Below are 104202 nucleotides of genomic sequence, written 5' to 3'. Positions count from 1 at the left end.
TTATACTTAAAAACCTTCTGTTACCTTTTTTAAATGTGTTGTATTGTCTTATTACAGATGTCATTGACTGCATGTATGTCCTTGAATAGAGTCTATTGCCTGATTTTGTTTAAAATCCAGCTCACAATTGCTCTGGTCTTGCAATGGTACACATTTGCTAAACAGCTAAATATTGCTGTTTAATCTTATTAATCTCGTGGGGATTATTTTGCCATTCATAGAGCTGGGTGCAAGATTTGTCCATTGCTGACTTTTTTCCTCCCTCTGCCATGCTTAGAAAGAGAAGGATGCAGGGGCAGATGTAAAATACCACTTTTTGCTGAATCTATAGAGAGGAAAGTGTGGGAACATTTCCAGGTACTAAAAATCAACATTTTCAGTATAAATTACTCTTTTGCTCGTTATGATGAGAGGCATAAAATATCCAGTGAAAAAGTTTCATTTGTCAGGTTTCACAGCACACAATATTTGCACGACTTTGCCCACTTTTTACATCACAGTACCTTGAACAGTAGGTGGCATTGGCTTTGTTAGTGTAAGTGGGGAGGAGATGGAGGATAATCAAACCCTTCAACAGCCCCTATCTTTTTTCCTGCCATTCAAGAAGCCCAGTCAGACAAGAAAATCCTCAATTTCCCAGAGTTAGGACCACACCAAGTGCTGCATTTTCAGGTACCCTTCACTGATTGCTGCCCAGTCAGTGCAGAAATGACCCAGCCTACTTAGCAGATTCCTGCTACTGGGTGGTTTTGCATTGCCTGTGCAGAGCTGAGATTGTACCTGCAGCAACCCCAGACACAACCTGTGCAAGACACTGTGCATGGACTTGCCAGCTACTGTGTTACAGTGCATTCACAATGATTAGCAGACTGCATTCAGACTGCATTTTGTCTTGGCTGGGGTCTTGTTTTGTTTGTTTGTTTGATTGTTTTTAATTCTCTTAAGAACTGCAGTAGTTACTGTGGTGGTGAATTTCTTCTGATCCTGTCATCACTCTTGCCCGTAAGTACAGGATATTATTATATTAGTGGGTATTCTAGGCATCTCTCATTAGAAGCAGTAGGTAACTAAGGGTGTTAAAAGCAATCTGCTTCTATAGATTTGTATCTTTTCAGCTCAGCAGAACAGTGTTTTGCAGCATGAAAGCTGATATTAGAAGTCCTGTTGCTGTCCTTTAATAGTGCTGGTATGACTTTGGCTTTGTCTTCCATTTTGTTGTAGGCTTATTTATGAAAGCCTAGGTGCAGAGCTTGAAGAAACTCTTGGGAAGCTGGTTGTGAGAAGTAATTTCTGTGTTGTTTCTGCTTCAAAGCTTGGTGTGAACTGATACCAAGTGACTAAGTCTGGGATTAGATGGCATCCCTGCATGATATGGTAATTTGGCATCATCTCAGTGATGCCCTAGACTTCCTTTAAAGTTCTATTCTGACCCAAACCATTCTATGATGATAGAAATTTAATTCTATTGACTGAACCTGCTTATTTAGAGATGACTGTGTAAAAATGGGCTGTGAAGGCCATTTGTGCTTGTGATCTTGGAGAATAAGATTGTAGACCCACCATGCCCTTCTTTCAGAAATGTGCCGTTTAAAACACCCTGGGTAGGTTCCATCCCTTAAATTTGCATTATTTGTGGAATTTATATAAGTAGTAAAGGAATTGTTTGAGAAGCAATGCTTTGTTCCTGCCATATAGCAGTGTGTTTTATACAAGTTGCTGTAGTCTTTGGTTGGGGAGTCATGTATAACCTAGTATTAGAAGCAATTATTTTAATGACAGTTTAGTGACATGTCATCAGACTTGGAGCAGATGGGTAAATGGATTCCCAGAAAACTGAGCCTTTTGTTCTGTGATTATTATCTAGTTTTTGCTGATTAAAACTAAGACAGGAGGTGGCAAAATAATGAAAGTAGTAGAGTCTGAGTCAAGAAAGTGACTGAACTGTTCCATAAGGGTAGTAGTGGAGAGAAGTATGAAAGCAGGGCTGTCTCTTGCTTGCCATTCCTTTATTAAGCATAAAACTTTTTCAAATGCCTGTTATGGTAGTAGCTAGGGACTCAGCCCCAGCTCAGAGCTTTGTAATGCTAGTGATTAACATGCAGCTTCCTGTGCAATGGATGATATTAGAGTTTTCTTTAATTAGAATTGGGTTTTTCTTACACTATCATAGAGGTAATATCAGTGATATTATTAGAGAGCAGTACCTTTCAGTTGTAGACATGCTGTATTTCAACAGCTTCTCTGAGCACAAAAGCACTCACTGCTAAGGCAAGGTGATAGAAAAACCTCATTCTTAACATACTTCCTGTGTGTTGCATCAGCCAGAGCTGGAGTGTGAACACACTTCTCAGTGTTTGAAATGCACCCTTTGGAAGAGCTGTAATAGCTGTGCTCTGTGGCTTTTCCTTTGAGAAATCATATGCCACCAATCACATGCTCCTATGGTTGATGCAGTCCTTATGGTGTGTTTGAAATGTTAAGTGTCCCTCTGGGACAGTGGTTCCTCTCTGAGGAACCTCTGAACATGAAGCATGTGGGCACCCTCCCCAGGAGTTGGGTAGTTTGAACCCTTGGCAGAGTCAAAGGACAAAGGAGACTTACTCTCACCTGTTGTTGAACCAGGAGGTCCAAAGCAGAATTTTCTGAGGGATGTATTTCCAGATTTCTCTGCTTTCTTCAAGGAAACTTGGACTTTGTGTTCCAGGAACCTGTCTCTCCTTCTATCAGTGAATTTAGTTACTACATTGTTGTCACATTTGCTTTAATATTGTAAAAGAAACCATTACTTTTTACTCTGTATTCACAGGCTTAAGGCTTCTAAAATGTTTGGTGTGTGGTAGCTTCCTCCCACTGGGCACTGTCCTGCTCTGCTTGCTGTCCTGACCAGCTCTGGCAAGGGACAGCCAGGCAGTCTCCTGGGGGGACATTTCAAAGCAGAGGAGGTGGGGCAGAGAGGAGAGTCTGATGGCTCTGTGACTACTGCCTTGGAGATGTACCTTAGTAATGAGGAACAAATTTTTAGGAACTTTTAAGGGATGTTGTCTTGCTTTTGGAAATGGAATGAAATGTTTCAATGAATTTGTCTGGCTGCACTGCAAGGTTGCAATGGATTTGGAGAGTAAATTCTTAACAATAAGTGGAACTCTCAGAACTTTCATTGTAATAGTACAATGTGGGATCCCAGCAAGTGTTGTAGCATAATTTATCAATGTCAGTGCTGGCTGTGCGTGCAAATGTGACCTTCCTGAACATGTGTATTACTAGAAGCTGCCATGTTTATTTCTTTGATAAGAGATGCTGATTTGAGAAATCAAAATAGATTTTCACTCTGTTAGCTTCACAAGAAGTTCCTTGTAACTGTAACCACTGGCCCAATGAGCCAAGTCCCCTCATCAACTCTCACTTAATGATGTCTTTTATTACAGTTCAGCAGCCCAGTTGAGTGAGTAGCTGCATGGTGAACTAAGTGCCTCTGAAAGCTCAGCAGTAAAACTTTTGCAAATCAAGTGCTGTGAAAATTTTCTCTCACGGCTTGAGTAGGCATTTTTTACTGTGGTTTAGAAGAAATTACACACTAGCAAAACAAATCAGGAGAATAAGTAGCCATCAACCTACAAGTAATGATCAAAGATCAGTTTGTTTGAGAGAGGTTTTACAGTGTGTTGATATCACCAAACATATCTTTGTGGTCAGAGCTTCAACAACAAATACAGAATGAGACCCATTCCTAACCAATTTTTTTTTGTTTTTTAACGACCCAATGCAATCCTCCCTCCTGGCTCTTCCTTGCACAAAAGTGTACTCTTGTGTGGATTAGTTTGGGAGGTTTCCAATTTACAGTGTAGCAGGGACAGAAACCAAGTAAACTCTGTTATGTGAATGGGCTGTGGAAATAAACTGCGGTATAAGAAAGTGAATTGACTGCCCTGAGTCATTCTCAGCTACTTTATTTGCTCTAATTGGTTTGCTTTAATTAATTACATTGCTTGCACTTCTGTTGTGATTTTGCACAGCTTCTCATTAAGCCTTGCCTTTTATCTTTTCCACTCTTTCTGGTCTGTGCAACAGGTATGCTAACTACCTTTTAGCATCCTGGAAAGATTTCCATCAGCAATGTCTTGGTGGTTGTACCCATTCTACACATGCCATGTCAGTGTGCTTGTAAACAGCCTAGGCTGGGGCACAGAGATCCCTTTGTAGTTCCAGAGGTAGATGGTGCCTAGGGAATGAGGCATGGCTAAGGTCTGAAACTCAAGGGGTTTATTTCTGGGGAAGTTCACATCCTTAAGATCAGTTTCTTGGAAAAGGCCCTGCTTAGTTTTACGTTAATAAAAGATGTGTATTTGGCTTCATGTCAGAAACAGGAATTCACAGACTTTGAGAAACCTTTGAAGACTGTTACAGCTGTAATTGGTGTGTTTTGTCTTGGGTGGAGAATTGGAAAGGTTTATTTCGAGAATATACACTCTTAAGGGCAGGAACTGTTACTCATCTGTGTTTGGAAAGCAGCACCAACACAGTCTGGATAACAATGATACTACAGAAGGTTAAAAGAACAATTAAAGAGTGGAAATAATTACTTAAGGGAGAAACACAACTTTAGCACACCGACGACTGCACATTGTGTGTTTGGGGAAATGCAAGGAGAGACAGAGTGAGAGAGTTGTCAGAGAGACTAATACTCTCAGAAGAAATATGTTGAAATATCTGCTTACATTTCACAAAAATTATATCAAATAACTTGAAGAAAATTCCTTTGAAACGGAAAGAGGGAATTTGTCCATATTTGTGTTTTCTCCCAGGAGAGCTTGCCTTGTTTTTTGGTTCTTTCTCTTTCCTTTCTGAATACCTTGGGACAGGGGGAGTCTGTCAATAAAACATCTCCAAAGCCACACTTTATTGTGTGCAGGGAGATGCAAACAAGAACTGCTGGGTAAATCCAGCTTCCCAAGGCCATTCTTCCAGAGCAGCCTGGGTGCTCTGGAGCCAGCCAGCATCCCTCCAGCGTGGATACACTAGAGATGTCATGTCCTGACACCACTTAGCAGCTATTTTTTTGTGTTTGTTGCAGGTTTGAGATGTTACTGAGACTGTCATGTTTCTGGAGCAGCACAAGATGTAGGTCAGCCTTGGCTGTGTCCTGCAGGTGGGAGGATTTAGTCAATGCATCCTGGGCATTTTCAGGGATCACAGGTGAGTTTGTGACTGAAGAGAGTTATGAATTCCTGGGTTGTGTGCTCTGGATCTCCAGAAGACAACTCTCATACAAGCTGAAGTACAGACCTGTGTCCAAATACGTCACGATTGACAGGCCTATTGAAACAGAACAGAATTTTATGTATATATATATATATAATTATATATACACAATTATGCATACAAAATCATGGTAATTATAATAATAATTTTTAAAAGTGAGAGAATTTTTGCTCTTTTATCCATCTTCTGGAACATGTCAATTATGTCTGTATATACACTTTTTTCTAAAATAGTTCTTTAAACTACAAACAAATTACCATTTTCTTCCTGGCTGTGTTGGTTTGTATTGTATTACTTACAGCTTTCATGAGAAGGCATTAAAACAAAGCAGAACAACTATAAAGTAACTACCAGGAAGAAAACAAGGTTTTTCTTGTGTTCTTGGGCTCAATTTTATCACCCTGAAGTGATCACTTCCTTTCTGGAACTTTTTTCTTGTTTTGTGTATATTATTTCTGTGTGTAGTTGGTCGCATGAAATCAGCCTCCTAACAGAGCCAAAATGTAAATTAAAAAAATTGTTGAGGAGTGAGGCTAACAGCCTCAGTAAAGTGATCCTTTAAGAAATCAATTATAGTCTAAATATCTGAAAATACCTGTTACTAACATTCTGTTATTCTTCACAGCTCCCGCAGGCAATAATCAAACAGTGAATCTGTTACCACTCAGGTAACAGATTGTTACTTCCAAATATATAAATGGGGAAACAGTTCTAGAACTGCAGGTAATCTCCCTAAATCTCCCTCTTTTCTTTGTTTCCAGGCTGGCAGCTTCTGGCACTGATGCGCTGTGGCACAGGGAGCAGTTGGGCTGTGCAGTGTTTGCTTCCAGTGAGTGCCCCTGTTGTCTCCTTGGAGTTGCTGTTTCATCCTGACCAAGACATTACTGAGACACCTTTGATGCTGCCCTGCAGGACATGCTCAGGACTCTGGCACACCAGGTGAGGTACCAGCCAGCTTTTCTGACAGCAAGGAAAGGTGTCTTGAATGTTTCACTACAGAAAGTAGTGAAAGTAGTTATTTTTCATTATTTTTTTCTCTGCCAGATGCCCAAGGGGCAAAGTTGGGTCAAAGTTTGATAAATAATAGTTAAAACACCCCCAAAACAAAATAATAATTTAAAACCCCCCCAAAACAAAAAACCCAAACAAAATCCAAAAATCACAACAAAAAAGCAAAATTTGCCTTCATTTCCTCTTTTTGTCAATGGCTATTTTTTTGGTTATGTTGCATATTGCTAAGCATGTCATTAGTGAAAAAAGCATTGTCTTCAAAGAGTTTAATCCTAGCCCAGATGCCACTGCTCTGTTTAGATTTGTCTATTAATATTTCTGTGCAGTTCTTTAACTGAAATTCTGGGATGTTTCCTCTTTCCTCTCTGAAAACAATGTTTGGTAAGGACTGTAGGTTGTTTAGGTCTGTGGAACTGGTCATTGTAAGCCAAGACACAGAGGGCTGATTGGTGACCTTGTCTTGCTTTTGGCTGGAGCTTCTTCAGGTTGGTCTGATCAGACCCAGCGGTCACTTTCCTGTTTTGACATTGGTGGTCACTTTGCTGCTTCAGACATGTAGACAATGTTATGTCCTTGACTTTTCCCACTCCTTGACATTTAAAACACTCTCCTGAAAATCCTGATATGTTGGTAAAGTTTACTCATGAGTTTTGGTTTTGAACCAAAGAAAAGGAAAATTAAAGTAGAAATGTGGCAGAGGGAACCTGAGTGGTACAAAAGGAGTGGGAACACAACAGAAGGGTCCCCTGGAGAATGGGGGCTCTCGCTGGGAGGGTGTGGGGAACATCAGCTGGGTGTTCAGTAACACAAGTGAGCAGAGGAGGGACACTGACTCAAAGAAAGAAACAAAAACTGTGAGATGTGTCCCAGCCCCACCTTCTTGGGTTCAGCACCACTGAGCGTCAGTATCTGAGGTTCTGTATGCAAAAGCATGCAGGACTTGGGGGGAAGCTGCAACTGCAAATGCAGATATTGTGGGACTCATAGGAAAGTGGTCTTTGGAAGAGTAGAACATTGCTGTGGAATTCTTCAACTGCATTTGTGAATTGAAAAAACAATTTGACACAGTTTGTTAGGCAACTGTAGTGTTTGATGCTAAATAAAAGCATACTCCAATAATAAGCCTCTGTTTTCACAGCATGAGTTGAATGAATTGATTAAAAAAATTCAATCGGTTATTCCATGTCATGCTTTTTATCTGAAATTTTTATACAATGAAAAATAAAACAAAGTTTATTAAATGAAAATTAAAACCAATATGGCTTACTGTGGCAGCTCCCTAAAATATATACATGATAATTTATTCAGGCCTTGTTAATACTTCAAAGCAATTATAATAATCCAGCATATTTTATTTAATTTTTTTCTTTTAGATTAAAAGTGAATCAATATTAAATATTTATGAAACATAAATATCCTCATGTCTTCTCCACGTCCACGTGCTTCCTTTTTTATTTTACTTTTGGAGCTATTCCTCCCCCCTTATCTCTTTTGCTCTCTACTATAGTTTATGCACTGATCATAATAGACATTCACAATACTCTGTATTTTTTACTGTTGAGTCCAAGCACAGGCAGTCCTACAGACCTTCCCTTAATGTACAGTTGTAGTGTGCTGCCTTGGTACATGAAGCAGAGCTCTTTGCAGAACTTCCCTGCTTTGATCCATGTTGATCAAGATCAAGTTGTAAAGAGCAGGACAGCTGTTGTGATGTAGTGCAAGGTATAAACACCAGGGTATTGATTTGAAATGCCTGCCTCACTTCTGTGCTGTTCTGCACCAGCACTCTTCTGCTTGTATGAGTGGGAGGACACCACTGCGAAGGAGGACTCAAACTGTGCTATGACTGAAACTCAATGTCCCTCAGGGAGCTGTGCCTCATAAAATATTTGCTATAGGAACAGAAGTACTGGATGTTTGAGCATGCTTTAGGAATTCCCAGAGGTGGCATGGGGGGTGTGCACACGTCTGTAGGCATGCCAGCAGTTACTGAATGGCCGTCAGCATTTTCTGTTGTACAAACAGCAGCTTGTTTGGGGTCCTTCCCACAAACAGGCTTTATTCCCTCTGCTGCAGAGTCCCTGTTTTGGTGGCTAATTGCAACTGACAGCCTGGACTGGTGGTATCCAGCAAATGTTCAGCAGCATCAGTGGCAGGGTGATTGATGTGAACACCACACAGGGAGGCTCTTGCTCTGCGAAGGTTCTGGTCTGCAGCAGCATGATAAGCAGCCAGTGTTACTGGAAGCATTCTGACAGGCTGCTCCTCAGCCTGAGAGGCATTTCACCCATTTACACCCTGATCCTGAACACAGGGAGGGCAAGATGTCAATGGACACAATTTTGATTCCACTGCTGTTTGTTTTGGCCTCTGTTTTATTAGCAACTAATGGTAAACCCTGCAGTCCTTGCTGAGGCAGGGCAGCAGTGGTCTAGGCCTCCATGAATACAGACAGCATCATGAGCTTGTGCTCCACCACCTTGCTTTACCTCAAGTCTGAATTATCTCCTGGGGCACACACAGGACGTTCACAGGTTTACAGCAGTTTAAATAGGATTTAGGGAAGTTACAGTGAAATGGAAGTGGGTCAGGGCCTTTCTGGGGCAATGGTGAAAACTCACCTGTTTTGGAAGCTCAAGCTTGCATGCCAGACTTCAAAGCTGTCAGTAAAATAGAGAGAATTTTGTTATGTACTGGAGCAAACCCAAGGGTTTGCAAAGTGTGTTTGATGCATAGAATCTACATCTTGTCCTACCAATGTGTGCCAGACCAGACTGTATCTATCAAGTAGCTTCTAGTGCTGCTATCTTCTGCTGATATCCACTGGCATCAGAGTAGGCATCAGCTGTGTACTCCATCTGAGGTTCAGGTCCCCTTTTACCCTTATCATTAAGGAAATTTTTTTGTTGTTGACAAGTTGCCCTTAGAAAATGGATCTTTTTTCTACTCAAGTGCAGCTGAATTTGCTTGACTGTCACAGAAGTATTTGGGCTCATGCCAGTATCATAGTGTAATACAGCTCTAGGATCTGCCCCTAAAAGTTTATCTGCAACTTTCTTGATTAGCTAGTTAGTTTAATGCTGTTTGCCATCCCAAATTCCTACAGATGCAGCTATATGGAATTTCCCTAGAAAAAAAACAGCAACTCTGTCAGAGAAGGTAAAAATATTGTTAGAACTCTTGTGATGTATTTAGACTATGGACTTCAATGTAGGGGTTAATAGAGTGTTATTCAGTATTCCAGGAAATTGTCAGGATCACCAAGTATTGTACTGGCTTGACCTGTGTTACATTGAACTCACTCTTTCCATGTTTCCAATAAAAACATACAGCAGATTGTTCCAGAAGCAGTGTCAAACTCAGTTAAAAATAAATCCCCTCATACTTTAAACATGTAGTGTGTATACTAAATATATCTCACCAAAATGTATCTCTTGTAAGGAAAACTATCTAAAATATATCAACCCTGGAATCTCCCCTGGGTCTCTGCAAAACCATGGGTTTCTGTTATGATTCCTAAAAGTTAAAATAATCCTTTCTCATTTGTAAGCCACCAAATCCTCTGTGTTTTACTCTGCTTTTATTGCTACACTAAACCAGCTTTGTTTCATTCAAGTGCAGGATTTGTAAATAACTAATTATAGCCCTGTTTTTTCCCTTGAAGCATTGACATTTGGCACCTGAGAGAACAGCCCTCTTTCAACTACCAGACAGTTCAGGAGAAGCACTGGACTGGGTCTCAGAACAGGAGGGTACAGCTGACGAGCTCTCTTGGACCCCTTCACCTCCTGCTCTCAGAACAGCAGTCAAATGAGCCAGAGGGCAACTTTAGGAAAATATTTTCCTCTAGCAGCAGTAACATCTGTCTCCTTGGCAGCCTGCACTGGCAGTTATGTTGGAAGCTGTGGGTTTGCCCCTGGCCCTGCCACGTATTTACATTGCTGAGAGGTTATCCTGAGCCCTGCTGGATCCTGTTACCTGATTTTCTTTTGTTCTGTCATTTTCCCTCCCTGATGCTTTGGCTGCTTAACTCTTTGTGGGTACATGTAAAGTAGTATGAGATCAAAGGTGCTAATTTGAAAGTATTAAGCAGTAAATTTCTTTCTGGTTATAGATCCAGCTTTTCTAAACTGTTTTAGCTGTATTTACTTGGCTTCAGCCTAGGCAATGTCCCAGTTGCTGTCTGAGCTTTTGAAGGTGCTGTTCTCTACACTTGTGTCTTCCACTTGTATCAAATTCTCTTCGGTGTTCATATTTGTCCTGCATTTTACTCTTTTCTTCTGAGTAACTGATTTTTGACTGATTCTTCATTTCAGTGGAATGGTGGTATTATAAAGACAATTATAAAGTAATCAGCACGGGCATATCAATATTTATTGAAATACTGAAAAAAATAATTCCATTGTTGATGAGAAACTCTTGGCAAGAACTGACATGACAATATGTATTTCACTGATACAGTAAGAGAACTTCAACTTCAACAAGTAACTCACTGCACATTCTAAGAGTTGCATGGATTTAAATCCAAGGCAGCTGCAGAACATCTGTAATACAAATAATCAGACTTTACAGATTGTCTGTTTACAAACACAGAACAACTATAATAAACCAGCCAAAGCTAAACCTTTTTGAATTTTAGTCTGCTTTTACTAATATATCCTGTAATCAATAAGGCAGTCAGAAGAAAATGCTTGGTTGCAAAGTAGTTAACAATTAACGTGAGCAGGTTCTTTTCGTGGTTTGTTTTTTGTTTTGTTTTGTTCGTGTACTTCGGACAATACGATGGGATTCTTGGAACCCTGCATGGGGGCAAATATATGTTCAGTTATCTGAGAGCATTTTCATGAGCCTAAATTGTTCCTTTCTTCTACATTCTTATTTTAATTCTTCTGTCCTGTATATGGATAATGATGCTATGAATATTTAGCAATATTTTTTCAGCTTTTTCCTTAATATTCATTGAAGTTCACTGTAGCATTTCAACAGGAAAAAAAAAAGAGAATGCAAACACTTGAATTAATGCTTTGCTTTTCTTTCTGAAAGGAAAGAATGACCACACTTATCTTGTTTGTGTATTTCACAGCCACATCAATCTTTACTATTCTGTTAATTTCGTTTGTTTGAGGGAGAGCACTGGTTTTTAAATAGTGTTTCTGTCTGCCGTGGGGGATGCTGAGGGGCTGTGCTCGGTTTGCTCCAGGTCTGTAGGACAGTGTGTGTGTGCTGTGGTACAAGACAGGCATGTAGGAGTTGCAGACACTTGGCTTTGCTGTGTTGGTACCCTATGCATGGACAGAACATTAGAGCTGATTAATACAGGCAGTTAAATAGTGTGCTTCGTACTAATGCAGATGTAATAACTGATGTCTTTGGTATACAATGGATGAATGGTTGGACAAAAGTGAGAGAAATGCACCTTTTCAAGTTCACATGAAACAGAAAAAGTTACAACTCACATAATTTACAATAGATTTAAATAAACTACATTTAGGATTATGAAGATTTACAGACATTTAATCAAGTGAATGATTTTAATTTGTAAAGACCCTTCTGTGTCCCTGAACTATGTTCCACTAACTTGAAGACATGCTACAGTAAACACATATATTTGGCTTCTTCATTCTGGCTATATCTTATATAAAGATGAAACCAAAGAACAATAAATTAGCATCATAATTGTCTACAGTGAAAACTATCATATACAATATAAATAAACTATTCAAAAGCCAGCAATCTTCATGAAAAAAAATTAAAGTATTAGGATTTTATACAGTTTCTACAAGTGATTGTGCAGCCAATAATCTCAAAAATTAAAGTAAAAATGAAATACCCCTATTGATTTTAGTGTCTCACGACATACAGTAATTAAGTACTGGTAAAATAATTACCAATTAAAAAGAAATAATAAGGAAATCACTGCTCTGCAATTTTATCACAGTTTTTCCCCACAGGACCTAAAGAATGTAAACACTATGTTTTTGTTAATGCTAGAGATTAATACTTTATTTTGAAATGTATGTTGATCTACACCTGCGCAGTTACCTTTAAGGGTAATGAAATAAGGCAAGACTTATAAATGTGGCACTACATGTTAATACTGATATCTTCATTTGGACAGAGAGAGAAGTGTTTGTTCTTTTCTAATATTTGTTCTGCAGCAGACTTTGGCCTACATAGACACAGCAGTATCACTCTTCTTTCTTTGCGTAAAATAGGTATATTACCTAACTTTGAAAACAGGAAGTTTCGTTAGATATTGGATGTTTGAGTTGAAATTTAGTTTCCAAATGCCTGGCAATTTTAAAGATAATTTCTTAATAAGCTCCCTGGCATCATCCAGTTGTACAACTCACTTGTCACTTCTTTTATTACAAAATTCTTTTAAAAATTAATTTTTAGTCTTTTAACACCAGTATTTGGTGTTCTTATTTCTGTTTTCTTGTCAAAGAAAGTGTTGTTTGGGATGGCTGAAATATCTCTATTTTCTTTATTTGGAAACAACCATTGAATATATAGTGGAGCCATCTTGAGTATGCAGTTGAATTGGCTAATTTATTTTGGAATATTTCCTTAGCTGCTTAACAGCTATCTGATAAGAGCAGTAGAAGAGGGATACTGCCTGGTAGAACGACATGAACACGTGACAAAACAAACTTCAGAGCACAGTTAAGAATGCCAATCTAACTGGATCCCAGACTCCTCCTAGGAGCGGTTTGCAGGCCCCACAGGCAGGCCCAGCCTCGGAGGGTTTGGTGGCCACAGCACGTGGCCTAGGCCGGCTCTCTTTTACAGCTTGTTCAATGGATGCCACATCATTTAGCACAGAAGAAGTAAGTGTTGGGTCCCTGTAAGGATGACAGAAGATGCTGTAAGATGCAGTTTTGCATCTGTTGTAACTGTTTTAAGAGTCCTTCTATGCAGTGAAGGAATTTAGTGCACTCAAATTCCCCACCATCTTAGCTCAATAATACAGATCAGGTTTTTTTTCACTTAGGTTTCTTCATGTTGGCAATCAGCAGAGTTAAATATACAACGATCATTCTGTCCTTTTTCTTGTTGACATTGGTGATGGTATCCACTTGGTAAGTTCACTCCAGTATAAAGTCCTATATAGATTCCTTTGGGGATGTGTAGCATATGATTCACAGTTTGCAATACAAATACCCTGATACATCACTTATTTACTATTAGTATTTGATTATTACACCGTTTTGCAAAGTCTTAAAACCACATTTTAATTAGTGTTGCTTGGAGCAGTTCAGAATAATTTCTTTTCCTTGAAAGCAGAAGCTCTAATGAGTATAATTTATGCTCTCTTTGCATGCAGCATCTCAATGAGAAGGTTATTACACGGCACATCCCCGTTCAGGTGTTTGTAGTAGAGGTATTCTTCGGCCTGCATACTGATGGCTCGGATTTCTGGTAGTCGCAGGAGAAGCTGCCCAAATTTGTCTGTTTGCTGTGGATAATTGCACATGGTGTAGTCCAGCAGAGCAGCATTCACTTGTTCCTGAACACCTTCCACAAGCTGGAAGTTCTCGAGGTTTTTGACATCTGAATGATAATAAAAAAAAAGACAGAAAAAAACCCAGGTAACAATTCAGTTGCATTTTAATTCGTGTTTATGAAGTCAGTGTTTCACTAAATGGATGTATTTTTTTGCCTCCTGACAAAAGCATACTTTACAAGCTGCTGAATATTCAGTGAACTCTTTTGCCAACTTTCCTGGGAAAATGATCACAAAAGAGCTTTAGTGGAGTGTCTTGTTGAAATTCTGCATATACCTCAAATCAATTAGACACCAATGGAGTCTGAGCAAGGTCAGCTCTTTTCATAGCTAACAAAAAGAAAGGTTGAGGATTCCTAAAGTAGAAGACCATAATATATTGCTAGCAAATGAGTCCCAAGAGGAAGCCCTATCTTTAACCTACTATGTTACACAATTCATATAATTCTGTATTAATTTTTCTGACCCAAGGTGAAATCTGTGTCCAGGGTATGATGTAGTTAATTCTAATAAAAAGTGACAGTGCTCTTGTTTCTGTTCGACATTTTCAAAATGATTCTGAAAGCCTTTGACTTGTCTAGCCTATGTTAATGAACCATCTGGTACACTCCAGTGACTGCCAAAATAATATTCCCTACTAGAAACTCTCTAAAATATATATTTCACTGACTAATGATCTTTATAAAATGAAATCATTGTCCTTTGGGTAGAATACTAGATAAGAATGGTGCCCTTTAACCTGCATATGGTTTCTGAAATCCAACACTGATTTTTTTTTCTGGTATTGGACAACGGGGCATTCACATCAGCACGGCAGGTACAGTTTGTTCACTCTGCCTCTGTTTGATCATCTTCTGTTCCTATACAGCAAGTTCAAGCTCTGGAAATGCTGGTCAGAGATAAATGCCAGTATATTATCTCCTCATTGTTTGCTCCCCTGTGTAAAAACCACTCGGATGAAATTGTCTTTTAACATGTCTGGTAAATGCAGAAGTTATTCTAAAGCTTGCAAATTAGAGTGCTGCTCTAATGCAGGAAGAGGGAGCTGATTAGAGAGCACTTGCTGGGAGAGCTTGTTTTGGTTGTGTTTGATCATTTTTACCATCAGTAGAGTACTGCAGCACTTTCTTGTAAGGCTAGAGCATGGTGCTACTGGGCACAACTCTGCTGCTTATTCACTTTGTATAAAGACAAATCTGTTCATCTGGGGATAATTTTGGAGCCCGGGAGATGGAGAATTTTGCAGAATTTGGTTCATTGTAAATGCCAGCCTCTGATTGTGGGGAAATGAGTGTTTTCCTTTGCAAAACAGGAACACACGTTGGTCATCTGCTCCATTGGGAGCCTGGGCGCCTGTGTAAATTGGGTCTCACTGCAGCTTTTCCTAGAAGTGCTTTAAAGAGAGCAAATACTGGTTTCTGCACATAACTTTGTGCTGGAACATGAGGGAAATGGTTGGAGGAGAAAAACATTGTCTTTAGAACAAGAGAATAGGAAAGATGCCAAGGGTCCCGGTGGCAGCTGGTGGCAGCACACAGAGCCTCCCGAGCAGAGTTCCAGGCTGTGAGCAGGAGCCCCTCTGGAATGTGCTGGCTGCCAGCTGCACACTGGATTCCCTCTTGCATGAACCGGGGCCAGTGCTTCCTGCTGGGCTTGTTATTGCCTGCCTCTTTCCTGTCCCAGTTTCACTGTGAAAATGAAGCCAGTGACTCCTGGATTTGTGCTGCTTGGTTGGGAACTGGGGACGTAACATCCACCAGTTAGTTGACTTAAGGAACTTGCCAGTAATACTGAAATTGTGATGGCTGTCCAGCAAGAATCATCTGAACTTTACATTATCCCAAGTGAAGAGGACTGGAAACTTCAAAGCTGCTATGCCTGGTCCCTTAGCTATTCAAACTCATTTATCCAAAGTCTTTTTGCCAGTGTCTCTGGAGATCTTTGGATAATTATGTTTTCCTGTACTACACTGGACATTTTCTCATATAAAATATAGCTGTTTATTATTTTATGTACCTGCAGAAAACTCCCAAGGTATTTTATAGCTATTGTAACCTGGTTTAAAAATTGGGTGTTCTAAGCATATTTTTATAAAGCTAAAAAAGAAACAGTATCACCTATCACAATTAGCTTTAATAGGTTGTTTCAGATGCAAAATATAGTCATGAATGAATTGCTAGAACATAAAAACTCCCACAGAAAACAGGGACTATGCTAGAGATTGAACTGTTTACTGATTAAACTGAAACAGCAAGGTAAAATGTATGATGATTTCAGAACCAGTATTTAGAACTTTTTTCCTCTGCAAAAATAACTTTAAAAAGTCAGCAAGTTTTACAAACCGTTATCTTATTCAACCCCCTTTAAATTCAAAGGGTATCTTTCTGTTACTCTCTGTCTATTTTGAGCCGTACTGTGTATGAGATTGTGCTGTTTTCTTGGAAAACCAGGTTCATTATTATTTTTACCCCCTGTTTAAATGTTATTGCGTGGATTATATATTTATTGAAAAATCGCAAGATAAATTTTTACAGAGATAAAGAAGAAACAAAATCTGATAATTGCAAACTTTTAATATTTTTCTACAAATGCAGCAAGTTTAATATGTGTTTTAGAGACACTTATTCTTCTGTTTTTAGCTGAATTGATGCTATACTCCAAGACAAGAGGAGGCATATTTTATGTATTATATATTACCCCCAAACCCAGGATCAGCGGCTTTTGGCAGTGGGTGCACGGGTGCAGTGTGAGGTGCTCCTGTACCCCTGTCAGCTCTGTGGCCTCAGGGAGTCCCATGAGCATTGCAGAACTGCAGGGGAAGGTCTGTGCTGGTCTTTTTCCTCATCTTGGGACAGTTCCTTCAATGTGGCAAAATAAGCACTGCAGCCAAGCTTTAGAAACAAGTCCAGTTTATAATAACAGTAAACAAAAGTAGTTCTGGGCTCCTGTGCCACATTCAGCCTGGAGAAATACTTTTAATGTCTTTCCTCTAAACAAGTTCTTGCGATTTGTGGTGAGGCTCGGTGCTTGTAAACAAGATGTTATTAGTTAACCAGGGGAAATATGTAGATTTTCTTGAATTTCTATACTGAATCAGGGACAGTCCAAGTAATTACAATTTAGGACATCACTACATAATTCATTTGTGTGTAGATGTCTTTCAGGACTGCAATTACAATAGTAGGGACATAGGGGTAACCTGATTTGGGGTGGGTCTCTGTGAAGTTGTGAAGTGACCAAGATCTCTGCATATGAATTTTGATGTCTGTTCTTATCTCATATTCAAGTGAATGCTGCAATAAAGCAAATGAGACAATCTGAACAGAGAGAAGTCAAAGGATATGTGCTGAGAGCACCGTGTAAAACTCCACTGCTGGTGTAGCTGCTGAAGGCAGTCAGTACAATGAGCATGAAATCTGCTACTGATGTGTAGTGTACAGCACGGCATCCCTTATCCTTTCGCATAATTCCTCATTCCTGTTATATTTTTTTTTAAACTGGAATGTCTCTTACTGATCTTTACATCGGTTAGTAACAATTTAAAGTACACATGTTTAAGCTTAATGCAAGAAATAATTTTCTGAAGTTTAAATGCTTGTAAATTAAATGAGTAGGAGTAGGTCCCCCCCTCCCACCCACACACCCTTTAAATCCTAGCAGCTAGAAAAAGTGTTTTGTGTTGCTACAGTAAGTATCAGTCTCTTAGCTCTTCTACTTTATTCACTCAGGGACTAATTACCAACTTTTTACATGAAACAGCCTTACTGTGAGCTCACAGTGGGGCGCGCATCTTTTTCTATCCTTATTGAAAAGTAAACCCTTAGGTCTTCTGGAATATATTATATGTTTTACAAGAAATAGCAATTGCTTTTCTGTCAGACAAAGAATTTTTGTTCTCTATAGCTTACTTTTGACGATTAAGACAAAAACGGTATTATAGTGTGTCAGGATCTGCTCTGCAGTCACAGTGAAGATCTGCCAGTATTCCCAGATATCCCCCATTTCGATTATTTTCCATATCTGCCATAAAACCGTGTGTTAAGCTGAAACTGCACACAACATTCAGCCCAGGGAGAACACTTTTGCATATTTTCCCCCAAAATGGGTCTGGTCTTTAGAGGGGAAAAATATTTAGGTTTCAGAGAGATTTTCTCCCTCTCATATTCCAGACATGAAATACTGAAAATTTGGGGATGTACCAATCTATAGAGACTTTCCTTTGGTCTGGGAATTTTAAAAAGAAAAATGAAACAGAATGAGAGATTTAACTTTGAAAAATAGTAACTCCTTGGGAGCACTAAATATTTCCCAGAGAAAGCTGGTTAAATTTTACTGCTCATGTCTTTTATTCAATGCTGTTTCTACATGAAGCAATGAAGAGGTGTGAACACAGCTCATTTGCCTCTTTGCGTTTTGCACCATTGCAAGGACAAAATAAGATTTTGGGTTTCTCCATGGGAAAGAGGATTTTTCCCTTTCACAAGGCTGCTTCCAGTCTCATGGATACTCCGGGCACTAGGGCTTGTACCAGCCCTCGCCTGAGCTTCCTCACCCGAGGGGGCTGATGAGCCCCATCATTTAAGGGCTTTATTGAAACCCAATGCCTCTAACACTTAGCAGCTCTTTGCAAGGAGTGATTGGCTCATTGATAAACTGTTACATCTTCCAAACTCTGCTGAGGCTGCTTTTGGCCAGGATGGCCTTCAGGATTGGCTTCTGAGAGGTTTGCCTGGTTCTTTGCAGCCATGCTGCGCGGCTTGAGAAGCAGCATTGCCTCTGCCTAGAAACATTCTGTTTTATCAGGGAAAGCGACACTGTACCTCCTCACGTGGCTGGGGCTCTCATCAGGGCCTTTTGGGTGAGGCCAATTCCCATGTGAGCTTGAGGATGGAATATGTTAGTTCTGATGAAGATTTTTACCCCAAAATAGTTCAAAGAAGGGGAGTTAACCAGGACTGAGGTGATGTTAACAAACTCCCTCTATTTGAACAGTTTTGTACTACTTTTTCCTACTTTCTGCTAGCCCTGCAAAATCTGTGCATTATAGGACTTAAAACACAGGTAGATTTTTGACATGTGGCAAACATTTTTTTGAAGGCAAGTGTACTAATGGTTGATAAAGTGCCAATCTGTGAAAATTACCCACAATTCTCCTTCACTGAAACTAAGGGCAACAGCAGCAGTTCCATATAGCACATCTGTCATGAAGGCAGATGCATGCCATTCTATAGCTAAGCCTTCTTGACAGACAAAATGCTGTAATGAAGGAAGATTTATGGTAAAGATAAGCTCCTTACTACAAAATTCCTCTCAATTTTATTGCAGCAGGACTGTGCTGAATATTATTCACTTAGAAGTCATGGGAAACAATTCTTGATAGATGTATTTTAATCAGTGATAAGCTGCATATATTTAGCACTTTCCAAACCTTGAAAAACCTCTACAGCGTAAAACAAAAAGCACTTTTCTTAAGACTCCCAAGTCCAAACTGAATGTGTAGAATCCTGTCTTTATGATTCTTTTTTGGCAGTGGCTAAGCTGTCTGTAACAGTGCAGCAGTCGATCTCTGACTATTTATTAGGGTCATAAAGTAATTTTCATTTTCAGTTGAACGTAACATCTGATAAAGGGCACATTGTTTTGAAAATCTTAATTAAATTCTTCTATAGCAGAATGTTTCATTCATGCCCAAGTATTGGGCAAGACTGTATATATTTTTAAAGTGAGAACAAGATACTTAGGAGAACAAGCTGCAATTCCTAGTCTGGATCCTATTTCACTCCCTCAGTTTTCAATCTTGATGGACTTCTGTTTTCTTTCAGAAGAACTCAGACTCAACTGAAACATATTCATATTGCTTTATAGTGGTAGGCTTCTTTCTAATGCTATTTAAAATATTGACACCTATTCTTCTGTTCTAAAAAGATTGTAAAATGATGGATTCTTACTGAGAAGCTCCTGATGTCTGTTAAAAACCATGCTTATTGATTTTGTGAGTAATTTTATAATTGCTTTTGGCACTGTTAGCTCTGCAATGGGAAGAGAGACATGGGGCAAAAAAGGTGGATTCCTGTCCTTGTGCGAATGTGGAAGTAGGTTACTGCATTTCAGTTGTTTCTTTTCTTACAGTACCAGTAAAGACAAAGGGCAAAGCTTAATTTGGTTTATTGAATCTTTATGACTGGTGTAATTACTGAGTCATCACTCAGGAAAATAAAACAGCTTGACTTTCAGCAGCTCAGGCTGCATGTACTCTCTTGGAAGTTAAACAAACAAAACCTCCACTCACTTCTTGTCCTGACACCCCAGGAACCAACATCCTTATTACTTGCACATGAAGCATACGTGATACTGTGGCCATTGAAACACAATAAAACAAGATCCTGCTAGGGCTCTGATGGAAGAGTTGCTCACAGATCCTGTCCCAAATTCCACAGTCAGCTACACCCTTAAATACAAAGTCCAGCATTTCTCACTGCAGCTTGGGAGTTAAAAAATATATCCAGGTACAGCCACAAAGCCAGGGGTGGTAGATCCACAAGCCAGGGGTATGGGGAACCAGTGGGGATGAAACTGTGCCCCAGCCCAGGAGATGTGGGGACAGAACACAACACCAAACAGTGGTTCCACTGCTGGCATTTCAGCTTTGCCATGCTTAAACTCCACTACCACCTCACTTTCTTTCACTTTCCAAAGCTCCCTCCCTGCCTGCAGTCCTGCCCCTGCTGGAGTCCCAGCCTGGCACTGCCCTGTGGGTCAGCAGTGAAACGTTTCTTGTCTCTTGCTCATCTGGGACTGAGGGCAGCTCATCCATGGCCCAAAGGTTTATTCTGTAGGTATTTTAGTCCATACTTCAGCATTCATAAATATTATGATAGGATTATGTTCCATATAAAAGAGTAGCTGCTGCTTTCTTTGAAGACATGACAGAAGAACAGGAGTTTGGAGAGCAGTTGCTATGTTGTGTCTTCAAGGAAATCCCCAAATAACTGGAGTCTCTCACCATGCCAATGGGTGATCTCTGGTATTGCTTGCTAGAGGCTGTTCTCAGTGAAAGTGTGCTTCAGTCTTTAGGTTGAAGCTCTGCTGGTGCATTGGAAAAATTAACCCTATGTGATAAAGCCCAAATTTCCTGCCTGCCTTTGTAGGCTGGTGGAAAGGGAACCTGCCTGGGCTGATGTGGCTTTCTGGATCCTGCTTCTAGACTTGTTTGTGTGTTTGATCTAGTGACTGCTTAAGGTAAATGACAGATCAATTCTAGAAAAAATGTCTCAATCTAAATCTCTCTTTTCTAGGAAAAAAATCTGTAACCACTGTCTTGTGGAGGCATGGTCATATTTGTATGTCAGCACACATTGGTAAACTAGGGCAGAAATGATTTAGTGAAGGTCTTGCAGATAAACCAAGAAAGAAGGTGAGTCAAAACTCATTCTTTTTCTGAACTCCTCGCCTCATTCCAGGGCCATAATATATGTTTGGGCAATAATTTTTTTTTCTTTGAATATTCAGTTAGAATGAGCATTGGTAACAAAGCTACTGTGCTAATTATCCTATCATCAAGCTTTTTATATATATATATATATGTTTACATACAGGCAAATCTGCCAGAGAAGTAGTATCACAGTATAAAATTTCATAAAGGCAGAAATTAGGTTTCTGATGAGCTAAAAAATGAGACTAAGTAGGAAATTTATTGAACCAAAGAGTTTCCCCAGTTAATTTCTGCAACATCCTTTGAATCTTCAATAGCACACAGAGTTGTTGGTGTTTTAAGGGAATTATCTGTCAATGCCTGCAATTTGTAGGGTGGGAATAGTTTAAGAAGTCATAAATATTTATGAAGTTCCTGGGAATGGTGATAGGACATCATACAAAGTCCTTGAAGTTACAAACTGAGGCAAAAAGGGTGTTATATGCAAATTGCAATAATAGTGTGGTATAGTTTTAAGAAGACGAAAAACCAGTCTATTATTTAGGTGAGAAGAAGTGGAATATTTAGAAAATAAGGAATGAAAATTTTTGAGGGATTTGCTTTTACCTAGAAAAATTTTTCTCTGCTTTTGCCTAGACATTTGTAAACTTTTCTGAATGTTTGCCTTTATTGGTCTCATGAGAAGCTGGCACATTATCTGTCTTTTCCCTTTCTATCCCTCTCTTGCTACTCAAGTACTGTTTAAAATAGGAATAATGGAACAGATTAATCTTGGAGGTACTTATGCTGCTGCCACTGGAAGTTGACCAAGGGGTGATATAGTCCAAAAAGAAGAAATATAAATATTTTCTGGAAAAATATAGTGTATAAATTTCTACTGAGGTTAAAACACAGAAATGCAGCTGCCACTGAAACCCTTTTGAGTATCAGGCTCTATCCTTTTATAAAGCCCATCTGTCTCTGCAGATTATAAAAAATGCATGATCATAAAAAGCAGTACTCCTTAGGGGGAAAATCTCTCAGTACTAATCTTGTAGTCACTTCACAAAACACTTTTTAATCCCAAATTTGCATTAGATTTTCAGTCAGGAACTTTTGTGGTTTTTGCAAAGTTTTCCTATTCCATTAGAATAAGATATGAGGTACAGTTTGTTCAGGTGGCAAGTCCAGACTATGAATAAACCAATGTTATCATATGAAAGAGAATTAAACAGGCAGATCCAAGTGGGGATATATTAAGCCAAATTTAAGCTCCAGTAGTTGAATTTAGCCTGTACTAGATGTCTGGTTTGCCTCAGGATATATTCAGCTTTCCAGCTAATCGACTGAGGAAAACTGCCTCAGGTATGATAAAATTTACAAGAGAGCTCAGTCGAATAGCTCTTGTTATAAATACTAGCTTAAAGGCATTCTTCTGGTCTTTGGGATCAGAACTGTATTTGCATTTAATTATTATATTTCAAACTTTTTCAACTTGGTTAAAAAATATTAGACCAGCCAGTTTGGATTATATCATTATAGTGATTTCCAGATAATGGTTGAACTTCATACCAGATTTTGATTACTGGGTGAATATTGTTTGGCTTTATTCTTTTGTTAAATCTAAATTCCCACAGGAGCAAAAATTATAATAATATATTCTCATTGAGAGAAGGAGAATTAAGCAAAGGTGTTTTAGTGATGTGCCGATCTAAGAGGTACAGCACTCTGCTATGATTTTCTGTCAACATAATTGACCAATAATTCAGAGTTTTAAGCCTCTTGTACTATTTTCAGACAAGGCTTAGTGTGAGAACTAATTGTCTTTTAGTCATCGATTTCAAAAACCTCTTTTTACCCTTTTCTGAGACTTTTCAAGACATGGTTTTACTAGTTCTGTGTGCCAATATTTGCACTAACAGTTTGAGGTTTTTTTCACTGAACCAAGTTGCATCAGTGGAAGCTGATTCTAGTTTAGAAAGAACATGAAAAAGATAATCACCTCTGCCTGTGTAAGATACAGGAAGTGGAAATCAGTAACAGAACTATTTTCTTTTATAATTGTGCTGAGATAAAATTAAATGCTTTTATTTATTTGCTCAGTACTGAAAGCACTACAGTAGAAACAAATACACGATGCCTGTTATCCAAACACTTGAATTCTGCTATTATTGAGAAGTGGACTCTCTTTTAGGCAGTTACAGTTATTTTCTATGTAAATGTAGCTGCAGACAGCTCACAAGACATTGATGGTACACTGAAGCTGGTGCTGTTTCAATCCCCTATCAAATTAGCGCTGACAAAAAACCCCACTGGCTTAGATGAAAAGAACCAACAAGTTTGGTAATGTCATGTATGTACAGGAATATACCAGTCACCAGATCACTGTCACACCTGACTGCAGCAGCCCATCCATGAATTCGCTTAAATGTGCAAAGGAGTACTGCCAGTATTGCCTTTTGGACAATGAACCCTACCAGCAGAGAGAATTTTCTGCTGCACTATTTCAGAACACATTGCTTCTGACATTTGATCTGAGAGGGAGTTGCACATTTCACTTTTTACTGTCCCAGATGTCTGAGCTTAGTTGTGGAAATGGTTTGGCAAATGGGACGACAGAAGCCCAAATAGGGACACCTCCAACTACACTGCAAGTGTCAGTGCTGCCTGTAGGAAACACTGGAGAGGCACCCAATGTGTGGTGATTATTTTTGCAAAGATTTAGATGTGCTCTTCATCCTTATTCCTTAAACTTTTAAACATACAGATATGAAAAGAAAAGCCCACTTGAAAGTCCCTCTGGCAGCATGGTTACTCATCAATCAAACAGGGTAGGGAAGTGAGGAATAGAGGAAATACTCTTACACCTGCATTTCAAACATGCAGCTCTTAAGGGAGAGTTTTACTTTTCAGCTGCCTCTGATTTCTTGACTGGAAGTCCTGGTCAGAAAGGACTGGACACTCTCAGTGAGGGACTGCCTCAGCACATTTTTAACATTTCAATCACTCAGTAAGAAACAGCAGCAGGAAAACTGCAGATTTGTGCTCACTGCTCAGCTCAGACTGAAATATTTTGGTCAGATATGGATGAGATGTTTCCTTGGACAACACAGTCACAGGCTTAACAGGAGGAGCATGAATTATGGGGCTCCAGATCCACACTAGCCAAGAAAATGTGCTTTCCTGTAGCCTTGGAGCTACGGCAGACAGTGAGATAAGCATTTGGCAGGATACAATTGATGTGCATACACATGTGCATCCTCATGCTTTAGTTTTATGGAAATCCACAGGCTTTCAAATCTAAGGTACTGAGCATCAACCACTGCATTTACAGCTGTAAATCACCATAGTCTCACAATGCCAAAGTTACCACTAACTCCTGCAGCTGAGCTGCCCACCTGCCCTGCAGGGGCTCCTGCCCAGTTTCTGGGGAAATGACCTGAAACGTTGAATGGCTTGGGCTCCTTCAAGCAGTCCACTCACATGCTTACTATTCTTGCCTCTCTTCGTTTACATTTGCAAATTGGAAGTTAATTTGTTCCCAGAGGCGGGCAAGTATTTTTAAACCAAAAATCACCCTATTTTTTTGAAAACCTTGTGTTGAAAAGCAACTCAGTGCTCTTCCTAGGAGCACCTCTGAGTGTGTGGTAACACTGTGTTGCCTCTTTCAACTCTATGCTATTCGTGTTTAACACAGAGATTATTGGTCTGTTCACCAGTCAGCTTGCTTTGACTAATAAGACAGACTAGTTCAACAAAGATTAACACAATTCTTACTGCTTCTGTCCAACCAAGTTAAGCACAGCCTGGCAATTTATTTTGGTATTAATTTCATCTGTCAGTTATATTAAAAAATGCGCAGATAAGAGTACAGAAAGTACAGATCAAGCCTGACACCTCAGGAAAAAAAATCATGTACTGGAAAACTTGACATAGAATCCAGTGGTGTCAAAAATCTTAGATATTTGTTGTTTTCAATTCAGACATTCTTCATTTAGACGAAAATAACAGAATCCGCAGTGCACCTTACTGCTGGTGACAATTTAAGAAGTAGGTGCTCTCACAGCATGGTACTCTTTATGTGCACAGTAATGAAAGTTCGCTATTGATTTTTCTGTAGCTGCTTGTAACTATTATAGTTGATACATCAATAGAAAAGGAAAGCACAATGTTTCACAGGAGGCAGAAAATCAGAGAATACATGATGCTGTGACAGTAAATCATGGCATAATCTCAAGAATTGATAGATGGTTACCGCTAACTTGAAACCCATGGCTTTGTCTGAAAAGACTAACCTATAATCGTCCAATATGTTCTCACAGACTGACTGCCCATAATAGTGGTAAAGGACACAACACAATGTTTCATTTCCAGAATTATGGTTTCCCCAAACCAGGTGGTTGTGGTGGAATTCATTTTGTGTGTTGCCACAAAGAAGAGAGAAAGAGTGGTGGGACTGCCATTTACACTAATAGTTACAGGTTGTAGGAAAAAGACTTTTTTTTTCAGAAAAGAGCACAGAAGGGTTTTGTTTAAAAAATAAAAGAGGAAGAGAAGTTGTCATTAATTTTTAACTTGCAAAAGTCTGCAGTTAGTTGAAAAGGAAATGCAAAAGAGCTGATTATTCTTGAGATCAAAATATTGGAGGTGTTTTGTCAAGAAAGGCAAATGCAGAGAAAATACGTTTACTGTAGCTATTTCCAGTTCCACAGTATCCTGACAGGGAGCCAAAGGCACGTAAGTAATGAAAGCTCTTTTAAGTGTCTGCTTCTCTCTGCTGCACTTTTGAGGGGCATAACAATCTCTGAATTTTACAGTGTGCCTAGTGAATTTTTAACAGGAAAGTTCTTAATTGCTTTGTTCCCTCTTTACTCCCTGGCTCATCTCTGTAGCTTCATCTATGGTTTTAATTAATTGTGAGGCTCTTTTTTCCTGTCTCAAAACAGAACGTGAGGAAGTGCCACCTGTAAGAAGTGGCCAGCTGGAGCACAGTGTGCAGTCTGGATGACACTGCTCCCACAGTCACCTCTCACAACGTTCCTCTCTGGAAGATATTTTCATTGTGCAGTATTGTTTTCCAGCACTTTTTTAGGGCATGTGAGTTTGATACCTGCCCTTTTCACCTTTGCTGGTGACTCCATTCTCTAAAGACAAATGTGTCCCAAATTGGATGGTCCTAGACCAGAGGAAAGAACTTTCTCAAGCTGCCACCCATCCAACCTGCCTCAACCAGCCTTTAAGGACACCTGTCCTGCTTAGGCTGTAGGTTTTTCCCTGGTGAAAGACTGGACAGTGTTGTCTATCTTGTCCCAAGCAGTTTGCTGATCTCTGTTATAATTTTTGGCCTTGGGGAGGAAAGATGCTGTTGTAATCTCCTTCCCCACTCTGTTGTTGAAATCTTTCTCTTTGCTGAGATGAGACTTTCCTTCACCTGGCAAGCAGAGATGTTGTGTAATATGTTTATAATACTCATCAAACCCTCCCAGTACTGAAGATGATATTAAATGTAGGATTTTCCTTAATAATTTTTGAATAAACCTATAAAGAAGCCTCTTAAACTGCTCTTAGAATGATGTGTAAATTAAATTTTTTCATGCCACATGGACTGTTTTGAGGTTTACTCTTTCAGTTTGTCCCATGCTAAATGGCTCTGCACAGGACCAGGGCAATACTAGGAGCTCCTGCTCTGAAAGGTTCATCCAGTCTTGATAGCAGCATTGCCTGAACCTGAGGAATTGCAGTTTTCATTCCCCACCCCTTTCCTGCCAGCAGAAATCATCTGGGACAGACTCCAAGCCACAAGCTTGTGAAAGTGTTTCTGCACAGTCCCCTTCTGTCTCCCAATTCAACATTCCAGCTGTGTTCAAGGCTGGGCCATAAAGTTTGTTTCTCAATTTTCCTTCATTGTTTCATTCCTGTTAGCTTCTGTTTCCTCCCTTTCCACCTCTGACTTGGCTTTGATCACAGTTCTGTGGTTTCTCCTTCCTTCCTGGCCTTTTCCCCCCATTTTCATGACTCCTATCTCAAGCCCTTCAGTCTCTCTCTGTTCCTCTGGTCCGCATCGCTGCTGTCCCTTGTTTTCATCAATCACTCCTGGTTCCTGATCTGCCCAGATATCCTCTTCTCTTCCACTCTTCTTCCATCCCTCTTGCAGAACCTTTTTCTCACCTGTGATTTCTTTTCATTGTTGCTTTACACAGCATTTCCCCTCTCTATTTTAATTCCCTTGCTTCTTTAGAGTATTTCACCTCTCTATTTTAATTCCCTCAGACATAGACTTTGCTTTTGTTTCTCATTCAGTGCTCAATCTTGCACAAGCAGCAAAGGGGCAGGACAAAGAGGGAAATTTGCTATAGTCTACAGTGCCTCTCCAGTAAATGGCCAACATTACCCATGTATAAACTCAGGTAAGAGCCTCTGCAATGTATTTTTTAAACTATAAATACACGAGGCAGTTTTCAGTCTATGTATTCTGGTTTTAAAAGTATTTAAAACCAGAATTTGTTTGTTGTCTGTTACTACTGCAAAGTTAACTCACTCAGTGAAACATTTAAGCTTATGTTCAAATTAAGACTATGGGGTAGTATTACTGGCTCCAAGATTTAGGATATTCATTCACTTATCTGTATTTTAATATATAACCATTTATTCCCATGTTATGCTAATTGCTTGACTAAGAAAAGTAGTCACTGATGTTAAGGATTTCTGCCAACAGCAGCTGAAAAGATTCTATGTAAATACTGTATTTCCTTTGTTACCTATATAGTACATCTAAACTTGCAACTTAAATATCTAAAAATGGTAAGGAAGTGTAAAAGTATTCCAAAAGTAGAGACACCTATAAATGTGGGTTACATGCAGGTAATCTTCTTCCTTAGAGGAGGTGTTTAAAAGCCATCCTTACTATTATTCTATAAATGTAATGGGGAAAAAGTGCAGAGCACACTGATTGGGCTATTCTGAAATCCCCACTGTCTCCACACAAAGGCAACCATACAGAATACAAATATTGCTTGATACCCATGTTTCTAATTACTTGCAAGATTTGTATCTAACAAATATATGACCTAATTTTCTCTCAAGCATCTAATCCTATTGTTATTTCAAAACCTTGTTAAATATGCATTTTAGAAAAAAAGGACATGAAAAGAAAAAGTACTTGCGGAAGATGGTTAATCTTTTTTCCATGGCTTGCAGCTGTCAGACAAGCAGACAACATAACCAAGTAATGAACAGATTGAATCAAATTCATGCCTCAAATAATGCCATTGTACTCAACAGTTACATGAGGTATGAATTTGCAGCATTCATTGCATTTAATGAAATAAAATCAGGAACAAATCAACAGCAATTATTAACTTTCCTCTATAATTTAGTGCAGTTTATTCAAAAAGCTCAATCAGCCATGAAACAGAAGGCTTTCTCTGGGATTCCTGGAAGAATTTTATCATTCACTACTCCTACATGCAGGGCTGAGATGAATGATTAAAATTTTATTTATTAAAAAATATTGGTTTAATTTTGAATTGTTCCTCATAACTCCAGAATTTGTATTTTATTCCTTTTATATTACATGCTTTTTTTTTTCAAAACCATTGATTGTAGATTTCATTAAGACAGGCAGCTGGAAGATAGATACTGTCCTAATTTCTTTCATACTGCCTGCACTTGTGTGCAACCTGCATAGGAGGATGGACTAAAACCTGCCAGCTCACTGAAATAATGTTCTTAGGAGCAAAACATTGTTTGTCAAAGTCATCACTCTATATATCATTTAACATCTTAAAGAAATTTAGGGACTGATTTTTAATTGTTTGGCTTTGCTATGGGTTTTGACAGGTAAGAGAAATGAATATGTCATTCTTTTTGGCTTTTTCCATAAAGAAATAAAAGCCAGGGAAAAAAAAACCCGAAAAAAACCCCAAACCTCACAACACTTTTTCTTACATGTACTAAATACACTTCTAAAATAGGCCCTCAAAAGATGAATTGTCAAAGTTTTAGACCCTGAAAATGCAGTAAGGAACTACTTTCATGCTAAGTGATTTCTAAAGGAAAGGATCCAATTTTCTCAAAATTTCATCAAGATATTTTAAATCAGATTAATTTTAAAATGTTGTTTGTTATAAAATCTGTAGAGATTTCAAACTGTATTGTTCCAGTCTGCATCTACTCTACCAAGTATCTTTAATACTCTGGATTTCACCACTGTTTACAAAGATAGATAACTATTGCTTTTGTTTACCAGATTGCATAGTTGAGATATTATTTTAGAGACTTCAAAGTAATGGAGTGAGGAGCAGAATTAAAGACAAAAGGGTTGATTTCTCTGTTGAGCAATGCTGTATCCATGAAAGGAGAACATCCCTCATGAGATTATTCTGAAATGAGGTTTTGTCCATATTCATTTGCTTTACTTTCCCAGTGGGTTAAAGTAGAAAAGTGGAATAGCTCTTCTAGTGCCAGAGTGGAGTAGCCTGGCTGCTTTGCCTGAGATGCAGAGAAGAGTTAAATGTTCAGGAGCAGGCTGGCTGTTTAACTGTTCTGCTGGCCCTCATCGTCTCTAGCAAGAAACAGATCCCTGGTTTCCAAGGCAGTGTGGAGCACACAGCAGGGAGGGACCATGTAAGATTGCTGGCAACTGTTCACATTAAAAGCTACCAAATTTGAATTTTTCAAATGCAGAAATATTTGTAAAACCTGAAATTAGAAGGCATGATAAATTTCAACTGCTTGACTATTTAGGGACCCCTATAATCATCATTATTACCTCTTTCAATCTTCTGCTCACTGCAATGGTTGAGCATCAAGTCTGTAACTTTTGACTGAGCTCTGTCATAATAATTTAGAGAAGCATCATCTTGACTTCAGATTTAAAGAAGCAGAGCTTTCCTATATCCAGAGATGATATCTTCCAAAAGACAGTGATCCTCACCTTGAAATTTGTGTATTCCTAATGCAATTTATCCCAAACTGATATTACAGAGCTAATCCTTCAAATGTATTCTCACTGATTTCCATGGGATGTGCACAGGGGACATTGTTTAGCTGATTAATTTTTTAACAGACACACGTTGCTTCAGCAGATCACATCTCAGTGCGCCAGCATTTCATCCTTTGGCTGTGGCAAACAGTGCTGCCAAGGCACCCTTCCTATCTCATTGCTTCCCTGTCTTGGCAACTTTCCTTTCCCTGCCACATTCACTTTGAAGGCCTTGTGGCTGTTCCTGCCTTACCTGTCATCAGTCATTCAGTGTCACAAGGTCACCTCCTGCCCTGGACTTGCCTGGAATGCCACCTCCATTTCCCACCCACCACCTTTCCAGACCAAGTCCTTTTCCACTTTCTCTTTTCTGCCTCTCAGGCTTAATAGGCCAGATCTATTTATTCACCTTCTTCATTCTCTTTCAAAACTTTTTGTAGTGACATCTGAGGGAAGCCTGGGCTGCGTGTGCTGGGACTGTGCCTGTGATCCCTGCATTGTGTGCCAGTCAACACCTGTTCATCAGCACATATGGAGACTGTGTACTTTAAAGGAGCATTTAAAAATGTCACCTGCCATTAAGGATTCCTCATCATAAAATTAGGAAGTGTTCCTGTTGGTAAGTTTGCCACAGTGAAAGGATCATCCTAGCAAGATGTCTCGTTCTCCATTTTTTTGGGTTCACTCCCAGGAAGTGCATGTAAGAGAATAATTTTAAAAAGTCTATTTGAAATGATGCAAAAAACCCAATCAGAATCCAAGGGAGCAATTTTTTTGTCAGAAATTGGTATGTGGAAAAAGGTACTTAAATAAAACTTGATTTTATCTATTAGTTAGTTGTCAGCTAATAATAAATTATGTTTAGTTCTTCCCTTGTTATAAATACATATTGATTAGCTTTAAACTCTGAAGTTCAGAATGAGTTATATCTGGTCATTTCTAAACTGCTTTCTTCACTAAGAAAAATACCCCCAACACCTATTATACTGCACTTAATTAAGACAAGCATCAGCTTTATGTACCTTTATTTGCTTCTGCCAAGTCTCTCTGGTATAAATATTGAGCAGTTGCAACTCTGGAATACTAATCGGTCCTTCCTGAATTCCAAATGATTCCATAAAGTTTAGGAAGTGTTTCTCTGCCAGTATTAGCCACCAGTACATACTCTGGGTGGACATGAGGGTTGAGACAGCCTGAATCAGACAGGTATGCAGTAAGTATTTTTCTAAATGCAGATGTAATGTGGGGAAGCCTGAAAGCTGTGCCAGAGTGCTCTCCAGACCCCCTCAACTGCTGGTTTCTTGGTATTTACCAGGCATTCTGTTTGGGTAGCAGAATGGGTGAATCTAAGAAAACTTCCAATGGTTAAAATAAAACCGCCTCGTTATTACAGCCCAACTAAACACGAGTATATATAACAAGACCTATGGAGGTCTAACAAGACCTAACTATTTAACTAAAAATAGTTGTGTATTTACAAACTCCCAAAGTAAAAAGAGCGAGAGTGACCGCTTTGGAGAAGGCATTAAACCCTACTGTTTGTCCCTGTGAGAGAGAAGTCATCTGTAATGACAAGTCCATGCCTGGATAAGCTCTCCATTAGTGACTTGTACTGGCTTGCCAAGGAAGACTGTCATGTAATGCTTCCCACTTCAAATTCACAACACCTACTTCATCTTTAATTCAATCAATATCTAAATGCAAAATTTACCAGGTTGTATCTTTATATCTGTAGCACACTTAGTTATTTATAATTCTGCATTAATTGGTTCTTATCTAATTTTTTGGTCTTCTTTCCTGTTTTCCTTTTGGTTTGATAAAACCCCTGCTTCACTAATTCCTTCATTTCATCCTCCTATTATATTTGTTTGTGTGTTCTTAACTATTGTAATTAGTAGAAAAATTTAGTCCATATTCCCTGTTATATTACCTCCAGCTGATGCTTATCCTCTTATTTTTCTGTCTGCATAAGTATGATATTAAACCTTCAGCAAGAGTTATGAAAGTAAAAGTATTGACAACCTCATGTTTCATCTTAGTTTGCTGCTGTATTTTTTTAATCTTTTCTGTGTATTTAGACTGGAAGCTCCCTGAGGCAGAGATTCTGCTGGTCTGTAAATCTAATAGAACAATGACTAGAAAAATGATGTTACATAAAGTACATTAAAAAGTGCAACAGTTATTTTTTTCAGTTGCAGATTGCTGTGTAACTGCATTGATGTGAGTTGCTGCACCAGGTGGAATGGAGCACAGGCAGGCTTTGTGCTGCTGCTCCCCAAGTGTGTGTTCGAAGGGAACACCCTCTAGACTTGTGAGTGCCGGGGGTAGAGTCTGCCTTGAATATGCTTCATTTCAGCCTTTTTCATCTGCATTAGCATCTTAACAGGCACATTTATTTTCCATATGTGCAAATGTTGGGGCCTAGGACTTCAAATACCTCCTCCCATCTCAGCTCTGACACTTTACAGAGACTAAAAGCAAGGAAAGAGTCCTTTTCTAATATTCCTCTTAACTTGCTAATATTCGTCTCATTTAAACAGAAACGAGAACAGAGTGTTGCAGATCTAGATGAACTTCTGCTGAATTTTCTGACTAAGTAAGAGTGTGGTTTGTTAAAAAACTGAGTTCTTTTTTGCTAGGTTTTTTTCTGTTGCTTAAGCAAGAGCCCATTGTTTGATGTCCACCACAATTAAATGTTTATCATTTGTACTGGACCCTCTTGTCTCATGTTAAGTGGGATGTAAGATCAATAGTGGCTCTGCAATTTGTCCATTGATAAAGCCTTCATTTCTCAAATGAAGTACATTTGTCTGTGTCCTGACAGTGACAAGGGAGCAGTACCAGTCAGCTGCTGCCTAGTCCAGCATTGAGCTCTACAACCAACAGGTGCCTAGACATGGGTCAAAATATGTCTGACTTTTTCTTACTGACATTTCACTTTACAAACTGCTCTGATGAGAGTTTGAAAAATCATCCTTGCTGAGTTCACATAATAAAAACTAGCAGGACAAATGGGAAGTTTTGCTAAAGAGAAAACAATTTTAGGTTAAATGACTAATCCATAAAGCTACTGGACGGTAGAATGAAGATGATGGAAAACATTCCATTTAAGGTACTAATTTGGTTCTTCAAGCATCATTTAAATTTAGTAATTTGACAAATTTAATTGATGAAAATTTCTTTTGAATATTTTTTTGTGATAGGAAGCAAATTTCGACTCCAGTAAAAAAAGAGTGAAATTCTCTTGGCTTTAATAAGGTCAAAATTGCATCTTCCAGTGGAACATATGAATCTATTTCAGCCCCAGAATTAGGCAATTCAACAGCTCATGTGGGGTGATTTGTATGCTTTTTAAAATTTGTTTTATTTCTAATTCTGATTTATAACAAGGAAAGAAAGGCATTTCCCAACTAATGTCAAATTGGTAATGAAAATTCAAAGAGCTTGATAAACTGACACATTTGCTTTTGTTATCCATAATGTGTCTTGATTCAAGCCAGCAGTTATTAAAGACAAATAATTCGTACTTAGTTTGTCGTCTACTTATTGATAATGTGTACAGTGGGCTGTACTGGTTATATGCTATAGGAAAATTAGGTGTATTTTTACTCGGGATTAGGATAAACAATTCACATTATCCTCAGTTTAGCCAACTTTCAGAAAGCTAGAAATGTTTATTGTATTTGGTAGTAAATCTGATAAACAGAACTGTGTGATCAGCATCTTTCTCAGCTGTTTGCATTCCATGTGTTGGACATGACCTCATCAGATAGTGTTAAAAGTAGATTTAACACTCAAGTCAGTCAAAGATTTCCTTATTTTTTCTGATTTTAGTAATTTCTTCCTGGCCACTAACTTCCTATCAATGGTGTGACTACAGTTGCTGCATTATCGTATCCATGTTGGTTCTTCTTCTTTGGAGGAAACCTGTCCAATGCAACTAAGAAGTCAAGAAATCCATACTTGTATATCTCTTGAGCTGCTGGGGTTTTTTTGTTTTTTTTTTTTTTTTTTTTTTTTTTTTCTTTTTTTTTTTTTTCTTTTTATCCACCTATCTTTAGGCTGCAAAAACAATTGGCGGACATACCTGAGTTAAATTGTGGTTTAACATATTGATTACTTCACTACCCAAGGTGGAATTAAGGGGAGAATATATGTGAAATCACAGAGATGATGCCCCAGAAAACAGACTTTCTTTGTAGTTTGCAAATATAGTGTCAACATCATTCAAAGAAGTGCTGGCATGGGGAACTGCTATCAAAGACTTTTATGTACACAGAGGTAAGAACTAGCTACCTGTAAAGACATTTGCTTTTTACAGCTGAGAGAGGGAATTTAAAAATTATGTAGTTCTTCATATTTAACTATTCTATAGCACTAAACTAAAGAGACATCACACTTAAGAGACTATTTACCAAACTATTCTGGCATATTGAATAATTGCTGAGTGAACTGTACCATTCTGTAGCTGGCAGTATTGCTCAGAGGGTCCCAGCCAGAGCAGGTGGCCCTGGAGGAAGGACCGGAGCTCCTGTGCTTGGGGTCTCACGCAGTGAGGTGGGGCTGTGACTGCAGGAGGAGTTGTGTGCTGCCAGCCACAACTGCTACAAATCATATGCATCTGGCTAAGCCTCAGCAGTGTCTTTAATGCTGCTAAAAATCAGAAGGATTTTCCTGTATAAACCCATTGCAAATCCTTATGAGTAGATAATGAACAATTACCTCTTTAAAATCTTGCAAGCAAAACTGATATAGTTTAATTCTATTTTGAAAAATTATTCTAAGTACTTTGGGTTTTGAACATGGCTTTACTGTTAGTATGCTAAGATAATCACTTCTGAACTGTTAAGAAAAAAGGCAGAACCAAATTCTTTGCCCTAAAGGAGATAGCTGTCTTTTGGATAGACAGACAGGATGGTACAGCCACGAATAACAAACAGCTTTATAAGGCAGTCTCATGTCTGTACAGTTATAAAAAATGAAACAACTTCTTCTCAATAAATTAATTCTGTGGATTATTGACTTCATATTGCCTTTGAGAGGCTTTATAGCAAACATTTATTTTCCAATCAAGCACTGGCCTAAAGAACAACAGTAAAAGGTTTCATTGGTTTGGTTAACACTCCTATGAACATTCTCAGAAATGTAAAAAGGCTATGTCTTGAAGCACTTTTTATTCCATTAAACATTACAGGGCCAGATTTTCAACAGCTCAGGTTTTTGAAATTTTTTTTTTATTAAGTGATACATTATTGGCATTAGGACCAGTTTTCTGTAGAGATGCCTAAGAGATGTAGATATGTGCTAAATGTACCCAGATACTTAGGTAAAATAATTGCTCCCAGTTATTTATGTAGAATTTGATGCTTAGGTACTTTTGACAGCCCTGCTGAATGCCTACCAGCATTGTTAGACTCTTCAATGTCTTCTAAACCTGACTTGCTCTTAGGCTGTGAGGTGTCTTTTTAATTTCAGCTACATGATTCATTTGTTCTTTTGGGCAGAAACTTAAGTGCTAAGCTGGAAAAGGTATCTGTGTTTTTCATTTCAATCCTGTCATCATTCTCGTTAAGTATTTGCCTTTGTCCTGTGGGTCGAGTGATAAAACCTTTACATTTTACTCTTTGCAGAGTAACATTTAGCTGTGACTATTAGCAAATGGAATTTGCAGTATGCTAAATAATGAACTAGTGGATTTCAAAGGTGTAACTAAGACCTGTCTTAGCTACATGACTTTTACATGCAAGTAATGTGAATACAAGGTTCCTATTAGCAGCAAAATTAGCTTCTTTTATAGTAGCAGAAATGAGAGAAAAACTGGCTAACCTGGCTTGGTACAAATTTGCAGGTTATTCCTGCCCAAGTGCTTCAGAAGTGGAGCACAGTACCTGGCAGAAATAGAAGAGCTAGAGGTGTGAGAATGATTCCTAAATCAGTAAAAAGTACCAGAACAGCTGATGAAAATCATTAAATAAAAACACTCCTGAATGTGAGAATTTTCCAAATGCACTTCATTTATTCAGCTAATTTAAAATGTTTCTGAACTGACATGAATTCTCTAAATATTTTATAAGAAGAAAGCTACAGGCTTTATTTGGGCCACTGTATAATGATTGAAAAACCTACTTATGAGGAATTAGGAAATATGAATTCTTGTTATCCATCATATTAATTCATGAAACATAATTTCTGCAACAGATGGTTTGCTTTTGCTTCTCTGAATCTAAGATATTCAAGCAATGAAGCCCTGAGTACAAAATGTTAATAGTTACCCAGGAAATCCATCATCTCTTCCTAGGATTCAAAATGCACATACCTCAGAATGATCCATTCCTGTTAGCATCATTCTAATTTCATTATAATCTGTAAAATATTTTCTATCTTCTGCATGATCTGTCCCCTGTACCTCTGAAGGAACTGATCTTTTATCTTCCCTACATTTAAAGGGAACTTTATCTAAATTTTTTTCAAGCAGGTTCAAATTCTGTAACACCTAGGAGGGACATATTTAAGACTGTAATTGAGATCTACAGTGTGATCAAAAGTCCCTCTTTTAGTCTACTTGCAATTGTATCACAATAATTTATTTTTAGAATTTGATTCATTTACAGAATTTTTTAAAAACTGAAAAATGAAAGGAAGGCATTATTAAATGTCATCACTGCTGATATCTTTCATTGTGTCCTTGGCTCACTTACTCTCTTTGTAGACAAAAACACCTTTTCAGTAAAACAGGAGGTTTTGCTATGGAGGAATGGCTGGGCCTGACCTTATTTATGTTTTTAAGTTTCTCCTTTCAACTCTCTGCCAGGAAAAAAGCCACTCACTTGGGCAAAGTTCATTCACACCAGCTTTACAACAAAGTGCAAACCTGAGACAGAGGACAGGCAGAAAAATCTCTTCCCATGAAGTCAATAGGAATCCATCTCCCTAAGATCTTTTTTATTCTTGGCACCAGTGATTTTTCTCAACTGATTTATTGGAGGGCACTGGTTTAACTAATTTGTCTTGCATAGGTATCTTTCCCATTCTGTCCTCTCCACTAGTACAAAACAATCTTCCCTTTAAAGGTTATTTCCTAGCCAGACCTCTCCTAAAGCTATTATCATTAATTTGCACTTTAGGAGTTTCTTTCACTTTTAAAAAACTATGAGATACATTCCTGATTTATGGGTTACAGTGTGACAGCCATCATATGCAAAGAAGATTGTTTATACTTACCACAGACATCCTTGAATAAGAGGGAAATTTCAACCATATCCCCAGTCCATGTGCTTTACATAACTGTATTCAATATCATAGAAGAACATGGCAATCTGTATTTTCCATTGTTCTCTAGGATGTCTAATAGAATTTTATCCTTGTTCTGGAAAATTCAGTATTCAAATACCAAAATACAGAAGGTTTATAATACTCCACAAAATTCCATAGGTTTTAGGAGTAATTTCCATGGAAACACACTTTTAATCCTTATACATAATTTCCCTGCAACTGATAATTAAAAAATTATCCTCAGATTACTGTGAACCTCATTAAACATATTTCATAATCATGTGTTTCATGAAAAATTGAAGAAAAGCAAAACATTTTCAATGTTTTTTAGAAAAAACAGTAAGTATGAAGATTAGAGTGTACCTACCTAAACTAAACAGCACCAGGAATTTGAGACAGACAAATTCTCGTAGGTCAAACTGCAGAGAACGAAGCTTTGCTACCAGTTCTTGTGCATGGCTCATAAGATTGTTGAGGGTGGCTCCAGCTTGGGATGCTATTACAGAATAATCCACCTGTAAAAGAGAATTATATTCCTATCTGGTTGTCCTGCCCACACTTCAGGATGTTTCAAGCAATAATATGCAACCAGGATACTCCTGGACATAGAAATCACTCTTAATTTAATGATGTTACCAAATCAAGATGATTTTATATATAAACCAATTTTAACCCAATGGTATATACTGCAAATAACATTAAACCATATATCTTAATGGTACATGATATCACTGTGAGTACTGGTTTGCCTGTATTAGCTTTTTTAGAAGCTTTAAATACCTGCCTATGACACAGGTAGCTGTCCACATCTCAGTTTTGTTCCCTTGGTGTCTCCTGTTCTCATTGTAATAGTATGATCCTGCAGAGAACAACTGATGGAGTGAGCTTTGTGCCTACCCTGGCTGTATTGCTCCAGAGGGACACAATGATATTCATGGGAAACAGTCCTGTGTCCAAACTTGGCCAGAAACATCTATTCAGGCCCAGAAATGTCGGTGTATTCCCACAGGAAACAGGTATTGTGTGGGTGGTTGCTGTTCTCCCCAGCTACACAAAATCCCTGTATTTGTTGGAATTGACTGGAACTCACTTGTTCTGGCAAGTGCTGCCCTGCAGGGGAAGGAGGGGTGGCAGGTGTGTGACAGCCCAGCTGCCCTCACACTGTCCCCAGCAGTGATCTCAGTGCATAGAGCTCCTTCCCCTGGGCTGGGGACACAAGTGGTGCTGGCCTCTGCTGCCCTGGTCATGCTGTCCCTTGTTCTCAGGGCAGGCTCAGCTGCCTGGGAGCTTTCATTGTATGCAGAGATCCAATGGAGGCCTGGAGTTAATACATTTATTCGAAAAGGGAAAATTCACAAGCACAGGATGCTTAAGGTCTGCCATTGCTGACTCAACCTCGGGTGATCCTCGAACCTTGGGCAACCTCTCCAAGCCCAGCATGCTGAAACTGTTCTGGCTGATGCCAGTCCCATTGTGGGGATGTTTCCATGCAGAGACTGCCCTACCCCTGCCACTCTGAAGGTGTGCCTGCTTGTCACAGGATGGTGACCAGCGGGGAAGGGCACAGCCTCTGGGAATGGTGTGATGGGAAGGAGAAGGGAGGGGCTGGGGTGGGCTGGCTGCAGGACAGGGCAATGGTTGGTGTGGAGCAGGGTGTAACTGCTGTATCAGAACTGGGGTGACCTGAGCAGCCGCTTCAGCTTCAGAGCTCAGCCCACTTCTCATCAGAGTGCTCCACGTCCCCTGCAAGTGCCACTGTCCCATGGACATGGGCTGCTGTGCTGCTGCTCCCCACAGAACCACTCCTGGCCAGCTGGCTGAGACCTAAACGGGTCAGTGGAACAATTTCAAAACGCTCTAGTATTACCTTCACCTTTCTCTTGTAGGAGCCTCCAGAACAACAGGGAAATTGCTAATCATACTTCATCTAAGTGAAGTCTGGCCATAAATTACAACTAAGCACAATGGTAAGTGCTTGCTTTGGGTCAGTCATTTGTTTAATGGAATCGGTGCTCTCAACCCATCTCTAAGGTTTCCCATAATAAACTAGTTAATAAAGAATGGAGCAGTATCACCACAAGAAACAAACCAATACTGCAAAACTTTGTTTTTCCAGGCTCTGATCCCTTAAAATCTGTTTTTTAAAAAAAACATGTTAAGCAACATGTATTTTGATTTTTTAATTTTTTTAAAAATTATTTTATTTTAAAACTGCTGAATTGATTTTGCTGAAGCATAAACAGCAGTAAAACTTGGAATACTCCTAGCCTGACAAAATTGCAGAATGGAACGATAGAAAGAAGACTGAAAGAAACTAAAATTAACTTTTCCTGGTAATGACCTTAATATAATCAATAAGTTATTGACTTTTAATAAGAGATTTCATTTATATACTCTTATTGCACTCTATAAACTGATTGAAGGTAACTGCACAAGAAAATGAGGTTACACTTCTTGAATGGAGGTTAAGAATAACAATACTTTGCAGTGTTGGAGCAGTTTGAGTTGAGTTCATGCTTCAATTAAATCAGCGGATTAGGCTGAAGAATCCTGTGAGGTAGGTTGTTGCTCTCTTTTACACCTGGGGAAACTTGAAGTAGTGACAATAAATTGTTTACTCAGGGCCAAAGAAATCTGTGGCTGCACTACGATCTGATCTTTGGAAACCCTAGCCTATCCATCTTTCAAAAACTACTTGCTAGTTCATCTCTTATTTATCACTCTTTCTATAGATGCATTTGTGCATATTTCTTTATGTATATATACCTATATAAATAATAAGAAAATATTAAGTAAAATACCTCAAAAAATTTTTACTTAAAAATCAGTTTAATGTAGTGACTTGGTTCAACTACATTGTATTGAGAAACTGGTCAAATATAAATATGAAATTTCATAACTTAATATCTCTTTTGTAATTGTTAAGAGTGGGGGAAAAAAGCTTCAAATCCCTTACTGAGCTTCCAATTTGTGGGGAAAATATGCTGCTCACTTCATAAGAGGAAGTTAAGATGTCTGAATGTCAAGAATATCAGTGGCCTTAGTGCAGCGATTATGCCATAATGGAAAAACCCAGTAGATGCCTGGATCTCCCAGCATCCCTCTACTGGAGAGCTCTCAGGCAGCCTGCTCCTCTTTCAGGTGCATTTAATATTTGCAGCACCAGCAAATTTGTCTGGGAGGCAAGTCCTCATCTGCCACTCACCAGGAACAGGCTGTATTAAATTTTTATATTTATTGACATTTCATTACCATAATTGACTGCAGTTGGTTCTCTAGTAGAAGGCACAGGGCTGCCTCCTAAGCAGGAGAATTGGTCCCTTGAGTAGGATTTGCAATTAAAAACAACGCAGAATGGATTTTTTTTTTAATTGTGTAAATATGATGAGTTGAATTTTCAGCTTTAACTAGAGAATAGTAGGTGTGCAGAAGGCTTTTTTCAAGAGTGAGCAAAATTATGAGTCAGTGGAAAGACGACCCCCAAAGGTGTCAATCAGTTTATACAAAAGCAACTGTGCATGAAAAAGCCTCAGTTAATGTCTATTCTGAAAAAGTGGTCACATTAAAGACTACACTGTTCTGCTTGCTTGGTCCTTTATGCAGAAATTGATACGAAAATTTGTATTAATTCTTGTACCTTCCAATGTGATTAAAAGCATTTTTAAAAGACAAAGATTAAACCAGCTTGGATTTTGTGCAAAATGCTTTATTGCATAATGAAGTCAGAGCATTTACTTTGTATTGTGCATTTTACTTCATATCGTGCATTGATTTCGTTTAGTAAAATCAAATCCATTACTAAAATATTCTTGCATCCCAATCAATACTACTACTTTTCACATTGCTTTTGATGTTGAGGATGTTATTTGGCATTTTTGAAAACAGCAGCTTTGTCAGAGCTTCCACATAGCCTAATTTGGAAGTACAACAATGAGCTGAAGTTATGGCTGCACAAACAGAAGTGTGAATTCCTCCTGTACCCTGGGCTAAAAAAATGCTGTGGCTGAAGGCCAAAAATAAAGGGAACACCTGTTTGTTTGTTTGTTTTTTGTTTTGCAAATGCAAATGGTGTTTCATGGTAATTCAAAAGATTTTTGAAGAAAAATTACTGGGCTCAGATAGTAATTTTTCTGGTGGAATCAGGTGGTAGCTTCTGGTATCACCTTCTCTATGCCCACAAAACAGTCTAACACTTAATGGTGGAATTAAGTTCACTTTTTCTTCTAAAATTAAGGAGTGTTTGATTATTCTAGAGTATGAATGTGGTATCATGGGTAAATATTGTGTGGAACTGCACCATCCCTTTCAATGCTTCAGCAAGCTTGAAATTGTCTCCAGAATATGATTAGAGTGATTTTACTTGTTGATGGTGTTGCCAGGTGCTGACTGTCCCTGAATGCCATTCCTTTCATCCAGACAGGAATTGCACAAGTAATGAATAAAGCCCCTGCTGTAGCTCTGTTCAGTATAGTCTAGTAGACTAAGGCAGTCCAAATTAATAACAGATTGATTTCATATTGGATTTAGTAAATTACACTACTGTGAGCTAGGGGTCTGAAGGCAGGGGCAGTGAGTGCCTGGGTGCAGCATAGGGAGCATCGTGCTCCTCCTGCTCTATGGGGTGCAACCCTGGCCAGCACCTCTGGCTGCTGGGGGCTGCTCCCCAGCACCCCCTCCTAGGCTTCAAACAGCACTGAAAGCCTGGCTGGCCATCACTGACCTGCCCTGGGTCTCTGAGCCCTGACCCTGCTCGAGTGGATGCTCGGTGGGTGGATGAGCCTCATCTCAAAAGCATGCATTCAGTATAGAGCAAACAAGCTCATTTACTATTGCAACCTTTCCACTGTTTCCTGAGATACAGCTTTCACTGGAAACTGCAGTGGTTATTAAACTCATTTTGAGCTTTTAATATAATTCTTTTATTAAAAACAGTGCTTCTGTTACATTTCTAAGCAAATAAACATGGAAAACACTTTGAAGAGGTGCCTACATACAAAATTTGAGGAGGTTTCAGAATGGAAAAACCCCACAGATATCCTTGTATCTGCTGGTTATCAGGTTTGGATATATTAATTAAAAATTTGTTGACTTATGCAGCATAAGATGCTTGTCATTTTAATGTGAGACACAATAATAGAAGATAATGAATTAAGTTGCCAGTGGCCCTTTCCCCTAGGATGATATGGTGCTTGATAATTAACTATAATATGCAAATAGTAACACTCCAAAGTACTGCATAGTACAATAGAAACCATTTCTTTACGAAGTGCTATAATGTACTTCTGTTGTTTTTGTAATATTGAGATGAGATTATACAAAATCACTGCTGTGTTTGATATTCAGTAAAGCTGATCAGAAGACAGAGAGTCACTGGAAAAATGTTGTGAATGTCTGGGTAACATCTCACAAGGCTGTGTTAACTCAAACTGCTTCTTCAGGAGGTATGAACCATATAAGTTCATTCCACCTTAAGACCCTCTTATTTTAGCCAAATTTCTGCTCTACTGTTTAAATCCTTTCCCACAATGGGAAGTCAAGACTGGCTGTACTCACCTTGGATGCCATCACTATCACTATTCCAACAGGCAGTTGGGACAGACTCGCATGGTGCTTTCTTCAAACTGAGTTTCTGAACAACTTTGTTTTTCCTGCTGGGCAAGCTTAAAATCAGCTAAGGGATTTTTCCTGAGTTTGTGTTGACAGATTAGTTCACTAGCATGGGACTGGTTTGGAGAAATACTGCCAGACTCCAGGCAAATAACTTTTGTTTTCTTTCTTACACACAGGAGCCATGCGTAAGAACTACAGAAGAAATGTTTCCCATGAAGACAACACAGTCAGCATGTGGAAAATGAAAGTACTGGTGTTCAAGGATTCATGTCAGGTGCTCTCTCCATGAAACTTTACTGGTACAGGGATTTTAGACTTAAAAATGTAGTGCTATGATGGTTTCATGGCTACACAGCAAAGCACATGTGAATTAGGATCAGGTTGTTCATAGGTATGCCCATAGCTACATGAAAGGCTCAAAATATGTAACAAATATTTTAAAAACCTGAATTCAGGGCAATTCATGGTTATAACTGTATTTTGATGTGTTTTACCCAGTTTAACTGAGCACATTTAGTTCATCCCCAAGGAGCAGCCAGCATAATATTTTCATATCTTCATAAGGCCCTTTTAAGAACTACCACAACCTTACTTTCCTTTAGGCAGAAACCACTAGAGTAAGGAACTGTGCAAAAAAACTAATACGATACAGAATAGTGAAATAATGATTGCTTGACCTCATTTGTATCCTCCTTGAATCAAATCCTGTGTTTATTTGCTGATGTAAGGACTTCCAGATTTGGCCCTCAAATGCCAATACTTCTTTTGTGCCCACCACAACTGTGAAGCCTCACTGACTATAACACAAATTGAATGAGAAAAATATACTTGCTAATTTCCAAAAACATTAGAAGTAAAAGGTTTCCACTAGATATCCCTGAGCTTTCTATACCTATGACTTGTGGATGTCCTTTACAGCCACTCCTCTTAACATTCTTGTGCTTTTGTATTTCAGTGATACTTCTGCAAGGGTGCTCTTTCTCAACAACACCATCAAGATCTCATGCTCTTTCTCTGGTGCTTTGCTTTAGAATAGAAATCCAGGTATAAAGATGCATTTGCGTGGTGACTTCAACTAAATCAGTAGTTTCAACAATCTCAAAAAAAATCTGAGATTTAGGCACATTTTTGGATGGCCTTTTTAATTGGAAAGGCTTTGCAGAGGGAATATTTGGCAGTAGAGTGAAGGTATGAATAAAAGGAGCAGATGAAGCTACAATTCACATGTTGTGCATTAACTGTTGCAGGAAAATGCACAAGTAACAATATTCTGTGCAGAGCTTTAGCATCTACCTTGTATGTGCTGGGTCTTGGAAGCTGGCAGTGTATTGGTCTTGTAGAAGATACAAGAGGAAAGTGCTGAGGTTGGAGGAATTAAAATTCTATAATAAGAAATGGTCTGTTAAAATTACATGGCACATGGCAAGTCTACAAAACTCAGCTTGTGGAGAGCATATTGGCAATGATTTACAATTAACCACCACATTGCAAATCACTCCTTAGCTGTTTTCTATTATGAAATTTTGAGAGTTGTAAAATGCATTTGTGCTACTTTATTTCCTTTTGAAATGGTAATTGCTACTGCTGAGGGGCAGTACTTAGTGCAGAAAATGAAGTGTGCAGCACAGGGAGGAACTTGTTTCTGAGGAACTGCTGAGGAATTGTAATGATCTGAAAAAAGTGCTTTCTTGAAACACATACACACAAAAGAGTTTCATTTATGAAACCCCAAATAAATAACAAAATAAAATAAAACACAGTTCTTTTTATACAAGGGCCAGAGCTTACTAGTTTGTTGCTGACTGCACTTTTTCCCCATCAAAGTGGGAACAGTGGATTGACACTGAGTAAAACCCATAAGTCAGTGGCTTGAGGGAAATGCAGATATATGGAAATGTGATAGGAGTGCCCTAAAGTAATGGGTTTTGAGCCAGTGTGTTTGAAAATTATCAAGTGTTCTTCTAACTACTATCCCCTTTTAGATACCTAGTGCAGCACTGACAGTGGTACCGCCCTGGGGACCTGGATAAAGTTTGGCTTTTGTGTCTGAGGAACAGAGGCTGTGCACTCTAAGTGGAGAGAGCAGGTATGTTCTAATTAAGGGATGCTAAGTTCCCCCCTTACAGCTTCCACCTTGATGGTGATTTCTAAAAAGGGCAGTGTTTATGAGTAGCTTTTATGGAGGGATATATTAAGGAAAGCGAGGAGTGAGGCTTCTCAGGTCCTAAATTTGCTAACTTGTGACAATAAGCTTGATCTCTCAGGTAATAAAGTTGGCAGTCTAGCTCAGGTCCTCAGTTTAAAGTTATTATCTTTGAAAGCCAGATGATTGACTGTAATTTTGCTCATAGTGCTTTGTTGGTAGCAGAAATAAAAACATCTACAGCACTTTTCATCAGAAGTGTCAGAGTGCTTTCCACACCTTAATCAACTAATTTTTATGAAATGGTGGCATGGTTTTTCCCTGTTTCTTCTGTGGGAACTGAAAAGATCAGGACAGGAATCAGAAAGCATGCAGGAATGGTGCACTAGCAAAGACTCATAATGCCCAGGTCTAGAAGTGTGGCTTCCCAGAATTATTTTACAGTTTTTACAGAGGATACAGACACAGTTTAACTGTCCTTTCATAAATACATTTGAACAGATGTTGTGTCTAGGAGTGCAACAGGCTGAGTCAATGCTTCCAAGATGGTTTACCTTGACAGGTCAGAAGAGAGACAGTTGTATTGGATCAACTTGTCTAAAAAAGTAACTCACTACTGAACAGGAATGTGCAAAAGCAGCGCACAGCAGCTGAAGCCAGGAGTGGCTCAGGGTGGGTGATGCAGAAACACCATCCATGTCCATGTCCACTGCCATGGAGTGATAATGTTAAAAAAGGGTTCAGCTGTATTGAAACGTGCAAGGGATGTTGAATTGCTAGTCTGGGATAAACCAGGAAGATGTGGGACTGCAGCTGGATTCAGATGGTGATTTTGTGGCAGCAAGCACAGACCAGGCTGAGGTTCTCAGTGCTACCTTTGCCTCAGTCTGTCCTTACAAGATGTCCTGGGCTCTGTGCATTGCATCAGGGCTCAAGGAGGAGGAGAGTTATGAGCACTAGGTGTAAGTTGGAAAAAAAAAAAAAAAAGACTTCATGGGACAACCAAGGAAAAACTTTCTCCCCATGGAGATTGTCAGGCAGTGGTACTGGCTGCACACAAAGTTTTGCAGTTTTCATTCTTGGATGTATTCAAAGCCCAACTGGACAAAGCTCTGAGAAATCTGGTTTGAGCAGGGGTTTGGACTGGTCCTTAAAATTCCTTCCAGTCTGGATTATCCTGTGATTTTAAGATTTGTAGCTCTGACAATTCTAGATATTTTAAAACTTCTGCTTAGCTCACCCAGCCTTGCCCATCTAAACAAAAGTGTTTCTTCCAAGAATTATTTTTACCCATGAAAATAATTTGAAAAGATGCTGGTTCAAAGTAAATGCTTTTGATGCAGAAATTGCCTACAAGCCATGTAGTGGCACAGCACTGGCACTGCTGCAGCACCTCGACCAGCAGCAGCCTTAGTGAGAAACGTGTGCCGCGCACAGCCTGGCGGGGCAGGCGCCTGCTCCTGGAAGCAATCTGGCTTTTCACTGAGGAGCCACTGGGGCCAGAGCTGAATGAAACTGGGACAAAGCAGAGGCAATAGGGGAGATTTCAGAAACAGCAGCCAGAGACTCTGTAGTTCAGGTCTAGTGTCTCCCTGTTTCTCAAAGAGAATCTGTGACACATCCATGGGAGTATGTTTTGCAGCTATTAGGAACTGTGAAATGGGAAAAAGGACTGGCTGTAGAGTTCTTGTTGCTGATGTAGTGATATCGCTCCTGCTCTTAGCCTAAGTGCAAAGAGGAAAGTAAAGAAGGTGATGGAGACTCTGGGGGTGCTTGCACCGACTTCAAAATGACAAATTTTGACGTAGGAAAGGGAAATTGGATTTAAAGAAGGATGTATTAAAAACTGCTTTACAAAACAGGGGCAAAAATGAATGCAGTCATTCCAACATAGCCAGGTTTTAATCTAGTTGGAGACTGCCTGCAAATGCACAGCTTCCCAGTCCAGCTGCTGATTTGCAAGCAGTACATTTAATAAGCATCCTTGCTACCTGTTGTCCAGCAGTGAAGAAAAGCTCTGCTTTGCCTTGAGATCATGTACAGCTGGCGTTTTTATTTTCAAGAAAAGATAAAAGTGGCTAATGAGGTAAGAATAACTACTGTGTGAAAATGGGGACAATGGCTAGAATTTAAGGGTAGTTAGATGCCTCTAATGATTTCAGTGGGACTTAGGTACTCAGTACCTTTAAAACAGTGCTAATCACATAACAAAGGAGACACTAATTTAGCAATTCTCTCAGGAACAGAAACCTGTCAATGTACTTATAGCTTGATAAACAAGCATCCTGTGTGGTAAATGAAATCGTTTCCAGTGAAATTGTCTATCTTGCAGAGCATGAAATGGAAAGGGAATCAGTCATTTTCTCAATTGCACCAATATAAATAAAGAGTAATGCAACTGAACTAACTTTTGCTAAAGCAGTTAGGGAGTAGAACGATATCTGAGAGGTTAGTGACTTTCCATGAACTGCAGGAGTCAGTTCTATGGATAGAATTTGAGTTTTCCCAATTCCTTTCTTGAACAAGTCAATAATTTCTCCTTTCTATTGTAGACCTCTTAATCATAAATGTAAACAGGAGAATCAGAATCCTTCTGATTCTTGCAAACATTTATTCTAAGTGTTAAAAAATGGCTGCATCTTTAAAATTACAGCTAAAGCTGGCAGCAGATTCCACAACTCCACAACTTGCAGACACAAATGGTGTGGCACAGGAAAAGGAGCTCTTTCCCATGTGTGTCTAAATTGAGACAGTTCAATTCAGTTTGCAGCTACTTAAATACCAAAGAGCCATCATTTGTTTTCACTTCAAGACAGAAACATAATGTACAGGCACACCTTGCTTTTCTTTGATACTGTCTTTTTTTTTTTTTTCATTCTGTTAAAAGCAGAATAACAATCTTAGGAATAAGGTTCTTGATTTACTGTCAAGATCATTGTGCTTTGGAAAGCATAGTGGAGACAAAACTTTCTATTTCTTTTGTGTTTTCTCACAGTTTTCCTAATATTTACTACATTATAGCTCTTGCATTTTGGGAGATCCTTGTATCTGACACATGAAGAAAATTACCCCTGGATAGCCAGGCAGAAACTGCAGGGTGCATACCCTGAGACAGTTTCTGAGACACTATCTGCTTTTATAGCCTATGGACAGAATAATTTTCCTGTGATTAGATGTCTCAGCTGCCCAGTTTCTCACACATGTGCATATGTCTCCAAAAGCAAGGTATTTCTGAGGTAGTAAGCAGCAGGTTCTCTAGATTTCTGATCCAGCCACTGCTTCTTTTCAGTAAATCACAATTCTGAAGGGAAGAAAACTATACATGCTTAAACCTAAACATTAGGTTTGTGAGTGTTGTTGTTAGAAACCATTAAGCCCCAAGGAAATACTACTTCTTGACAAACAGTTCTCATCTGCTGCTTTTCAATTACTGAAGTATTTGAAAAGCAAAGTGCTTATGATTATATCTGCTTTTTTAGGTTTATCTGTAATCAGCAGACTAGAAACAGAGTGCACAAGTGATTTTACCTACACTACTTGTGAAGGATCTCTGAGAACACAGTGGTGCTTCTGACCTAGTTAAACTCCTGGTATTTTGAAAATTATTATAAAAACAAGAGATGACTCTTTCTCTCAGACCACATACTCACTTGTTGCCCAGTAACCAGAAGGATGGAGCCTTCTTTCCCATGTACCACTTGCCGGTAAATGTGATCCAGAATTAAGAGTTCGCTCCAGCAGTTCTGAAGCAACTTCATTTGGTCATCAACCTGTAAAGGAAACACAAACATTGGTGACATCACTCTGGGAGTAAGTCTGGCATCACACTAGGGAGGCAGCCCTCCTTCACACAGCTGGCTGACAGGAGAACAGAGGTGCTGTGTAGAAATATTCATGCCCAAAATTGCTGTTTGCAGTTGAATAAACAGAACACTGCTGTAGCCTTTATCTGTAAAATGTTCTCAATATTTACTCCTGATTAGATTCTAGGAAAGCAGAACTAGGAATTAGATTCTAAGAAAGCAGACCTTTGCACTGTTATGCCAAGTAGTAATAATTGTATATTTGTGGCAATGGGATTTTATTTTTACCCAAAACAAGAAGAACAGGAAATAATGCTGATGTGAACTTTCTCCTATTCCCCATCTTAAACCTTAGCTTCTGGAAATGAGAAGGAATCTGCAGATTCCACAAGCGTTATTGCTTCAACAGGCCCAAGTCAGACACAGGTCCCTTGCAAATTAAAAATGAAGAGATGTTAAAAAACTCTCTAAAAATGGCTGTGGTGCTATGAAAAGAGAACACTTCTTAATAAGCAGAAGCTGAGCAGCTTTGAGTATCACTGGTAGGGCAAGAAAGGGCAATGCACAAGTCAGTGGTGAGCAGTGAGACACATCCATGAGTGGATTTGAGAACAGAAGGACCATACTGGGCACCCAGAACAAGGAACCTACTTTAAGATTTTCTGAAGTTATTTGGCATCTATGTCTTAGAGGACAAAGAAATGTATCTGTAAAGTGACTGTAAATGCAACTAGATTGTATTCAGTCTTCTTCACTTAAAGACTGAAAAAATTAGGATTTCCATGGAAATGGGGGAAAAAAATATCACAAATTAGTGGAAGGTTGACTATGAAATTAAGTCATGGTAAGCATCAATATCCTCTGAACCTATTCTTACTGAGCTTCCTGATTTCTTTTTAAAATCAAAGTCTTTGACTTTAAATGGGTGCCCTGAAAGAATTGAGAGGTGCATAAATTAGTCTTGCTACAATTCAGGGTAGTAATAGCACCTATGTAATTGAAAGGACTCTTAAGAACCTGCATAGACAGCAATTGCTGAACAAATTAAAAATGCTATAAATGCTATAAATCTAGTTTCAATTGCTTTAGAACTAGATTTTGTAATACACAGGAAACCACACTACAAAGAGTAATCCTGCATGAGCTGAATTAGATAATGCAGTAGGTGTTTTCAAGTTTTATCAAATATGACCTAATGAATTTTAGAACTTTGTTCTTTCGGGCTTGCTTTCTAGTTGTGTAGTAGAGAAGGCAGTAACATTTCTTATGAGTAGATTTTTGTAACGTCACCTATGAAAGTTGCCTACTATTGTCTCTCTCTTTCCAATCACTTGCCACATAGCTCAGACTTCAACATCTGAAACAGTGAAATCTTTGCCTCTTCCATTTGTCTTAACTTCCTTTCAAAGGCACAAGAGGCTCTGTGCTGCTGTTCGTGTTTTCCCACACAGATACAGAGCAAGGCTGATTTGGTATTAAAAATCTCTTGCTCTGCCCACAACATGTATTTGACTACAAAACTGTTCTGTTTCAACCAATTGATTTGTTGGCTCAAGAGAGGACTCTAAATCACCACATTGATACACTTGGGCCAGGTTTAATTAATTATTTGAAAACGATATTTGAAATACACAGATTCTGTTACTCTTGTTTTTTACATGAAACTATTCTTTGATAATTTTCTCCTCTGAACAGAAAGGGGTTGAAAAAAATCACAAAAATCAGAGACATCATGTTAACAGGATAACGTGACCCGAATTTCACAAAAAGCTATCACAGCTTACATCCAAAGAAAACAAATTTTGAGAGAGTTAAACCTTCAGCATCCATGTCATAACACCTGTTACCTGAATAAGGTGTCAAGCACTTGACTGGACTATAAATGATTATATATTTCCAGTGTAAGCCAGCTGTCTCAGCCACAGGCTTTTGAAAACAAACCACACTTTAGAGGTCTGGCTTTCTGAAGATCCTGACAGCAGCTACTCCACAATCAAAGCTTACCTCCCAAGCTCTATCCTGTCATTACTGAGCCAGTGCTGTGAGAACAGTGCGAGATGGCAAAATCACAAAAAATGGTTCTGCACATAGTCTGTTCCTGCTGTTTTACAAGCCTGACAAAACTAGCACAGTGAACATCTGCTAGTGGTTCACAAAATCTACTCCTCTGTGTTCGCTCTAATTTAACTAGTGAAAGCCCATAAAATGGATAGCATAACCAGCTCTATACACATCCCAAACACTGTATTGCCTGCAGAAGATTATTAGATCCAGCTGCTTTTGCCATTTTAAGAAAGATGGTGGGGCAGCAGATGCCTCCAGTTTGCCCTAGGAAGGAAGAAAGAAACATGACTTTAATGAGGATTGTGTATTACTAAAAGGTAGCACAAATGACCAGTTCCAGCCTACTTCTGAAAGACATGTAGATGAGGAAAAGCATTTAGATCACGTTGAACAAAACCAGTAGTGCACCACTTCTTATGTTAGGACAAGCTGGTAAAGTTTATGAAGTGTGTAAGTGCAGCAGAACACAAACACCTTTGTGTTTCTGTGGCATGTCGATAAATGTGTTGCAGAAGCATGTTATCTGTCAAAATGACAAAATCAGCCTTTGACCAAAACAATTATGTGCCTTAAACTGAATGTGCCTGAAACTGATCCTGAAGGCAAAGAGACTCAAGTTTGCTTCTGAAGAGGAAGGTCCTCTGAAGGAAAATCCTCTTGTGGACTTCAGTCTTCTGACTCCAAAGCTGGAGAAGGCTGCTCTGCCATTAGCAGTGTAAGCAGGAGAAGAGGTAAGATTCTGTCTCCAAGACAGCTACATAGAGTGTTTCCAGGAGTGGAGGAAATGGATTCTCAGTTTGAAGAGGAAAGGTCTAACCCTGAGCACTTTGGTGACAACACTATCTCTTGGCAGGAGAAGAAGATAGGAATGAGAGTGTCACATCTGCCTGCTAAACCCTGACCTCCCCTCAGCTGGGCCCTGAGCTTTTATATGGAATTCAGTGGAAGTTTGTAAGTCTCACTGAGACCTCTATTGACACTGAAATACACAATCACCCCTTATCAATTATAGTTAAAGGGAAGACTTATCTCAGAAATGCTGGTTACTCATCTGAAAAACTATTTGTGCTGATGTTATAGATGAGGAAGGCTAGTGTGACACAAGAGTAGTATTGTTGTAGAGTGTATGCTTCCCACAGCACAGAACGTTAATCATTATAAACTTTTGTTTTTTCTGAAGAACAACACTGAAATTGCCAAACAGTAAAATGAAGAATAATGTGTATGCTTTGCTGAAATTCACCTTAATCTTATCAAAACCACACTGTGTCTTTCTTTTAGGAAAGTATTTCACAATATTTTGTGCTGTAACCAACAACTGCAGATTTATTGCAATTTTTCTTCTGAAGAGGTATTTTCAGCCTGAAACTTGATGAATTACCTGTTAAAAATTTCAGGGTCATGGGTTTTTTTTGTTGTTCTAAGTTAAATATTTTCCTTATAATTATTGCTGCAGATTCAGTTAAACAGTGTGTTCACCTTTTACCCAGTTTACACCTACTTTTCTCAGAAGCTGGAGACTCCTTTTTCATCTCTGTTCATTTACATCAACTTGCCACAGTAGCTTTGGGCTTTTCTGCTACTAAAAATTTAAAAGGGTATCTAATGATTTAAAGAAAGCACAATAATTGAAATTTATGTGATAAGACTGTGTTGGATTCAGCTGAATTATTTTTACTTATGATTCTAATAGGAATGCAAATATGGAATAACATGAAGCATTCATCTCATAGTGCCACTTTTAAATTCTATGGCCATTGAATATCCATTTCCTAGTGAATATGAAGTGATTAAACATCTGTCTGAACTGCTCAGCCTGAAGCACATCGGTTCAAGGAATGGTTGAACTTTCTTTCAAATGCAGTTAGGAGATCACTCACAAGCCATTGCAGACATATAATTTGAGTTGTTACTCCATTTTCTTATGCTATAGTGGTGCAAATCACCCCAAATCAAAGTTTTATAAGACAAGTACACTCCAGAGACTATTTTTTACTCCTGAATGCATGCATGGTTTCCAAATCATTATATAGGTAGGGAAGGATTTGGGCTCTCCAGATGGCTTGCTGCTAACAGGGGGAAACCTCCTGTGCAAGGCTGCTGTCAAAAGGCAGCACGTAACAGCCAATGTGATTTCAGAAGCGAATGCACATAACTTTCAGAATCAGTGAATGCCCTAATAAAATGTGATTACTACCTATAATCTCAGTAATAAAATGCTACAAAGTTCAAGAAGAAATGATTTAATATTAACTATGATTGTTCCAGCTCTTTACTAGAAACCTGTGGGTTATAAAAATTTCTAGGTGAAGGCAGGGAGTGATCTTTACAAGTCTGTGTTTGGTTAAATGACTGTCCTGTTTCCATCTAGCTCTACCATGAAGGGAGTATAAATCTTTTCAACTTTGGTAGTGCTTTACACTTGTCTTGATTTAAAAATGAAAAGAAATAGAGAAATACTTCAGTGTGTGCCTTTTCCTGCTCCTTTGCAGACTGTACAAAGGCTTTTACACAAGCGCAGTTGTACTTGGAATGTGCCTCTGTGTGTAACTCTTTCTCTAGTAACTCCTGAATCCACCAGTCAGACCCAGAATACTTCCACAGGAAGTTTTTCTATCCAAGATGAGTTTCTATATGCTTTGTTTGAATCAGTGTCCACACAGAGGAAAGTAACTGCTGAATACCACGCTGAAAGAAAGGTTAATGTACTCATCCTTTATTCGACAGCAGGGAAGTAAGAAAGAGGAAGAGAGAAGGGCTAAAATGCTTCATTAGTTCCTTGCTTATGGAACCATTATTATTTGGAATATCAAATTACTTTGGAATTTTTTAAAGGACATACACAAAGAATTTATAGCACAAGATAACATTTGAAAAGTCCCACACTGTTTTACCCTTCCAAGCTGTGGAGGGGTGCATGTGTGGTGCCCATGCTCTGAAAGGTGTGCAGTGTTTCCTGCTTAGGAAATGTGGGCAGGGAGAGCAATGGCTTTGCCACAGCTTCTCCACTCACATGGCCCTGGACAGCTCCCTGTAAGATCACTGGGAAAGAGGGGACCAAAGCAGCACTGCCCAGACATTTCCCAGTTTCATTGCTGATCCTCCAGAGAGTCAAAATTCTTTAACACAGCAGCCTTGAGCATCAGCTCACACTCATCCTGTTTTCTTGCAGGAGTGGAACACAAGGTGCCTGAGTCTGGGGGCCTCGGATTGCTGAAGGAGTAGGGGAGGGCAGCAGATGGTCATCCTACTAAAGAATAAGATCCCTCTTATGGATCTCTGGACTCCATTTAGAAAGTATTCCCATCTATTAAGGAGAAGGTAAATGACCAATCTCACTTCTACAAGCATCAGGTGAAAGGGCTGTTACAATAAGTGTTCTGTGTATATAAATCTATTATATAGGGCATCAAATGCGACGCATAGCACTCCTATTTCTTGTCCTTTTCCTCACATTTATCTCTGTGCAAACTGCATGAAAATGACTTGGTATTTCATAGTCAGCATTATTTCTGATGAATTATGAATGTGTTTTTCTTAGGTTCTTTTTTGGGTGGTTGTGGGTTTGTGTTTTTTATTTTATTTAACTGAAAATAAGAGAAGTAATTCTTTTTAGTCCCAACTGAAAATTTTGCTTACAATGCAGTGTTTCTTGCCTCTCAAAGTGAATAGAAAGATAAGGAAAAGGCAAAATTAATTATTTTTGCCATCTGTTTCACAGAGTAGATGTACCTTCTTTAGCACTGGACCAATAGAATTTACCTTCAGAATCTTACTCCTGTGGGTATTTCTGCAGATGTTAGTGCAGCCTAAGCTTATGCATAGTTGGGTCTAGTATTTTATAAGAATTACATAAAGCTATGCAGTTTATGTAGCAATTTTGGTACTAGTGCTGTGTTGATCCCTTAAATTTCTCTGGAAATACACCTGTTTTTTTCTGATGTCAACAAACCAACTATAAAATTGTGTTGGACCATATTCTTAACTCTTAACTTGCATGGATATCAGTTCATTGACTTGCAATAAAATCTGAATTAGTCCCACCTGATGAATTATTAGCCTTGTGGGTCTGATCTGCTTTTTAGGCTGCACAGTGATTCCCTTGGGGAATCAGAAGACAAAACTGAGTCCAGTAAACTTTATGATACTGCTGGTGAATGTATTCTTAATATATTCAGTCAGAAATTTCACTCTATTGTAGAGCAGCCTGTGATTAAAGTCTCTGTGGTCTTCTCCAAGTCACATATATTTTAGCATTACCTCAGAGGATCTCTAATGTCTATATAATGTTCCATGTCTAATTTCTATATAATGTTCCTTTCCTGTTTGGTGATTAATTGGTTAAATTATGTTTTCATTTTTCTTACTATTAGTGTATTGCTCCAGCTGAAACTTACTTTAAGAGTCTACAGGTAAACTCCAATATTAGCTCTCATTTTTAAATATTGTTTAGATATCAGCAACATCAAATTTTAACAGAGATCAATACAATATATGGGGTACATTATTAATGTTAAAAGACAAAGTTCTGGTAAGAACTAATATTTTTTTGGACAAAATAAATACTCTATTAAAACTCAATCAAGTAGGCATTGTATAGAAAATATTTTTAACTTGTGACAAAAGACACATGCTAATTTCAGAAAGCAATCTCTAATATGATAACAGGCAACCAGAGTAATTTCTCAACACACTTATGGTCCCATTCTTTCAAGTGTTGCATGTCTCAGAACACTGTTTTTTGCATGAGTTTTAAACAATAGTTACTTAAATCAGCTCTTATTTAAATTACACTATGTGGTTACTCTTCTGTTTAACAAGGTTAGTGTTTATTTCCAGTACAGCTGTTAAGTGGGTGTGGAGTATGGGAAAAAGGCAAGTCATAAGTGAAGAGTAATCTTACTCCCTTTTAACAGGTGACACCTACACTGTTGGTTTGTGTACACAGTGTGGGACTGTATTTACGATCACACCAATGGGAATTGCAAATAATTTTCTGAAGTCATGACTAAAAAGAAGTTACTTTAACTTTAGAGCACCATAAGTAAGAGAAGAACAATTTGCAGGGTGAGTATTAGTGACAGTCAGGGTTGGACACTGACAAACCACACAAAGAATCCAGCATACATTTAATGTTTCATACCATTTGTAGTTATCAGCAAATCAGTAGTTTTTTATTTAAATGTTCTTATCTTTTGATTGAATAGCACTGTGATATTTTTCAGGAATTAAAATGTGTTAGTTTATATTTTACGTTTTATAGTCCTCTTAAAACTTTTGATGGACATCCAGCTATGGAAAGGCAAGTATTTCCTTCTGCCCATACTTGAACGAGGGAAACATAAGGATGTAGGGTCTCCAGACTGAGGGCTGGACACAGAGTCACCTGTAATACACTTTGGCAGTAGAGGCTGGTGTTACTGTGGAACACTGCACTTGCCATACAAATGTATTCCACTGTGTTCTCCTCTGATTTGTAGTAGAACAGCCAGAAAAAGCCACAGCAAAAGCAGTAAGAAATCATGAGAAATGGTATCTTCAGTCAAGATGTGAGAGGAGATGGTATACTGATGAAGAAAAAATACAGAAATGTTGTCTTACATCCTGAGGGCTGCAGCAGTAACAGTAAGTCACTGGGGCAGAGATTAAATGAGAAAGAAGACCCAATGCTAACGGAGAAAATGAAAGAAAAATCAGCCTTATGAATGGGTGTTGTCATGTATTAAACCAGTATCCATCTGACTAGATAGAAAAAATTGCTTAAAAACACGGAGGAAGCTGAAGTCATCCAAGAAGGTTGTGGAGGTGTAGTGATGCATGATCCAACAAGGTACACAGGAATGATCTGAAACACTTACTACTTCTCTTTTTATCTTAGAAGCATTGCAGGAGGCTCTCAGCACGCAGCTGCTACCATCTAGCTAAATCCTTTCAACTAGGAACATTGCCTTCAAAATATTGCCTCCTTACCCAACAGAGCCAAGTGTGAAAGAGCAGACAGAGCCATGTTATTAAAAATCACAGGAAGTCCTGATTGAATGAATGTTTAAGGAACAGGCAAGTGTGTATTAAAATTTTTTTTTTCCATTCATCCTTTCATTTGGCTTTGTTTCATTTATTCCTACTTCCTGTTTCCTGTAGTCTAATTTGGAAATCTCTGAAGTATCATTAAAATACAATTGTCACAGCTCTGCTCAGGTCCCATATTGTCATTAGCTCTGCAATTAGGATTAATATTAATTTTTTAAAATATCTTTGAAGATACTGGTTTTACTTGGGTTGTTTGGTATGTTGATGAGAGGAACTTTTGCAGTACAGAGCACAGAAGGAGTAGGAACCTTATAAGCAAAAATGACAGTAGACTGTGACACAAATCAGTCAGCCTGACTTTCTCTGCTGTCACAGCCAGGCACAGGTATACAAACTGTGAGTCTCTAAATTGGGTTCCTACATGTCTGCATGCAATAGAAGATTAGCTGATTAGTGTGTTTGGAAAAATTGAGAGAGTATGTACATCTAACTTACTGGGTTTTTCTTAGCTTGTTTCTGAATGGCAGCAGGGATGATGAACAACAAAATCAGGCTGCTCTAATTACTTCCTCTTCTCCCATGAGTGCACCACACACCTCTGCTGCAGGAGTTAAGTTTCAGACTGGGAGAGGCTTGGCCAATGGGCAACACCTTCCAATATAATGGAGAAATTTTCTTCAAAAAATCTTTTTTTGCATTGCTTATGTGCAAGTATCTGACAATCTGCTATTAATCAATTAATTTGGTTTGTAATTAGGTTTAATATGAATTTTATTATTGAAGGTTTGACATGACTAAAAGATTACCATAACACCCAAATGTAAGAAGTTTTGTTGTTTATTCCCAGGTTTAGCCCAATTTTACCAAAGTAGAGTGCATGATGACTCTGCCTCTAATAAGTTTTTCTGAGCTGTATTAGAACTTTTTAAAATATGGCTACTTAAACCTATATCAGGGCAATTTTCCTGGTACATGGAATAGCTTGAATGATTTAAAAGTATAAATGAATGCAAGATTATACAAATATTCAGCATTGTGTCACTGACAGGTAATGGACTGAATTCTGTCTTTGGCTAATCTGCCTGAGGGTCTGTTTCTTTTAGAGTATAAGGTCTTTGGGGACGGGCTGCCTATTACTGTCTTTGGGCAGTATCTGTCTATGTTACCATAAATCAAATAGCAGAAAAGGGTTGCCTGACTGCATGGAACATACATGGACACTTCTCTGTAAATAAAATTATCAGTCTTTCAATCTAAACTGCCAGCTTCCAAAACAAACACACAATGTCCAGTTATATAATGCAACAAGATATTATTAGTGAAACTCACTGACTCCTTACATAAATATGACCATCAGCTTAACAACACCCCGAGAATATTTTGCTCAGTAATTTTTGCACTGTGGCATAATCATATAACCTGACATCCTATCTAACCATGAAATACCAATAGTTGTGGCATTATACAGAATCCTGAGCGTGGATGATCCACAAGAAATTCTTACATTATGAACATCTTCAATATTGATTCTACAATTCATATGCAGACAGAAATACAAAAATGCCTGGGTTTCAACAAAGGGCTTCAAGGAGCCAGTCCTAACTTTTATTGCTTTGTATCTGTAAAGCCTTTGATAATGCACACATTTTTAAAGTACACCCTAACATAAGCCAACTTCTATGTTCAGCTTCATAAGACAGCTCCTTTTGTATTTCCTCTTGCATGAGCACACACTGCACCAAAATCCAATATACTGTATCAAATTTATGCATTTTGCAAATATATGACTATTTGATAAATGGAGTTGAAAAGGGGTTTTTTTTTGTTACTTTTAGCAAATGAAGAATGTGCATAGTTTAGTTTGTAGCTCACATGTTGCATTCAAATTGCCTCTTTCTACAGTGCAATGTGCATATGAAGTTCTCTGAGATGTCTGAACTAGATTCACTGTAAGTACTTATCCAGAATATGCGATTAAAATGTAATTAATTTCTAGATATCATCAATATTCTGTCATTGCATAAGGGGAATGGACTAGGTGACCCATGAAGTCTATTCCCACCCTCATATCTATTATGATTACTTTATATTAGTAAAATTACTTTTTAAGGTCACTTTTATGTCATGGTTCCCCTTACACAAATATTTGGTATGTTTGGCCATTTATGTGCATTTTTTCCTCTTCTGCTTAGCATGGATTCAGTACAGGCAGAGCACCAAATGAAGGAAAAACGTGATATTTTGTTGTAAATAATTCATAAAACAATGTTATGACCCTTATTCCCCATGAGGCACCCAGATAATGAGGCACCCAAATGAAGCAGTGAAAACATGCACTTCCCCTGCCATGGGTGTGCCCCTGACAGACTCCTCAGGGTCACAAACCCATCAATCTCTTTTCACACATGAGCTAATCAATTCAAAGAGGGAAGTGCCAATGAGCTATTAGATCAATATGGTGAAGTATGGAGATTGATCTTATCCCAGAGTGACTACATTAACAGACTCGTCAGTGTGACCTCTGCCCTGCAGCGCACATTATACAGGATTGCAAGTCTGAGATCTGAATGAAGACCTCAGGTCATTGCTTTTAATAATCTGCTTTGCTGAAAGAATTAAAAGTAAATCTGTAAAGGGATGACTAATGAAAATATGAAGTGCTTTCTGTTTCCCTAGTCTTGGTATGCTTGCAGAAATCACAGCAGCCGGCAGCATTGGCCGTGTCCCACAGGCACCTGCTCAGCCAGGCTGGGCTGTCGGCGTTTGGGAGAACAGTTCAGTACAGCCTCTGAGAGTATGCTCTCCAGAAATCAAATACAACAGGATAACAAGTACTAGCTCTGTCAAAATCACTTAAAGTCTTGGCTGAACTGCCAGACTGAGAACTGGACTGGAGTCCTGGTGGTCTGAATTATTTAGCTGGTGTAAGTGGGATGGCAGGAGCCGCCACTGCTGTGGAAGTTGCTCATAGTGCTGCTATGCACTGAGTGTTCCTTCACCAAGCAAAATGTTCCCTGTACTTGCATTAACTCGAGGTCCAGCCCTGGGAGTCAGTCTGCTTTCAGTAAGGCCAGAGGCCAGTGACTTTGGGGAGAATTGATCTGATCAGAGGAGCCTGGTTCACAAAATTCGTGAGCAATATGGGCATACATTCTATAATGCTCTGCTGTTCCCCAATCAACCTGTGCTGGTAAATATCAGCAGCTCTGCAGGAAGTCTGTACATGAAGTGATCACATGTAATACTATAAGCAACCATTTCGGGCATCTCATTTTAAAGACTCATTCTTTTCATATATAATTTCAGAGATCCTGAAAAAGAAGTACACTTCTTTTTTTCAGAGCATGATATTAATATTGTTAATATTTTTAAACTCTGAATAATTTCATTGCAATGAAACATTTATGTATATAACACACTTTTAATACTGTATTTTTATTATACCAAACATTTTTATTGTTCATTGTATAATTGAATCAATGAATTAGGAAAAGGTTACTAAAAAAGGATTAATGCATTTTTAATGAAACTAAATGATATAACTTCTGTTAGTCACTGAGAATAATGGCAGATCTATCAGGTTTATACAGATAAGAGCTTTGTGAGTTTATCTGAAAGCCCACATAATGGCCCTCATTTAGTGTAACCTAGAGAAACAGCCCTAGCAATCCTATTCAGGATTTTAATTCATTGTTTATGTATATGATCTCTCTTCCGCCTTGTGATCAGAACACCTGTCTAATGATGCAAATATGAATCTCTTTAGCAGACACATCTCTTTCCACTTGTAAAACACTTACTGAAAACAATGCTCTTTCAAAGTCTAAATGGAAGAACCAAGCAATGCAATACCACTGGGAAATGTTTCTGGACTCAGGGTAACAGATAGAGAAACCAGTGAGAACTCTGCACATTAATAGTGAGAATGTGAACATTTCAATGCTCGCATAGCTCAAATCCTTAATGAGCACACCAGCCTAAATTCTAAACACTTTTCAGGTAGAAACTACTATGCTTAAAGATATCTCAGTAGAAAATCCTCATACTGGTATAACACTGATTGAAATGTGAATGCTGTACAAATGTCATGTAGAAAACTGTATGGCAGTTGCAAACTTGGTTCTGAATCCCACAGAGGCACTAAATATGTGATCTTTGCAACGTAGCATTTATATTCTGATTATTTGGGAATGGATATAAAAATAGGTAACAGAAGGTTATATTAGTACAGGATATACTGGAGAGGAGGGACTTTATAATGGCGCCCTTAGAAACATATTTGCATTGTTTCAATTGGAGGTATGTTACCAAACTTCAAGAGAATGATTCTGGTACTTTTCCTACCTTCCAGTAGTAACTGAGAGTATGCAGAACATGTGTGGTGCACAAGATGCTGCTCAAGAACTTGTCTGAATTCTGTGAGACCACATAATTCATAGTGGTGAGCCACAGTTACATAAATCTCACCACCAAAATGGGCATACTTTTTCCTACCACTAAATTGTGGTTTTTATATCATGTCCTTTCCAAACAAACTAAAAAGCTATTCTATAATAGAAGGGTTTTAGATCTAGAAGGAGTTTAAAATCCTGATATTATATTTGTATCTTTCCACTTATAAAGCAAGGAAGGTAATACACACCCAACAGTACAAGTCTCAGAAGGACTTTGATGCAGGAAAGCTCTTGTCCTTTACTCACTGATGGAAAGCTGGTGATTAAATATTTTCACTAAAATGAAAGCAATTCTCCTGAGCAGGGCCAAGGGTAAGTAAGTTTATAGCATATACAGAACCAAAACACCTTTTCCAGAAATAATATTAACACTATCTTTTTAAGATTCAGTGCCTCACATTCAACAAGTGCTAGAAGTAAATGCTGCCTCCCAATGGAAACATAAAGTTTGTTTCCCAATAAAACAACTATAGAATTTCTAGTCCAATTGTTTTAACCTACCTCTCGTAAGAAAAGAACAATTTTCATTCTGGATTTCACAATCAAATATTTTGGTTTATGAATTTCATTCCAGTGGGCTCATAATGTACGTCTTGAGTAAGGCAGTTATCTTTTCCCTTTAAAAACAACCACTTGAAAACTGATCAGAAATACAAGGAAGCAAAACTGGAATAGTGCTAGAGTTCAAACAAGATCGTGAAGTTAATGAGAAATACAATTTATCTTACGATTCTGCAATTTACCATACAATCTCACAACTCATAATTGCAATGTCACTGTCACACATGTGCTATCAACAGATGCATCTGCCTTGTCACAGAATCTGTGGCTGTGTTAGTGGTATCTGCTAGTGGCATCTATTTAGGTGCTTGTTATGTATCTGAGTGCAAATAAGTAATACACTTATTATAGTCAGTAAGACATGTTATTAAGTTCTTTGTAACACAGGAATGGATTGAAAAAAAAACACTCCAATTTCCACTGCAAGCAAGAGCTTATAGGCAGAGAACATTTCTGAAAACATTCAGAACAGAAAAATAATCTTCTGGGAAAGTTACAATAGATTCAAAATACATGTCTAGAATCTAAATGCTTCCTCAGCCTTGATAGAATAAATAATGCTTTCTAGGTAAGTACTGCAGCTCTTTTGATAACATATATATTAATAAATTAAAAATGCCTGTAGATTGACAAGTGCTTTGTGGGCTTATACTGGAAAGCCAATAGCTAATTATGAAAGCCTGACTTGACTAATCAATTATTCAGATGAACATTAGGTGCCTATTATATGCGTAAACATGGGAATTATATTTCCCCCAAGTAACTTTCTAAAATAACAAACCCAAAACATGTAAATTTGAAACAGACAGAAATGGCACTATTATGCCCTTATTGCACATGCAGAACTCCCACTGAATTATTCAGGGAACAGTGAATCGGGAGCCTCGATCTTCTGACTCTGAGCAGCACAGCAATAGCAGCACATGCCACGTAGTATTTGTTATGCATGTAATATTGATTTAGCTCGTTCTTGCTGGTCATGTTTCAAATTCATTTCATGTTTGGGAGATAGGGAAAAGGAGTAGTATCTCTGGATTGATATTTGCAATATATTTTTATGCCTGTTGAACACAAGATTATCTGATAAATTAGTAACACCGTGTCTTTTGATTGCAGGAGGAATAAGCCTTTGAAAATGAGCACCAGTGAGGTAATGAATTGTGTTTTGAAAAGGTTTGTACTTGCTACCCACCTCCTGTATGTAAAGCCTGGGAGAGTGCTGGTATTACAGAACGGATTCGCTTATGTTTCTTTAAGGCACAGACCACAACAAAATAAGGCATAATTGTCCTTTGCATTTAAAAAAGACCATGCTCTTAAACAGCATACAGCAACAGGGAAACCAGAAATAGATGTGACCAGACACCTGCTGACAAACAGTGACAAATCCCAATGACACTGCAGTGACCCCCAGTTAGTCAAGATTTAATTAAGGAGTATAATTAAGTCAGTGGAACAGAACACTAATGAGTAGTGTTTTTTATATGGGTAATTACACATAAGAATACAAAGTAAGCCAGACCCCTACATATATCATTAAAATGAACAGTATAGAAGGACAACTAGGGCTTAAATATTTTTGTTTTTTCTCTGCAATAAGGCAGGTTGAAACACCCCATCTTGTCAAGCATATGTAACATGCTTACAAATGCCCCTGGCCCAGCCAAGCATGTGTCTAAGCATGTTGGTAACATGACCTTGGTGGCACAATGCACATCACCACAGCTATGCATGGATGGGGCTGCCGGGCTCTGTCTGTCACTGTGTTTGCCTGTGTTTGTACTGGGCAGGGGTCATTCAGGCTCCTTTTCTAACAAATGACATTCTGTTGCTATTCTCTTACAAGTAACACAGCCTCTGGATTTCATTTATCACAAGTGTTGATTACGAGGAAGACATAGGTTACAAATTGTTCCTATGATTATCTGCATGTTGGGCACAGTATACCTTTACAATCAAATGACAGAGATTTCTTACAGCACATCCAGATCCAGTTCTCTGGAATTTATTCTGGGAATCTTCGGGCAGTTGAATGAAATAGCTGAAATATTTCTGACTATGTGGTTTTTGCTTATATTTGCTTGTAATTCCAACATAAAAGTATTGTAAGGTAGATTTACTAGACCAACATTTTAAACTAGGGTGGAAAACATCATAATGAATAATGATGACAATGGTAGGGGAAAAACAACTTTCCTATGGTCTTGAAGATTTAAAAGAATGCCTGTGTAGTTTGGGGCCAACCCTCTGTGGGATTACTCTATCTGCTCCCAGCTGGTAGCCTGCAGTTCATGACAGCCTTTTATCCGTTATCAAAGCAACAAGTGGAAAAGCAGATCCTCCTGCCTGCTAACACTCTGTTCTGTTCTCTCTGTAGAATTTCTGCTTCTAAATCTTTCCTTTTAACAAGTCCTCAGATTTCCTTCCTACGGCTGCAGGAGACACTAAATATCTCTCAAGTTTCTAGCTCACTTGTGCAACTTAAACTCTGCAGAACACTAAAGGAAGAAAGAATAATTGCACTGCACCAGCACGTTTTCTACAGGAACTGACTGAAATGCAGAATGAGCCTTATCTTGCTCACACTGGAGTGCTGAGAGTTTAGCAACTGAGTTCAGCGACAGCAAAAGAAGAACCTAATTACTCAAACAACATGGTACCAATACAATGCTTTTACAAATTATGTAAGTACAAGTTTTACTGTTGCAAAAACAAAGCAAACAAACTGCATTGACACTTACATCATATATCCTGCATTTACTTTGCTTTTTTTAGTAGCATAGGAAAAAATAAAACCAGGTAGAACTAGGAGATATTTAAGTATAATTAATGCAAATTATTTCAAGCAAATTCTATCTACTGAAACGGAACAGTTATTTTTTATTAAAACAAATATTAATGAATATATTTTGTATAGTAAAAGTATATATCCCAATTTTGCTACAATCGTGCTGTCATGGAGTAATAGGCCTTAGATACACAATCCTGTAACAGTAACAATCAGATAAAAATTAAGAGAATTTAACAAGTTTTTATATAGGCTATGTTAAACAAAAATATATGTTAAGATTTTGGGGATTTTTGTCAAGCACTTTAGTTTTTAAACAGATTTTCCACGATTTATGGCAGTCACACAATGACAGAAGATGCCATGGGAATGCCATTGTGGCAGTGAATCTGGGACTTGCTCTCTCTCTGGATGCAGGCCTTTGCCACCAGGCTTCTCTGTGCATACCAAGGTGCCCCTCTGAGCTGGCCACAAGAGATGGGGCAGGGCCAGGTCCTGCCAGCACCGTGCCCTGCCCACAGCACAGTCCTGTCACACTGAGCACAACCACCTCTGGGGCCTCTGGTGCTCTGCTGAGACATGGGCAGTAGCATTGCATTTTCATGAGATGCCCGAGGTAAACATTCCAGAAAGGACACAAAAATTTCAAGATATGAAGTTTGTATCTTAATTTTTTCCCATAAGCTGCAGCACATGCAAAAACCCTAGCAGAACTTTAATGCGGTAAACCAAGGGAGGTCATAAAAATGATGCAAGTTATTTCCCCATTTTCATTTTTCTGCAGGCATGTGCCAGGATGAAATGCAGGGTTAGCAGGAGGGACTTCTGCATGGGCTGCAGACACGGGAGTGCATTAGGGTCCCTGACGTCTTCTCCTGCCCCGTGTTTGTCCCCGCGAGGCTGCCCCTGCCCGGCCGTGTATGAATGAACAGAAGTGCCTTTCATCCCCCACTTGCCTGGCGCTTCAAAAGGAATTACAAAAATAGCAGCCACAAAAATCCAGCTGCCTGCCAAAAGGCCCGCACACGTCCCATTCTCACAGGCATGCAAAAGGTTGGAGAGCTCAGCAGAATTTTTATGTACGGGAGCAGGCCCAAGGAAAACTCACACGCCATAACCAATTGTGGACAGAGGATCATCTATCAGCAGACAAATGCAGGAACTCCAGAATGTCTCTCCTCAAATGAAATAATATATCTTTGAAAGCCAATGCCCGTTTTAGGCCTGAGGCCCATATATCAAGCCTGAGAGGCTTGTGGATACGCTCCAGGGCCATTAACCTTCCACCTGTTTCCCCTTGTCCTTCAGGATGAGACCCTGCCCTTGATTTTACTCCCTTCCCCTGTTCATCTTCCGACAGAGTGTAAATGTAAAGCAGAGGGCCTGCGAAATAATTCAAAGGCAATGGACCAGGGACATGGTTACAAATCTCTGCCACTGGCACTGTGACTTATGCAGGCAGTTTGTCACACATGAGCCAGGTGACCTCTGTGACATAACAGAGAAAAATATCGCCCGAGATCAAAAGATGAGATTCAGAGCACTCTAAGTAACTCTGGTGTACACAGCCACACTGTGCGGTGGCCAAGGGTTTCCTCTCCTCCCAGTGCTGCTCGCTCCCTCACTAGTGGGCGAGACACACTGCTGCTAATTTCAGTAATCTCTTTTTCTCTCATCTCTTTGGAAATCTTTCCTGTAACCTGAACATCAACATTTATCTCCTTCTGAAGCCCCTCTTTTTCAAAAAAGATAGTTAAATTGACAAGGAGGGACAGCAAAGTGTCATTCAGTGGATAAAAATTAATGAAAAAAATGTGTCATAATTGAAAAGAGTGGATTAGTCACCTTTGTAAATAGGTCTGTTTTAATCAAGTAATTTTTGAAATTTTAAGTAGTACTGAAACTTTGTATGAGCAATGATGTCCCTAGTATTGCAATAAAAAGTGTTCAAAGTTCAAACATTTATTGGGATTTGACTCTCATGACAGTAAAAATGAGAGGAGAGTTAGTATTTAAAATTATGTAATAGACCCAGATAGCACACTTCAGCACCTATTAATATTTTACAAAGAGATATACTACAGAATCAGAATAATAGTCACTTGAAATAAACCCAATCAGAGTAATTTTAAAAAAAAAATCTTGAATTCATTTTTCAAGCTGTGTTCTACATAGGAAGTCTCCCAGCTGTTTTGTACATTCAGGACTCTGCTGGGTGCAGACAAAAGAGTAAGGCCTAATGCAGTGTTTCTCTTTCACTCCCTGAAACCTAATGGTATGTCTGGTATGGACATTTAATTTTGTCTATTTCATAAATTAAAGAAAACCCACAACTGTCACAGTATCCCTGGCATGATGATGAAATGAGAAATACAACTGTAGCTAAATCAGCCTAAATCCCATTCTAATCCTAAATCACTTTGGCACTTGCCAGCATCTACTTGATGAAAAACTCAGTTTAACCCGTGAATGTATATAAAAATATACAGACACACAGAGAAATTCAGTACATTGATTACAAGTGTGCCAAGTGTTACCTTATCAACTATTTCATCCTGCTTCATCTCATGCCGACTTGGAAAATTTTGCAATGTTCACACTCTTTCTCAAAGTCACCTTGCGTTCCACTATTGAAATATATCTAAATTCACTACATCTAAAAACATAGAAAAGTTGGACAATGGACAGGTTTTGAGGCTAAATCGTGCAGCAGTTACAAAGAAACACACAGCTGAAAATCATTTCACGTTTCCCGTTGACTAAAACCTGATGTACAGCAGTAAACCACTCTGTGCAGAATGCTGCAACAGTAAACACAGTAAATGCAAAATTAGTATTACAAAAAGATTACTCTGAAGTGTTGCCACATGCATTTGTAAAAATAAGACAGCTGTTTGATTTTATAATGCTACAATCTTTTGCTCTGGTTCAGGCCATATGATTAAACACACATTTTCTTCTTTTTAATATCTCTAAAGAAAGTCTGTCAGAGACACAACAGTCAGCAATTACAGGTCAGTTTTGTCACCAGTTTCACTGAACTCCAAGTCAAATTCCAGATGTCTTCATTTTTGAAAATACCTAGTGTTACTTTTTGTGTAAAACAGAGGTGTTATAATCAAATTTTCTGGCAGTCAAATCTTTAGCTCTTTTACACTTCTACTGAATATATTAATTTTTATTTAATTTTGGTTTCACTTAGGCTTTCTGCATTTTTTAATATATTTGATGTATCCCTGAAAAAATTAATATTTCATTTCAAAAGCACCTAACCCAATCCATTTCCTTTTACAGTAAGTATGATCTAGTGCATCTGCTTTTGTAATATTCATGAAATCTGGAAATCAAGGCTAGGCATCATATACTACCATCATATGCTAATAGAGGGTTTTGCTCATTTGAGTGTTTGATCTGTTTTGAATGCCCAAATGGCCTATTAGAATTTCCAAGACATAAACTACTGTAAATGTTATTATATGTATAAAAATACTATTATATGGATATAGTAAATTTTAATTTTTATAGATACACACTCAGATTCACATGAAATAATTTGTCTCATTTACCTCCTGCCATGTGTTTTTTGTGTAAATAGCTGCTGAGCTATTTTATAAAACTGAAGGTTAAATTATGCTGATTCTGAAGAAGAGAATTTGAGTCTTGGTTATAATATAACAGAATATCTTGTCTTGAGGAAAAAAGCCTTAAAATAATTGGTTTACACAGTACATGCATGCTAGCAGCCCAGTTAATTGTGTTTTTGAGTGGCTATGCCTCTCTGATTCAGGCATTTGAAACAAAGTAAAGCAAGAAGTATTTAACATTAACAGTAATATAAATAATAATAATTTGGGGCATGAATCATTCCTTACATTCCTTTCCAGCTAGAGGCAATTTCTGTTGGGAAAAGTGCCATATAGTATCGACAGTGACAACAAATTGTATTGTGCGCTGAACATCTGTTTCCGACTCCCACACTGATATTGCAGGTTGGCTACTTCTGATTTAGTCTTCACAGGCTGCCCAACCACAGAGGAACTGGAAATTACTGGTACGTTCAACTTTTATTATTGGAACACAGGAAAACTTTATCATCATGCTGGGAAGGTCTGTGTCTTTTGAAATATTGGAAGGAGGATTATGTGAGCGCAGAAAGCCACATGCGACAGTTCTTAGGAAGAAGGGGAAAAGTGGCTCCTGTTCATTGTGTGTACCCATACACATGGGTATGAATGTCTGAGATTAAAATCTCAAAATGGATCAGTATTTCAGTTTTCAAGATGCGATGTTTGATGGCGAGGGTTTGGTGAGGGGTGTTTATTCTTAATAAAACCAGCAGCACTGCAAAAAAGGACTGGATTCTCCCAGTCTTGCTCAATAGGTACCAGTGTCCCTATACAGAATATCTCTGGAGTTCAAAGCAGTTCCTATAGGGCAGAGCAGACTGAGGTTTAGTTTGAATTGCAGGCTCTAGCCCCAGAGAACTGAGCTGTTCTAACTCGTATTTACGGCACCAATTTACTATGGTAGCAATTGAAACAGTAAGGCTGTGTTAACTAGCTGAAATTACACCTGTTAAAAAAATCAAAGCCAAAACTAAGCATTTTTTTTGAAACTAAGGGGAGCTTGTTAGAATGATCAATGTCATTTTTCTCATAGTTACACCACCATTGTTAGAAAAAGGTTAAATTCCACTTTGGCTGGGAAAAAGAAAAGAAGATACATTCTTGATAGGCACCATGGACCAGTTTGATAAAGCTCCAACTCCTGATCTGTAAACTTTTTTACAGAGAAAGGAGAGCAAGAAATTCCACTGAACTCCTGTTAACACTAATTAGAGTTGCCAGCATGCAGTGGAATCAAAGGCAAAACATGTGGAGCTCCCACTGAAGTCAAGAGGAGAAGGGTATGACTTAAAGGAGAGGCATGCAAATTAAAAATAAATGTGGTTCAACTTTACCAAATGAGCTACTCATGTAAATACACACTTTGAGGTCTAACCCTTCCTACTGGGAACACTCTCCCTGCAAGTTCATTCCTAGTCAGGAGACAGCATTGTCCTTGACCACACTTGCCAAATGAGAACCTATCTTGGAAATGATAGTTCCAAGCCATGGACAATGTAAAGGAATTGCCATGTGTTTATTTCTAGTTAAAGTTGTTACTATTGTTGCTGTTGTTAAAATTTTTATTGTTTATTCACTGTTCTATAAGCAAGAACCATTATTTTCCAAGTCCTGCCATCAGAAAGGCAGTGGTACTTACAGCAATTTTGGGTTTCTCAAAGACTTGAAATTCTAGGTAAAATCTTAGCATATCTAGCAATATGGCAAATATTCCAAATAGTGTTAGGACAACGCACATATTGGCCTCAGATGCAGAAAATTGCCTATTCTTGTTTTTCATGAGTATGATATGTACTAACCCAAACAATACTCAGTAGAATTTGTTTGTAAGCAGCTGGCTTTCTATGTCCTGCTCTTCTCTCCATGTGTAGATTAAAGGTACCTCAGTGACTGTGGAGTTGTCAAAAAACAAACTGAAACTATTTTATGCTATAGTGACCTGGTTGCGAGCTACACGCATCAATTTTGGCTTCCACTTGCTCACTGGATTATTTGCACCACCACCTAATTTAGTCTCACATCTCCTAGCAGCCAGTCTAATACATCCCTGCCATTCCCACAATTCTAAGGATTGTGGGACAGGGTTGTTATTGCCCTAAAAGCACTGCACAGACAAACAGGAGCAGAAACAGAAACTTTGGGCAATGATTTTATTCTTTCTACATGTTTTAGCTGTTACATGAAGTTAATACTTAGAATTAAATAACTTTGTAGTTTTATTGTGATTTTTACTGAGCTCTAGAAATATCAATATGATGACTGCTGGCCCTTATGATCCACATACCATGAAACTTTTTCTCAAATATTTCCACCTTTTCCAGAAATGGTGCACAAAGATTTTGAGGGCTTGTTGCTGAAACCACTGACTGATTGAGAAAAAAGTCAGTGGACGCCAAAGCCACAAATGATTGCAGCCTATGTAGTGGGCATGGCACTAGCACAATTCCCAAGAAAGGGAAAGGAAAAGAAGATAAAGTAGATAACAAATAAGGAATTTAGAAGTAATGTGGCAAATGAAACTTAAATACTTGGCATAAGCAGCTTTACAGAAGAAAACAGAAAACTGGCAAATGCTATGATGAAAATGGAAATACAGTATTCAAGATCTTAACTTGCACTTCTTACTTGGACAAAATTTTTATTGGTTACAGTAAAGCTTTTTCTGATATGCAGTCTTATATCTTCTGATATAAGACTGGGTGCATAAGCACAGCCTGACTTAGACTGAAAAATTCTATATACAAGGCTGATTTGTTCAGCTCTCTATTTAGGAGAGCGAGCAGTTATAGGTACATATTTATTTCCTTGCACAGTGAATTCTGGCCATAGCATGGAGATGAGGAAGGTTCCTATCTTGTTAGTCTTTTCTGCTCATACCTTGAAGAGGGATGAAGCAGATGTGACCAGACAGCCCTGTCTCTGCCTCCCCTAAAATGCTGGATCATCCCTCAGACTTATCAGTTGCACAAGAGATGCAGAAAGCTGATTCTTGAGTGGTGAGGGATTATGACTCAGCACCACCAGTGTGCTCATTACTCAGGACAAACTGGGAGACTGCAGTAAGCATTCCCCAATAAATACCAAAAGGTATCCAGATGAAACAAAGGGATGGTGTTGACTGTAACACCAGAATAAAGAAACAATTCTTCCTCACATTCAGTGTCACTTAGTCAGGGTGATGTTTCCTGTACTCAGCAAACATGCCAGTAAAAGAATTTCCTTGGCATCGAGACAACATGGAAATGTCCTTTTAAAATCTGTTAATGCCAATAGAACTCATGAGCTAGCTGGAACCATTTCCTATGCTATGGAAAGAACACTCAAATAAGGTTAACCAAGACATTTCACCCTCCCAGCCTCCCCCCTCCCCATCTATTTCTGGATGTCTTCTTTTGTTCACCCTTTGCTAATTATAGTGGCCTTGCTTAGGTGATATTTATAGTCTTAAAAGAGTTGCCTGACTTTTAGAACACTTTATTCATGTATATTTCCTGTGTTTATTGTTGCCTTAACTAATTTTTTAAAATTAATTTTACTTGATCCAAGATTTTATTTAGCAACAAAAATCAAAGTAACTTTTCTTTCAACAAATGCAAGAGCTGTATTTAGATGGAAAAAACATTTTTCTATTTCAGAATTTCCGAACACAGATTTTAGTTTCTTTCCCTCTCCAAGTGATAAGTATGACAGAAAACTCTGGAATCAGACAAAATGAAACTTCTTTTTTCACTGCAGTATGCTTACTTGGTATTTTATTTTACTAATTTGTCCTTTTTTGTCAGTAATGAGTAATTTTGCCAGTAATGGTTGCTTTAATGAGTGGGGTGTTTCTGAGACACAGTGTTAAATATTTTTTTTCCAGACTACCCTGATGTTTTCCTAACCACCTATAACTGAAATTCCACAGGTTGCAGAAGTGGAAAAAAGACGCTGAGAACATCTACAGAAAATTACATCTTCACTTTTCCACCTGCACCATATTTCATCACTTTCTTAGTTTTTCTTCATTCCTTCTTAAATCTGCCCTTTTGTTCCTTGTGCGGTTGCACTGAAAATGTGCCTGTAGTGATGCCAGTAGCAACAACTTTCAGTCCCTATTTCAAAATGGCAAATAAAGAACATTTTAGGGAAAAATCTGATGCATGCCTTTCAACTTCCTTGACAGTAGTTGGAAATGTTAGAGCAAGACTGGCTGGTGTTTCACCTTTCAGCAGCAAGGCTTTCCCCGTCCCTGGAAGCGGCCGCAGTCAGGCGCGCACAGCTCAGGTAAGGGAGAGCACCTGGCGGCTCCGGGCCGCCGCCGTGTGCGGTTCTCGCCTCACACAGGGGCCCCTGACTGGGCTGGCCAAGGGCACGGTGCCCGCCGCAGCCGCTCCAGGGGGGACGCAGGGAAGTGAGCGGCTCCTTCTCTGGGGCAGCCGCTGGAGTCCCTCAGTCTCTCGAGGCTGGAGCCCGGGGCTGGGTCCGGACCCCGCCACACGCCCTGCCCGGCCCTGCCCGCGCTGCAGCGGCGCAGACCTGCGGGCGGCACCTCGGGCTGCCAGCCCCGACCCCTTCACTCGGTCCTGAGGCAGCCTCAGAGGAGCAGAGCCGTGGCTCGAGTTAGCCGCTTTTTTCAGCTTTTCTCCCGTGTTATTTGCTGATGCCTGCGCTGGGCACAGCCCTTCCCTCACCTGCCAGCCCCAACACCCCCTCACGGCCCCACCTGGGCCCCACCCACGGCGGCATTCAAGCTCCAGCCAGGGCCCTGGGCTCCCTCACTGCCGGTATGTGTCCGTGTCTGGTCCCTTCCAGTCCTGCCATGTCCTTTTGGCTCCCAAGGCTCTCTGTGAGGGAGGGAGGGAGGGAGGGAGGTGGGGTGGGCTGGGATGGGATGGTCCTGTGGGAAGACGGCGGCTCTGCCCCTCAGTGAGGCTGAGGCCATGGTGCTGCTGTGCCCAGCGATTTCTGTGGCACATGGAGACAAAACGTTTCAAATCCATTTTGTAATGGGCTAAGATGGCGTGTTGTGATTTAGGTGGCATTAGCTCTGAATAAAACTGTGCTGGAATGGAAAATACTTTTAAGTCCTTTAGTACGTTCCTGTGTTAATACAGCTGTATAAGGTGTCCAACCTGCTCTGAGTGATCCTGTGATCTGCAGCACAGTTTGAAAGCTCTTGGCTTTAGGCCTTCTCTCCAATAATGAGTCTGATGGCTGAGTGCTGTGGAAAACATATTTGTGGTGCTACTAGAGGCAGCACCAACAACATTTATGGTGAGGAACTACACAGTTTCCCGCTCTCCTAGGTATGTTTTGTTCAGATGTTGTGCTTCTACAAGGCTTTCATATGGCTGTGTAGAAGAGCATCCATTGATATGATGCAGCTTCAGCAGGGCTTAGTAGAAAGTCTGTAAGTGACTTCAGTATGGCTGGGATGTCATCCTTACTGCAAGTGATCCTAAAGGCTACAGGTTGACAGAAGAACATACTTAAATCTGACCAGCTTTGATAAATTTATAGAGGCAAACTTCCACTGTAACTGGGAGCCATCTCATAGATTAGAAATATGATAGAGATATTGTATACAAGTGCTGGTTCTGAATGATACAGATACCATGCAAAAATTCTAGATCGGACTGGAACAAGTTCTCTTCCTGCTTTAAGATCTACAGCCTGGTTATATAAAATATCATAATTTGCAGATGAAAAAACAGCTCTTTTTGGGATTTGTTTTTTGGGCAAATCTTACAAAAACTGGAGATCTTTACAAGTGAAGCTCTGTCATTCTGACAATAAAAATGTGACCGTACTAGGTGAAATGAGGCAATGTATCTGATTTTTCCAAGAGATTGGAATTGTTTAATTTTCAACGTGTAAAGCTCTCCATCTTTTGGCAAAATTATCAGGCCTTCACAGCAGAAAGTAACAGCTAAAAATTGCCTGAAAATACAACAATCTGTCAACATGGCTGAGCATTCCCTGTTCAGTTTCTTAGTACAGGAGTTATTGTTGGAGTTAACTCTGACATCCCTTTGGACTACTCAGCATGCAAGATCTAAAGAGCACTGGTTTTTCATCTCGCCCTACAGCAATGTGATATACATTTGCTAACACACCCAAGTAATCTTTCTGTGTCACTGCTGGCAATTGTCAAACTTTAATTGGAAGCTTAAAATTTGAAGGAAAACAATTAAACTGTAATATTAAACTTCTGTTTTGTGTAACCAATACCTCAAACTCAGATTAACTCAGTGTCTGCTTCAGGATTTGTAGCAGGAGTGGCTGTAGCTATGTAATTCGTGGTGTCCATATGTTAGGCTGTTACATCTCTACTTAGGGGCTGGCAGCTTTTTGAATGGTTTCTTGCTCAAATTTTCTCTGTAAGTAACAAAATTTAGTTACTGCACCACGGCTGCTCACGGTAACTTTGCTGGTGACGTGCTGGGGGCAGGTGCACTCAGGTGCAGAAGTGGCAGTGCTTCCAAAAACACCTACATGGAACGTGTTTCTTACTCACAGCATGATGCCTAACTGGCTAATAGATAGAAAATTACTGAATCCAGAGAGACTAAACTCAGTCTCCTGCTATCAGAGGTGATGGCATCCGACATCAGAGTGAAACTAAAGTACCAGCTCTGACATGGAAGGGCATAAGAGAATGTCATCTTTTTCTATATGCCTAAAAAATGTGCCAGCACGGAACAACCTGTTTAGAAAGGCTACAAAATCACATGCCCTCATGCTGAAATACAATGTTTAATTTGCCTTTTTCCAGAGAAGAGCCAGCTCATCATGAAGTTTATGCTAACAGTGTGTTCCTCTATATTTTTTAGTGTTCAAGGAATATTTTTCTTAGATCCAGACACACTGTGAAGCCAGAGTACAAATCAGCAGTTACACAGGCCGACATATTAATGAGTCTGATTACTGGAATCAAGTGTATTCCTGCACCTCAGTTTCTAGCAGCTTCCGTAACTGAAAGAACACTGCAGCAATTTTATTTCATCAGCTATGTGAGTTGCATTTCCTGTCCTGATAAACACACACTACAAAGTCCAAAAGCACTTCAAGTTATCAAATTGCCCTTGATTACTTAAGTCTTAATAATGTATCAACCTTTCATCATCCTGAAAATTTTTAAGGTATTTCAGTGCTGATCTTTTTCTCAAAAAAACAAAACCCCAACAGAACCCAAAACTATTTTTTGCTATTCTGTGGTAATTCCATGTAATTGTTGGATTTCCATTGTATAATTCCTTACTTTCTATGCATTCCTTGGTACTCAACTACATATGGACTGAAATTTGAAATTAAAGCTGGTATATAAGAATTACATTATTACATCTATGTAAATTGATTTCACAGAAGAAACTAAGAGCCTCCAGGAGTTCTGTTAATCCTATTCACATTAAGTTTGCACTTACAGAAATAAATTGAAACTCTGATAATATAGTTTCACTTTTGGGGAATATGTAAGACAAAGCTAGGCCTTTGTTATTTTATGAGCTGCCAAAATATCTGTGGTGCCATGTACAGTGCAAGTTCTATACACAGGGTCCTTTGGAGATATGTGACAAACCACTGTTTGTTTGAAGGCTACAGCTAATGTAAGCATGAGCAAATTTATACTTACAGCAAGAAATCTGGCTTGGGACTGACACAGTCTGACATCAATGAATGGTCTAGATTTGCAAACTCAGTGAATAATTGTAGGATGAGCTTCTTTACCATGAAGTGCACTGGTTCTTCCTGCAATCATTCACTACAAGGTTTGCTCACATGGTACTTTGACCTATGACATCCTCACTAAAACAGCCAAATAAGGAAAGGTAGTTTTTTTGTGAGTCACCATTCTTATAGTGCCTTTTGTAGCTATTAACACTCAGTTGATTTTTTCTGATCTTCAGCCAGAAGAAAGTATCCTGACGACTGTTTTTCAATGCAGGTCCTGTTTTTCTCCTGCTCCAGGCAGAGACTGCTTTCTTTTATGGGTTCAGTAATAGTTAGCTCTGGAAGCAGTCTTGGAATTTTCCCTGATGTGGGCTGATGAGGAAAGACCAGTCCAGAGAAGCTGCCTGCATCATTCCTTGGGGCCAGGCAGCCTTTGGACTCTAGAAACTCTTGCAATATTTTCTTTTTAGCTTTGTACAAAGACCTTTCACCTGACTAAGACAGCTGGCGACAAATCTAGCATCCCCAGGGCATTCATGAGTTTTCTTAGCTGAGGATTAGATGGATATATCTTACTTTTATATTTACTGAGCTTTCAAAAACTCCAGAATAGCAAACAAAAGCCTTCTTAACTATTGCTATTACTATTAATTACTATTACTATTACTACCACTATTATTACTATAACTATTATCCCGAGTCTTTTGGGATGTAACCTCTGTATTATTTTGTCTGTGTATAAAGAACCAAACAGAAATATACCTCCTTATGGATAAAAAAAGTAATATGTAACATTAACCCCCAGAATTTATGTCTTAATTATTCCTTACAAAGTATTCTGACTTCACATGACATGTAAGGATGTTTGAGATTTTAGCAGGTGTTAAATTCAAATTTACTGGATTGCAATTGGCTGATTTGAATGATTATTAATCCTGACTAGTTGGCTTCTTCAATTTTTCCATTAGTTTCTGATATCCTACATGAAGATGAGAGGTTCTGCTCCTCAGCAAGTGTGAAAATTACCCCTAAATTGCATACTCAAATCCATACACAGGTGATATTCCAATGAAGTACATGCTGTGGGTAGTTCTACACAGTCCATATTTTTCCCTTTTACATCCTCAAATTGTAACATATTCCAAAAGAGGCAATGAAAATTTGTAGATCAACAAGTGAGAAGATTATGATGAGCTTAAACTGGTCAAAGCTTCAGAAAAAAAAGTTTTAAAATAGATTTTTTTTTTCATTTGAGATTTCTTTAAAAAAACCCAAATCTGCAGTAAAAGGGAAGAAAGAAGGGAACGTTGAAAGCTGCAGCTCAGTGGTGGGTTTTTGTTATTATCTCTAGGGTAATTGTGGCCTAAAGCACTGACGGACTGGGACAGCATTTTTATCATATCCTCCCCTTGAATTCTGCTAACCACAAATCTCTACATTTAGCAGAAAGGAAAATGATTGCTCCTTTATATTAATAGAAGAGATGAGGGTGTAAGACAAAATTTATAATGAAAAGATACAGTAAATAATTGTAGACATGCTCCTAGTAACTAACAGCCAGTTGTGCGAGGCATCACTCACCATGACAAAGCCAAGATGAATTGCACACAAGCCACATTTACAATTTTGTACTGTTTAATTATTTGAGTAATTTAAATTTTTAATCCCAGAAATCTGCTGATGCATCTGTCTTATCTGAAAGACATCTCAATATTCCATTGTATAGACAGGTAGGAATAAGAGTAAAATATAGTTCTGAGCAAATACCTACTTCTCAGCTGTAAATAGATAGGGAACAAAGTTAGCTGTTCTGAAAATATAATTGCATTTTTACCACAATTGTCTCCCCATCCTTCTGCATTTAAAATATGTCATAGTCTTAGGTGACTTTTTTTTTACCCACAGGTATTCATGTCCTGTGGAGAAATCTGAAATAGCTGCTTTTGCTACCTTGATCTGAAGAACCTGAAATTGTAGATGGATAGAAGATAACTGCATTCAAGAAAGGTTTGGAAATCTTTTGTTTAATATTGTTCTTGTCCTCTCAACTCAAAAGAGAGATTTTGTTACTCAGTGCTGTTAAAAAAGTAGGGTCCGATCTAAACATGCTTTTGAAACTGAAAAGCTTAAAGTTCTTAGCATTGTGTATAGTCTGGTCCCTAAATTTTGGATGTAAATGGATTTCTTAATGAATTGTTATTGTTCTGGAATGCTGTGCAATTTTGTTGATCTTGTCCAGCTGAAAAAAATAATCAGGATATGCCAGAAGGTATGAGACTGTCTGACTTCGAGGCTTCCAAATTACAAAGGGTACCAACGCTAAGGTGAAAGCAATGCCTTCTACAAATGTGTGAAAATCAGTTCATAAGCCAAAGGCTCTGTATAGCAAATTTTTATAATATGTGTATTTTCAGAACCTTGTGTTTACATGGTAATGTATAATACATCCAGAACCAGGAGAAGTTGGTCAGCATTTTCATAAACAAATTTCTGCATCTTTTGTGTCTATGCTCGTAAACACAGGTTGGTTGAAGAACATAATCCAGGCTGAAGTTGGAGGTGAAGGTCATATTTAAAACTGTTCCCAGTATAGCATGTTGAATGCTTGTAAAAAATTTGTCACTTTAATCATAAATGAAATTTTAGGGCAGATTGTAACTTAAAAGTTTGTACACTGAAAGGTATATAGAAGACAGTCACTTTTAACTCTAGGGTACCTTACTCTAGGCTAAAATACTCCCCAGTGTATGGACAGAAAGATCTGGTCTCAGATATTTGCCACATAGTCTACTGGAAATATAACATGTTCTTAATTTCAACTTTTAAATTATTTAAAATGAGTAGCATGGCTTATAGCTGACTACAAAATTGTATACAACTGAGATAGCAAACATGTGAGAGCCTTTTACTGTCTTTAATGCATTTTGGTTTTCCTCTCTAAGTAAACTTCCTCTCTTCTTTCTCTTTGAATAGACTGAGCTTTCAGTGATTCCTGCAATCATTGTCACAAAAAAATGGCAAGAGCTGGAGTTGCATATGCAGCATATACAGCTTGCTTTTCTTGTAATCTGGTTTTATGTCATGTGTCCATGTCCTTATGGTCATGACAGACATGCTAGTGTGGCAAGCTCTCTAAGTGCAGCCTTTCAATAGATCTCCCTTTTGTGCTCTTAACTCAAGTAGATTCAATTCACAGTGAAATCCTACAGTAATTGTTACATTTGGAAGCTGAGTTATTTTCTCTTAGTTTGAAAGTAGTCAGAAATCACAGGAAGTCACAAAACTTTACAGATATCAGTAGCAAATGTGGCAAAAATATCTCTCTGTAGCAGACAGACACAGTAACTAGTAATGTAACACGGAATCTCAGATGTGAGTTTAGTTCACCATCTTGAGGGTGTTTTTGAGACTGAAGATTATTCTTTCCAGAGCTGATTTTTGTATCAGAAACAGTGGTTAAAACTGTAGTTCATACCTATTGTCTGATCTCAAATTTCTGGCTTAAAATTTCTGACTTGAATTTTCAGACCACAAAGCTGCTTTAACAATAAACCTGAAAAATGTAAATGGGGGAATTTCTGTCCACCAGAAAGCTGTGCAGAAGGATTTCCTGGGTGCTCCAGCAAAAATAAGAGCATTGTAGCAGCCTAGACTAAAGGAATCCCCCATGTATCAGTGGTGATGAGAATCAAAAGGAGTCCTTGAGGTATCATTGCTTTCTGTTCCGTGTGTATCCTGCTTAGGTTTCAGCCTGCGCAGTTAATAAGATACGCGGGAATGCATCAAATAATATCCCATTGAGAAACTGAATAGTCCAAATATGGACTTATATAAAGTGAATGGAGGTGGACAGAAATGGCATTCCCCCATATGTTAAATAAGGTAATTAAATAATTACACAAATCAATGTGGAATGGTGGAACAGGTGTGCTTACACCCTGAGTTCAAGCCAGACAGTGAGTGATGCTGACAGGGAGGGAGTAGGATTATGTGAGGCCTTGTGGATGTTAACAATAGTTGTGATAAATATTGAAGTACAGAAAAGCTGAACTGAGTATTGAATCTCTTTGCTACAGCTAATTACAGGCTCAGGTGGAAGTCAGCAACAAGTTTCCCTTCTAATAGCCTGCCTACTTCAAGCCAAATAAATAAAGAATGAGATGCTTGGGGGGGAGAAAACAAAATTCATGCTTTCCTGCTTGAAGTACAAGATTGTAAGAAATAGTATTTTTTTCTTGACTGATAATATAATGTAAAATTATTACCTACCTTAAGTTCTCTAAAGAAGATGCTACTCCTCGCCCACTCAACAATGGAGAAGAGGGTTTGGTCAGCCATTTTGCACATAAGCCCGAATGTGTTGAGCTTCTCATGTTTGCTTCTGTTGGCTTGCTCTTGCTGCAGATATGCCATGATTTTAGCTTGGACTTGTGGCTCATCAGGCTCACATTTCAGGAGTTCCAATATCAGATGTGGGATACTGGCTGGTGAGCTTGTTTGATAACTATCCATGTATGAGTAGCCCATTATTGACTCTGGTGAGCTGGTGTAAGGGTCAGGGTACTCGGACTTGATAGCACGGCTTGGAAAGTGGCCATAGGTTTGGTAGCCTTGCAAACTGCCGTGGGGTGGCATTGTCATGCTGATGGGAGAGGTCACAAAGGGACTCCTGTCATAGTCTGTAGGAGGCAAGGCAGTATGGTTCAGAGGTAGGCCTTTAGAAGCTGAATGGATGTTCTGGATTGCAGAGGATATTGTCAGGTCAGTTGGCATTGCTTGGATCACCTGAGTCATGGCTTCCAGTTTCAGTCCATTGGCTCGGATAAGAGCTTTCTTCTGCTGCTTCAATGCCCTGTCTCTCTTGTACATTGGTCCAAACTTGTTTCGACCGCCACGCATTCGGTCAGCTCGCACAGCTGTCAGGGGAAAGGAGGAAGTAAATCATTACTAACACTTGGAATTGACATTTGTAATCAAACAGATATTAGGAAGGAGCAGAAATGTAAAAATTTAACTCTTTTTTTTTTCCAAATTCAGAGTTGCACTTTTGTTCCTAAGGAAAAGGATTTATTTCGACTTAACAAATGTCACTTTTTTCTAGTGATTTAAATGTCACATGCATATATTACTAACAAAGAAGGACTTCTCTGTACATTGATTAGGACACAGGGACAAACACAATGGATGGCTACAGGAATTTCACACCTGCTATGGGATCATGTGGAAATCTCAATGTACATTTGGGTTTATATCAAGCTACTATGTCATTAAGAAACAAGGGCTGAAGTCCAGAATTTGCCTGAGACGTATCCAGCAGACCACATTGTCTCATTATAATCATTCCATTACTGCCTTCCACCGCAGCAAAACATCTGAAATGTAAATTGTGAAATGTTCAGTAGTCACAAAGAGGAATACATTTCTCTTGGCAAAAGGGAAGCACTTCCTTTTGATGATTCTGTCCAGGTTGGTGTAAAACTTTGAGATTTCTAGTTAGCTGAGCTCTATGGAAATGTTTAGCTGCAGTTGGAATGTGCAGAGAGAAAGCTGTCAGCTTGCTGCCTTCTACGTGAAGATAGAAGTGAAACAGAAACTATTGACACTGTTCTGGCTTATAATATCTCTGGAATTAGAAATAATTAAAACAAATCCTACTTAACAGCTGCCTTGGGAGTCATACTGGTGGTCTCTGTCACCGCAGTCTCTGTCACCATGGGATATATGTGATGGACTAGTGAGGAGCTTTCACCAAGCCCACCTTGCCCAACGGCAATTAGATTGAAAGAGGAACCTTTGACAGTCTGGTGACATGTTGAGACTGCTGAGATTGCTGGAGGTTAAGTTCTTGAGCTTTTTATCTTAGGGATTAGTAGGACATTAAAAATTTATTATGAATGCTAGATACGCATAATACTGTACCTTATCACGTAAGGACTTTAACGCTTAATGATTTTTTTGGTCCATGGTAATTTATGAACTCGACTTTTAAGGCTTTATATATCACTATCAGGGAAATACACATATAAATGTCACAAGTATTTACAATTAAGAGAACACATGTTCTTCCAATTTTCTGAACAGCGGAAAAGAAGTTGTATGGATGTGTAGATAAGAAAGCTAAAGTACATTTTCTGCAGTACCTTTAAAACTACAGGTGTTTTGTTTGAATTTGTAGGAAAAATTAGCTGCCAATACTACTTCTGAATACTGACTGTTAACAAAATGCATTAAATGAATTTTATCACTAGTAAATGTAGTTAATTTTAAATCTGTATACACAGTATCCCCACGGGTACTCTGCAATTAAAAGCTGTGAGCCAAATAGGATTAGGAAGTGCTTTTGTATACATCCCTCTTAAATTTAAGGTGAACTTTGTGTAATGACAGAAGACAAAGTTTAGTCTTGTGTCATTGTCAGCAAGTGAGAGGAGCTGAAAGTAGGAGTAGGCAAATGTATTTTATCCTTCTTCTTAATGCCAACAATGACAAAAGGATTCCACATGTCCTGTAATTGTACTGTTTGAATTTGGAAGCACATGCAATGATTCAGGATGTTTAGTGCAGTGTGTCAGTGCTAGCTCAGTCTTGTGGGCAAATACAACACTATTGAATCAATCAAACTGCAGGAGGCTGATTTTTCTGTTTATCTTCAGTTGTATCAACAGCTTCCCTTTGCCAGAGCCTGGTGACTGCCTCTTGTCCTTTCAGGTTCCCTTCATGGCTTACAGTTTTCCTCCTTGGCCTGATTTTTTTCTGGCTAAGCGTCTAGGGTGAATGTCACTTCATACAGTTGTAACAGTAAGGAATTTAAGAAATTGTCCTTGGTCAAGGAAAAATGCCATCTACTGTGAAATCTGAATTTTAATATTTTATATATCAAAGTTAGAATGAACCATGCATGATTCACAACTTCATGTTGATGATATTTTTGCATTTGGTTATCTGAAAGGGTATTGTACACTTTTCATTGTTCTCTGTAGATGACAAAGTGAAATGAAGTCAAAAAGTATACTTCAGAATGCCTTATCCTCTTTCAATCACAACAGCCTCGCAGGTGCAGCATCACAAAAATATAGGACACAACTTTAGAGATTATTTGGCTCCTTAATCTCAAAGGCAAGTCAGTCTGAGAAAAACCCTTATTTTATCTGTTTCTTTGTGTTCTGCCTTTGGTGTTTTTACATATGAAGAACATATGTAAAAAAACCAAAACAACCCAACCCTAGATAAAATGCAAATAAAATCAGATCACTCTCCGTAGCAAATGAATAATTTTATTTCTAATCTGGACAGTTGTTTTATATTTAATCTAAATTATGTCTTTTTTAAAAGCTGCAAAATTATTCAATCTACATCCATGAATTCACGAACTTGAAAAGCCTGAAATATCAAAATATATACTTATATGAAAAAATGGATTATGGTTTTGACTGCTTCCTTAATGGTAGTAATCTCCCATTTACTTATTAGATTTTTTTATAAAGCAACAATTTCACTGACCATACAAAGTAACCTTTTGTTAACATTTCAAAGCCATAACTATATAACCTTTTAATATAAAATACAATGCATAAACATCTTATCCTATAATTTTATAGTATAGTTGAAGATATCAACAAGACTATAGCTCTTACCTTCCAATTTCATTCCAACACTTAGACATTTTTGAAATCGACAGTAAGGACATCGTTTTCGCTGTGTTTTGTCAATCTGGCAATTCTGATTTTCTATACATGTGTACCTTTTGTTATTCTGGACTGTTCGCTTAAAGAATCCCTGTATGATAGACACAAAAATTAGCCTCTTTTGCTTGAACGTGTGTTTCATTCAGCATTTCATGGAATTCATTGTAAGATAATTTTCAGAAGCCATTCAAGCACTTACAAAGTTACATAGTTTATTTTAAATTAGCCAGCTGAGCCCAGGAGATAGCCACCAGATTGCAAAGGAGGTTTTCTTGTGTTAGTGCTATGTTTTATAGACTTAATGTCAAAGCTTGGTGAGACCTTAAGGAGGCTATAGCCTTCCATGCCTCTAACACCAGTGGCAGAAATAGTGACACTGACTGCTGCCTTTCGCATTCTTAAATCATTGCAGAATTATTAAAGTCTTCATTTTCAAGTAGTTTTACATGAAATAAGTAGCTGCAAAGATAAGAGTAGTACAGAGTACCTCTGGCTATTTTACATCCCAGTGGGGCATGCTGGAGGGATAGTACGTGCTTGTCATTTGCTTCTCATTGATTGTTTTTTTAGTGAAAATATAGTGGGCTTAGTTAATTTTTCCATGCAACCGAGTGTTTTAAATTGCATTGTTCTGGCAAAGGAACTTCACTTACATTGCACTGCTAGAGTAACTGTAAATACCCTTTAAAAATTTTTACATGAAAAATCTGACATAAATTCACAATTATTTAAACCTTATAGCACAATAGACCAACACAGGTATATTCATCTTTCTATGTGTTAATTGGTTACTTGACTTTGTGTGTCAAAGTGACAGTTAGAGTTTGCATGAAAAAAGTGCATGGTCATTATAATCACAGAGATCGACATTGCAATAGTGAAGAATGAAAAAAAAAATCTTAAGAAAGCTCCATTAGATTTTGCAAAGCTGATCTGCATGAAGGATAATCTTCCTACTTTATCTTTCAGAAAAAGAAATATAAATCAACTAAAACCAGTATTTAGCAGAGTTAGCAATGAAAGTTGTTTTAGAACTACATCACGACAGCAAAATACTAAAAAACAGTGACAAAAGTACAATGCAAAACAGTCCCAGTTATTTGCATTTGTGCAGAGGTCTCTCTCAAAGAGACTTCTGCATCCTAAAGCTTTTTGGTGGTTAATTATTTAACGTGAATGTATTAAGAAACATATTAAAAAAACCCCAAAATATTATACATCTGGTTTATTTATTATCCTTTTTTTTTCTGCTTGTTCTTTGAAACAGTTTTGCTATACTTGTGTTTTTATGGACTGATTAGTACAGAACCTTGCAGCTTTCACAGGTGAGAAGTCCATAATGGTACCCAGAGACTTTGTCTCCACAGACTGGACACAGCTCTTCAAGGTCTTCATCATAAGAGTAATTCACCATTTTAAACTGAGACACTGGGGGAAAGGAGAAATAGCATATTCAATTAGAATTTACATTACTAACTCAAATATTCTGCAACTTTCTTATCTAGAGACAAAGCTTACTTAAACAAGCACACCACTGAAAAGAGGGAGAAAAAAGTTTTATTTAAAAAATACAAATTGCATGGAGACATTCAACTTCCCATCATCAGCAAATCTGCATGGTACTTATCAAGTGTAGTAAAATGCATCAGCTTCTAAGTTTTATGTTCTAAGTATTTATACTTATAGAGTGCCTTTAGTGCCTAGTCCTTATTTTATGGAATCACAAACTGAAAGAATTCATTTAAATCCGAAAATGATCAGGTGTAAGCTTTAAAAAAGCAGAACGAAAAGATTGTCACTTGTATATTGAAAGTAATTATTTTCCGTTAAAGTTTTCTTTCAACATCAGCCCGCAAATTTTTAGCTAGACTAAAGCTGTATCTCACGGCCCCAGCACTTTTGCCCCGTGTGAAATCCCGGTTAGTTACTCGCGAAACCAGGTTAAAACCACCTCCTCCGCGCCTCCCAAGCCCGTAGTCTCGGGATGACCGCCACCCCTGCGGGCCAGGGCAAGCGCTGCGTGCTGCACCCCCGGCTGTGGCAGCCGGCAGCTCCGCGGTCCGGGGGGAACGCTTCTTAGCTGTTCCGTGTGGGCAGAGAGACACGAGCCGGGGCCGCCGTGCTCGGGGGATGCGCTCAGGCTCTGCCCGGCCGGCGGACCCGGCTTCCCCCCGCTACCGGGGAATGCCGTGAAACCTGCACGCCGGCGCCGCCTGAAGTTTCTGCCGCTCGGGAAGAAGCCGGCGGTCAGGAGGGAACGGGGGGGCTAAAATATGCGGAATGAATGCCCGGAGCGTGCCCACTCGAGCCAGGCTAACCCTCACAAGGAGCCCAGTCAGCCGCTCCGGTTACTTCTGAGAAAAAACCTTGCACGGCCGGTTTCCTTCCCCTTCCCTGCCGCTAAACCTCCGACCTTTTCGACAAGCACTGTGGCAGCGGAGGACTCCTGAACACGGCGAGAGGCGCTGGGCATCGCCGCTGGACCGCTTAGGATGTCGCCTCTTTGTCTTTAACTCCGCGGCTGCCACAGTTCGGGGGCAGCGGGGCGGTCAGACTCGGCCCGAAGCCCCCGGCGCGGCTTGCCAAGGCAAGGAGCTGCACCCGGCGCTCGAGGGAGCTCCCGGGAGCATTATCCCGCCGTCACACTGCCGGCAAAACGTTTCCTGAGCCACCTCGGCACGGCCGGGGATCGCCTCCTGTCAGCGGCATGGGGCGGACACGGGGCGGCCACGGGCGGAGGAGGAGGAGGGCCCGGCCCTCCCCTCTGCTCCCGCGGTCGCGGCTCCAGGGTCTGGGACGAGGTTGCCCTCCCCGTAGGAAAGAGTGGGAAAGCAGGGGTTTTCCGAGCGCCGCGCCCTTGCACGGAGCATCCTCCACAGGAGAGAAAAGGGGCGGTCGGGTCGCTCCCGGCACCTCCGAAACCCCCGGCCCACCCTGCCTCTCCTTGCCAGCAGGCTCCCAAGAGGAGAGGGGACAGTTTCTAAAGAGCAGCCGGGACGGGAGTTTCTGCCCCGGGAGAGTCGCGTGGGGCGGGGCGGCCATACCGGGCTCCAAGGCAGGGAGCCGACCCTCGGCGGGGTCTGCGCCCCCTCCCTCCGCGCACTGCTCCGGCCCCGAGTACGGCACCGGGAACAGCCCGGTCCCGCCGCCCGACATAGACATTGCCAGCACCATCCCAGCTTGGGCATCCCTCTGCCTTCCTGGGTACCCCGCAAATCCGCCACAGAGTTCCTGCGAAGTTTCGCTACACCGCCGCTACCACCTGCACGGTGCCTGTGGGCGCCTCACCCGCGGGACAGAGCCCTCGGGTCCCGTTTCGGGACGGCGTGTGACACGCAGGGTGCTCGCCAGAACTTCCACGCGTACCTCCACCTGCCATAAACTTCGAGGCCGTTTTGCGCGGAATGGGGATTAGACCGAGATCCCCTGGATCTGCAGCGGGGCCGGGCAGCGTCCGACGGGACGTCTGCACCCCAGGGTAGGCTCTCGCCGGCCAGATGCTTGGCAGTTTCTCGGCCCCGTTTGCACCTTCTGAGCAGGGCTTTGTCGTCGCCTCGGCCCTGGCACCCCGGCCCCCTGTCCTCGATCGAGCCGCCCTGAAAGCCGGCCCGGGAAGGCAGGGGCTCGGCGGGGCGCGGAGCGGGCGGTGACGGGGCAGCTCGCAAGCAACTGCCGCAAACTTTTTTGGCAGGACGAAGGGGCGCTTTGCCGAGGGAAACCCGAGCGTGCGCGGAGGGGGAGCGCCCTGCGTCTCCCCCCTTACCTTGCATGTTTTCCGGCATCTGCCCCTGTTCCCCATTCGACCGGGCGAGTCCCAGGGCCTCCGTTTCCACTTTGGGTAGCATGACAAGGCGGCTGCGGGCCGGGCTGGGGGCTCCGTGTCCGTCCGCGACACCAGCACCTGGACACGGCAGCACAGATTTAGCTGGAGCAAGGGGCGCTCGGCGGCTGCTGCCTCTTCCCCCTCTTCCTGTTTTTCCCTCCCTCTGCTCCACGCCAGCCCTTGCCCAGTTGCAGCGGGAGTACCGAGCGGCCCCGGCCGCCGGGAGGAGCCGCCGGGTGCCCGCGGCTAAGGGAGCCGCGGAGTGGTAGTCGAGCTGCAGGCGGCGGGAGGCGGAGGAGAGAGAAGGAGGAGGAGGAAGACCGGGGGTGCTGGGGAGGAAAGAGGAACCCCGGGAGCCCGCAGCAGCTCCGCCCGGAGCTCAGCACGGCGGCAGCCCGGCGCCCCGATCCATGCGGAGCGGCACAGTGCACAGGAGCACTCTGCCGCCGCTGGTGCTGCTGGCCAGGGTTCCCACCCCCGTCCCCCTCCTCCCTTCCTCCCTCCCTCCTCCTTCTCCTTTCCCTCCCCCTCCTCCTCCCCCTTTTCCCCCCGGTACAAGTGCGGAGGTGCCGAGTCGGGACCTCTAGCCCCGGGCCCGCGGGGAGGCGCTCCGGGAGCCCGGGGGCTGTGGGGAGCGAGGACTCCGGCGGAGGGGGGCCCCGGCACCGCCGCTGCAGCCAATAAGGCAGAGGCGGGATGAGCAACACCCCCAGCGAACACAGTGCAGAGCGCACACAGTGGCCCAGTGCAGTCACCCCTACCCGGTTCTTAAACGGGGCTGTGAGGGTCTGGCCTGTTGCCTCCCCTTCCAGCCCCAGCGGAGCCCGACGGGCTACCAGCCTTGCCAAGCCGGGCTACGCCTGCACTGCCTTCAGCGGCCGTGCCTCTGTGCCAGTGGGCAGCCACGCTCAATCTCTCTTGGGGCCGGTGGGGCAATGCCTCCGCCCGGCCAGCGCCGGCTGCGGAGACCCCGGCCCTCGCCCTCCCTCTGGGCGGTCGGGGGTGGACAGCGGAAACCTCTGCCCTTGCGGACACGTTGCCGCCGCGCAGCCCTGGAGTCTGAAACAAGCAAGCGGGAACCGTGTTGGAGCTCGCTGTGCTTATTCAGGCTTTTTGGGTCTCCCTTCCCTAAGCGTCGTGCGAAATCGGTCAGTGCCAGTCTCTTGCACAGAAGCCAAAGCCCTGGCAGAGCCATCGCTTGAGCCCCCCTTCCCCGGCTCACAGTGCAGCAAGCGGCACTATTTTCCAAGTTGTCCTAAAGAACTCGTTTCTCGCAAGTGTGTGCCTCAGCGGCGAGAGCCGAGCGGTCCCGCGGCGCGGCGTTGCGGGGGCTCCGGGGGCAGCTGGGTGCCGACCGCCCGGCGAGCCGGGCCGGAGGTCTGCCTGCCCTCGTTGGCCTTTCCGCCCCGCTCTCCGGGAGGGCCCGGGGGGTTCCGCGCCGTTCCTACTGCGCCGCATAGGTTTGATGGTGTGGGATGAGCGATATTTGCACCTTGGAAAGCATCCGAGCCCTTCGTCCGAGCGCTCGGTTGCCCGTTCTCCTCTCACTCTTTAATCTGTATAAAGTGTTGGAGAAGCTGAAAATGTTTGGCGGTGAAAACTGCTTCCGATGGAAAGTGAGGCGCGGAAGTGTCTCCATCGCGGAGTATGGCATTTCCCATCGGCTGGGAGAGCGATAGGGAAAACTGGCGGCTGTTGTAACTTATTCAGCAGTGCTGATGATCGCAGGGTGAACCCGCGCTGGGACAGGCGCTCCACATTCAGAGAGCGAGCTCGGCTGTGCTCTTAACTTTTTGCAACCAGTAGCTGAGACACCTTTGCTAACTCAACGCAAATTCCTAGCCAACCCAACATCAGCACCACCGGCGTAGAAGAAGTCTTTTTCCTTTCTCTGTGCAGCGTTTGATATTTGGGGGATGGATCCAACGCTCAGAGAGGCCCGGACCTCTCTGTCTCCTTCCACTCTCACCTTCCGCCATTCGCCTTCGGGCGGGAGCACGAGCGGGCGAACGATACCAACACGTTATTTCTCAAGTTATAATTTCACAATTAAACAGATCCTCTGCGAATAAGTGTTAGGACAGCAACATGACGAGATGCGGGACCGAGCAGTTCGACGGCTAAGACGGGTTGGCTGAAAACCATCTAGAGAGAATGACCCCGTTTCTGGGCAGAAGTAGCTCGTGTTGAGACCCTCCTTCGGCCCTTGGGAAGTTATTCCCAGGTGCACTAGTTACAAACATTCCCTCTGTCAAGCGCCACCGTGTAGCATCGCCTTGCGCTGATCCCGGGCGGCTCAACACTGGCGGCGACAGCCGCACAGCGCCGATTCCGCTCCCTCCCTCGGGCGCCCGCCGAGAGGGCTGCGGGTCGGGGGCCTCCGCTTCGCTGCGGGGCCGCGGCCCTCCGGCCTTCCGAGCTGCGGCCGGGCCGCCTGGGCCCGACGGGCGGCCGGAGCGCTCCGGGGGCGGCTCGCAGAGGAGCTGCATCTCCTCGCAGCCCTGCCCCGCAGGAGAAGAGTCATCAGGGCACAGTTCCAAGCGCATTTACAGCAGACCATCAGGACACCTGCGGACCCGGGTCCTGCAGCCCGCTGGGCTCCATCGGGGACAACCGGTCCCCTCCCTCTCGCTCGCCGCCGGGTGGGTCGCGCCGCTTGGCGATTTCCCGACGGGGCGCTCCGTGCTGCCGCTCTCGTTACTGCTGCTCCGGGAAGGCAGCTGCGTTTTGGGGAAAAGCCGGGGAAGGAAACGCCGCATCCGGGACAGGGCAGGCGAAACCAGCCCGAGTGCTGCGGGGCTCAGGCGGGCTGCGGCCCCCGCGGGCACCGCGGCTAAGTGCCCCAGCGGGCAACACTGCCCCGCGGGCGCGGCCCTAGCACCGGTCCCCGGGCTCTTCCCTCCTACTCAGGGGCTTAGTGCCATTCTGCCAGGGAATTGTTTAGAGGGAGTTCCAACTGTACATGGCAAAGTGACTCTCTGAGCTATCGCTATGGATGAAAATACTTTGGAGTGGTTATTACACATCCACATTTCTCCGAAGTAACAGTTTAGGGCAGTACATATTATAAATGATACCTGGTCCCTTGTGGCTACATTTAATTTAACATGGAGTTCTAGCTCTCACGATTGCCTTGAGCAACCTTAATTACCCTTTCTTCTAATCTCTTCTCCATTCCTTACCAAGTTCTCCAAACTTTTTTTTTTTTTTTTTTTTTTTTTTTTTTTTTTTTTTTTTTTTTTTTTTTTTAATGCGATTTCTCTCCTGAGTTTGCCTGCCTTGTTCTGACTTTGCCTGAAGGTCTTGATTGACGCGTGTAATTATAATTATAAAAGATGATGGCTCGGGGAGCTTCCAGCAGCCTTGATTAGTACAAGGAGCAAGACCTGGAATACTTTATACTTCCCTATTTAAATGTATGTACATTTACATTTTAAAAACCCCATTCTCTAATGTTAAGTAATCTGCAGCTTTTCCACCTCTTTGTTTCCAAGGCAGAGGTTTCTGTGTGATGATATTTCAAGACAAGCTCCGATTGCTTACAGCTTCCAAGAAGGCACAGAACCTCAGCAAATTTCCAAGTCTTTTTCCCTAAGCAGAGACATTTCCAGCTTGGAGTGATCTCGATGAGAAACAAATAGCATGATCTCTCTTCCAGCTTTGTGTCGGGAGGTGTCCTGGAGAAGGTTTCATTTACCTTCCCAGCAAAGTAGCGAAAGAGAGCATTTGTGGGGTGGGATGAGCGGGGGAGGCGGGGAGATGGATGTTCAAGAAAAACTTCCCAGAAACAAATGAAATAGATAAATAAGCGGAGGACTGAAACTCTTCCGCTGGGAAGTCTAAATCCAAAACCAATCAAAAAGACTTAAAGGGAAGTATTTAAGGAGGGAAATCCTCATCCTGTCTCCCTTTCTCTCCCGCTGAACATTCCCGTTTGCCGCCGGTGCAGAGCCGCTCTGAGCCATCACTCAGTGCAAACAGTGACTTCAGCCAAGCTCGGGGAAGGAGTCAGCATCACGCATCCTGTCCTCGGCATGGACACGCAGCCTCGGGCACAGGCTGTCACTGCCACGGGCACGCAGTGGCCCTGCCTCGAGAAGCGCCCCGGCGAAGGCAGCGTGCGGCAGCGCGGCCGGCACGGGATCTCTGTGCAGCTGGGAAAGTTCAGAACGCGGTTTTGCTGCTTGACCTCACACACCTGTCACGCCCAACTTTACGAGACTATTTACATCAGGAAAAGCATGGCAAATTAAGTTCCTCTCCTCTCCTCTCCTCTCCTCTCCTCTCCTCTCCTCTCCTCTCCTCTCCTCTCCTCTCCTCTCCTCTCCTCTCCTCTCCTCTCCTCTCCTCTCCTCTCCTCTCCTCTCCTCTCCTCTCCTCTCCTCTCCTCTCCTCTCCTCTCCTCTCCTCTCCTCTCCTCTCCTCTCCTCTCCTCTCCTCTCCTCTCCTCTCCTCTCCTCTCCTCTCCTCTCCTCTCCTCCTGTGATAAGCAGATCATCCCTACATATGATCAGAGCAGACTACCTCAAAACCTTCCAAACCCCGTAGCCAACGGTCTCCTTTCATCATTTTGCCCAGGCGATATTGCATTCAGTTCCCTGGGATTCATTAAATGCCTCCAACTCAGGTTTTGGGAAAGGAACTGTCCCTTCTAGAAAAAAACAAAACAACAAACAACCCAGAAAAAAAGATCCATAACTTATTAAATCAACCCACTCCAAACACAAAAATACACTTCCCACTTCCCGCTCATTTTTTCAGTTTCTTCTTCTTTTTTTGTTTTGTTTGTTTGTTTGTTTAGTTTGGTTTGGTTTTGATCACTCTCAGCAAAACAGAGTGAATGCCTCAGACTGAAATTCTTTTGTAGTAAAACGCACGCCACAGAGGACCACGTCTGTGCCTGTTGCCTTCATTTTATACAGCTAATCATTCATTTCTGCTTTACAGAGACGTCGTTCCGCTCTGGTCCGGCATAGAGAGCCATTTCCAAACGGTCAATTATTGACCGAAAAGCCATTTTTCAAGCTCGGCCAAGCTCCTGCTGCCCGTCGGAATGCACTGCTTTTATGAGCACCTGGCAGCAGCGTGCTGCAGAATGACAGGAGACTTCGGAGAGAGGAGCGAGCAGGGCCAAGTGGGTGGTAAAGCATCGCTCTGATTGCCTTTCTTTTATTGGTAAGTGAGTCATCAGTGAGGTGGCGTAACACTTCACCGCGTCCTGCCGCCGTCTGTCCGTCCCGCCCGGCTCGGGGCGCGGGCCCCGCCGTGGCCCGGTGAGCATCGCCCGCCCGGGGCGCGCTCCCTCCCGCGGGGCGGCCCGCACGCCTGGGGCACGGGCTGCCGGCACTTGTTGCTGCAAGGCGGTTTCCGACCGACATTCTGCTGAACTAACTGGAAGGCGTGGAAGGGCTAAGGCATGCCCGGGCGCCCTTGGGGACGGGGTGAGCCGTGCTCAGGGCTGGCGGCACGGCTTCCCTGGATCGATCCCATCATCAGGTCTCTTTCATTCAACACTTAAAGATCCAGTTTTGCAAGCGGGGAGTCTATTAGAAATTCCCCCCTCCTCTTCCCGCCCCGAAATGAGATGAATTCTGTATGGAAAACGCCTTTAGTTCCGCACTGCCCGGGCAATGGTGTTGCCGCTAAGGGTGCGACGGGGAAACGCGCTCGCTGATCGCCGCTGTCTGCCGCGGGGGCGGCGGCTTCCCCCGCAGCCGGAGGCGGGGAGGCGAATCCATCAGCGGGGCTCCTTTCCGCGCCCAGGAGCGGAGCCGCTGCCCCGCGGCGGCCGAGGGACTGCCCGGACCATCCCCACGCTGCCCTCCGCCGCCATCCCATCGCCCCTTCCCAGCACTGATCATTACGGTTCTGATGAGGCGATTCTGTTTCTGTCTGTGCTACCCTTGTGGAGCCGAGTGTGGAACCTCTAGTTAAAAAGCTAGAGCTTAGTCTGGGAATAGAACTCCAAATATATTTGTATATACCGCAAGGCTCCCGTCAGGGCTGAGCGCCGGTCTCTGTATCATAAGAGATAATTGATTTCTATCCTGCACAGACAGGCTTAAAAATGAAATTTCTTTTGCTGAGGCAATTGACCTTGATCTGCTGGTGGAAAAAAGAGATGGTTTAGGTCTGCTTCTTCCCTCCCCCTCCCTCCATGTTTCAAAGCTTGGAAAACTTTATTTAAAAATATTTTTTATAGCTGATCTTTATAATGAAAAAAGTTTAAGCTCATACATAGCTATTTGTCCCAAGATTTATCCACACATAATGTAAAATAATAACTATGAGAAGATAAACTAGGCATAGTTTACACTGAGAAATCTTGATAAGGATTGTGTTCATTTGCATGTCTGCTCATTGCACATAAGGATGTACTAATATATATTAATATATAAGGTTATATATATATATATGTATTCATGTAATATGTGAGTAAACTCTAGACATTAATAATGATCTATCATGAGAAGTTTTAATGGGTTTCCCCACAAGACAGATGCACACAAATCCTCCTGCAGACACTTCTTCATTTTCACCCTATATATATAAGACAAGTTTGAGACCTGACCTTTAAATTACCCTCACAGACAGGAAGCTTGAGGCTTTTGTCAGTAGTGGAGCGATCCCTCACACAGGCATCATCTTTGCCTCATGTACTGTGGTATTTAAAATCAGACTAACAGAAAAAAATTGGATGTAAATGTAAATACTGCTCCTTTTAGATAGCTCATTTGCAGTATAAGCAAATGAGGACAGGAAAAGTGGGAAGAAAATTGATAAGAGTAACAGCAAAAGTCTAATGACATAAGAAAATAACCTATGGCATATCTTACAGTCCTCACACAGCTCAAACTGTTCACGGCTGTGAAAGCTTTGCCTGCATAAATGCTGGCCAAAATCTTGATCTAAACTTTAAAAGATAGTATATACTGTCTTTGTTAATCACATGAAAATGCTACTATTCCTATTACTACTAAACATAAAAACTAACTTTGCCAGACTCATGAGCCCTAATTTGAATACTATTAATTGCCTGAGGACATACATTAAAATGAAGACGGCAGTAAGTATTCTACAAGCTGAAAAATATCACAGTTGTAAACTACAAGTAGATTATTTTTCCTCTTATATAACCATTTTTAAAAGTAAATTAAACAGTTATTTCTGTTAAATAATCATAGCTAATGCTTATAAAAATTGCATAATATCCCTGATGATGCTAAGACAAGAGGCTGATTTGAGGAAAAATAAAACTAGTCAACTATCTTTGTATTGCCTCAGAATCTGGTAGAAGAGAAAAAATCATGGCACTTCCATAAAACCATTTATAAGTCCATATGGTGTTTGTCATCTGGAAGATAGGATGTACTATTAAGATTTTGTGAATTCTGGTTGCCTTTTTGATTGTGTGACTATAAAGCTAAAAGCAGGTATCAACAACCAGTAGTGCCCACTCACTCTCCAGGTCCAGGTTGGTTGTGTTTGCCCTCCAAGGGAGAGGTCCACTGCTATTTATACCAGTGGAGTCTGATTTGCATTCATGGGAGCTGGAAGATGCCCTCCTTGCTGGGAGGAAGCTGTGACATGTCAGTGGTTTATAACAAAAACTAACTTATTGCCAGATGGGGAAATGCACAGAGTGCTCCCTGACAAGGGCAACTCAGCCCCTGTGGTGGGAAGCAGCAAGTGTCCCTCCCCTGAGGGGCTGGTGGGATGAGGGTGCAGAGGCTGTGGCAGCCTCTCAGAAACCCATCCACTCTGCCTTGGTTAGAAAGGGAAAAGTGAAGGAGAATGCCAGAAAGGACAGGACAAAAGCAAAAGCCTGGGGATAGGATTTACTCTTACGAGTATGTGACCCTGCTGCTGATTGTACTTCTAACCTGGGAGGACAGCTTTTTTTTCTAAAGAACTACTCTCCAGTGCAAATAAGAACAGAATCTGGCTACTTCCTTATTGGTTCCCCCAGCTCCAAGCAGAGGCCCTCTATAAGGGTTAAATGGAACCCAACCCTTGGTGTGGGTTCCATTTAACCCTTACAGGTACATGGTGATCAGTTCACAAGGCTGAGTTACGTGAGTTTTTCAGGGATGCTACCATGGGTTCTGGCTCATCAGTGTCATGGAAGGACAGAATCCTTCCCCTGAATCAGAGTACACAGGATTTTTGAAAGTTTCCCAAGATTTAGGCCTGCTTGCTTCTGGGCCATGCTTTATGAATCTGTCCTGGTATTTTTGTGACACAGCACATGTATAAGTGATATGGTGACAAGAGTCTCTGCTACTCCCTGTAGCAATGTCATTTGTCATATCCACATGATTTTGGGAACTAGGACCTGCCAGTCTTCTGGAAACCATGAAAATGACATTTAATTGGTCTAAATATCACAAGTGAGTGTTTTATTTTCCCTTCTCCTAGGGTTTTATCCTTTCACCTTAAGAAACCTTATCTCAGTAACCACTCTTCAGATAAATGAGATGTATAATTATTTTACTATTCCTCAGGAAAGAGAGCCAGAGGGTCCCTCTGTGGCAACCAGAAAGAGGAAAAGTTAGAGAAAGACCTGGAGGGGAAGCTGGACTTGCCACCTTTTCTGTGTGTTTCTGGGGGCAGAGCTGTGCAGAGGAGTACCCCACACCTGTAGGGAGGCACAGGGACTCTGAGGGGACATCTGGCTGAAACATGCTTCGGTCCAAGGTGGGAGCCCTTCTCTGGGAGAAGCATCAGCTCTACCCAGAAGACAAAGATCAGTTATGTTTGAGGCTATTTCCTGCAGCTGTTGCTGTGCCCTCCATCCCCACGGTCCCAAAGCCTCCCTTGATGGCAAGGTGCCCACATCACACCCAGCATCAGGGTGAACTCCTCACCTGCCCTGTGATGACGCACTTTGGGGCAAGAGGAGGAAAGCGTGCCCTGATTCCGCTTGAGGGCCAAAGATCCCTTCTTTCATCCCTGCCAGGAAATGCTGTGCTGAGGCACAGCCTTGCAAAACCCTGGGCTGTGGAACCTGCAGCACTGCTGGGTTGGCTTGTGAAGCACCTTCTGCTCCATGAAGGAGAATTTTCCTCTGGTAAGCCTTCTGCAGGCCTGCTTGGCCCCAATTTCAGCCTGGGCACAGCCTGGTGGGACAGGGAAAGGCACCTCGCTCCAGGTGTGTGGTGAGAGACAGAGTGGCCTGAGACAGGAAATGTGTGCAGAAGGGCAGGGAGGTAGTGGGGACATGCACCCATTGGGGCTCAGCCACAGCCACCACAGCCTGGGACAGCCTGGGACATCTGGCTGTGCAATGCCCCTTGTGCCTGCAAGCCAGAGCAACCTGTGCCTGATGGCTTTCTGACAGGGAGCGGGTGCTGTTTCCATATGCTACTGAAAGTATTCACTTTGCTGCTCTGAAGTCTTAACTGACTTTTATTACCCAGCCCACTCCCACTGAATGACATTTTCAGCTCTAAGAAAGAATCCGCATTTGACAGAAACCACAGTATCACTGAAAAGACAAAACCATTCCTGTGATTTTCTTCAATATGAATTATCAGGCCAGAAGCAATTTAAATCTAATTTTTGCAAATGTTTCTACATGCACACGCACAATTTCACAGTTATTATCAATCATAATGGATAAAAATACTGTTAATTATCAAATTATATGTCTTTGATAATTGCATTATCTCTAGAGAAAATTGTTACTCTATGGATCATCATCTGTTTTCTTATATTTTTACATGATTTGGTAATATTCTCTCTAGCCTAAGTATATGTGCAAATTAATCATAGGCTCACCCAATGGTAGTGATTTTTTAAGTTTGGATACCCAGAAATCTAATATATTTACACAGAATCTTCAAAACAGTTAGAAAACTGTTACTTACCAGCTGATGTAAGTCCATGTTTTATAGATTCCTGTATGGTGGCTGCGTGAGAACCAGAAGACATTATTAGGTGTAAATATACCGTACCCTTGGGTACAAGGGGTACAGCATTGAGTACAGGAGAGGTGCAGCCTGTAAACTTTTCTGGCCTTGAGACTCAGGCTATGATAGCCTTCAGTGAAAGTCGGCGTGATGAACAACAACAAAAAAAATATCCAAGAATTCAGAAAGTAACAAGCATGTCTTTGAGTGGACTCTGTACTTTTTCCAGCATTAGTGACCTGCTGTAAACCATGTATCCCATTTCATGATAGTCTCTAATCAGAAGAATTGCAACTTGTGATAGGTTTGGCACCATCACGTGATTTAGTACAGCTTGATAAGAGACCCTGTTATAAAGTGACAGCAAAAGAGATAAGAACTGTTGGCAGATAATGGCAGAGAAATGATTAACCTAGAGTGGAGAGGTGCTAGGAAGCCCAGAGAGGGGAAGGTTGTAAAGTTGTGGGGTCATAAGATCATACTGAGTGGATGAAAAGCCATACCAACATGAGTGTAATGTCTATAAACTCAGACTTGTGACCTGTCTTCTTGATGTCATCACCTCTTTGCACAGTGGACAGCAAGCATGGTTGTTTTGGCTTCTGTAAACACTCTTTGGATGGCAAAACAATCAAGCATTAGTTCCTTAAGGGAGGCTTCTGAATGCACTGGGGATTCTACACTCTGACTAACAGCACCAGCAAATCTCTCCTGATAGTTTGTCACACAAAACCATTTTATTGCCCCAGTCCTCAGGCTGGAGAGTAGCTCCAGATTGTAGCCATTTAGTTGAAAGCATATACTACTTTCTCACTAAAGAGCTTTACAGCATGGTTAAACATTGATATCCCAGGATTATGATACGTAGAGTATTGCACTCACCTCTAAGGCTGTGAGGCACAAACCCTACCCACAGCATGTCAAATGGCTGTCAAGTGTTTGGCTTTAAACAATTTTTATGAAAGTGAGCATCTATGCAGATGACTGGGTGATGCTTCAGCTCAGCTGGGAGTGGGTCAGGTTCTGCTTTCCTGTCGAGAGGAAGGGCAGGGCATGCCAGCTCCCAGCCTGAGCACAGTGTGCCTTGCTCTGCAGTGCCACCGACAGCCTCTGCAGCTCCAGCCCAATAGATTGTCTGCATACTCTTTGTGAGATCAGACTCAAGCCTGAATAATCAGATAATATTTTACATTTCATTTCTCTTGAAAAACAGAGTGAAGCTGTTCCACTGTGGCCTAGATCTGAAGCCTCTTGAAGTCAGTGAGAGATTTTTTCTCTTTAAACTTGCAGAGGGCTGCAAAGCAGCATGTGCCTTTTTATATACTTTGTCATGGTGGTTAGATTTTGGTGATACAGTGGCAAACAGATTAGCTCCTATGCAAACTGAACTGCTTCTCTAGGCCAGGATGAGAGCTTGAGAGCAGGTCTGAAAATGGGGCTGGTGTGGCAAACCAAGCAGTGACTGGGCCTTACAGCCAGGAACCCTGAATTATCGCTTGGTCTGTGCAGTACTGCCCTCCTGTAGAGGCCATGTTAGTAAGGAGGACAGGCTGTACAGGGAAGGTCTGATATCTCAAATTCTTACCTTCATATTTGTCACTGGAAAAAAAAAATAAACTTACAAATCTGCTTAAACAGGTACTGTGTTTTTTAAGCATCACTGATTTTTTTATCTTTTGGACTGAGTAAAAGCTGGGAGCCAGCTTTTAAAACAGATTTCATATAGACCTAAGTAATTGGACTCTGTCTCTTTTAATTCATTTGGTTATCAAATAGATTTTCAATTCTATTCATAAAAAGTGGAAAGAAACATTTATTCTATCAGAAAAGACATGCCTTTGGGGACTGGGGATAAAATAAATGAGAAATGCTGCAAATGATACTGTGGTTAGAAACTTTCCATTGTATCATCAGAGACATTGCTGGAGCACTGTTGGCCCATCTTCAAGAGCTTCTATAAAGGAATCTGCCGTATGTGGGGGAGAGAGATATTAAATCATAGGAAATATAGAGAAACTTCATGCTTTTGGCTTCAAACACTGTAATTCCTTTCCTTTTTTGCATCAGTATCAAATGTCAGGGTCACTGAAAAATGTTCTATTTTTCCCTTTCTGATACTTTGTCTCTGCGGACAGAGGAATGTATGCCAGGTGCATAACCAGACAGACTTTCTTTGCCTTTCTTTATACCTAGTCCAATAGGGGAAAAGAAACTCCTAAGGAAACTCCAGGACAGCCTATATCAGCCTGTGATCCAGCAGCTCGATGTGTTTAGCAGGTATCCATTTGGAGTCCAAGTGAAACGAATCCATAATGAGGCTTAGGAGTTGTGCCACCAAAGTACCTGAGTTCACGGCTCATTACTTTGCTTGGTCAGGAATTTGGAACTGTAACTTTTCACGAGTAAGTCCCTGCTAAGGCAGCCACCAACCTCACCCAGAACAGCTTTTCCTAGCTGTGGCTGGAGCATTATAGACTCACCTTGTATTTCCCTGTTTTTCAGTACTCCCTCTGCCTTTCTTTCCTTCCCCCTTTTCATCCTGAGAAGATGAGATGAGTTAATTTTATTTCAAATATGCTTTTCTGTCTCAGATCTTTCAGGAAGATAATTAATTGATAAACTTTTAGTTTCTTTCTTGTTTAGCCAATTCTTGTGTGATGAAATTGTCCCTTGTTTGTCCCTCTAACAAATGTCCCTCAAAGAAACTGTTTCTGATTTCAAAAGCTTGGCAACAATCCCTTCTTTGACTCTTGCACATCAAATTATTTTGCAACCATTTACCACAAAAATGTAGTCAAAAGGAGTTTCTCTTCTCATGGGCATTTCCATAGGTGGCATTTCATTTGGGCACATAAGAATATTAAGAAATAAGCCTTGAAAATGGACTGACTGAAATTAAAAATTACCTTTTCAAAGAGCTTTATTCCCCGACTTGTATAACTTAGTGTAAGTTTAGTGAGCTCAGTCATGATTTTGTAATTTTCCTGTAACATTTTGGATATTGCTTATCTGAATTCAGCATGTTCCTTGTTATTTTCTACACCATGTCAATGTATTGTTGTTTTTATTATCCATACAACTCAGAAATATATGTGCTCAGCACAGCACTCATCAAAAGAGGGACATGATTCTCATTCTACTTAAAGTGTAGGGCAAACGTGGCATTGATCTTGGCATGGTGCCCTCCAGGCGTGAGCTCTCTGGTCCTGAGAGTAGTCCAGTTGGTTTCAGCTGGAGCTTTGCATGGGTGGGAAGAGATTTGCAAACTCTGTTCTTTGATCTAGAAATCACTCTTTTAAAACTTTTCTCTATTTCAGTTGTTCCAGTGTTCCTCCATATTTATCACAAACATTTAAAATTCTTTTGGATGCTTCAGTGTATTTTCTCTGCCTTCATGAATTTTATTTCACATATGCAAAACTAAGTCATTAAAATACAGGTTTATGCCTTTTCCTTAGTAGTTCTGTAAAAGAAATTGTGAGAATCTGATATATTTGATGCTCTTTACCCTTTGCATTTTTCAGTGGTTACAGTACTGAAACAGAATGTTTAATTTATTAAGGCATTTTCATCAGCTGATCCTTAATTCCTGTTTGGTCTTATGGTGGAACTGCACTATTAAAATATCTTGGTAGTTTTGTTTTTTTACTTGTATGTATTTCACACAAGATGTTTATTATCTGAGTAGAATGCAACTGCATTAAAATACATTTCAGTGTCTGCTACTCCTTTACTCAGGATTTTCAGCTTATTGGAAAGGAGCTCTGGAGAAACTTCTGCATGGTGCCTTCTTTATGGGTGTCCAAATATGAACTTTTTTCCTCGATTACATTTATCAGTATATATTAGTCTCTCATGTTTCTGTTCTCTGTTTAGATTAATACAATTTATTATAAACCATATTTGGAGATGAATAATGAAATGTAGGAATTATAAAATTCCTTCCTGTGATTTTTTCTTACTAATTACAAAATTTATTTCAGTGAATATTTCTGATGATAAATTAGTCTAGAGGAGGAGGTAAGTACAGACATTTGTAAACATTTTTTTAGGTTAATTGAGCAATCAGGTAACCTCCAGGATTGCTTAGAAAGAAAACTCAATTCTGAGCAGATGGAAGTATACAGTTGTGGATCACAAAAGTTTTCTTTTAGCCTTAATTATAGGAATAGCATGAGCTTTGTTAGGACTCACATTTAGTGCTAACTCTCTGCACTGAAAGATAAAACTTTTTCATGGCATGAGGAGTTTCATCTGCAGGTCTGTCTATCTGTGTGAATAGCTTCAATTTAAATTTCTTGTACACCTTTTTTTTTTTTTTCCACTAATCTATCTTGTTGGTGTACAAAGAGAAAGTTATTAAATAGTTATGGACCTTTACAAAGCTTATCTAGGAGATATTTACTGGTAATGGGAGCAGAGTGTTTGTGAGAAAAGAACAGATTTCAGTGAAAAGGCAGGGGGAAATGACTTCCACGTATGTAGCAGTAACAGGTGTTGTGAACTCATCCATCATCTCACACAGCACTCAGGAACAGACAACAGTTTCTTAAAACACTATTAATAAAATATCAGGAATTTATTACTTTGAAAGGAGGAGAGAAGAAAGAGGTGAGAGGGAGTCTTAAAGTGAATCTGAAGTGGAACTTAAAACCTACTGAACTTGGTATCTAGATAATTATTTTTTTTTAATATATATATAGAGGATGTAGGGATAACTCTGTTTCCACCCCTGTTCCCACACCACAAAAACCTTCCAAAACCTTAGTTGGAGGTGGGATGGAAATACTGAGTCTTACATCAGGAAACTAATTTGTGAAAAACCCTGAGTGCTCTGATGAGTTTCTGAAAAATTTCTGCTCCTCAAGGAAGCTGCATGAATGCTTCACCACACAGACTGGATTTGTTTGAGACCATGAAGTAAGTGCAAGCTGAATGCTACTGAAAGGTGAAAGACTGGCAGAGGAGAGCAGTTCAGTGGCATTTCATGTCTAAGCAGAGGGGGTGTCCTTGCTGAAACTCATTTATTGCACCAGGAACAGAAGGATGTCAGGAGCTGATGAACTGCAGAACCACATGTAACACACTTGACAGGTCATTCCAACCAGAGGGAGGAGAAATCAAGGCTTGAGTGGCTCCTCAGATCTGGTGTACAGGATCACTCCCACTTCTTTCTGTCTTCCCAGTGAGCACGTTCAGAATTTGTTCCAGTTTCCAAGCTGACTTTCATCAGGAAGGACGCTGGGCAGGAGAGAAAAGTAGGGTAAAGGCCATTCAGAAATAAAGAATTCTGATCATTTTATTAATAACTGTGAGAATTGTAGCAACTGGCAGGAGAGATAAGTGGATTTTCCTAAGCTCTGTTATAGGCAGGTAAATATTGTTCTGGTTTATGGCACTAATAATTAAACAGAGCACTAGTTTGTCTCTTGGCAATTTGAAACTTAAGGGGGTTGGTTTCTGGAGGCATGTGTTGAAATCTGAGCAAAAACTACTTTACATGTAAACTTCATAATAGAAGGCTGTATATATTCTGTCCAGTGGATATATTTCAGGAGCATATATAGCACTGAAATAACATGGTTTTTTTCATTGTCTTCCAAGTCATCTAGGCACCACTTTTGGTAAATATTGCAGTTCTTACAAAACAGACCAAGTAGACTTAAGATCTGAGAAATACTAATTCCTTCAAGAACATTGTCTCCCTAGTGCAGTTAAATGAATAATAGATTAGTATAACATTAATTTTTTTGTATATTTTATACAATATGCTCACAGTTTGTTGGACAGTATACTTATTTCATGTGCTTAGATCACAGTAAAAAAAATGCAGATGGCTCTGGAATTGGAGTACCTATAATCCTGGGGAAAGCAGTAGCACCTGGGACTTCTGACAAGTCCTGACTTTCAGAAACCAGCTTTAAATTAGACTGTTCATGCATTTGCAGTGGCATGCAAATCTTGTTTGTATAGTGCCTACACCAAGTTCTGTGTCTCAGACTGGGGCTTCTGGGTACTTCTATCTCAGAAAGAAAAATGAAGAGATGTTCAGGTACCCTTACTAACCACAAACTTACATCATTGTCATCCTAAAATTGTTACTCTTTCCTATGGTCACTGCTGCCAACGGTCCAATGAGACTGAAATCCTTTTCAGTGGCCCAGACAACAGGGTGTATGGCTAAGAGGGAGAACTGCTCACAGCCTCTGGAAAATACTGTTTTACAAAGATGTGCATGCACTTGAGAGATCTTTACTAAAGCAACATTAGGGTGCTAAAAAAAGGGAAGATTTGTCAGAGCCCCAGGTCACTAATGGGCCCTGATGACCCTGATCACTTTCACCTGGGTCCCCCTCACAGCTCCTGCCCACGGGGCCACCTGCTCCTTTCAGCTCCAGCTGGGAACGCAGCTCCTTCTCTGAGCTGTGCTGGCTGAGGTCATGTTCTCAAAATTATTCTGTGGATTTTCTGGAATGACTTCAGACCTTGGCTGCTTTTATTGCTTCTGCATAATGACCACAGGAGCACCGATAGGAGTTGGTGCTGCTCTGCTTTCTGCCTCTCCTGCTGCAGGACTGTGCTCCATTGGTGAGTTCCCTGCCCAGTCT

At 40.4% G+C, this 104202-nt stretch overlaps 1 protein-coding gene across 2 annotated transcripts; it reads right to left on the bottom strand.

Moving 5' to 3' along the window:
- Window positions 1-10622: 10622 nt before the first annotated feature.
- NR5A2 (nuclear receptor subfamily 5 group A member 2) lies at window positions 10623-97842 on the bottom strand. 2 transcript variants are annotated; one of them, XM_063165545.1, is made up of 8 exons: window positions 97553-97842; window positions 87624-87761; window positions 85170-85288; window positions 83810-83951; window positions 80445-81091; window positions 48847-48966; window positions 37811-37958; window positions 10623-13824 (listed from the first exon to the last, which is right to left on the bottom strand). In XM_063165545.1, the coding sequence occupies exons 1-8, from the start codon at window positions 97614-97616 to the stop codon at window positions 13577-13579; spliced, it is 1626 nt and encodes a 541-aa protein (XP_063021615.1). In that variant the 5' UTR covers window positions 97617-97842; the 3' UTR covers window positions 10623-13576. The 2 variants fall into 2 exon arrangements, with proteins under 2 accessions (XP_063021615.1, XP_063021616.1); XM_063165546.1 differs by lacking the exon at window positions 87624-87761.
- Window positions 97843-104202: the final 6360 nt, after the last annotated feature.

This window comes from Melospiza melodia, chromosome 11, assembly GCF_035770615.1.
Source record: "Melospiza melodia melodia isolate bMelMel2 chromosome 11, bMelMel2.pri, whole genome shotgun sequence".
NCBI classification, from domain to species: domain Eukaryota; kingdom Metazoa; phylum Chordata; class Aves; order Passeriformes; family Passerellidae; genus Melospiza; species Melospiza melodia.
The sequence above is the reverse complement of the archived record's forward strand: the minus strand, read 5'-3'. Positions and strand labels throughout refer to the sequence as shown.

Coding starts and splice junctions, on each gene's coding strand:
- NR5A2 (XM_063165545.1), bottom strand. CDS start 97,616: ATGTCTTCTGGTTCTCACGCAGCCACCATACAGGAATCTATAAAACAT. Junction 87,762..97,552: donor ACATGGACTTACATCAGCTG/GTAAGTAACAGT, acceptor TGCCGTGTCCAG/GTGCTGGTGTCGCGGACGGA. Junction 81,092..83,809: donor TGTTGGAATGAAATTGGAAG/GTAAGAGCTATA, acceptor TTCCCCTGACAG/CTGTGCGAGCTGACCGAATG.